This window comes from Harpegnathos saltator, unplaced genomic scaffold (genome assembly GCF_003227715.2).
Source record: "Harpegnathos saltator strain DR-91 unplaced genomic scaffold, Hsal_v8.6 scaffold229, whole genome shotgun sequence".
NCBI classification, from domain to species: Eukaryota; Metazoa; Arthropoda; class Insecta; order Hymenoptera; family Formicidae; genus Harpegnathos; species Harpegnathos saltator.
The window spans coordinates 72,348-216,526 of NW_020230016.1; the positions used below are offsets into that span (position 1 = coordinate 72,348).

A 144,179-nucleotide genomic window follows, 5' to 3' on the forward strand; every position below is an offset into this window, starting at 1 on the left:
CACTTTCTAGTGTTGGTGCCATTATTGGTTTTCGCACTGGGAAAGTATTGTTTATTGGAATTAAAAATAAATATTGTACGGTGTGTAACGTGGCAAAACTGAAAAATATGACACCTAAAAGTCATAAATGTTACCATGAAAGAAGAAGGACGTACTAGGTGGCGACGGGACGTCGTGCGTTCGGGACCTGCATCTTATTTTCGTTTCAAAGAGAGAAAAATATCGAGAGCGCGGTAGTCGCTAGACCGGGAATTGAGCCCGGGTCTTTCGTTTGCCGGGCGACTGCTCTAAACCATTGAGTTACCTGACGCTCCACGTTCACGACACTCTCCCCTCCCTAGATTGAGAGATGTCGTTCGGAAGCGACATCTCTAGTGCTATCCCGAGCGCACGGCGACTACAGAGAGAGGCATTGTTACTTGTACCTGGTGGTACAAGCTGACAGTCTCTCAAAGTCAAAGGTTGCTATCCTTTTAAGACCTGCTGTCCATGTATGCCGGCCTCCACCGTTGCCCCTCCTTATCCGGTGCAAATCATAGAAATAAGCCCCGGGGTCGACGCCATATTTTGGCTGCCCCCGGGCGCTTGGATACGTTTTTGCAACGCGCCGAAGGGGAATCCACCATGAAAGAAGGAGGGCGTAAATAAATGTTATAAAAATTTTTATCGTAATGTAAGCTCCACAAAAATGGAGAGCAATGCTGTTGTAGAAGGTTTCAGCAAAAACATTGAAATGCATGGTTTAATTTATAAAACAGTTGTTGCTGATGGTGACCGCAACGTATATCAATCTATTATTGATAACAGACCATATAAAAAACAAATGGTAAGAATAAAGAAAATTGAATGTACTAATCATCTGCTGAAAAAACTTATGCAGAAAGTTAAAAGCCGCTGCAGAAACAACTCAACCAAAATGGCAAAGAAAGCATGATTTTGTTGTGTTATGCAATATCTTAAAAAATAACATTTTAAGAATACGAAAAGAAGTGATAGAAGTAGCTGCTGTAAGGAGAAACGAAAAACAACCTCATCATTTCAAAGCTTTAGAATTACAAAAAGATATATTAAATATACCTAACCACGTATTTGGCGAACATAAAAAATGCACTGAACGCGGCCGTAGATGCAAAGAAAGCAAAAATTATGTTCCGTCTCTCATTATGTACAGCGTATATCAAAGAGTTGAAAGTGCAATAAAATATATCAGTGGATACTCAGATAGTTTACTACTAAATTTGACAAACAACCCAGCAGAATCATTTAATTCTATCATCTGCAAGGAAATTGGTAGAAAACGGATTAATTATGGTGCACGTGGCTCATATAATATTAGAATAGCTGGGTTAGTTGTACAATATAATACACAACAAGTTCTTACACAAGTACATCAAACTACAAGTGAAAATATTCCTTCTATTATTAAACATTTTGAAATAAAACGTCAACAAAAAATTGCGGGAACTAAACAATCGAGAGAAATAAATGGAAGGAAAAGAAAATTTATATGAGAAGTTGGAACCGATTGCTATTATGGTCCGCAATCACAATGACCTGATTTTCCATATGAGATATATGAACAACTTCGACAAAATCATTTGAAAAATTGGTTGCAAATCGAGATAACTGTAAAAATTGAGCGCGAAACTACAGTTCAAAAAGAATCAGATTTATGGCACATATTGCAACAAGAAATGTTGACAGCGTCAAATTTTGGAACGGTATGTCATATGAGACCAACAACGTCTTGTGAGACAGTTGTAAAGAATATTTTATTTTCTCCATCCACAGATAACAAAGCTATGAAATATGGACGCGATATGGAGGAGTTAGCAAAAAAAGAATTGGCAACGAAATTAAATAAAGAAATTAAAGTTTGCGGATTATTTATTGATTATGAAAATCCATTTTTGGGCGCTTCTCGTGATGGGCTCATTGATGAAGATGGTGTAATAGAAATTAAATGTCCTCTGTCGGCTGAACATTTAACTGTGGAAGAGACTACACAAACATTGCTTCAATTGAAAAGTATTTACGATAAAAAGGATAATAATAAAATGAATATAAATCACCAATTTTTTATCAAATACAAGATTAACTAAATATAACGCAACGAGAATATTGCATGTTTGTTTTATGGACACCGAAAAGTATGAAAATAGTGCGTGTTATTTGCGATAAAACTTTCTGGAAAGATCGGATGTTACCTTATCTAACAAAATTCTATTATGAATGTATGCTTCCTGAAATATTAGATAGCCGCTACAATAGACATATGCCCATCAGAAATCCAAAATATATCATAGAAGCTAAAAAAGAGGCATCTAAAAAAAAATAGTCAAAAAATTAGTCAATTTGACAATATAAAAAAACATATATAGAAACATAATATAGAACATAATATAGAAAATAATATAATGAAAGACGAAGGAGTTATCCAAAAAAGTAAAAGAAAAAAGAAAAGGCTAGACATTTTTTCAACAAAAGCAATTGAAAATGCTATTTCAGATACAGAACAAGACGACTGTATCTTTATTAGTTACTACAAAAAACAAGATATAACTAAAGAAGATGTGATAAGGCATAAACAAATTCTAGACGATATAATTGCTCCTTTTTCAACGGTGAAAGAAAATGTCTTACCCCTTAATAGTAAATTAAATGATGGATCATTGGATCGATTTTTGCGTATTATAAGAAACACTATTTGCTTTGAAACGCAAAGTGTATTATATCTACAATACCCTCACTGTATTATAGCCAGTTGTAACAATAAAAGTTTACAAATAATAGGAGGAAATTGTACTGATCACTGGCGATGTATTTTCTTCGATGGTAACAAACTTCACGTATACGATAGTTTACCCGGATGTACATATAGAAATTGGCAAGTAAAGAAAAACAATATATTCACTTACGTTATCCTAAACTAAGTGAAAATGACAATTTTTGAAAAAGTACAAGAACAACCTGATTATACATGTTGTGGAATGTACGCAGCGGCTTTTGCTACCACTATAGCTTTAGAAGGAAACCCCTGTAATGAAAAATATACTAATAACGTTGAAAGTATGAGAGAACATTTTGTAAAAATTCTAGAAAATAATAAATTGATACCATTTCTAAAACAATAAATATTTACAATAAAATTTATATTCATAAAAGATGTGCGAAAGAGTAAAGAATATAAAATAAACTCATTTGAAAAAGGCATCATATACCGAGTGTTTCAGACCACCCGGGTCACCCGATTTTTTCGTTAACGCGACATTTTAGAGAAAAATAGAAAATAAAAAATAAAAGATTGGGTGACCCGGATGGTCTGAAACACCTGGTATATAAAAAATATGTTGAATAAAACCTGTCTCCAAGAGACATCACGCCTACATCAAAGGTGTGTCGAATAAAATCTGTCTCCAAGAGACATCACACCTACGTCAAAGGTGTGTCGAATAAAATCTGTCTCCAAGAGACATCACGCCTATATCAAAGATGTGTCGAATGAAACTAAGGTTTCTGACCCGGGAATTCTCGATGTCGATTTCCCGAGAAATTCGTCAAATTTAATCCCGGGAAAAAATCAGTCGAGAAATCGAGAAATTTTTGGAAAAACGTAATAAATAGATAATTAACGCGCAAACGGTGACTACATTTGCTTTGGCGCTCAGTGTTTTAAGCATCATTTCATTTTTATTGTTTATCAAATATTAAATAAGAAGAAATGATGCTTACGCTTATGTTGGTCGATGCTCGTCTAGTCCAGTCTACGCATCTTTTCTCCGTCTGCCGCGCGGTAATACCTTCAATCGGTCTCAATTTCGCGTTTGTACGCGCCGCGTCGGGCAGTCCGAGCGCAGTTTTGAGCGCTCACGTGCACGGACGCGCACAAACGCGGCAACGCTTGGATTGTAAACGCTACTGACGCTACGCTCACACATACTTCAGTCTTACGTTGTTGTTCGTAGAAGGTAGCGGGAAGGCACAATGCGGCTGTATTGATATGATATTGTCTCGTGCATTAGTGACTCAGGGTAAGATATTTTTATTTTATGAATTTAATTACTAATAATTAGTTTTTTCCAATAAAGTCTTTGTGATTTAACACTAGATTTACGGATGTTGATTATATACCTATTTTTACTGAAGTGAGCCAATTTGACTCATACAAGAAAATTGAAGTTTTTTGCAAAGAAAATAGTTCCAAATCAATTTAAATGAAATGTTTATTATCAAAAAATTCATGGAAAACATTTTTTACATATAAACTCTGTTTTTGAAACACATTTTCCGCAAACATTTCTATTACATTTAGCACAATGGTTTCTACATCTGTTTCTTTTGCATGATTGTTGAACTTGACAATTCTTCCGTGCGTCAGTAGCATGAATTTCTGTCATTGGAATGGAAGTGTTCTCGACTTCTTCTCTATATTTACTTCTTAGCTCTTCAGCCAATTGGAAAATAAAATCTTTTCGTGAAATATTTACTTGAGTCGTCTCTTTATACAGAATCCAAGCATTGATAGCTGCTAAATCTAAAATGTTGTAGAAAACTTGTAGAGGCCATCTGCGTGAACTTGCTTTAACGCTATATTTTCGGGCCATTTGGTCAAGTACATCAACGCCATACTTGGTGCTATTATAATAGGTTACTGTTTCTGGAACAAGTTTTTTATTTTTTTCAATTGTTATATTTTTATGTTTTGTACTTAGTAGTAAAACTTTTTTATTAGGCTTGCTTTTATAAATGGTCAGGGTACAATTCTCAGATCTATACAGTTTTGTAGAAAACTGTGTCATTTTATCTTTCTTGGCTTTCGCAATTTTAGGTAATTCTTTTCGGTTTGCACGTATAGTGCCAACCAAAGTAGTTTTCTTTGCAAGTAACTTTTTTGCAAGTGAAATGCTAGTAAAAAAATTATCTGTGGTAATATTTCGTCCACAGCCTAAATATGGCTCTGCAAGCTTAGTTACTACAAATTCGCTCAAGGGAATGTTTGATCCTCGGGTTTCATCCTTGCCCAAGTACGGAAAACCGTTTACAAGATATTTGCTTCTAACATCGGATGCCAGCCAAAATTTGATGCCGAATTTATCCGGCTTATTCGGCATGTACTGCGTAAATCGGCATCTAGCTTTAATAGGGAATAATTGCTCATCGATCGTTATGTTTGCGTCAGGTTTGTAACAAGCCTGACTATTCTCTATAAATTTTTCCCATATTTTTGAAATCAAGGCAAATTTGTCTGTCTTCAGTCTTTCACTGCGTTCATTTTTTTTATCAAAACGTATGAACCGAAGTATGTCTATAAATTTATCTCTAGACATTGTCTGGGCGAAAAAAGCCGGACCCCACTTCGCAGACCACAAATATGAACACTTCAAATTTTTTGCCTCATATGCTCCTCTAGCAAATAAAATTGCTACAAAGGCCCACAATTGTGATTTTGTAACCGTCCATTCCTTATTATTCAAAACTTGACGAGCTTCGAGTTCGGTACATGATTTTATATACGCCATCATACCTTCGTCAATTATCAAATTGAATGCGCTACTTGCCGAACCAAGCATAATATGCCTTTTAGCATAGGCAGTTGGACCAGAAACGTCTTTGAATATGGTATAAATCGGTGATCTACCTACGTTTCTGCCTTCGTTCAATGTTTCCCATAAAGTCCCATCAGCAGCTTTTTCGGCTGAAATTTCTTTATCAGAAGATGTATCGATAGCGTCTAAATCATTTTCAGTTTCAGAATCAGAAATAACTCTAGCTCTTTTTTTACTAGGAGCTGTGTAACGAAAAATTTCATCTTCGCTTTCGGTTTCAGAATCAGAAACAACCCTGGCTCTTTTTTTGTTAGGAGCTATATAACAAAGATCTTCATCTTCACTGCTTGAAGATTCAATTTTATTGACTTCCTCCTCTAATTCAATTTCGTTATCACATTGGTCTATATCAATTGCATCCGATTCATTATCTGATTGGTCTTTCTTTATTTTGATTAGTTTTTCCAACAAAAGACAATTTTTCTGATATTTTCCCATAATAGAAACCCTAGATAACCAGATAAAATAAATATCAATTGTAATACCTTTTACAAATAAATTACAAAATTACCTTTGTGGATTAAATTTTTCTGGCAAAAAATGAATTTTATAAAATTATAAATTATATATTACTTCACTGCACTGCTCACACGCGATGTATAAATCGAAATGATGACAGAAGTGGGTAATAATGTAGCGGAATAGCGAAAACAAGTGACAATGGCTCCCACATACACACAAATATTGTATGTGAGGAATGCCAAATGAGAAGAGAAACAAATCACGTGCGACTTGACTGTTGCCCAGGCCTGATAGGACCAATAAATTTCATGTTATGCGATTAACTGTTAAACCATTCTATGAGTCAAATTGGCTCACAACCGTGAAAATAGGTATACCACATTCGATAATGCGAAATGAAGGGGTCTGCGGGGAAGAGGAATGAACGTTTACATATATTTCATTACTTAACTAAAAACCAACGTATGTTTTTAAAAAGTAATATTAAAGTTTTATATATATATAGTGATCAAATTTTTAATGAGTCAAATTGGCTCGGTCCGTAAATCTAGTGTTAAAGAGCAGTAGCTTTACTACTAATTTTCTTTTCAGTTGAACAATTATACTATGGAAAGATCCACTTCGAAAGTTTGGAAATACTTTAAAAAAAACAAAGATGTGTCGCACGCACAATGTTTAAAGTGTCCAAAACAAATATCGTGTAAAGGCTCGAACACGAGCGGTCTAGTTAGACACCTTGAACATATTCATAAAATTAACTTGAAATGCAACGAATCTGAAGCTTCTAGTTCTGAGCCGGAATTCAAAAAAACGAAATTATCCGTTAATCAACAAACCCTTCAGTTAACACAAAAGAAGTCTTTAGGTGAAATTGTTTCCCGCTTAGCAGCTAAGGATGGACTATCTATAACAGCAATAACTAGAAGCGAATTCATACGCGAGTCTCTGATACAAAAAGGATATAGGCTGCCTAAAAATGAAACTGATGTCGTTAGTATTATATTAGATTATTATGAAATAAAAAAAAACGAAATGATTGCACATTTTTAAAATTTATATGAATCCGGAGCACGTTTAAGTTTAACTATTGATGAATGGACAAGTCTCCGAAACCCTAGATATTTTAATATTTGCGTTCATTATATAGATTCTATAATTTGGGACTAGTGTACATCCCCGCCAAGTGTGGAGCAACTGAAACGTGAGAAATTGTTGAAACTCGTTTACAAGAATTCGAATTAAAGTTTGAACATCATATTGTTGCTATCACTAGCGATGGACCGAACGTTATGAAGAAATTTGGTCGCGAAAGCCCGTGTGAAATGATACTTTGCTTAAATCACGCCATATATTTATCAGTTTTAGATGCTTTTAGCAAAAAATTGAAAAGGCTAAGACTAGCAACAACATGCGTAGTTCAGAAGATTCGAAATTAGAAACTAGTTCTTCTAGTGAAGATAACGAATGCGATAACGTCGATAATGATGACAACGCGGGCGTCATACGAAGTATCGAGGCGCCGTACTCCTTACAATACGAGGGTGGTCCGATAAGTACTTAGCCTACAAAAGAAAAACGAAAATTTTGGAAAAGTGGCGATTTATTTCTCAACATAGTCTCCTTTTAGCTCGATACACTTGACCCAGCGATGCTCCAACTTCTTTAACCCGTCTGAAAAATATGTTTTCTCGAGGTCTGCAAAGTAGGCCTCCGTGGCGGCGATGACCTCCTCATTCGACTCAAATTTCTGCCCGGCGAATGACTTTTTCAAGTTTGGAAACAAAAAGAAGTCGCACGGGGCCAAATCTGGAGAATACGGTGGATGGGGCAGCAGTTCGTAGCTCCATTCGACCAATTTGATCGTGGCGAGGACGGAGGTGTGAGCCGGTGCGTTGTCATGGTGGAAGAGCACTTTTTTCTTCGCCAAATGGGGCCGTTTTTTCTGCAATTCGGCGTCGAATCGGCCCAATAATTCGGCATAGTACAGCCCTGTGACCGTTTTGCCCTTCTCCAGGTAGTCGATGTAGATCATACCTTGTGAATCCCAGAAAACGGTGGCCATCACCTTTCCGGCCGATAGGACAGTTCCTTCTTCGGAGTACGTTCACCGGGTGAAGTCCACTGTTTCGACTGTTCCTTGGTCTCTGGTGTGTACCAGTGGATCCATGTTTCGTCGACGGTCACGAAACGACGCAGAAACTCCTTCGGATTGCGCTTAAACAGCGTCAAACATTGCTCTGAAGTGGTCTCACGGTTGCGCTTGTTGTCCGGAGTGAGCAAACGCGGCACCCATCGCGTCGACAGCTTTCTCATGCCCAAAATTTCATGCAGGATATGACCCACGCGGTCTTTTGAGATGCCTACTGTCTCAGCTATCTCGCGCACCTTCAATCGGCGGTCTGCCAATACGAGATCGTGGATTTTTGTCATGTTATCCTCCGTGGTAGCCGTTTTCGGGGCACCTGGGCGTGGCTTATCAAAAACCGACGTGCGACCACGTTGAAACTCGTTAAACCAATTTTTGACGGTCACCATCGAAGGAGAAGAGTCACCGTACACAGCATCCAAGCGCTCTTTGATTTCGCTGCGCGATTTCCCTTCCAAAAACAAGAATCGAATCACCGACCGATATTGCTCTTTTTCCATTTTTCTAAAATCCGTGGACACGCCCGCTTCCACACGCGGTCAAAACAAAACTACGAGTCCGATTCGGCTGAAATTTCGACAGTAGCCGTCTACGAGAATGTACTATACGATAGTAAATTTCTCTTGCGATAGTGGCGCCATCGGGCGGTGAGGCTAAGTACTTATCGGACCGCCCTCGTATACTAACGATAATATAAATATTGTACTTAAAGAAACGCGTTTGTTGGTAAAATTGTTTAGGAAAAGTTCACTAAAAAATATTATTTTGCAAAAATATGTAAAAGCTGAATTTGGAGAAGAACTAAATTTGTTACTTGACGTTAAAACAAGATGGAATTCCATGTTATGTATGATTGAACGATTTCTAAAACTAAAAAGTGCCATTAAATAAGCTTTAATTGATCTCAATATGTCTTCTAAATGGAACGAAAATAACGTCAGTATATTAGAAATACTATTCAAAATCTTAGAGCTCATAAAATTATCTGTTGAAGCGCTCAGCAGAAAAGATGCCACTATTTGAACATCAGAGGCAATAATAGATATTTTGTTGAAACAATTAAACTCAATGAACTTCGATTTGGCTAAAACATTTTTAAAATCACTTAAAATTAGGTTAAACGAACGAAGAAATTTGCATCTCGTATCTTTACTAAAGTTTTTACACAATGCTGATTCATTTTATCTAAAGAAAAGTGATTTTTTTATTTCAAATTGCAGCAAACCAATACTAATTAATTATACTGAACAACTTTACCATAGATTATTCCTAACTTCAGAATCTTGAGACCAAAGTGTACAAAATGAAACTGAAATTAACGAATCTGATGATGATGCAACTATTTCATTTGAATTGCAGTTACAAGCCATTAAAGCAGTAGGAGAGAATGATAACTATAGACAATCGCAGCAAAAAAATATAACTAAAAACGTTATCAAGAAAGAGTTTCAGTTGTATGAATTTACAGGAAAACGTACTCCTAACTTAGAAGCTATTTATAATGGATTATTAACCGTAAAACCCACTTCGACTGAAAATGAAAGGGTTTTCTCGATAATAGGGAATATAGTTACTAAAATAAAAAACAAATTGTCTGATAAAACCATTAACGCGCTTGTATTCCTAAATGCCTACTTTAATAATAATTAATATTATTTTTTCATATTGCCTGTGACTTGTACGCTATGATTATTTTAATTTTATTGTCGTTGATGTTTGATAACACTGTATCAGTTATATCGGTTAATATAACATTAATTAAATAACATGTTACTATGTGCAATTAAAATTAATTTTATTTTTGTTAAGATGACAATAAAATACCGACTGATTGATGCAACAGGAGACTGATTTATGTTATATTTATGTGAAAATATAGGCGAAATAATTGCATAATGTCAAATTATCAACAATAAAATTGATTTAAACAATTAATATGTATCTCAATTTATCACTTTCTTTGAATTTATCGTTTTTTGACAGATTTTTTATATTCTCGATTTCCCGGGAATTTCCGGGAACAGACACACGAGAATTCTCGAGCCCCGAGAAATTAAAAAGGTCGAGAAATCAGAAACCATAAATATAATAAAATCTGTCTTCAAGAGACATCATACTTACGTCGAAGGTGTGTCGAATAAAATCTTTCTCCAAAATACATTATATCATATCTCTAAGAGATATATATTAATATTTAATTATTTATTATTTATTAAATTATTATTATTATTGTTTATTTAATTATGTTTTATTATTTATTTATTTATTTCTTATATAAATATATATATATTTATTTATTTTTATATTTACACATACACATATATTTACGCGCACGCGCACACACACACACATACACATACACATGAAGTGTAAATCCGACTAGGCAACCTCCACGTGGTACATTTTGGGTAACGCTAATGCCGGCGGCCTGGGAAAAAATGGTTACATAATGTCTGACGATAGAATATTTCGAATACTTGAGAAGAAGGAAATAGAAAATTCCTCGTGTATATATAGAATAGGTTAATTAATCAATGTTAGCACTGAGAAATAGCATCAACCCAAAATGGCAACATATAAATCATGCTTGATATTTATAAACGTCAGTACTAAAATGTTTTTCGGATGGCTGAGTACGAATTTGAGGTGAAAATATGAAAATTTTTATTTTTATTTTTTATTTTTTATTATTTTTATTATTATTTTTATTATTATTATTTATTATTATTATTATTATTATTTTATTTTTTATTTTTTATTATAATATTTTTATTTTTTGGCACCATTTTGAATCTGCCATTTTAAATTGCCATATTTTGACCTCAAATTCTTATTCAATAATCTCAGAAACCTTAGATCAATCAAGATTATCAATTTTTGCAGAAATTGGATCAGGCAATAAAAAAATTAACGATGTGCGCATTAGATAAAGTGCATCAGATAATCGTCTCCCGAGTTGGTGCGGAGTCCTTCATAGCCTTTCAGATTTTTTAAATTGAAGAACTGAAATATTCATAAAACCATGATGTATGCGTTACCAAAGCCAGATTTTCAAATTCCAAAAATCAGATTAAGATACATAAAATTTATGATTTATGTTCTTGTTTCCCGTGTGGGGTTTCTAGTCCTCCATCGGGCGCTTCCCCAGGTGGCGGATTGGGGAATGTCCGTCAACTTGTTGAAGGGTACCAGGGAAATTAAAAATATCTGGGGTGGACCAAAACTGGCAAACATTCTCATTACGGACAATGGAAAAAACAATAACAGAATCGAGTACCCCAGGTGGCAGCCCAGGAGACATCCTGGAAAATCTACCCTCCATGGAGGCAGGCCCCAAAGGTTCTGGGGGGAGGGGGGGGGCAACCATTGTTTTGTGTGAAGAGCAAAGAGAAGAAGGCAAAAGATGATTCTGTTCCGCACGCAATTGCAACCGAAACGAAATCTCCAAACTGTGGACAAAAAGCGCTAGCCTCATGTCTTAACAGGTAGTGTTCCTCTTCAATTAGCGATTTTATATCATCATGTAAAAGCGTCACAACTGAAGCTCTACCCTCAACTCTTAAGGAGATGACAAGAGATAAAACAACAACAATGTCAGCTGAGACAATGGACAAGTGGATAGAGGTAACAAATAAGAAAAGACAGCAAAATAGTCCAGAAGATCAGGCCAGAATATATAAGCAAACCAAGCTAAATAGTTATTGGTTAGGAGCCCCAGTAAATATATACAACAAATTTTGTGTCCTAGATACCGAAGAGCAGCAGACGAAGAATACAGTTCCTTTGGATGGATCACCAAAGCCTCCGCCAATATATGTTGATCGTGTGAGCAACATCCAGCCTCTCACGGATCTCCTAAATAAGCTAAGGATGAGTACTTGATCAAAGTCCTAAGAAACGAGGAGGTTAAAATCCAACCCAAAACCTCGCAAGCCTATACTATTATCATAAAAAATCTTCAAGAAAAAGGCACGAAGTTCCATACATAAATTGAAACAGAAAAGGAGCTTTCGAGTGGTGCTAAAAAATATACATCCATCGACAGACGCTAATGATATTAAAACAGCAATCGAAGAACTGGGACACCAGGTAACGAATGTGTGGAACATAAAAAATAGAGTAACTAAAAAACCTTTACCCATGTATTATATAGATCTAAAACCAAGTCTCGAAAACAAACACATGTATAAAACGAAATATCTCCTAAACTGTAGTACAACTTTCGAAGCGCCGAGACCTAAGAGGTTGATACCTCAGTGTGCAACGTACCAAAGATATAGCCATACTAGAGGATTTTGTTTCCGTAAACCAAGGTGCGTGAAATGCGCCGGGGATCATACCACGGTCCACTGTCCGTGAAAGGGACGATGTACTATGTAATGGAAATCATCCGGCCAATTATAAAGGATGCTCTGTATACAAAGAATTACAAAAAGCCAGCACTTAGGACAAGGAATATACCGGTTACTCAAACGAATACTAATTCAAGAAAATCTTACGCTGATGCAGCTGGTGTAAAGAGTAACCCGGAAAATCTAAATTTAAAACAAGTACATCGCTCTGAACGAGAAATGAATTCTCAAACTGTTAACAATCTAAAAGACATAGGTGAATTAATTCAAACATTAATAAGTCAAATGAAGGCCACCAATGATTTGTTGGCTAAATTAACGACCAAACTATCTGAAATTCAAGTACCTTAAATTGGCCATCTGGAATGCCAATGGGCTCCCACACCATGGTGAGGAACTTAAAGTGTTCCTCAATATTCATAACATTGACATCATATTGGTGTCTGAAACTCACTTCACCGACAAAAGCTACATTAAAACCCCCAACTACAGTATCTACAATACAAACCACCCCGACGGGAAAGCTCATGGGGGATCAGCAGTAATCATAAATAACAAAATAAAACACCATCAAACTACCTCACATCGGGAAGAACAGATTTAGGCCACCAGCGTTATAATAAGTGATCAAAATGGTCCCATCATTACAACGGCTTTGTACAGCCCGCTGAAACACTTGATTAAAGAGAAATACTACAGCGATTTTTTCAAGTCCTTGGGAAACCGTTTTATTGCGGAAGGTAACTTCAACACCAAGCATGTATTTTGGGGCTCTTAAATCACGCTGCCCAGGGGGCGCGAACTATTCAGGGCTATTGAAACGATGGGATTGAATGTAGCGTCCCCTGGTCAGTCAACATATTGGCCTACGGATAAACTTAAAATACCTAACCTAATAGATTTCTGCGTAACTAGGGGCATCTCGGTAAATTACTTTGAATGCAAGGTTTGTTTTGAGCTGTCCTCTGACCATTCTCCGATGTTAGTTACTCTATAAAGTGAAATACTATCCAGACCTAAGTGCATGCTACATAATAGTAGGACCGACTGGCACCTCTTCCGTGAGAAGATAGAAACTTCACTTAACATCAAGATACGAGGGTTGCCTTTTATATTTCGGGAATAGACGATCCAGGTGCTGCCATCTGACAACCGACGTCCTTAACGTAAAGTTCGACTTTTTGTCAATATACTTACTCAGAACGTTTTGATGTCCATGCGCCATTTGTGTTGTTTATAGTGACATGAAAAATTGATGTCGGCCAAGAAATGGAATTAAGTCGTGAACATTTCCGTGCGATTATTTTTTACAACTTTCGACGTGGATTATCTCAACAACAGTGCATCGATGAACTTAATTCGACTTTTGGCGATGAAGCACCATCAAAAACCACTATATATCGATGGTATACGGAATTCAATCGTGGCCGTAGTTCGCTTAGTGATGAATTTCGTGAAGGTCGTCCAAAATCGGTTGTTGTTCCAGAAAACATTGATGCTGTGCGTGAAGTGATATTGCAAGATCGTCATGTGACTTATCGTGAGATTGAGGCATCCTTGGGCATTAGTGGGACCAGCATACATTCAATATTGCATGAACATTTGGCTGTCAAAAAAAGTTGTTCGCGTTGGATCCCACATAATTTAACAATCGTTCAAAAAAAGGCTCGTGTCGATTGGTCGAAAGAAATGCTCAAGAAATACGATTGCGGTGCTTCAAAAACTCTATGAGTCTATGATATCGTAACAGGTGACGAATCATGGATCTATGCGTATGAGCCCGAAAGTAAACAGCAGTCGACTGTATGGGTTTTTCAAGATGAGCCAAATCTAACAAAAATTGTTCGCGCACGAAGCACTTCGAAGCAAATGGTCGCCTGTTTTTTCGGAAAAGCCGGACATGTGGCAACTGTACCATTAGTGCAATGTCAGACGGCCAATTCTGAATGGTACACAACCATTTGTTTGTCAGAAGTCTTCGGAAAAATAAGGGAAACCAACCGCCGAAGATGCATCATTCTCCACCAGGACAATGCGAGCTCTCACATATCGGCTCAAACAAGAGACTTTTTGAGAACTGAAAAAGTCGAATTGATAGGTCATCCGCCGTACAGCCCTGATTTGGCACCCAATGACTTCTTTCTATTCCCGCAAATCAAAAATAAATTACGAGGTCAACGTTTTTCGACGCCTGAAGAAGCGGTTGATGCGTTCAAAATGCATGTTTTGGAGGTACCTCAATCGGAGTGGAAAAAGTGCTTCGAAAATTGGTTCAAGCGCATGCAAAAGTGTATTGATCTTCATGGAGAATATTTTGAAAAACAATAAACCCATACGATGATTAATTTCCTTTTTTTGTTCTCTATTCCCGAAATATAAAAGGCAACCCTCGTACCGTTAAAAACGACTGAAGACGTAGAATACGCGGTGGAAATATTTAACTCCACGATCCAAAAGGCTGCATGGGATTCCACCCCAATGCATCAGACTAGAGACAGCAAATTGACCTTCTCAAAGACAATATTTACCAAAGTAACGGAAAAAAGAAGTTTTAGAAAACAATGGCAACAAACCCGCTGCCCTTTTATTAAAACTCGATTAAGTCGCTCCATTAAAGAGCTTAAAAGATTATTAAACGAAGAGCGGAATTTCAATGTGCAGAAATATTTGCAGCAACTTGACGTCACCTCAGTAAGCAATTATTCCCTATGGAAAGCTACTAAAAAGTTAAAACAACCTAAAAAGTCATCTCCTCCACTTAGACGCGGCGATGGAAGCTGGGCTCGTAGCAATATCGAAAAATCCAATGTTTTCGCGGATTATTTGCAAAGAATATTCTCCCCCCATCCCTACGTGGGAGATGCAAGACATGAAAGTATGGTTATGGAATCAATAAATACTCAAAACACTGTAGAAGGACGCATAAAGGGAATCACGAAATCAGAAGTGGTGAGAGCTATTAAAAAACTCAAAAGCAAAAAGGCTCCCGGGTACGACCTTATTACTGGGAGAATATTAAAAGAATTGCCAGATGTTGGCTTTATTTATCTCACTCAGATCTACAATGTAGTTTTGCGAAGCAATATTATCCCGATACAATAGAAAGTAACCCAAATAAAGATGATACTTAAACCTGATAAAACCCCTGAAGAAGTCAGGTCCTATAGACCGATTAGTTTGTTGCCTATAGCCGCGAAGGTGCTTGAATCCTTACTGATTGGTAGATTGATGCCTGATATTGACGAAAAGGGGCTGATCCTAAATCACCAATTCGGTTTCAGAAATAAACATGGGGCAATAGATCAAGTCCATAGACTTGTAGATAAAATCCATCAATCAATGAAGAAAAAGGAATATTGTTCTGCTGTTTTCCTGGATGTGGCCCAAGCCTTCGACAAGGTCTGGCACGCTGGGCTGCTATACAAAATAAAGAATAACCTATCAAATTATTATCATATTCTTAAATCATATCTAACCGATAAACACTATTTAGTCAACTATGATGAAGCCATGCCAAAACTCTACCCAATTCAAGCAGGAGTACCTCAGGGCAGTGTCTTAGGCCCGTTACTTTATTTACTGTTCACATCGGATTTAGCTACCAGCCACAATGTGATAACGGGAACTTTTGCTGATGATACCGCGATTCTGGCTTCACACACGGATTCAGTTGTTGCCACTGATACTCTTCAAATAGGACTGAACAAAATATCATCATGGATGGATAATTGGCGAATCAAAGCAAATTAAATAAAATTAATACATATCACATTTACAACCAGACAAAACACTTGCCCGCCAGTCAAAATTAACAATGTTGAGGTACCACAAGCAGAATATGTGAGATACCTAGGTATACCGGTCTATCGAGGTAGATACCTAGGTATCTACCTCGATAGACGCCTAATATGGAAGAAACACATTTTCACTAAGAGGAAGCAGCTAGGATTACAGCTACGTAAAATGTATTGGATGCTGGACCCAAAGTCTAAATTAAATTTTAACAATAAACTACTTTTATATAAAGTCATACTGAAGCCCATTTGGTCTTACGGGATACAATTATGGGGCACTGCGTCTCACTCAAACATAGAGATAATACAGAGATTTCAATCTAAAACGCTACGAATACTAACTAATGCTCCGTGGTATATAAAAAATGAAATCATACACAATGATTTAAGAATGCCTACAGTTAAGGAGGAAATTTCAACAAGAATTAAGTTGTATAATGAGAGAATAACAAATCACCCAAACGAATTGGCTAACCAATTAATGACCGCGAAACTAACTGCGCGAAGACTAAAAAAGAAAATTCCCACAGACTTACTAGCTAACAATTAACAAATTATGTTAAGCATTATTGGAAATGAGTCAGTGGACTCATTTCGAGCACGTCTTTATATGACAAATCATTTTCTAAATGTCTCAACTGAGATAGATTAAAAATTTGACTTAGGAGTTATAAAAAAAAAAAAATGTTCTTGCTTGCTACTATACCAGGACCCATATTCAGAACATGTTAGTGCGCTGTTAACTAATCAGAAGGCATATTGCGTGGCTTTTCATTGGTTAACAGCGCGTTGACATAGTTACAAGCGTGTTCTGAATATGGGCCCAGTGGTGCGATTCTATAACTCATTATTGGAGTTAACGAGTTTCAGAATCGCATTACTGGTCTGTAAATATGAAACCGGAATTTGCCCATAGATGGCCCTTCTTTTTTTTTTTGGTCACGCAGGGGAAATCCATCATGGATACCTCCGCCCCTTTGGGAGGGGGGCGGGGGTTATGTCGGACTCCTACCGACTAAAACCCCTGCAGGATGTCTACCTGTCGGACCGTAAGGAGGGGAGTTAGGGGAACTGCTCCCGCATTCCCTCCCCAACCCCTCCGCCCCAGGACTCCCTTTCGGGAGCCCCTCGCCACCTATGTACCGCGCCCTGTTCCACGGAGGGAATCCAGGGTGCGGTCCTCGGCGGGTTGCCCCGCCGGTTGGCCTCCTGGTGTCTCCATTGCAGGAGAGAGGGGACATCCACCCTCCCTCCTTACCCCCCTCCCTGCTAGTCAGGGAGGGAAGGGTTTTGGGGGAGTGGGCCCAGCTCCAACTGGGGCACCACTCCCCTCCGTCCCTACTTGTCCGATCGCTCGGGGGGGAAAACAGGGAAGGTAGGGTATCACCCCTCTACTCCCCTCTTGCAACCGGTGACAGGCCCGGGGCGGCCGAGGGAGCTCCCGGCCCTCGCGAGTCGGTGAGCTCTCCTCGACCAGCGCTGCCCCGGGCCCGCTGTCGTGTCCCCCTTCCCCCGGGGGGCTCCGACCGTTCCGGCGCCGCGCTCCGCGGCGCCTTCCCGGTCGGTGCCCCCACTCGGCGGTCTTCTTCCGGGACATTACGTCCTCGCAGAAGGAGAATGCCGCTGACCACGCCTCCTCGCTCCCGCACATGACCATGCGCAGGAGCGAGAGCTCCCCCTCTCGGCATCCCACCGTCCCGGCGAGGACACGGCGCTCCTCGGCCCATGCTGGGCACGCAGCCAGGGTATGATGCGCCGTATCCTCCAGTGCGGGGCAGTGGTGGCACCGGGTGGTGGGCTCCTTTCTTATCCGGCGCAGGTACCGACCGAAGCACCCATGCCCGGTCAGCATCTGCGCCAGACGAAAGGACATTCCACGTCCCCTCCTGCCTGTCAGCTCGGACAGGCAGGGGCGGACAGCCTCGGCCGTCGCTGGCCCGGGCCCCAGGAGATCGCACAACAAGTCTTTCCACTTCTCCTGGGTCCGGGCCTCGACCTAGAGCTTCAGACCCCTCAGGCCCCTGACCGACAGGTTCCCCTCCTCGCGGAGCTCCTTCACCCTCTAGTAGAGGGTGTGCCTCTCCTCGGCGAGGAGCTCCACGGGGTGGGGGGGGACGCCGGCCAGGGTGGTCGCCGCCATATACGACACGTTTCGGTACCCCTGAATCGCCGTGATTAGTACGGGCCTCAGGGCCCGCCGCAGCGTGCGCTTTCCGCCGCGGCAGGTCTCCAGCTGTGGCGCCCAAATGGACGCCCCGTACAGGGCGGCCCATAGATGGCCCTAGCTGTCAATGTAGTTACCGTCAAACCGCGTCATTGGCGCCATTTCCTTTTGTTGACATCTGACAAAGATTTTCAACTCACAACAATACAAGTTTCATACAACAGCATAGTTTGTAATAGCGTTGAACATGTCGAATTTTGTGCCTGGAAGCTACGATTTGCGATCAGCATTGATTTTCTGTTACCATTTGAAGAAAACTGCTGTAGAATCGCATCGAATGCTTGTCGAAGCTTACGGTAAGCATGCTCTTGGTAAATTACAGTGCTTTGAGTGCTTTAAAAAAATCAAACATGGCGATTTTTACGTGAGAAACGAAGAACGTGGAAGACCACCGAAAAAGTTTGAAGACAGCGAATTGCAAGCATTGTTGGATGAGGATGACACTCAAACGCAACAACAACTCGCGGATCAATTAAATGTGACACGAGAAGCTGTCTCCATACGTTTGAAAGCCTTGGAAAGATCCAGAAGATGGAAAAATGGATTTCACATGAACTGAATGAAAAACAGCAGGAAAACCGAAAAACCACTTGCGAAATGCTGCTCGCCAGGTACAAAAGAAAGTCATTTCTCCATCGAATTGTGACTAACGATGAAAAGTGGATATATTTTGAGAATCCTAAGCGTAAAAGATCATGGGTAACTCCAGGCGAACCGTCGACATCGACTGCAAGGCCAAATCGCTATGGACGGAAGACAATGCTCTGTGTTTGGTGGGATCAGAAGGGTGTGATCTATTATGAGCTGCTAAAACCTGGCGAAACCGTTCATACTGAACGCTATCGACAACAAATGATCGATTTGAATCAAGCTTTGCGTGAAAAATGACGAGAATATCAAAAAAAGCAACACAAAGTGATATTGCTTCATGATAATGCACCATCACACACAGCAAAACTGGTCAAGGAAACGATTGAGATATTTAGTTGGGAAATACTTTCGCATGCGGCTTACTCACCAGACTTGGCTCCGTCCGATTACTACTTATTTGCATCGATGGGACACGCACTTGCTGAGCAGCGCTTCACTTCTTACGAAAATGTACGAAAATGGCTCGATGACTGGTTTGCCTCAAAAGAGCAAAAGAGAACAGTTTTTTTGGCGTGGCATCCACAAATTGTCAGACAGGTGGGAAAAATGTGTAGCTAGCGATGGGCAATACTTCGAATAAAATATTTTTTATCATTTTCTTACAATAAACGTGTATTTTCTATACAAAAATTCCGGTTTCATATTTATATACCTGGTATATACAGAATGTCCCAGAATATTAGGGATAATTTTCTTGTGCAGGTAAAGCGAACTAAACTCAGTAGAAAAATCTTCTATAATTTTGCAATTTTCGCAGCAATTACTGAAAAATTAATTTTAAAAAATCGACCAATTTGCGTAAGTATTAACATACAGCTAGAAAAGATCCACTATGACGTTAAGATACTAATGCCCTAAGATACTAATCCAGCCCTATGCACTGCTCGTACATAGCTATTTTTTTGTTTTTTTAAAGCTATTCCTAATATGTCGTTGTATGCCTAGCGATCGCATAACAATGGGCTATCTTTTTTCACTACGCGCTAATTCTCGCGCAAATTGGTCGATCTTTTTTAATTAATTTCTCAATTATTGAAAAAATTGCAAAATGGTAGAGGACTTTTCTTCTCAAGTTTAGTCCGCTTTACCTGCACACGAAAATTATTCCCAATATTCTGGGATATCCTGAATATAATATTAGGTATTATTTCTAATAATTATTTTACAGCGAACTGCATGATATTTTTGGAAAAGATCATTCCATAATTCCTCCGGTACTAATGGGAACGAATTTTCTCGTTATAAACAATAGTATTGCAATTACATCAAATTCAAAAGTGACAGATCTGTTGTCAACAGATCAAGACACATCTTTGAAAAACATCAATAAAGCTGCACCAACTGAAGATGTTCTACTACTTCAGCTACAAGATACCTGTGCAATAGATAATATTGGCGAAGAAGGATGTCAAGAGATGATCAACAAAGAAAATATGTAAATATGCGATCATTAAATATAAAATATAAATACTTTATTATTAGTAAAATAACCTATTAAGTAAACTGATTTAATACCATATTTCAGATTTCGTGAAAATGATAAACAGCAGACACCGATCGAAATAAAAAACAAAAAAATACCAAAAAGGGAATCTGCTAAAAATATCCGCGAAAAACAAGAAAACGAGAAAGCTGCTCGACAGTATGAGTATTTGAAACTCAAACGCATCGAACTGAAACTGAAAGCCAAAAAATATAAAGCCAAATACAATATCGACATCGACAATGACGATGATGACATTGATGTGACATAATAGTTTGAAAATATTTTATGAAGTTCCTACATTTCGTTTCGCTTTTATTAGCATAGTATCTTTTTATTGATAGTATAAATATTTTTTTGTTTTAAGATTGTCAAGGGCAAAATGCGCAATCAGTGCAATTTATAATTTAATTATTTATAATTTTGTCTCAATCTTGTTCCTAGTTGAGAAGAACTACGCTGAGTTGTGTTTCCATTATCAGATTTTTTATTTCTATATAATAAAAAATATAATGCAGTACATAGTACAATACTATGATAAAAAAGCCTGCAATAAAGTGTGCAATAAAAGACGTGTGCAATAAAATTAATATATATTATTTATTCGTAAAAGTTAATATTTCCATAAATTAGCACGCAATTCATTTCTTAATACCAATCCACTAGGTAATTTATTATTCTGGTAACCTTCTTTGTTTGCATTCATTTCAATATTACTGAGAGTCTCATCAGTAGGCAGTGGATCGAATAAATCAAAGTCATCTGTACTACACATGTTGTGCAATACACAACATGCATATATAACTTTTATCTTCCTTTCGATCTTTTTTAATTTAATGTGATAGAGGAACTGAAACCTTTATTGTAAATTTATATAATATCATGAAATTAGATTATTTACATAATTATACATTTGGGAAGTGTACAATAGACCAAACTAATGAATTACAAATTTTTCGATTTTTTTATCTGTGGTCAAAATTTTTCGCATGCTGCAGCATAGAAAATTTCTTGGCTCTTAAGTAAAAAGTTGGAATGCATTAAATTGATCTTCTGTAAAGTCATATATTCATTATTTTATGTAAGCATAATATTTGTTACCGTTGCTTCAAAATGCCGATAGTATGTTCAACTCGCACACGACATGACGATAATTTGACATTATACAAAATTTAAGCAGCAGTCATTGTCTTTGTAGGGAGTCATTAACATTGGAAGACATGGGTATGCACTGTCTCCTAGAAGCTATCCATCTGTAACATTTTATCCATAAATGAATATTATAAAAATATTGAATACATTGAAATAATATTAAACATTTTTAAAATAGAATTACTTGAAGTTTTAGTTCATTCTGCCATGAAAAAATAATAATTTGATATTATGCAGTACTCACGTAATTCTGGATTAAGTAATTTTTCAATCAGTGGCGAGTTTCTAAAAATTCTTGCATTGTGTACAGACCCTGTGAACCCGATAAAAACGTCTATAATTTTTCGTTCATGATTATAAACTATTTGCATTTATATTGAGAAGAAATCTTTTCTATTGTAGTAACTTTCAGCACTTTCTTTTGGCCTATCTATGCGGATGTGGGTTCCATTAATGCACCCAATTACACTTGAAAAACCCATTATTTGTTGAAAATATGTTTTAATTATTTCCCTTTCTTCTTCATTAGGCCAGTGTATACTGTGGTGCAATATCGACTAACTAATCAGCCACTCTCGTAATGATTTAAAAAACACTTAATGACAGATCAAAGCGGTCCGCACAGTCTCTATACGATGACACTTAATGGCCAACCAACCACAAGAATGTATACATATACTTCTCTGGAGATATAGCATCTAGGCTGAAAGTTAAGAAAAAGAAATTGTGTACAATTTATTATATAAATATAAATATGACTTTTTGAGTTACATATGTACATTCTCACCTATTTATATCTTTTAGAAATAGAATGTATATTATTATATTGAAATTTATATTATCTTGTAAAAAAAAATAATGAAATAAAAATATTGCACCAATTGGTAATGCAAAAATATGTTGTATAAAACATAAAACGATAAAGCAAAAAAAAGTACTAAATGATTTGTGAATAAAAATGACATAATTATACTTACTATTGACAATAGACGTGTAATGCACTGATTGCGAAAACCGTAAAATAAGTTGATTAACAACATTTCTTCTTAATCTGAAATGTTGTAAAAGTTCCTTTTCGCTATATTCCGAAATAATTGCTTCATAATTCTTTATGCAATATCTATTTTTATTGCTTTCGTCTTCAGACGAATCAAAGAGCATTTTCCGGCCAATAGATATTTCTGAATCGGATGATGATGATGATGAGGACGAAAAATTCATGATTAACCTATAAACAAAACATATTTCGATAAACAAAATAATCTGGAATCAAAAACACATTTAAAAATAATATGCACACACAGATTATATTCGACCAAATTAGGTTATAAAATGTCGTGTTCTGTTTACAGCGCCTGAGTTCACTTCAGTTGTTCAGAACACAAAAGTAGTTCATTCCTGTTCTACGATCCACTTCCGGAGTTCTTCTATCTTAACCTAAAGATACCCAGGTCTGCTTGGGTCTGTTCTGAAACAGACCCAGAACATACAAAACGAACAAAGCTTATGTCTATGCTTTTACTCAAGCAGCAAGCTCTACGTCATCTCACGCATGCACTGTAGCGTCGCAATATATTGCATCTTTGCATCTAGCAGCACTGCTGAGCGAGCGCATGCGTGTCGTGTGTAAGTAAACGTCAATCGTGAGGAAGTGACGTCCGTACAACGCATCGTCCACGTAGCTACTGAGGTTCCATTACTTCAGTCTCATCAGCAGTAAGCTATTAAACGGTATACATCGGACGAGTTCTGTTTACCTAACGTGAGTATCACGTTTTCCGCTTGATCTCCACAGAAAAATCACATCGATTTTACGCGGAACATTTCGTGCTTGCGCAATTTCAGTGAGCTGTATTTCAAAAACCTCTGTGATAAAATCCAGGTCTTATTTACTCCGTCGAGGTACGAAGAAGCGTCTTTTCGTGTTTGTACATAATTGTATTCTATACATTCCGTACGACACATGGCAATATATACACGAGCTCATCGTTAATTTCTCATAACTTTGTAACATATAATCTCTTCATCTAGAAAATATGGATTTAACCCTTGTAGTCTGAAGATAGTAGAGTAGTCTGAAAATAGAACGCAAGCGGTCGCATTGACCGTGCTATCATGTATTCATCGAAACTATCTATGATCTGCCGAAATTTCTTGCTCTCATATCTGCTCTCTTCTCATGTCATTTATCAAATACAATATTACAATGGTTTCAAAGATGTAATCCCTCAGATTATATTTCATGAATTATCAAAAATTATCAGAAATGAATGTTAGTTAACATATTTTGTCCATATGTTTGTGTTTCATCGAAAATAACTATTACATACAATACTTATATAATTATAAATATAATATTTATATAATTATTAAGTTCATTCTTAGCTAAGATTATATTTACCATATACCTCAAATATAAAGAATTTTACATTTAATGAACCTTGCATAAGTCTTTAAGAAGATTGTGTTCTCTTTGCAGACTTTCAAGCAACATGGATCAAGTTAAGAAGCTGACTGAGCCTAGTCGCCAATTTGCTAAAGACAGCATCAGACTCATTAAGAGATGTACTAAACCAGATCGCAAAGGTAACAATTTTCTCTTTAGTATTTTTAATCAAACTTTAATTAAAAGATCATTCCTTTTAATAAAAAATAAGAGATGTGAGACTGGAATCTACAGATAACATTGAAACAACATGTCCAATTTGTATTTTATTATGTTTCAGAGTTCCAAAAGATCGCTATTGCCACAGTGGTTGGTTTCTGTGTGATGGGTTTTATAGGATTCTTCGTCAAACTAATCCATATTCCGATTAATAATATAATTGTGTAAGTATCAGTAAGATTAAGATAAATCTGTTGTATTTACATAGAATGGCCAATTTTAATCTATCATCCCTTATAACTTTGCAGAGAACAGTCGTAGAGAAAAATGTTTCAGACAAAAGTTGCATGGTTTCAAGAGGAACATAAAGAAACTATACTATTTAATTTACAGATGGTACCACTTTCGAGATATTCACTGATCATTACTTTTCTTAAATGAAAACCCAATTTTGTATTATATCATCTTTTTCTATCAATTAATTTGAACAGCTTTTGTCCGAAACATTTATTTGCCTAATATTTTTTTAGATATTTAAAGAAAATTTGGTAACTTTTCCGATATTTAACTTATGATATCTCACTGTTTGTTGGAAAAAAAAGTAGTACCAGATTTTTTTACTCTATTTGGTCTCAAGAGTATATTATAATAGTACCCTGATTTTTGTTAATTTGATGATTTTGAATTTTCCAAAAGTCAATAAGTTAACAAAAAATCAAGGTACTATTGTAACAATATATTCTTGAAACCAAATAGAGTAAAAATGTCTAATACTATTTTTTCTTCCAACAAATAGCAAGATATTGTAAGTTAAAGTGAAGATAAAAGTGAATATCTCGAAAGTGGCACTATCTATAAACAAAATGATATAGTTGTTTTATGTCCTCCATGAAATCATACAACTTTTGTCTGAAACCTTTTTCTCAGTAACTGCTTTCTGCAAAGTTATGAGGGGTGATAGATTAAAATTGGACACCTTGTATATATTTGATATTCTTTCTGGGGTTTTTTATCATTGAGCAACTTTTCCTTCTTTTCTGATTTTCTTTTAAATATATGTATTTTTGTCTTTTTCAGAGGTTCATAAGAATTATATCCTGAGGCTATTTTATTATCATAAAAATACTTCTATTATTGTATGCCGCGTCCTATTTTTATTTATAACATGAAAACGTGTACTGAATTGATTTTGTGAGTGAGAGAGATGTGTGTGTATAATATTAATGAATTTTATAATAAAACCGATCTGAAAAAACACTTTTCTTTCATACAAAGCATATTCCTTTCAAAAAAATCTAAAAAATATTAAGTAGCAAAGGAAGTAGCAATAATTTTCATTAAAAGAAAAAAATTGTAATAATTATTATTAATTGAATATCACAATAACTATTATTGTATCTTTTTAGTCACTTTTATATTAATTTCCCTATGTAAGAGTGATTCCTATTTCAAAACTGCCTTTTAATCAAAGTAGTAATGTATGAAGGCCCTTAAAGCATGGAAAGGATAGTGGTTTATTAGTATTCAAGACACTTATTTAAAGAATAAAATATTTTTCTCAGATTATACAAGACAAAATTTCGCCAGCCATTTTTCCATTCTGTTTCGCTCGCAGTTGCATGGTTAGTGAGATAAATTCGCACGGGAAAAACGGTCGCATCAGAAACCATAGCCAGGTACTATGTAACGATATATAAAGAAGATACAACGCTGAGTCGCGTTAATTTGTAGGTCTAACACACTGTTCGTATGTAATTTTATACGATTTCGCAATTCGATATTCTGCTCAAAAAAAGATGAAAGCCATGACTTATTCTCTACAAGAGAGGAAATGACATTTCTCTCGATATGTGGCTCGCATTTCAATAATGTAAGAAAATGAACGTGTGAGACGAGTTCTTAGATACTAGAAGCTATGGTATGCAGGATCTTAGCATTGGCAGTAGTAGGTTGTTTATTTTGAATAACGAAATCTTGGGCATTTAGAATCGCGGAAGTTGGTTGCTTAGTAATACTTTTACGAAGCCAACATACATCGAACTACATATTTGTTGTTGCAAATTATCTCAAGTCCGCTTTGAGATGATATACAATTCACAACATAATTAGAGCGGGCGGGCGGAGATTATTTGTGGAGAAAATACACTCGAAGAATACGAATCGCATTTACAGGTGTATCGTATGTACATATACATCTATAAATTTGCACGACGAATGCTCTTTATGTATTACATAGCGCTTGAAAAATGAATCTTCGAAAAACTTATAAAAAGACGTATTTAGTCACGGATTTGTATGGAAACTTTTCTTCGATAACATACTTATTATTATTACGGCATTTTCCACTGAAACAACCGAATTAACTTTCATAGATATGCGCGAGAACTTAAGCGTAGCCCAAAGTGCGTTTGCCGACAAATCTACCGATCTCTCATTGGTTATTAATTCATTATCACTCTGCGATACAGCATGGTCTTGAGAAGAAAGACTTGGGAAATTTAGTCCCTTAACTGAATCATTTCTAAGTCGGAGACTTGAATCTGTATCTGAATCTAAATCGAAGATGAAATAGATAATAATGGAAGAAGAAAAAGTTGGAAATGTAAAAAATATAGTACTTTCGCGTAGTAAGAATTAGAAAACGAATGTTATCATTGTTCTTTTCGTGCGTTTGCAATTGCGATATTTCCGTTATTTAGTAAACAAGTTTTAGTAAACAACTCTTTCTTCCCCAGTAAATAAATAAAAACAGCATAAAGTACACTAAAGTCTCCAGAAAAAGTTTGATTTTTCGACCATGTTAATTCAATTCTCAAATATGCAGATTACTGGTGTCTTGATATCAATGACCTTCATGTATGTTATTAAGGACATCGGTTTGAATGATATTTAAAAATTTTTAGGCGGCAGTCATCGCCTATAAAAGATTATTATATATATATATATATATATATATATATACAGGGTGCACGATTTATCTGAAGACATTGAAATATCTCGAGAACTATGCATTGGATAAAAAAAGTGGTTAATGAAAGTTGTTAGTCTCGAAGGGGGACATCCAATGATACCAAACTCGACCTCCCACCCCACCCCCTGGGGGTGGGGGTTGGGGGCAACTTTGAAATCTTAAATGGGAACCCCCATTTTTTATTGCAGATACAGATTCTACGCCACAAAATACGTAAATTTTGTCCGAAACTTTTTTTTTGATTCGTGATAGATGGCGCTGTAATCGCAAAAAATTATATTTTCCGCAATTCTCCAGAAATGATCATTGGATTGAGAAATAAAAAATACCTGTTCAATATTTTTAAAGAACATAATAAAAGTTATTCCCCCTCCATCCTCTTGGGGTAGGGTGGGTGGTAACGTTCAAATCTCAAATGGGGATCCACAATTTTCATTGCAGAATTAGATTGTACGTGAAATTTTTATTGAAACAATTTTTTTCATTGAAACAATTTTTTATAATAAGCCGTAGTTCGCCATACACCCACAGTGGCGCGTCGAGCAGTTCCCTCTTCGATTCGGGTTCCCATTTGAGATTTGAACGTTACCATCCACCCTACCCCGAGAGGAGGGGGGAATAACTTTTATTATGTACTTTAAAAATATTGAGCAGGTATTTTTTATTTCTCGATCCAATGATCATTTCTGGAGAATTGCAGAAAATATAATTTTTTGCGATTACGGCGCTATCTATCACGAATCAAAAAAAAAGTTTCGGACAAAATTTATGTATTTTGTGGCGTAGAATCCGTATCTGCAATAAAAAATGGGGGTTCCCATTTAAGATTTCAAAGTTGTCCCCAACCTCCACCCCCAGGGGGTGGGGTGGGAGGTCGAGTTTGGTATCATTGGATGTCCCCCTTCGAGACTAACAACTTTCATTAACCACTTTTTTTTATCCAATGCATAGTTCTCGAGATATTTCAATGTCTTCAGATAAATCGTGCACCCTGTATATATATATATATAACAAAACTTAAAAGAATGAATGTATTATATTAGAATTTTTTATTTGTGTCAAAACCAAAATGTTATAATAATACAGAATACTTTTGGTTTAGATTCTTTGAGGGTGAAGTGCACGAGAGAGGTGAAACCACTTTCTCCCTGACACATATTATATTGCACATTATTCTATTCATGATTAATACAGTTTCGTATATTCCAAAATATACGGTACTTAAAGCAACTAAATTTATTAAATATTTACTATAAATATTCATATGTGTCAATTTATACTACATGGGCTGAAAAGTTTTTGGCTTAACAATGAAAAAACGATTTTTTTAATGAAAAAGTGTTTTATTCCTCGACATAATCTCCATTTAGAGTAATGCACTTAGTGTAACGGTCCGCTAACATTTCGATGCCGGTCTTATAGTGCTCGGTATCAAGTCCCTCAAAATAGGCATTTGTTTCCAACTTGACCTCCTCATTCGAGTAAAATCTTTTACCAGCGAGCCACTGCTTCAGTCGGGGAAAAAGGAAATAGTCGCTGGGGGCCAGGTCTGGAGAATACGGGGGATGCGGGACCAATTCATTCATAGCGCAATTTCTTTAATTTATCGGTCGTATCGCGAGCCGAGTAAGCTGAAGCATTGTCTTGGTGAAACAAAATTTTTTTCTTTGCCAAATGTGGCCGTTTGACCTTGACCTCGTCGTCCAATCGATCCAGTAATGTACAGTAATATTCTTTATTGATAGTTTTACCATGTTCAAGATAATCAATGAATATTATGTTATGCGCATCCCAAAAAATACTGGCCAAAACCTTGCCGGCTGATTGTTGTGTCTTCGGGCGCTTCGGACGGCTTTCACCAGGCAATAACCACTCCGCTGACTGCCGATTGGACTCCGGTGTGTAGTGATGGATCCATGTTTCATCCATTGTGACAAATCGACGTAAAAACTCTTTCTTATTGCGGTTAAACAGGGCCAGATTTTGCTTTGAAAGTCGAACACGTTCCGCTTTTTGCTCAATTGTCAAAAAACGCTGCACCCAACGCGCGCAAAGCTTTTTCATATGTAAATATTCATGAATGATATGACCAACGCGTTCCTTTGAGATGCCTATGATGTTAGCTAGCTCACTCAATTTCATTTTGCGGTTATTCAACACGATTTCACTGATTTTCTGGATGTTTTCTGGAGTAACTGCCTCATTTGGCCTTCCTGAACGTGGTGCATCATTTGTGCTCGTACGGTTACGACGAAACTCAGCAAACCAATATTTGATGGTTGAATTCGGTGGGACAGATGTGCCGTAACATTTATCAAGCCATGCCTTTGCTTCAACTGTGTTTTTTCCCATCAGGAAGCAATGTTTAATCAAAACACGAAATTAATTTTTCCCATAGTAAAGATAAATTCAGAGGTAATGTCACTTCGAAAGCTATAACTTGTACACGAGTCAACGAAATATCATGAAATTTTTACAGCGTCTAAGTTAAGGTTGGTACTCTATAGGAAATATAAGGATTTTTAGTTTGTGGCGCCATCTATATGTCAGGCCAAAGACTTTTCAGCCCATGTAGTAGAAGTAAGTCATGTGATTGAAAAACTCACCAATGTATTGTCCTGAAAAATAAATTTTTTTTTAATATGAATTCAGCCAAATAATGCACATAATCTTTACGTATGCTGTAATAACAGGAGCGCTATTTCGAGGTAAACGTGTAACTGCATTAATGATAGAATATATGTAAATGAACAGTACACTTGTGCACAGGAGCCTTAGAGTCATGGTCTCAACAATACAGTCTGTAAGAGCGTGTACGGGTTAATGTGTAGAAAAATTTATTTTTAATGATTTTTAAGTACATGGATTTGTTGTACTCCATGAGAAGAAAAATGCTATACCATTAACAATGAGTCCAGTCACCACAGGCATTGATAATTGGCAACTGGCATACTTCCCACTAAGTTGACTGCATATTCATTCGGTAAAGACCTCCAAATAAGACGAATTTGTCGTGTCAGCTGTTTCAAAGTGCATACTCTTTTTCCTCGAAGCTTGTGCTTGAGATATGTCCACACATTTTCAATGGGATTTGCATCTGGCGACTGCGATGGCCAATCAAGTGTGACGATGCCAGACTGCTCTTTCCACTCGGTGCAAAGCTGCTTCGGTGTTTTGGGTCGTTGTCTTCCTGTAAGATCCAGTCCTCGTTTTTTTTTATGAAGCATCGTTCAGCAGTCGGCAACAAACACTTCTCATAAATTTTAAACATTAAGGTCGGGTTCCGCTTAAACAAATTCACAATTTTTTTTTCCATATTCGACGTCACTTTGCCTATCGAGCCACGTTCTGGCAAGTCATCGACATTTTTGATCTTCTTATATTGCTGAATCCACTTAGCGACGAACGATTTTGACTTTCCCATGTATTTAGCAACCACTGCATATGACATTTTTGGTCCTTTGGGGCGGGAACAAAGGAACCTCGTAGGGCGATGCGCATGCGGCACTCATGGCGGTTAACGTGTTTCTCAGGTTAGAGTTCGACGCCAACTGAATCTTTTATGACAAAGCATTCACGACAAAGATTTCATCTATCGGTTCACAAAAAAACTAGGACGATATTTGAAGCCAACTGCCATTTATGCCGTGCACGCTCTTACTTTACAGACTGTGTATGTCGAGATTGATGTCCTCAGGTGGTAGTATCATTTATTATTTATTTATCATTTTATCTAGTATATTCCACAAATTTCTTTTGTTAATAACTTTTTAAGCACCGACTAAAACCTTTTAGAAATTATTCAGTCATGTTCTTGATAATAAGTGAGGGTCAAAGATTTTCAATTTGTACATGTCGAAGATGGTACCAACAATCTGCATGTTTACTATTAGATATTTCTTGTCTATTTTTGTGAACATTGCATATTTCTTTAAATTTATCCTTCTAAAACTCCTTCTGTGATTAAACCATCCTATATAATATAATAATAAAATCATTAACATCTCTCTCTCTCTCTTCCTTTTTATTTTTTTTCGTCAGTATATTGTACGGAGTGTTTCATTAACAAAAATATGCTTAAATATATCAAAAACATCGCGTTTTAGAAAAAAACTCATAACTCAATTCTAAACTTCAACTTATATAACTATAATGATATAAAAGAAGCTCGAAACATTGACTAGAATCTACAATAAAAAATTAATTTTCTATTAAAAATTTTAATGGGTAACCTTTACATATATATACGCGACTTTTTTAATATATTTTTAATATATTTAAACATATATATTTTTTTTAACAGAATAGTTGATATTGTATATCAGCAATATCGAAGATAATTAAAAATGAACTTGATTTTATTACAAAATAATTATATTTCAATCTGTTTAACTCTTCCCTCTCTTTCTCTTTCTCTCTCTTTATATCTTAATTTCTCTCACGTATACGCGTATTATCGCGCGCAACTTTGCTCAGCAAAAGCAGTGTACATGCAATTGCAATTATCGATACGATATATAACAATCATTACAAAATCAAGATGCAAACATTACACTCTATGTTCGTTCGCAATTCTTTGGCATTGCCGTATGTAATTTTTTCTTTCTTTTCTTCGTGTGAATATATTCGAAGCAGAATCGAGACGACAAATCTCACAAATTGCAACGTCTATATTATATTATTATATAATATTATAATTACTTTCTATATATCTCTTTTCTATATATCTCTCGGTACAAACGCACTGTGGGAGGGTAACTACCACGAAAAATTGAGGTATGTATCGTTAGGCACGTAATTATCGGCTCTCCAATGAATCTCTAACGTTTAATCGTTATGTGATTAAATGTTCGTTAACTGTTAACGGCCTATAACTTAATATGCGATCGTTTTCTGCGCGTGAAAAAAAAATATATATATAATAAATATATAGCATACGTATGTATATACAAAGTGCTAAAGACGTATCGTATTATTCTCGTCTATGGAAGAAGAATCACCTTCCATATTATATCGAACAAATGGTTATCTTCGATATAATTAAAGATTCGCAACACGTGTATCATAACAAAATTTTAAGTATCTTTTTGTTTCTTCTGAAGAATTCACTGACAAATACTTCATCTATAATATTATACAACTGAAAAATAGAATCGCATTCATCCAGTTTCGCATTACAGAACACTTTGTATGCTACACGTGTATCTACATTCAATACACACACATATACACACATCATATGTGCACGCGCACGCCCGCACGCACATATATGTGTATATATGTACATATACTTCTATATAATTGTATATATACTTCTATATAATATATCCGTTTGTATATAAAATATATACGTACGTACAATAGTAATATTAAATATCATTCGTTATTTCGTATAATTATAAGTATCCTCTCTTGAACGCGCGCTCAACTCCGACACACGATATAGTATAGTCACGATCAATAACGATAGAATTTATATACGACACTGGGAGAATTACTCACGTGTATTCTTCTTTTCTCTTTCTCTCTCTCTCTCTCTCTCTCTCTCTCTCTCTCTCTCTCTCTCTCTCTCTCTCTCTCTCTCTCTCGCTCTCTCTCTCTCTCTCTCTCTCTCTCTCGCTCTCTCTCGCTCTCGCTCTCTCTTTCGCTCTCGTTCTCGCTCTCGCTCTTTCTCTCTTTCTCTCTTTCTCTCTCTCTCTCTCTCTCTCTCTCTTTCTTTCTCTCTCACGCGAATCTCGGCGAGACGGTGTTTCGATTCTCGCTTTGTTAATGATGGGATAAGCTCGACGATGTTCGACGCTCGCTCGCTCGCCTCGCTGGTTCTCTTCTTTTTCCTTTTCTTGTGCAGTTTGACATCAAGCGCGTTGATGTGCATAGAAAAATAATGGAAGAAAGAAGATAATATATTCACACGAACGCGCATCCGAGGACTCGCGACGGGAATACAAGCAGACCTGACAAGCTATTCGCTATTTCACTGCAACAAGTTCGACTTGTCTTAAAGTTGTATTTCTGAAACAACCAGTGTCTACGAATAACTACGAATAGTAGAACAAATATTACTCAAATATATATTTCTCTAAGTAGATCTACGATTTATAAATTCGTTCGCATTTCGCTATCGATAAAAAAATAAAGATATAATTTTCAATAATAAAAACATTTTCTCGACAAGAGAAAATGCAGAATTCGTTCGATCAAGCCTTCAATTTCTATATAGAAACAGTTTTTGAAAAAGTTACATCTCTCTCTCTCTTTCTCTCTCTCTCTCTCTCTCTCGAAGTCGTGCGCGAGCATCGTCGAAATGGTTCATCCTTACATTACTTCGATTACATTAATAAGGCCTTAAGAATGTCACAGTACGATTATTACGAAGGAATGTGTTCAAAGCGTCCTACATCGAACGTTTATCTCGAATATAATTAGCTCGTTAGAAAAGAAAAGAAAAAGAAAATACGAAAAAGGAGGAAAAGGAGACATGAAAATCGATGAAGGAAGATAAAAGAAAATATATAAGTCATTATTCGCGTTTATGCAATACGGTAGTATCAATTTACGAGCTTACTCATAAACTACGGACTTATACGGGGAAGAAGAGACTAAAGAGAAGCTCAGATGAACACACACACACAAAACAAAAAGAAGAACATAACCGCTGAATATAGTTGCGAGTTTCGACAAACTTAAATTCTCTCATCATCTTGTACGTGGAATGTATGTAATAATTTTATGTTTGCTATCATTAATCGTACTGCATTGAGTATGTTACTCAAATAGAATACTCATCTCATACACAATACAGTATAAAAGTTGCAACAACATTGCTGCAACGTTGCAGCAATATTGTTGCAACTTCTATACTATATGGGCATGTAATTATGTAATCTTTCTTTCTCTTGAAAAAAGAGGGAAGTACAATTGAGCGAAAAATTATAAGACAAAATAGAAGTCAATCAGAGGTAGAAAGACAATAAAACAAAATCCATGTATATGTGCATGTGTATCGATTAATAAATCTAACCTAAGGTGAGTTGGTTTAAAATTGCGTTAATGGCACTTAAAAGTAATCAATTTAATGAATCCAAGAAGGAACAAGATATATACACAGATATCTGCTCTTTCTCTTCTATTGCTCTTTCTTTCGTTTTTTATCATTTATGTAGATATAAATATATTTCTTTCTTATTTAGTCTTCTCGTCTATTTATTATTTTTCCATTTGACATTGCAATATTACATGAGAATCTTTTTCTAAGAAATTTCACCCCTATTTCCTGCAATCCTTTTCAACTTGAATACGACAATGAGCAGCATATTGGCAATATGCGAATAAATGGGCAGCAGATTCGATTAGAATGCCACAGCAGATCCATAGATCTAATCTATACCTGCATTAAGCTCGTATCCGATAGATCCTGCTAACATTATTTGACAACAAATTTAGAGTACAAAGGACCTTGCACCTAACATATGGATTTTGGTTTCCAGCCAATTTTTCTGAAACTCATATATGTTGTACTATATAACCACCCGAGCAAAAGTCTCTATGGAACCTAAGTCCGAAAATAATTATCGAGATACAAAGGTAGAAAGTTTTGTTTTAGCCCTCATTATTGTCAGAAATCTGGCGATAAATGGGATATGTTTATGTGTGTGTGTGTGTGTGTGTGCGTGTGCGCGTGTGCGTGTGTGTGTGTGTACGTGTGTGTGTTCTAATTATTTATTGTTTATTTTCCTTTCCCCATTTTAATAATATTACTGCTTGCCGATAATATTGTCTGAGTAATCTTTTGAAACTATCGTTTTTACGACTAATTCGGCGTTTTTTAAAAAAACCGTTTTTAAGACTACTCCTCAATTGATACTTCATAGCGAACAGCTTTTCACGACTATTGTTCGTGACGAATTGTTGTCGAATATTCTCCAAAACGAGTCGTTTTCACGACTTTTCACTACTTCTTGAAACATGGCTGCAAGAAACGCACACATGCACACACGCACGTACGCACGCACGCACACACGCACGCGCGCATACACACACACACACATACATAAACATATCCCATTTACCGCCAGATTTTTGATAATGATGAGGGCTAAAACGAAACTTTCCACCTCTGTATCTCAATAATTATTAATTTTCAGACCTTCCATAAGTTCCATAAAGACTTTTGCTCGGGCGGTTATATAGTACAACATATATCAGTTCCAGAAAAATTGGCCGGGAACCAAACTCCATATATTGAGTGCGGGATCCTTTAGCGAGATCTGCGGTATGCTTCGTTTTAACGCGTTCAAATGGTTGACAAATTCCGTACGGTTTCCGCCATCGTACTCTATCATAAATCATATTACACTCTGGTAACAAGCTGCTGAAAATTTTAAATAAATACTGCGCAAAATCAGTTTCTACAGGTTTGATTATCCGGGACGTTATTTACATCCAAGTAGGAAATCTGCTCTCTTCCATCAAACAGTTTAAGTGTTAATACTCTAAAGTTAACGTCAATTATGAAAATCGGAAAATCAAGAAGTGATGATGAACGATAACGTTTGTCAAGAGTGAAGCGACTCCGGATCGCTAAAAAAAACATACAAATATTAAAATAAAAATCATGTTTGCGAGTTACGAGACATCGTGTGCACACAAGTCCGAGCTTCTCGACTAGATTCTCTCTCCCTTAATGACGACGCGGAATGACAACGGCAATGCTAGACCGTGCAACCGGCATCCGACGTCGTCGGCACATATGGACTACCCTGCCGATAGAAATCGGCCTCGTACTCTTCAACTTTGACCGGATGGTATTCGGTGACGCAGTTCTGCGGCTGGTTGAGGGCAGGCGGTGGCGGCGGCGGCGGCGGTGCCGCCTGCTGAACGAAATTGTCCTGGTAGCTCGGCAGCTGGATCGGCTCGGCGAACTGCTGATAGGAAGTCGCGCTGTCGGCGCCCTGCTTCAGACACGTCGGAGTATGCAGACTTAGCATGTCAACCAACCTACGCCTCTGCGTCTCCAGCTCCTGAATCTGTGACTTGAGGTCGTGATTTTGCGTCTCCAGGATCTCGGATTCCTGCACGAGAATCACTGTCTTCTCACGCTTCTTCAGCCGGCACTTGGTTGCTGCAATTTTATTGCGCTCGCGCCGTCGACGACGCCGTTCCTCATCCTCCGGCGTCAGCTGCAAAAAGCGCCATCCATGTATCTTCAGAATCAAACAAAGAAACAAAATGTGAGACACGGCCTTGATTTTCGTGCCCGCGCGTCGCGGTGGTTTCGCAGTTCTGCCGACTACCATCTTTTTTCAGTCTTCTTCACTGGAGACTGTTTAGAACATCCGTGGTCTTCCGATTCGTATGTATTAATCGGGTATCCAGGAGAAATTAAAAGCCTCAACTCATCGCCTCCTTTTCTCGCGTCAAGGAGATGCCAAAGTGGAAAATGACGCCAAAGACGAAAATGTCCAAAAAAAGCCCAAAAGTGTCGATAACATAAAAGCGATCATCAAAACGTTATTTCAAATAAGTATTAATACAATCACATGACCCTTTTGAGATTTCTTTTATACTTATAAATCTCATATAAATGTATATATTGCATTGTTTTATCATATTTAGCGGAAAATATCACTAGTATATCGTATAGAAAACTTTCTGCATATTTTTAAGCTTCTAAATTCAGTTAATCAAGGTATAGAAATGTCCCTTAAAATTTTCCTGAATTGAACAAATATACTTTCAGCATATACAACCTGCGGAATTTTTGCATCAGGCAAATTTGCGCTAACAACTCAATATCAATTCAAAATTTATTATTTTTATGATATATTAAGTAATATTCCAATTCATTTTTGTCCTCCCCCCTCTGTCTTTCTCTCAGAAATTTTAAATTCGGTTAAAGATTTATTATTATAAAAATATCACTATATATTGTACTATAAATATTATTATTATATTATTATTATAAATATTACTATTATATATATTTCCTATCATTTTCCCATACTTTTCTTTATCCTTACAGTTTATTCTACAGTTCATTCTTTTGATTCTCTATTACATTTTTATATTTTAATATCAAGTCCGTTAAAATCAATTTCCTCATTTCTGAGAAATTTTAGAAATATTTCGTTATGTACTCGATTTCTTTTCGTTCATTTTTACTACTCTTACGAAAAAATACTCAAATATTGAGTATTTACACTCAATTGTTCGAATTTACTTTCAAATGTATGTATATATACTCAAATTTGAGAGTAAATTCGAACAATTGAGTGTTGATATTCAATATTTGATTGTTTTTTCCGTAAGGGTAATTATACGCTTTTTAGTATTATATCATCAAAAACATTTCGACATTATTTCCTATCAACCTATTTGACACTAAAAAGGCACTTCTAGAAGATACGATACCTGTATAATTCAAGATCATTGAACCAGCATTTTACATTTCTATGCTTCTTAAATTATATTAAGTCATTAAATATGAAATTTCCGATTTCCTTAAGTACTTGAGTTCGACAGTCGATATCTCTGACATTTCACTTTTATAATTTTTGATTTTTTGTTGTTGTGAGGGTACTCTTTCAAATGCATGTTTTGATTTGTGATTACCTTTCGAGTTTTATGACAGAAATTTTTGTTTAACCCTTTCACTGCGGCGCGATCTCGGAGTAATCCATCAATAGGGACGGCGCGTTATTCGCACGTCAGTCGCTGCGCTGCGCAGACCAGTGACTAGTGACCAAAACAGTATCCGGAGATTTGATACTATTCTTAGGATTTAAAAAATAATAATTGCAAATAAATTAAAAATATCCATTTCTTATTTATTTTAAGTAACTTTTTAAGCTATTTTAATTTACTTAACTTGCAGATTTCTTCAATAATAATGAGTAATTAAATATAAAGGAAAAAATCCGAAATTGATAATGAGAAACAAATTCATTTTAACATAACAACGACAAACAATTTTAAGATAATGAACGAATAAAGGTAATAAAAAGATAATAGAAACAATTTAATAATCAATTTCCGTGTGATATATCCTAAAGCATGGATCAACGCATAAACCTACATCACATTCTTTGCATTCGTATCTATTTTCTCGACGAATTTTATGTTTACTACATACTGCACATTTTCGCGTTTGATTTTTTTTTTTCGAAGACGGATTAAAATATGTGCTTGAAAAATGCCTTTCAATGAGACGTAATGGACCGTTAGTATTTCTTTTGCCTTGGTATGTACAATGAAGTTCGTAGATATTTTTGAAATATTTGTTTTGCAGAAGGCATATATTTACACCTTTCGTATGTATTGATGGACTTGTGAGGGCGTACATATACGCCTTTTATATATATTGAAAGACTTGTGAGAGCGTATATATACACCTTTTGTAGTCAAAGGGTTAACCATGGATAAGTCAAAAGTTTGATTATTTTCGAATATGAGTTCCGTCGTGGAAAACAACTCGAAATATTAATGAAGTGTTTGGTGAAGATGTGGCTAATAAACGCACAGTGTGTCGATGGTTTAAGAAGTTTCGTTCTGACAATTTTAATCTTGAAAATGAACCACATGGATCCGAGACCAAGATGGATAATGATGAGCTGAAAGCTGTAGTGGAACCGGATACATCTCCAACTATACGTGAATTAGCAGCAAGGTTTAACATTATTATTTCAACATTGGACCATTTGAAACAAATCGGTAAAGAAACTGGATAGATGGGTTCCATATGAATTAAACGAATTAAACGTCAGAAATAAATCATTTCGGAGTTTGCCTTTCTTTACTATCATGACATAAAGGCGAATTATTTTCGTATTACGTGTTACGTTGTTATGTGTGATGAAAAATGGATTATTTACGACAATCGCAAGCGGCACAATGGTTAGATAAAGATAAAATGCTGAAACACAGCCCGAAGCCGAATATTCATAAAAAAACTAATGATGTCTGTTTGGTGGTCCAACACTGGTATTATCCACTACAGCTTCATGAAACCTGGTCAATCGATTACAGCGGATGTCTACTGTAACCAACTGAACGAAATGATGAAGATGCCTGCGATTAAACAACCGAAGTCGGTCAATAGAGGCAGGCCAATCTTCTTACAAGACAACATTCGGCCACATGTCGCACAAACAACATGCTGCTCAAACTATAGGAGCTGGACTTGAAAATTCTTTATCACGCACCGTATTTACCAGACCTTGCACCAATTGACTACCACTTTTTCCAGGCATTGGACCACTTCTTGCAAGGAAAAGTATTCAATTCTCAACAAACTGTGGAAAACATCTTCCGCGATTTCATCGTCACCAGCTTTTCAGGCTTCTTCGTGCTTCTGCTAGCATAAATAAGCTACCGTTAAGATGGCAGAGCTATGTCGATAGTTTAGGCACATATTTTGACTTGTACTACTTCTAGTTTGAGATATAATAAACTAAACTTTTCATTCGAAATCGGATATTTCATATTTAATGATCTAATATGATATAAATTATAAGTTTAGCTAAATGTTCTAGATAAAGTGTTCATAGAAACTAGTTAATAATATTAAGCTAAGAGTTAACTTAAACCAAAATTTTACTAAATCGTAGATGAAACCAAAGTTGATGGAAACAGGCATTAATGCTTTAGACTAAAACTTCGAGACTTTGTATGTTCGTGCTTAAAATTTCATAACTTTTGAGATTTTGTTTTTGAGATATCAAAAACAAAATTCGGAAAATATATGTATACGTAGTTTTCACAATTTTTCCAACTTTCATTTGGAATTTTAAGGGGGCATGTACATCTAGTAAAGTCCAAAAAATTGATTTTTCGTTTTTTATATTTTCTTAAAACTTCATACGTAGACAATATTTTCTCTAAATTTTAAGTCGATATTGCAACAAATGACAAAGTTATAAGCCTGAGAATATGTTGGAAACTTGTACAGATGGATGTCACTCAGGTAGCGTGATCTGACTGCCCGTCCTGTGTATTATTCTTCACGAATTTATTATGTTTCTCGCTGTTGTATATCTGCACACAGCCTATTTTAGCCACCATTTTGAACGCAATAGCTATCCAGACATAAATATAGCTTAATTCGTCAGTAACTTGTCGTCCATGCAGCTGACAGTTAGAGCCGAGATCGAAGCTTTCATTTCGCAGTATTCTAAGTGAAAATGGAAGAAAGAAAAGAAAGAAATCGAGACAAGATCATATTTCTGGAAGATTCAGGAAAGATGTAAAACGAAAAAGAATGCCACTTAAAAATCGGTACGAAGCCAAATGTTACGTCCTGAAGGAGGAACGCAACTTGACGCATACTCTCACAAGCTCCGACGTACTCGCAAGTCTGCGGTGCAGATCAAGGATCGGAATGACCCCTTTATCTGGCGCGGACATACGTCGGTGGTCTTTTATTTAGGTCAAGGAACTGAATCCTTTTACTTGGGATAGGACCGTGAGCGACAGTTGAGGGATGGGAGAATTTTTTATTGTGAATAATTGGTTGGAAAACGTGATTGGTTTTTATTACAAATTTACAATTACAAATAACTTGTTTTATTGATGGTTAGGCGGAAGTTCACAATGAAAGAGAATTTGAAAGATTTTATAATGTATACGTACACATATACTAGGTGCGCAACTAAGTTTCCGGGTTTTTGATCAATGAAAAATGGAAAATTTCAAGAGAAATACAAAAAATGGTTTATTCAAAGTATCGTCCCTCGCTAGCTACACATTTTTGCTATCTCTCTGGCAATACCGCGACGGTAAAATAATGCGTCTTTAGACCGAAACTATTCATCCAACCATTTTTGCACTTCTTCGAAATTGGCCAAGTGTTGCCCAGCCAAGCCATGCGCCATCGACCGGAACAAGTGATAATCGGAAGGGGCCAGATCTGACGAATACGGTGGGTGCGATAGCAGATCCCATTTCAGCGTTTTTATGGTATCCTGGACGATGAAAGTGCGATGGCGTTATCGTGCTGCAATATCACTCGTTCGTGTCTCGTGTCTCATTCTGGCCGTTTTTCGAGCAATGCATGGTTCAAATTGATCAGTTGTTGTCGGTAGCGATGCCCATTGACAGTTTTGTCCGGTTTCATCAGCTCATAGTACACGATTCCTTTCTGGTCCCACCAAACACAGAGCATTGTCTTCTTTCCGAAGCGATTTGGCCGTGCCGTCGATGTTGATGCTTTGCCAGGTGAAAACCACGATTTTTTGCGTTTGGGATTCTCGAAATATATTCACTTCTCGCCAGTAACAATTCGATGTAGGAAACTCTTTCTTTCATGCCGCAAAAGCAAAATTTCGGAAGTGGCTCTTCGATTTTCCATCTGTATCTCAGTCAATTCATGCAACACCCATTTTCCTTCCTTTTGAATTTTTGCCATGGCATGTAAACGTTTGGAAATACCTTGGCGAGTCATGTTTAATGCCTCCGCAAGTTGATCTTGTGTTTACGTATCATCTTCATCCAATAACGCTTGCAGATCGGCGTCTTCAATTGTTTTTGGTCTTCCGGAGCGCCCCTTGCCCTCAGTGTCGAAATCGCCACTTCTGAAGCGTTTAAACCAATCTTCACAGGTAGTTTTCGATGGTGCATGTTCGCTGCAGGCCTCCTCAAGCAAACGACGTGCTTCAGCTGCACTTTTTGTGAAGTTAAAGCAGAAATGCAAAGCTTCCTGCAAATGCTGTTTATTTGGCACAAAACTCGACATCTTCGTTGTTAGAAAAAATATTTTTGCGTTGTGATATGTGTTGGTATTACAACTGGTTATTGTTAACAGATGTCCAAGCTATAAAAAAAATACAACTTCAGACATGTATGTCGACTATATGTGTCGTAGCGCCATCCATGTGTGAAACCCGGAAACTTAATTGCGCACCTAGTATGTATAAACAATCGCGGTCTGAGCAAAATTCCGTGTTCGTTATGTCCGATTAAGATCGACAAGATTGGGCCACTGACACCGGATTTCACAATTAAGGAGAAATGCCAAGGGGGATAGAAAAAAGGAAGAAAAAGGAAAGGAAAAGAAAAGAGAAGAAAAGAAGAAAAATGAAAATGAAAAAGACAGGGGTCACTCAAGCAAAAGAAAGCAATAGATAATTTACTGCTGGATCTATACTATTTATCGAAAATTAAAAGTGTAATTACTGCGTGTCGGTGAGGACCCAAGTTGGATGACCCAAGTTTTGTGCCAAGAATAAGAAGCTGGTTTCCGCTGGATTGTTCACGATGGTCCAAAAATGCACGAGCTCTTTGCACGGAATAATTAACAATTGGCGAGATACTGATTTGTCTAAGCCACTAGTAGGTTAGATTGTTAAGAGACCCTGAAGGGTACTGAAGAGAAGATTCTGTCCTGGCTGCGGGTCGGTCGAGAAGAGAAGTGGCATAGCCTTTTCGTTTTACTCAAAACGTCACCTCGGTCGAGAGGATGGAGTTTTGGAAATTGCATCTAAGGTTTATGTCCAAATATGAGTATAGGATTTTGTTGCAAAACTTTTCGAAAGTGGGGTTTTAGGGAGGCCTGAGATAAATATTGTAAAGGATGGGGTATCTATGGCAGTAAAAGACTTCAAAGTTTCGCTAGGTCTAGTCAGAGGTTGCGCGTAATAAAAATTTATGAATAAACGTGGGAAAACGCATGAGTTTCCGAAGATCAAAGGCTAGTAGTGTCATATGACAGTATGAAAGATTGTCTGGTCGGTCCGTCTTCAAAGAAAATTGTTGTTCCAAACAGGAAGTTATTCAAGGTTATTTGGAAAGGAAAACATCTGGCTAAAATAACTCAGCGGATCTTTCTAACAGAAATAGTGAAACTTCGGTGATTAAAACAGAGAGAAAAAAAAAAGAGAAATCTGTGTGTGTGACGTCACTGTGCTCGGAGGGTCGCGGAACATGATCATTTGGTCGTATAATATAAAATTTAATTTGCCTTATTTGATTATGAATTTAGAGTACGCGGAGTCCGCAGGACGTAACACAAAAGAAACGAAGCAAGTACTAGTGCCAGTGCGAAAAAGTTATAAAGTGCGGACAACATTCCAGTTCCGGAAACGGGATATCAAATTTTGAACTTCTTAAGTGTTTTCTACTATATCGGAATGTTATTAGCTATATAGGTTGCGTGAAAAGTTCGCGGATCGAAACTGAAATAAAGAATACCAAATTCTAAAAATGATTTTATTCTTCAATATAATCTCCATTAACTTCAATACACTTGCCCCAATGGCTCTCCAATAATTTTATTCCATCGCGGAAGTGTGTTTCTGGAAAGTCTGCGAAATATGCCTCTACGGCTGCTATAGCTTCTTCATTCGACAAAAAATGCTTTCCACGGAGGAATTGTTTCAGGTTACGGAACAGATAGAAGTCGCTGGGTGCCAAATCTGACGAATACAGTGGATGATCAAGCAATTTGTACTTCAATTCATTGAATTTAGACATTGACAAAACACTTTTGTGAGCAGGTGCGTTGTCTTGATGAAAAATGATTTGTTTGTGCTGCAAACCAGGTCTTTTCTCACGAATGTTTGCGTCCAATTGATCCAAAAGATTACAATAATATTCAGAGTTAATTGTTTTACCTTTTTCCAGATAGTCAATTAACAAAATCCCTTTAGCATCCCAAAAAACTAATACTAAATCTTTTTTGCCGATCTTTCATGCTTTGTTTGCTTTGGAACTGAACATTTAGCTTCAGTCCACTGTAAACGTTCCTGTTTCAATTTAGGATCATGGTGATAGATCCAAGTCTCATCCATAATTATAAAACGACGCACAAAATCGGTTTTATTCTTCTTAAAACGATCCAAATGATGCTGAGAAATTTGCTTTCGAGCGAGTTTTTGTTGAATTGTTAACGTATGCAACACCACTTTTCCAAACACCTTTTTCATTTGTAATTCTTTATGCAAAATATGCCGTACCCGTTCATCTGAAATGCCTATGGTATGAGCAATTTCACGCGTAGTCACACTTGGATCTTCAGAAACAATAACATGTATTTGCTCAATGATTTCTGGTGTTGATGCGCTTTTTGGACGTCCACTGCGTGGATCATCTTCAATGCTTTGTACGACCACGTTGAAACTCAAGTGCCCATTTACAAACCATTGTTTTTAAAGGAGTAGATTCTCCTAACACATTTACCATCTCGGAATGAATTTCCATTGCCTTTAAACCTTTTTTAACAAAGAACTCAATCACTGCACGCTGTTTCAAATTTTCCATTGCAAACAAATATACTGACATGTCAACTTCAATTGGCTCGTAAACACAGAAAGAATTGACAGATGGAAATGAAACCTAACCTAGGTTCATGTGAAGAGTGATTTTATATAACCGACTACAATTTATAATTCTACTGTTTATTTATAGATGCCGCTCCGTGAACTTTTCACGCAATCTGTCTATGTATTATTGGCTATGCGCAAAATAGTGACGAAAGCTTGAATAATCTAATTTGGAAAATAGCTTCAAAAACAATATACGTACAGCGAAATCATTATTGTTGAAATTGCTATATATATAGCTACTTGCATGTTTAATAATGATGCAGCTTCATTATTACAAAAAATGCATATAATGAACATAATCGAGTTGAACGCATATCAATACGTTGTACGGGAGGACGGTCGCGCAAGCTGAGACATGCGCGTTTGAAAATACTAAAGAAGCGCGAATATATCGTCACTAATAAAATACCTAGCTATACCATCCGTCGCGGAAAATCTGCGTCATGGCTCTGGCATTGATGATTCAATGTCAGTTTAACAAATTTCATGTTTTATCAACGACTGAACATTCAAACGCGTTTTTCTCGAAATAATTTTTGTCACACTGGTACCAGAAATGACTCGAAAATCACTGAACTAATTTACCTGCAACTTTTTTCTATTTATTCTATACATTATTCTCTACCGCATATCGTAGGATTTTTTTTACGGTATTTAGTTTATGATATTTAGTTTTCTTTTTACAGTAGAAAAACGAATGAATTTTTCCCTGAAAATTCAATATCGGCTACGATACGGGAAAAATTATATGATATTATCTATTTTAATATCCTATTTCTCTTTTTTGTTTCAGTTGAGTTTTAGGAAAGCTATTAGGTGCTTGAATTAATTTTCGCTGTTGACTAATAGAGATCAGTAGTTGTGTTATTTCAACATGGCCGAAAGTAACCGTTGGTGTGTATGAAATTACTGTCAATAGGCTTTAATAATCAGTATGTGACATTAGATCGGAATGCAAAGAACACAATTTTTGATTGCATTGAAGATGTCGGGTTTTATACCGAAAAAGGAGCATTTGCGGGAAATATTACTTTTCTGCTTTTATCTCAAGAAATCTGCTGCTGAAAGTCATCGTTTGCTAGTGGAGGCTTATGGGAAGCATACTCTATCTGAAACAACTTGCAGAGATTGGTTTAGATGATTCAAAGACAATTTTGACGATTTTAACATGAATGACAAAGAGCGCCCTGATCAGCCGAAAAAGTTTGAAAATGAAGGAATGGAGGCATTACTGGAAGAAGTTTAATGTCAGATGCTCAAAGAGTTGTCGAAAACACAACATGTCAATAAGTCAACAATTAGTAAACATTTAAAAACAATGGGAATAATTCAGAAGCTAGGAAACTGGATCCCACATGAATTGAGAGAAAGAGACATTGTGGAACGTTTGACCATTTGTAAGTTGCTGCTTCAAAGACAAAAACGGAAGTCGTTTTTGCATCGAATTATGACTGGCGATGAAAAATGAATTCGTTACGACAATCCTAAGCGCAAGAAATCATGGGTGCGTTCCGGCGAACCATCAACATCAACGCCACAACAGGACAGAAGAAGGTCATGCTGTGCATTTGGTGGAATCAAGTCGGTATAGTGTATTATGAGCTGCTGCAACTAAGTCAAACCATTAATGCTGAACGCTACCGACGACAATTACTCAATTTGAATCGAGCACTCAAAGAAAAACGCCCACAATATGTCAAAAGATATGACAAAATTATTCTTCCCTATGACAATGCTAGACCACATGTTGCAAAACTAGTGAGGGAAATCTTGGAGACACTTAGATGATATATCCTACCCCACCCGTCCTATTCACCAAACATTGCTCCTTCAGATTATCATTTGTTTCGGTCGATGCAGCATGGCCTTTCTAAGCAGCGCTTCAGATCTTTCTGAAATGCTGAAGATATCAAGAAATGGCTCGATGATTGGATCGCCTCAAAAGAACTTGAATTTTTTTACCGCGAAATCCATGCATTACCCAAAAAGTAGGAAAAGGTTGTAGCTTCCGAAGGACAATATTTTGAATAAAATATAATGTACCGTTCTTTTGAAATAAACAGTTTTGTTGCAAAAAATAGCGAGAATTAATTTAAGCACCTAATATATTTGGTACCGATAATATGAATTTTTCGAACACTGCTTCTTTGTTTGCTTGTATCTCCATTATTTTTTATAACTGTTGACCATAAAAAGTCATAAATATTCTTAAAGGTGTATATTTTCATATAAAAGAAACTCCGATCCTATAACTTCAATGGTTTTTCAGGAAAAATTCCCGAAATTTACCTTTTTTTCGGGCTCCTAGGTATATATGCCTCCTTAAGTTATCGAGAGATTGAATATGAAACTTGAAGGATTGAGAAAATCGTGAAATTATAGAGTGAACTTTTTTGCCAAATATTATTAATCATGTCACTTTTCGAAACGGTAGAATTCGTCTGAATTCTCGGATATTTTAAAGATACTTGAAATGCTAATTTCGTTTACAAGATTGGTTCATGTTTCGTGAAAAGGGGAAACGATTAAAAATCCGTCGATCGCAATGTTAATTAATGACAATCGGTAAGTCGTCCGAGGAAGGATATGTTAATCATCGTTACATTCTTGTACAGCAGCTCGTTACATTCTTGTACAAATTAGCAAGTATTCATACGGAGATGCTAATCATTGTCTGATGTGATATGATAAATAAGAAGACACATAATAAATAAGAAAACACATAATAGTGCTATAATATGTCTGCGAAAACTCATAAACGACGGTTTTATTCCCTTTGCGTTCTGATTGGTTTATTGTATACACGCATCAGTAAATAACTTCATTTTATTTTATGTTGTACATACATGTGTGTATTGGCGCACTAACTAAAATGATCATCCATCGCAATATGTGCGATTCGTAGGATTTGTGTGATCTTATGTGAAGTTTCGCATAATTATAATATCATAAATGAATTAATTATGCGGTTATAGGTAATTGTTACATCATTACATATATCGCTGTTATCCTAAAAATATTATCAAATTTTGATAAGCGGCGTGTTATAATAACTGTGCGTTTAATTAACATATAATAATTAAGCGTTAATAAGCGACAATTTATACTTTTTAAATTTCTTCGAGAGAAGCTCCACTCGAAAAACAGAATGACAGTTCGAATGAATTTTTACTCAGATGCAAATAAATTCTCTACTCTTATAATTTCGAGTAATATTAGGTGTACAACTTTGCTTCCGCCGTTTTTTTTCCGAAATTCGAGGCTTTATTGTAAAAAACTGGTTATACATTTATGATTCAAAGTATTGTCCATCGCTGGCCACTATTTTCTCCCATCTTTCGCGCAGCGTACGAATCCCGCGTTAAAAAAACTGGTCATCTTTTAAAACGATCCACGAATCGATCAAATTTCTTACTTCTTCATAAGACCGGAAGTGCTGATCAACCAGACCGTGTGCCATTGATCGAAACAAGTGATAGTTAGAGGGAGCAACGTCTGAAGAATACGGTGGGTGGGGTAGGACTTCCCATTTCAACGTTTCCAAGTATGTCTTGACCACTTTCGCAACATGGGGTCGAGCATTGTCATGCTGCAAAATCACTTTATCATGTCTCTCGTTATATTGCGACCGTTTGTCTTTCAATACTCGGTTCAAACGCATTAATTGCGTTCGATAACGATCGCCTGTGATTGTTTCAGTCGGTTTTAACAGCTTATAATACACTACGCTGAGCTGGTCCCACCAAATACAGAGCATGACCTTGGTGCCGTGAATATTCGTCGACGTGGAAGCATGGCCGTGATATGCCCATGCTTTTCTATGCTTGGGGTTATCGTAATGAACCCATTTTTCGTCCCTAGTCACAATGCGATGCAGAAATCCCTTCCGTCTTTACATTTCAAGCAACTGTTCACAAGCAAACAAACCGTTCAACATCTCTCGGTTTCAACTCGTACGGCACCCAATTTCCTTGCTTCTGAATCATTCCCATGTCTTTGAGACGTTTTGAAATTGCTTGTTGAGTCACTCCCAATGATCGTGCCAATTCTTCTTGACTTTGACACGAGTCTTCATTAAGTAATGCCTCCAATTCTGCATCTTTGAAAACCTCTTTTCCACCGCTATGCCGGTCTTCGACGTGAAAATCACCGTTCTTCAAGCGTTGAAACCACTCACGACACGTTCTTTCACTAATAGCGGCCTCACCATAAATATTTGAGAGCATTCGATGAGCCTCAGCTGCAGATTTCTTCATATTGAAGCAGAAAATTAAAACCTCTCGCAAATGACGAGAATTTGGCTTGTAAACTGACATTTTCAATTGAGAATAACTTTATGATGCAGACACAAATCGACTAATGTTTCTATGGGGTTATGTTGACAGATGCCCAAGTTTATTGCATGACGTCTATGATCTATTTATTTCGATCACTACTTATCGCTAAAGCCATCTATAGGAAAACAGCGGAAGCATAGTTGTATACCTAATAATTCTCATTATCGTGTGAAACGAATTTTTACTCGTTCGAGATGTCAAGAAAATCTCAAGAAAATGTTAAAATTTAAGATTTAAAATGATTTTAATGTAAAATTTTTAATTTCCAAGAAATATAGAATATTTTGTTCTATTTCGTTTATTATATACTAATCTTTTACATAAATGTACTCTGTATTTTATTTTATTTTCACCTTAAATAAAATTTACTTTATATAAAATTACTCATTTTAAATGCCCACCTAAACTATTTCGGAAGAAATGCATTATTCGAAAAAATATTTTCGACAAAAGTTGTTTGATTTCAAAGAAGCAATAAAATTTGGTCTGATCTTGTCCAGACTTTGGTCTCAAATATTGAATTGATTAAAAAATAACGTCGGAGTATTTGGTAAGAAACAGAAATAATTTCTTTTCAACACACATTACATGACTCTCTTGATGTGTAAAACAACTTTGTGAGGGGTTAATGAGATTGATTCTGGTTTACTCCAATGTCTTTTTCGTATCACATTATTATAAAATATAGAAAACTTTATTAAATGATATATTGACTATTTTGATCTTTAACTCTTTATCATTTTATGAGTAGCTTCATAATACTATCTATCCTCCCAGAATTTGCCATCTATTTCGGCAAGAAATCTTGAAAGATGCACTTCGCAGGCCTCTAAAGAATCAAAATTTTTTCATTAAGCGAATTGTGCAAAGAACGAAATAAATAGAAATCTAATTGTGCTAAGTCAAGTAAATATGGTGGATAAACAAGGACATCTCAATTCAGCTCTCTTAATTTTTGCTTAGTCTGTAATGATACGTGTATCCTCGTGTTGTCTTGATGGAAAAATACTCCTTTCCTATTGACAGGTTCTGTCAGGTCGTTTTTTCTTAATATTTTCCTTCTATCTATCCAATTGTGCACAATACTTATCAGAATTAATTGCTTTGATTAGGTAGTAGAGATTCATAAAACAATGCTCCTTTCCAGTCCCACCATATATATAACATGATTTTTTTGAAGTGTAAACCTCAAAAGCTTTGGAGGAAGTTAACGAAATGGATTTTGATTTACTCCAATGTTTTTTTCGTATCGCCTTATTATAAATAATCCATTTTTATCCCCAGTAACAATTTGCTTCAAAAATGGTTTGATTGTGTTTGTTTTAACAATGAATTACAAATCGAAATTCGATCAATTAAGGGCCGATTTTTCAATCGTGATTTAAATTAAAGATTATTTGATCCTTCCTTGATCCATAAACCTAGTTTTACATCTTATGTGTTTTTGAAGCATACGCCGAAGACAATTTAGATAAACCTTTGTTATTCTTAAGTTGACAACGAAAAGTCATCACTGTGAGGGTCACTTTTAGACACGTGAAGATTTAATTTTAATATGAGTGCAGTCTAGGGACACAACGTGAAAATTTATATTATAAAATATTATAAAAATTTTCATGAAATCTTTGAATATTTTCTTCTATATTCGGAAATTTTACATATATTTTACATATGTAGGTCTAAGTTGAATAATTGCCTTTGAACTTCATTAATTACTTTACTTGCCGTACTTTTATGAAAACCAACAAAATCACCTACGCTTATAAAAAAAATCCACTAGCATAAAATTTTAATGTTAATAATATCATTCCATATATACTGAGAGCATGATTTCTGGAAAAAATAAAAAAATATATTATAAATAAATTTGATACTATTCTATAATTCTATTACTCTATAATTCTATAATTCTATTACTATTATATAATATTCATTATTAATAAATACCATTTTGCAACCAGTTAATTAATTAAAATCAATATAATTGAAAAATATTTCATATGTGTCATTTAATGAAAATTTTATATGACATATATTAACCTTCTAAGTCCGTGAGATGACTATAGTCATCGCTACATGTACTTCTCAGAAAGCCGTGCGATGCTTTAAGGCAGTGCTAGGAATTAAGTGAGCAGCACGAGCCGATTTCAAAGGCAACGCCCGCGCTTCCCCCAGTACCTCTAGAAGCGCGGCGGCCGAGCCGCCGATCGCGCGTGAGACGCTCTGCCTCAGGAACGGTCTCATATACGATATGAGATGAGATCGCACCCTCCGTCAAACCAAAATTAAAATATTTATTTATCCTTAAAAAATAATTCTTACTCTCATTAATGATGAAATATTACGCTTTTATTTCTAATCTCATTAATAATAATATAGTGATGACAATAATTAAGAATATAATTATTAGTTTTGTTAATAGATTTCCACATCACATGAGGTACTATTGTTGATGCGTTTATTTTTTAAAGTGGTTTCTCCATCGAAAAAGTAGGCCTACTCCACTAAAAATTAATGAAGATGAAATATACGGCTCAGCAGGAAAGCGAAATGCTACATTGTAAGATATATAAAAATGAAAGAGGAGGAATAAGTACAGAGCGCAAAATGGCCAATTTTTATAGAAATATTAATTAGATTTTCTTGCTTGTTTATATGTCGATTTTACTAAGGATGATACTACGTGCGCAACTAAGTTTCCGAGTTTCACACATGGATGGTGCTAACGACACATGTAGTCGACATACATGTCTGAAGTTGTGTTTGTTTTATAGCTTGGACATCTGTTAACAATAACCAATCGTAATACCAACACATACCGCAACGCAAGAATATTTATTCTAACAACGAAGATGTCGAGTTTTGTGTCAAATAAACAGCATTTGCGGGAAGCTTTGCATTCTGCTTTAATTTGACAAAAAGTGCAACTGAAGCACGTCGTTTGCTTGAGGAGGCCTGCGGCGAACATGCACCATCGAAAACTACCTGTGAAGATTGGTTTAAACGCTTCAGAAGTGGCGATTTTGACACTGAGGGCAAGGAGCGCTCCGGAAGACCAAAAACAATTGAAGACGCCGATCTGCAAGCGTTGGATGAAGATGATACGTAAACACAAGATCAACTTGCGGAGGCATTAAACATGACTCGCCAAGGTATTTCCAAACGTTTACATGCCATGGCAAAAATTCAAAAGGAAGGAAAATGGGTGCTGCATGAATTGACTGAGATACAGATGGAAAATCGAAGAGCCACTTCCGAAATTTTGCTTTTGCGACATTCTTTGAAAGAAAGAGTTTCCTACATCGAATTGTTACTGGCGAGAAGTGGATATATTTCGAGAATCCCAAACGCAAAAAATCGTGGTTTTCACCTGGCAAAGCATCAACATCGACGGCACGGCCAAATCGCTTCGGAAAGAAGACAATGCTCTGTGTTTGGTGGGATCAGAAAGGAATCGTGTACTATGAGCTGATGAAACCGGGCAAAACTGTCAATGGGCATCGCTACCGACAATAACTGATCAATTTGAACCATGCATTGCTCGAAAAACGGCCAGAATGAGACACGAGACACGAACGAGTGATATTGCAGCACGATAACGCCATCGCACTTCCATCGTCCAGGATACCATAAAAACGCTGAAATGGGATCTGCTATCGCACCCACCGTATTCGCCAGATCTGGCGCCTTCCGATTATCACTTGTTCCGGTCGATGGCGCATGGCTTGGCTGGGCAACACTTGGCCAATTTCGAAGAAGTGCAAAAATGGTTGGATGAATAGTTTCGGTCTAAAGACGCATTATTTTACCGTCGCGGTATTGCCAGAGAGATAGCAAAAATGTGTAGCTAGCTAGGGACGATACTTTGAATAAACCATTTTTTGTATTTCTCTTGAAATTTTCCATTTTTCATTGATCAAAAACCCGGAAACTTAGTTGCGCACCAAGTATATCCACAGAGATTTTGGAAGAAGTAGTACGCATCAATGAAGATAGTGATGCATCGCCCAAAGGTGAACGTTTGTCTGTTTTCATGATTTTCATTTTGGAAAAAGAACATTCTCATAAATATGTGGACCCAAACATAGAGAAAATTCGAACACCGAAATTTCTAAGATGTGGATAATACGATGCGTCTAAAATTTTAAGGAATTCGACACTCTTTTCCTGGCATGTTTTTAGCGAAAGATCATTGCAAATCACACAATTCTGCCTGAAAATGTAGGCTTTGTTCCTCGATTTGCACAGTGAGAGGATTCTCAAAGAGTATTAAATCTTTTCCTAGCATTTCGAAATCACTGAAACGCGTATCAAGCTGATTTATTAAAGAATCAATAACATTACATTGTTTAACGAAATTACAACTTGTACCATATTTTTCAAAGAGAATCTGGCAAGAAGGAAAAAAGAGAAGAACATTATTTGGTAACCGATTTTTAAAAAGTACTAGTTTCCTGCGAAAGGAATCGACATGACTAACTACTTGTGAAATAGTTTGGTTGGTCTTTTGCAGCTTTAAATTTAAAATATTTATATGGTTTGTCATGTCAGTGACTAGAGCAAGCTTGTAAAGCGAGTCTAAATCTTCGATGAAAGAAATAAAAATTAAATTAAATTAAATTAAGAAATAAAAATTAAATTAAATTTTATTTCCCTTTGAAGAATACGGTACAAATTGTAATTTCATTAAACAATGTAATGTTATTGATTCTTTAATAAATCAGTTTGATACGCGATTTTAGTGATTTCGAAATGCTAAGAAAAGATTTAATACTCTTTGAGAATCTTCTCACTGTGCAAATCGAGGAACGAAGCTTATATCTTCAGGCAGAATTCTGCGATTTGCAATATGATATTTCTAAAAATATGGCAGGAAAAGAGTGTCGAATTCTTTAAAATTTTAGACGCATCGTGTTATCCACATTTTAGAAATTTCGGTGTTCGAATTTTTTCTATGTTTCGGTCCATATATTTATGCGAATGTTCTTTTTCCAAAATGAAAATTATAAAAACAGACAAACGTCATCTTTGAGCGATGCATCACTATTTTCGTTGATGTGTACTACCTCTTCCAAAATCTCTGTGGATATATTATCCCTAGTAGAATCGACATGTAAACGAGCAAGAAAATCCAATTAATATTTCTATAAAAATTGGCCATTTTGCGCTCTGTATTTATTCTTCTTCTTCCGTTTTCATATATCTTACAATAGCATTTCGCTTTCCTGTTGAGCCATATATTTCATTTTCATTAATTTTTAGTAGAGTAGGCCTACTGGGGAAACCGCTTAAAAAAACGCATTAACAATAGTACCCCATGGGTGATGTGGAAACCTATTGGCAAAACTTTAATAATTATATTCTTAATTATTGTCATCACTATATTATTATTAAAGAGAATTTATTATATTAGTAATAAAAGCATAATATTTCATTACCAATGAGAGTAAGAATTATTTTTGGATAAATAAATATTTTAATTTTGATTTGACGGAGGGTGCGATCCCATCTTATATCGTATATCGTATCAGACCGTTCCTGAGGTAGAGCGTCTTACGCGCGATCGGCGGCTCGGCCGCCGCGCTTCTAGAGATAGTGGGGGAAGCATGGGCGTTGCCTATGAAATCGGCTTGTGCTGCTCACTTAATTCCCAGCACTGCTTTAAGGCATCGCGAAGTTATTGTGATTGAGCAGTTGTGTAAAAACGATCCAGGAAATTTTAATGCCCTCGTTATAATTCCGTCCGGGTGTGTCTTATAGTCGGGCATTTAAATCAGTATTTAAAAGGTTAAGGAAAAATTCATCCGCAAAAGGTTAATATCTTTCAGTTGATGATTGAAGAGCGTCTTGAATTTTATCTATTAACGTATGAACTGTAGTTTTGGGTAAGCGAAATCTTTGAAGAAATTCATTTTCATCCTAAATTTCAAAACGATTTGGTCTTCGCCTTACAACACGACTTCTTTTTATGATGATATGTTTTATATGTCCTAAAATATCCTCTTCTTCACTACTCTCTTCATAATATTCTTCATCAAACATCGTAACAAATATTTTATACTTTTACAAATATATATATTTAACAATATAATTTTAAATATAATAATAGAAACACTGTATTGTGTGTGTGTGTGTGTGTGTGTGTGTGTGTGTGTGTGTGTGTGTGTGTGTAACGACGCTTAATCCATTAAATGACGTTTAAACGGTCATCATTTACAGTTTAGTTAAATTATATTTTAAACTACGTTTTATTCTGATCTATCCATTGAAAAACAGTCTAATGCTTTTGAACAGAGTTTAAACTTCGATTTAAATTTAAACCATTATTGAAAAACCGATTCTAAATATTTTTCACTTAAATTGTATGAAATTCAAACATCATATCTAGAAACCGTACCAAGTTGATGCAAATGAACGCTGAACTTCGTTATTTATAACACTTCAGCAATCCCTCGTGTGGTATAACTTATTATTTTACAATAATTATTTTCAATTAGAGTGAAGATATGATCATTATCAATCTCGATGAATCTACCAAAACATTTATCATCGATAGGACTAAAATCTTCATCATGAAACTTTTTGAATCATCTGTTACATTCTGCAGACTCCGCGTACTCTGAATTCGTTGTCAAGTAGGGCGGATCGGATTTTATATTATGCGACCAAATGTTCATGTTCCGCGGCCCTCCGAGAACAGTCACGCCACACACAGAGATTTCTCTTTCTTCTCTCTGTTTTAATCACCGGAGTTCTTCTATTTCCGTCAGAAAAGATCCGTTGAGTTATTTTAGCCATATATCTCCTCTCCAAATAACCTTGAATAACTTCCTGTTCGGAGCAACAATTTTCTTTGAAGACGGACCGACCAGACAATCTTTCATGCTGTTATATGATATTACTAACCTTTGGTCTTTAAAAACACATGCGTTTCCCACGTTATTCATAAATTTTTATTGCGCGCAATCTCTGACTAATTCTAGCGGAACCTTAAAGACTTTTACTGCCATAGATACCCGATCTTTTACCATATTTATCTCAGGCCTCCCTAAAACCCCACTTCCGAAAAGTTTTGCAACAAAATCCTATACCCATATTTGGACGTAAACTTTAGAGCCTGACACAACTTCCAAAACCCCACCCTCTCAACTGAGGTGACGTTTTTAGTAAAATGAAAAGGCTATGCCACTTCTACTTCTCCTCTCGACCGACCTGCAGCCAGGACAGAGTCTTCTCTTCAACACCCCTTCGGGGTCTCTTAATAACCAAGCCTACTAGTGGCTTAGACGGATCAGAGTTTTGCTAATTGTTAATTATTCCGTGCAACGACCTCGTGCATTTTTGGACCATCGTGAGCAGTCCAGCGGAGACCAGCTACCTATTCTTGGCGCAACCTTGGGTCATCCATCCTCACCGACACGCAGTAATTACATTCTTCATTTTCGACAAATAGCATAGATCCAGCAGTAAATTATTTATACTTTCTTTTGCTTGAGTAACCCCTGTCTTTTCATTTTCTTCTTTTCTTCTCTCTCTTTTCTCTTCCTTTCCTTTGCTTCCCTTTTTCTAGTCCCTCGGCATTCTTAATTGTTAAATCAGGTGCTAGTGGCCCAATCTTTTCGATCACAGTTAGACATAACGAACACAGAATTTTGCTCAGACCGCGATTGTTTATACATATATGTATACGTATACATTTATAAATCTTACAAATTTTCTTTCATTGTGAACTTCCGCTTAATCATCAATAAAACAAGTTATTTATAATTATAAGCCAATCACGTTTTCCAACTAATTATTCGTAACAAAACATTCTCCCTTCCCTCAATTGTCGCTCACGGTCCTATCCCAGGTAAAAGGATTCAGTTCCTTGACCTAAATAAAGGACCACCGACGTACGTCCGCGCCAGATAAAGGGGTCATTCCGATCCTTGATCTGCACCGCAGACTTGTGAGTACGTGCTTGTGAAAGCAAACGTCAAGTTGCGTTCCTCCTCCAGGACGTAACATATAAATTTGGGGGCTTGTCCGGGATGAATTGAGCGATAGTTGAAAAAGGGCATGAATATGCGATCGAATTCAGATAAATCCGGGGTTGAAAAGGCATATCAACAGGCCATACAGGCAACGCCTAAACCTTCTAAAACAATTGAGCCGCAATACGCATCCACACCTTACTCTCCTTCTGCACCCTCTGAGTCTTCAAGTGCTCCCTCTGCATCTACTCTCTTACCTATAATTGGACCCACAACTCCTGAAATTCGGAGAATTTTGAGTGACAGTCCGCTTTCAGAGAGAGCTGCATTTGGATTAAACCGCGAGCTTTTGATAACCCTCTTAGTCCTATTCCAGATGAAAATTTAGAACAGACTACATCACTGATAGAGCACTGTAACAAAGCACAACCTACCTTATATCGCCTTCTTGATGAATCTCTGTACTCTTTCCACTTAGCTATTACCGAATTCGCAGGAGAGCCAAGCGATAAACCACCGACGGAAAGATTAGAAATTTCAAAGAGCAAAGAAATAGAATCGATAAGCAAAACAGAGACGTTAAACGATAAAGAACCGACGGCGGGAAGCGAGACTCCTCTTATAAAAAACTTTGAAGTTTCAGAAAAAAATAAATCAAAATTAATAAAAATGAGTAATAATACGTTGCATTACGCCGTTGGTGCCGTTCTTTTCTTTGACGGACAAAATATTCCAGTAGAACATTTTATAAAAGGATGCAATTTAGCAAAAGCCATGACGCCGATCGAGGAAGAAAGATATTTAACGAGAGTGCTCTACACGCGTCTAACGGGAGAAGTTCGTTATGCAGTGCAGGATCAAGATTTCTCGCTTGTCAGCCAATTAACGAAGTTTTTGAAGAACGTTTTCGGATCATTTAAAAGTTATCCCGAATTACAAGGCGAATTAGGATGCATACATCAAAGAACCGATGAATCCGTTATCGTGTACGCAAATCGAGTAAAATCCGGAAAACGAATTTTAGAATCTTATTGCACTAACATCGGGTCCGCCGATGCGGCGTATACAACTTCACTAGAAAAACAATTATGCCATAGTTTTATTAGAGGACTAATACTTGAAATTGAGCATCGTCTCTAGAAATTTAGATGTCGAACATACCATACGAGACGCCTTAGAAGTCGAAAAGGAATTACGAGCAATTATTCGTAGCCCATCAGTCTTTTCATCTGCTACGAATTTTTGCTCTACATGCCAAAAGACCGGACATACCGAGGACAATTGCCGATTATCTCTGTACAACGTAACGACACCAAATTTAAGCAACGAAGTTTTAATTTGCCAAATTTGTAAAAAACACGGACATAGTGCTGATAAATGTCGATTTAGAGACCCAAATACTCGTAATCCCGTGAAAATAGTTCAAAGTAATATTATTTCGGGTCAAATCTGTCTCAAAACCGGTCATACCGCACAAAATTGTCTGTTATATCGTAATCAACCAAATATTATTTGTCAAAATTGTCAACGTCCTGGTCATAGCTCTAGAGAATACAGAAGTAACTCATCAAATATAAATACTTCGATTTGTCGAAATTGTAATAAAATGGGACACATTGCTCGAAATTGCTTTGCTAATTCCAACTATAATACTACGCTCAGTGAAGAAATATGTCAATGGTGCAATAGACGCGGACACTTAGCATCTCAATGTCGCGAAAGACAAATTGCTAAGAATCAATCGCGACCAGTAACATGTCAAGTATGTGGGAAATCCGGCCATAACGCCCGTGATTGACACGAAGATCAGCCATCGAATAATAATCAGAATCATTGGACTGCACAGAATACGTCGGATCACTGTAGATATTGCAAGGCAACGGGACATTTAATAGAGAATTGCATATTATAATACAACTTGAAAGGAACCGTAGGAATCAGAGAAACTTTCAAGGGTCCCCGATGGCGAGCGCGAATCGGGGAGCCGACGGATCGGGACGCTCAGTGATAACTGCACTAACAGAAAATACAATAATCGAACTCCAATAATTCGACCGGTAGAGATTAATTTGAATAAAGAAAGCTGTGTTCCTACTGTTCAATTAAGTTTAAACGGAAATCATTATTTTGAAACTTTTATGTTGGATACGGGATCGGGACCTAATTTTATTAAAGAAGCTCGCATTTCGGGAACTTCAGACTTAGATCCAACACATATATTAAAATTAAACGGAATCAATAATTCACCCGTATACACTATCGGAAAAATTACCAAGATAATTTTGGGAATTCCTGTCGATTTTCATGTAATTTCCGATGATTTTCCTATTCAATCACGTAGGATATTAGGCAACGACTTCTTTCAACAAACTGAAACTAAAATTGATTATTCAAAAGGTCACTTAGAAGTTTTAATCACTAAAATCCCTTTTTATTCACAAGAATCTGTAATAATTCCTGCGCATTCAAAAGCATTGTCCTTCGTGCGCATTGGAAATCCATATTTTAAGAGGGATATTTACCCAAAATAACTATAGGAAAAGGTGTAGACGTAGAATCAACCGGCTTAATAAAAAAATATCGACGGTAAGACTTACATTAACGTAATTAATTCTTTGGATACTGAGATAGAAATTCTAATACCAAATATTAATATACGACCCGCGATTTTAAAGGATAACGAGAAGGAGAACGATATTAAAGATGGAAAAATTAAAGATAATAATGATAACAATTGCGAAAAGTCTAAAAATAATGGGAAACGTATTCTTGACTGCGAAGAAAGAGAACCACGAAATACGGAATCATGCGACGGTTAAAGTACATTCAATCATATACATATTAATTCACCGGAGGAAAATTTCGTAACTTCCGTCGAATTAAGAAATTTTGAAAACAGAAATTTTGGAAAAAGGGATGACTCTCAACTTCTCCGTCTAATAACGGAAACTCAAAATGAAAAATAAGGAGCGATCTTCCATGCTCCTATCAAACAAAAAGAAAAAATTAATCAACATAAAAGTTCTAATCGACTCTTCTTGTAGGATTAGATAAAGGCTTAGACAAGATTTCAAGGGAAAATTCTCAATTCTCCTATCTAAACCACGATCCTCCCAGTCAAGGGGACAATTTCCAGATTCCTCGTCCAGGGGAGAAAGTGGGTAACTAGGAGGAATAATTTCTTGAAAAATATAATAAATTTAAAGAAAATATTCTAAAAACTAATGAAAGTATTAGGAGTACAAATAAGTTTCCGCCGTTTAACAAAAGACGGCCCCACCAGAAGGTTATGTTGAAATTATCAGATGTAAAACGTAATATCGTAAGTTTGGACATCTGGTAACAACATAACCTTGAAGTATTAGTGACTCCGTATCAGCATCATATAATTTTTTTCGTGCGAAAATGTCAAGTTTTATGCAGAATAAGCGTCATTTGCGGGAACTTTTGATTTACTTCTTTAATTTGAAGAAATCTGCGGCTGAGGCGCATCGATTGCTTGTAGAAGCATATGATGAGACTGCTTTAAGTGAGAGAAGTTGTCGTGAGTGGTTTCAAAAGTTCAAAAACGGTGAGTTTGACGTGGACGACAAAGAACGTAGTGGAAGGCCGAAAGTGTAGGCCGAAGACACGGAATTGGAAGCATTATTGGAGGAAGATTCGTGCCAAACGCAAGAAGAACTTGCACTTACATTAAAAGTGACCCAATAAGCAATTTCACATCGTTTAAAATCGTTGGGAATGATTCAAAAATAAGGAAATTGGGTTCCATATGAACTGAAGCCGAGAGACGTTGAACGCCGATTTTGCATGTGTGAAATGCTGCTTGCCAGGCATAAAAGAAAGGGTTTTTTGCATCGTATAATAGTCACTGACGATGAAAAATGGATCCACTACGATAACCCAAAGAAGAGGAAATCATGGGGACCACCTGGCCATGCTTCAACATCGACAGCCAAACCGAATATTCATGGAAAAAAACATGCTGTGTATTTGATGGGATTAGCTTGGTGTCGTGTATTATGAGTTGCTCAAACCGAGCGAAACCATTACTGGAGTTCTCTACCGAACACAATTAATGAGATTGAGCCGAGCACTCAAGGAAAAACGCGCCCATTACTACTCCAGACACGACAAAATTATTCTCCTACATGACAATACTCAACCACATGTTGCAAAACCGGTCAAAACCTATTTGGAACTTAATTGGGAAGTCCTACCCCACCCGCCGTATTCACCAGACATAGCCCCTTCCGATTATCACTTGTTTCGGTCGATAACACATAGCCTGTCTAAGCAGCGCTTTACATCATATGAAGATACTAAAAATTGGGTCGATTCGTGGATAGCCTCAAAAGATGAAGAGTTCTTCCGACGTGGTATCCGAATGCTGCCAGAAAAATGGGAAAAAATAGTGGCTAGTGATGGACAATACTTTGAATAAAACGTAATGTACCGTTCTTTCACAATAAATTCCTAATTTTTGATAGAAAACGCCGGAAACTTATTTGTACTCCTAATATATATAACATTGAAGAAGTGTCACACGATAAAATATAATCGCATTACCCAGAATATAATTTTTTAAATGTAACTGAAAAGATAAGTACAAAATTTAATGAAACTCAAGAGGGAGTATTCAAGGCTTCCTATGAAAATATTAAGACGCAAAAAATTAGATATGACGAAAATTCTATATTAGAGATTGAAAATTTTACAGAAAGTACCGAGTGCATGTCAGAGATTGATTTCCTAAATTTCAATGGTCCCTTGTAATCAAACAATATAAACAACATACACAGTCAGAGCTATAATCATTCTTCTAATGAAAACGATATTTCAATTCCAGGTCCTCTTAATTCAGTAACTAATAACAATTCAATTACAGCTATTGTACCTCTTACCGACAGACACGACACGAACGTGGCCCGACGGCTGGACGAAAAGAACCTACTTGACACTGTCACAGACGCGATTACTATCTGCTTAAACGACTCAACTCCTCAATTGAGCGTCTTGCAAGTAAATTCAACAACTGTCTATGACGAAAATAGATCAAACAAACTATTGGATCTAATTGCTTTAAATCATTTAGACGCACTTGAAGCTAATAGTATAATCGCATTAATAAAACAATATCAAGAATGCTTTCATTTACCGGGTGAACAATTGACCGCAACACACGTACTGCGACATCGTATACCGACAACTGACGATTATCCAATAAACACAAAACAATATAGATTTCCTCAGATTCATAAGCAGGAAATAAATTTACAAGTACAAGATTTACTGGATGGTGGTATTGTACGACACTCACATTCGCCATATAATACTTCCGTCTGGATAGTGCCTAAAAAAGAGGATTCAGAAGGCAATAAGTGATGGCGTATGGTGTTGGATTTTCGCATGCTTAACGATAAAACTATCGGAGACGCGTACCCATTACCGAACATAATGGACATCCTTGATCAACTTGGCGGCGCACGATATTTTTCGGTATTTGACTTAGCTTCGGGATTTCACCAAATAGAAATGGATCCACGCGATAGCCACAAGACGGCTTTCACTACGCCGTTCGGACATTACGAATTTACGCGCATGCCCTTCGGATTAAAAAACTCTCCCGCTACATTTCAACGATTAATGGACATAGTTTTAGCTGGAATTCAAGGACGAGAAGTATTTGTTTATCTGGACGATATCGTGCTATATGCATCTTCTTTAATAGAACATAAATTCAAATTTAAAAAATTTATGCAAAAGCTTAAAGGAGCCAACTTAAAATTACAGATAGGTAAACAGATAGGTCACCTTTTATGCAAGGAAGTCAATTATTTGGGACATACAATTAGTAGCGAAGGTGTTAAACCGGATCAAAGAAAATTGGAAGCCGTACGCGAATTTCCAACGTCTAAAACACTTAAGGATGTAAAACAGTTTTTGGGATTAGCTGGATATTACAGGAGATTTATACCAGAATTTTCTAAATTAGTTCGTCCTCTAACGCAATTATTAAAACTAGAAGTGCCCTTCAAATGAAATGATGCGCAACAATCATTTGAAATATTAAAAAATGAACTATGTAAAGAACCGGTGCTGCAATATCCAAATTTCTCACAACCATTTATTTTAACCACCGACGCTTCGGGCTTCGCAATAGGAGGAATATTGTCACAAGGAAAAATTAACGCACCAATAGCAAGATCGACCAATAGCTTACGCATCTCGTACCCTGAACGATTACGAAATAAAATATGACACTTATGAAAAAGAAGCCTTAGCGATTATATACTGTGTCAAACATTTTAGACCATATTTATACGGGAGGAAATTCACACTTGTAACAGACCATAAACCATTGATGTAGTTTAAAAATGCTCAGGATACGAAAATGCGAATAATTCGATGGAGACTAGAATTAGCCGAATACGATTACGAAATAGTTTATAAAACCGGAAAAACAAATGTAAACGCAGACGCCTTATCGAGAAACCCAGTAGATTCACTTCTAACGGACTGCAAAGTGATTAACACTAGAAGTAGATTTAACCCGAATAATCCACAAGATGCCGAAGCCATCAGACGCCTTTTAGAAGAGGATAATAATCTTGAAGAATCAGACGAGGACGATGTTAATATAACGTAATTATCAGAGGATCACGTTCGAATCGAAGACTTTGACGAAGAGGGAATACACGAAACCGATTTAATTGATAACCAATCACAACCAAAGAAGACAAGTACAAATACACGGCACGAACAAACTGATAGCCCACATACGAGAAAATCGTATGAAACCTATCCGCTCGAAGATCCGAACAAACTGAGAACTTTCCCATCGACTCTATACCTTTCTCGCCTGAAGAGTTAGCCGAATCTCTGAGTATACATGTAACTGACGCACTAGTTCACGCATCCGATTCGCCTACGGAACAAATTAAAGAACAAGAGTTAGAAAAGAAATCCGCTGAAACCTTTCGGCCTATGCTAACCCGAAGTTGAGTTAAGCAAAAAACCGGGGTTATAGATGAAGAACTTGTAGACGCAAAAAAGCGATGATGACCGCCGAAGCCTTTACCTGAGGATACCGATGACAGTGACGCCGAACCGTCAATGATTATTACAAAAAATTTGCAGGATACCAACCTCCAAGCCAAAAGGAAAAATTTAATTGAGTCTAAAGATGCCCATTTTTTACGCAGGGATAATTTGCTATATTTTACAGATACCTCAGGAAATCCTATCGATGTCGGTGCTAAAAAGTTATTCGAGAGACAAGAAATACCGAAATTGGCAGATTTATCGGTTAGAGTACCTAAATTAATAAAGAAGACTAAACGATATCACATCATTCTCCCCATCAGCGAAGATCTGACCGAAGGACCAACAATGATATTAACCAACATAAGCAAAGCAGCTATCAACTTACGGAAAATAACTGAAGAATTGAATCTTGCGAGCATCAGTATCGCTATAAATGAACATATTAAATGTACTTTGGAATGACATTAAAACAAAATTTCAAATTGCATTTTCAGGCTCCAACACAAGAATAATTATTTGTAAAGGGCTAATCAAATATCCGCCAAAAGGTATACGAGAAGCCATACTCCAAGAGATGCATTGCACTCCAATGGGAGGACATAGAGGAGTAACCAAGACTTACAACCGAATCCGCCAAAATTACTACTGGGAGAACATGAAACAAGAAATCCGACGATACATTCAACAATGCTTGCACTGTCAATTAAAGAAATTGGTTCGAGTAAAGACAAAACAACCCATGATAATAACAGACACCCCAGGATGGACATTCGACAAAATAACAATGGATATCGTAGGACCGCTGCCTCATATTAAACAGGTAACGAATATATATTCACAATGCAAGATCAATTAAGCAAATTCTGCCTAGCTGTGCTGCTACTTGACTAAACCGCTGCTACAATAGCCGACAAATTTGTGAAGAGATTTATCACCATTTTTGGACCACCCAAGACTGTACTTACGGATCAAGGCAGAAACTTTATTAGTGATTTAATGAGAAAATTGGCCAGATACTACAGAATACGAAAATTTCGCACCACCGCCTTTCATCTTCAATCAAACGGCTCACTCGAAAGATCTCATCACGCATTGGAAGAATACCTGAAACAATACGCCAGCGACGAAAAAGAATGGAACGAATGGGTAGACTTAGCTATCCAAAATTATAACACTAGCATACACGAAGGAACAAAACATACGCCATACGAATTAGTTTTCGGGAGACCTGCACGAATATCTTCAAACGAACCACTACTTGAAGACGACAAAATTAGGACATACGATAATTATCTGATACAATTATTTACTAGATTACATCAAATTCAAACAAGAGCAAATAATAATTTAGTAGAAGCCAAAGAAAAATCAAAAATTCGTTACGATAAAAAAATTAATCCCCAGATATTTAAACCTATGGAGATGGAGATCAGGTATTTTTGTTAAAAGGACCCAAACTTGGGAAATTTGGAGATCAATATACGGGACCGCACGAAGTATTAGAAATAGTAAATAGAAACAATATCAAAACCAAACTGAAGAAAAACAATCGTACCGTACATTTGAACAGACTTCGAATCTCTTATATTACTCCAACTCCAAAAGCAAATTAAAACACCTGGAAAATTTTCAGCACTCATTACTCAAATAATTACAACTTTCAGATGTATCGCAGATTCAGCGCAATTATCTTCTTTCTATACTTACTACATCTTCCGGTTGGCAAGGGAATAATCGGATATGACTGTGGCTCTGCTTCTTCAAACATCACCACTGTATCACTTTTAACCATTGAAGAATGTGACATACCACCACAAAAAGTCAATTCCACCAAGTTAAAACTCCAACTATTACAAGCTAATGATTTTCATTTTGTAATGGTAAGACAATGCAAGATGGAAATAAACCGTATCGTGAAAAGATGTAGAATGTACTCTCATACTATGGAGGTAACAAATGGCAAATACGCATATATACAGGAAACACCTTGTCAAGCATGTTTACATATGCATCATTGGTATGATACAGCTAGAATAGGAACCACATATATAACAGGACTGAAAATTAACCATATCATAAGTAGGCCAGCAATTTTGGCAGGAAAAGTCGAGAACGACGGTACGTGTTACGGAAGTGCTTTCACTGACGATTATGGGAGCTGGACAAGCGTCGCGGTATTAGCAAATATAAGAATCACACTGCAAGAATTCCTAGCCTCTGTGAAGATCAACAATAATCAAGTCATACTCCGATCAGGAACTCACTGTGAACCAAAATCAAGTTACTGTACTGACATTGTGGGAGGTAACACCTATTGGGATGCCATCCCCGATGATTCATGCAAAGGAAGCAGCTACAGAGTTTTATTCAATGGATATGCAATCAAAATGCAGGACAGCAATGACGCCGAATCCCAAACAATATATTCCATCTCTACACAAGATACTACCTTTGACCTAGCAAGTAGAGGCGAGGTAAAGGCCTGCGGTTATCTCTTGGTAAAAACTGAGCATCCAAAACTATTCATCTTTGAAACTTTTACTGACCTGAGCATCTTTAAAAAGGTACACAACCCGGCAAACACAGACATCTTTACATACATGAATTCTAAATTTGTGTATGTAGAAAAACATTTCCGCACATAACTAAACCAGCTTTATTACAGGAATATATTATATCAGCAATGTTAATTCGAGTAAAAAATGTTACAGAACGCATTAACAATAGTAACTCAGTCTCCATATATATTTTTGCATATCATTTCATGAAAGCACCGGGTTACACTTCGATATTAGCCGGAGAAGTAATACACATCATTAAATGTGTATCAGTGGAAGTTCAAGTAGCTCGAATGCTCAACTGCTACACTCTACTTCCGGTGACAAGAGGAAACAAAACTTATTATTTAGCACCACAAACTCACTTACTGCTTCGTCAAGGAACACAGGTCAACTGCAATCCCTTAGCACCTGTGATGTACCAATTAGGAGAAGCTTGGTACAAAATGATGCCAAATCCGATAGAATTCATCTCACCAACTATCTTGAAACCCATGACTAAGCCCGAATGGAAATATACCAGTCCGGGGGAGCACTAGCCACCAGTGGCATTTACAGTCAATCGGATCTGGACGAATTCAAGGATCATATCTTATTTCCAGCAGAACGATCTTCTGTTCTTAACATCCTTGCAAGAGGAATGATGGGACAATCTGCAACTATCCGGCGGTTCAATTACGAATCTCCTAGACGAAGCATCGATAGAAAAAATAGCTAGTTCAACGTGGAACCGAATCTGGGATCAATTCTTGACCTTTGGTAATATCAGCGCTGGCATATTCAGTATATTTGTAATTTTCAGAATAATCAAGCTGATGCTGGATACAATATTACATGGAGTTGCCCTACACAACGTATATGGTTGCTCCGCATATTTAGTAGGAGCACTCTGGCATTCTTTGACACAATTATTACTTCTAATTGACGGAAAGAAGACCGCCAACTAAAGTAAAGACTCCACTGAGTTACAAGCACTCAATGTCGAGTCTAATCAACCTCCTGCAACTACTTTACAGTCCTACTACAGTACTACTTTACCTCCTTCTACCAATCAGACTAAAAATCTACGTCTTCATCCTTCTCTCCCACAAGAGGAGACTACTACATACTCCTTCAATCTCAATTCCCAAAACTAAAATTCGATTAATCTTACAAAATTATCTTTACATATTATTCTAGGAAATGGCCATAAAGAATATCGACACCAATCAGCTACCCCGCGGACAATTAACAATCTGCATTACGAAAGTGGAATCGTCCACCTTAATGTAGATGCAACTAAAACATAACCGGGCAGATATCATGGATTTATAAGCTGAAATCGCCTGGAAAATGGACAGACACCCAAATAGGTACACCATATGGCCAAGGGCTGTATTAGTCGGGGCATTGGTCGCTGTGCAAGACGACGATGAGTGGTACAGGGGAGAGATCACCGCGTTGTCAGGTCATTCAGCAGTAATCACGCTAGGTGATTGGGGACGGACAGTGAAAAAATCAGTGACGCACCTGCGTCACCTGCCGGACCAATTTCATCTGATGCCGTGACAAGCCATTGCAGTGGGGTTTCGCGGCTTAAGACCAATAGAATCGGCAGTTTATTGGTCTAAAACCACGAGAGAAATCACCAGACTACTCGCGGAAGGGCAAAGCGGAATAATGAAAATAAGGAAATCAGTAGGAGGAAAAGCAGCCGACGTGGACTTATACCTGGCGCGAGCCAGTTTCATCGGCTACAAGGAGTACAAACAAGAATTGGTGGCGATCGGCCAGGCGATCGAGACTGAAGAACTACGCCGCCCCCTCCATTTAGGACACCACTTAATTAAATCTAGAGATAAGTTTATAATGATAAACCTAAAGATAATCATACATATAATCATAGGATACGTACACACACATATACAGGGTTTTTCAATTGGTGCGGGCCGATGTTGGCAGCCTGTGGCGGCCATGTTGTTTTGGCGGCGTCTGTCTAACCTGTTGTTTATTATTCAGTCACTGATGCCAAATCACTATGACAAGTTACACGATTGAGCAGCACGTCCAAATGATAAAACTTTATTATCAAAATGAGTGTTCGTTAGTGCAAACGTTGCGCGCGTTGCGCTCATTTTACGGCAGACGTGGTGGCCCTTCAAAGTCGACTCTCCAACGTTTGGTGGCCAAATTCGAGACGACCGGTTCGGTAAACGATCAGCCAACACCCGTACGTCAAAGGAACGCCAGATCGGCCGAGAACATCGCCGCTATAAGTGAAAGTGTGCAGGAGAACCCGAGGCAGTCAATTCCTCGCCGTGCACAAGAACTCGGCCTTTCGCAGACTTCAACTTGGCGAATTTTGCGTCGGAACTTGGGCCTGCACCCGTATAAGATCCAACTGGCCCAGGAGCTCAAAGTTAATGACCATAGACAACGCCGTTTGTTCGCTGACTGGGCTTCGGAGCATTTGGAAGAGGACCCCAATTTTGGCCGAAAAATCATCTTTAGCGACGAGACGCATTTTTGGATGAATGGCTATGTTAACAAGCATAATTGCTGTATATGGCACGACGCTAACCCATACGAGGTTCAACAGGTAGCAATGCATCCACAAAAAGTTACTGTTTGGTGCGGATTTTGGGCCGGCGGCGTCATTGGTCCATACTTTTTTGAAAACGACGTTGGTGAGGCCATCACCGTCAATGGCGAGCGCTACAGAACGATGATAACCAATTTCTTTTGGCTCAAATTGAACGATATGGACGTGGACGACATGTGGTTCCAGCAAGACGGCGCTACGTGCCATACAGCGGACGCCACGATGGACATTCTGCATGAACGATTTGAGGGTATGGTTATCTCTCGTAGAGGTGACGTGAATTGGTCACCAAGATCGTGCGATTTGACCCCGCTAGACTTTTTCTTGTGGGGTTTTCTGAAGTCGCAGGTCTATGCCAATAAGCCGCAATCGACCGATGACCTTAAAGTCAACATAACCCAGGCCATCGCTCAAAATCAGTCGGATCTATGCGGCAGAATCATTGAAAATTGGACCACTCGGATCCGTGCCACCTTGAAAAGCCACGGCGGACATTTGAACGATGTTATATTCCACACATAATGGCATACATGGGCCTTTCAAATAAAAAAAGAATTTCGTTAATACCTCACACACAGCTTGTTTTATTCCATTGCAACATCGACCTGCCCTTATTGAAAAAAATATATATATACGAGGGTTGCCTTTTATATTTCGGGAATAGAGAACAAAAAAAGGAAATTAATTATCGTACATGGGTTTATTGTTTTTCAAAATATTCTCCATGAAGATCAATACATTTTTGCACGCGCTTGAACCAATTTTCGAAGCACTTTTTCCACTCCGATTGAGGTACCTCCAAAACATGCATTTTGAACGCATCAACCGCTTCTTCAGGCGTCGAAAAACGTTGACCTCGTAATTTATTTTTGATTTGCGAGAATAAAAAGAAGTCATTGGGTGCCAAATCAGGGCTGTACGGCGGATGACCCATCAATTCGACTTTTTCAGTTCTCAAAAGTCTCTTGTTTGAGCTGATGTGTGAGAACTCGCATTGTCCTGGTGGAGAATGATGCGTCTTCGGCGGTTGGTTTCCCTTATTTTTCCGAAGACTTCTGACAAACAAATGGTTGTGTACCATTCAGAATTGACCATCCGACATTGCACTAGTGGTACAGTTGCCACATGTCCGGTTTTTCCGAAAAAACAGGCGACCATTTGCTTCGAAGTGCTTCGTGCGCGAACAACTTTTGTTGGATTTGGCTCATCTTGAAAAACCCATACAGTCGACTGCTGTTTACTTTCGGGCTCATACGCATAGATCCATGATTCGTCACCTGTTACGATATCATAGACGTGTTTTGAAGCACCGCAGTCGTATTTCTTGAGCATTTTTTTCGACCAATCGACATGAGCCTTTTTTTGAGTGATTGTTAAATTATGTGGGATCCAACGCGAACAAATTTTTTTGACAGCCAAATGTTCATGCAATATTGAATGTATGCTGGTCCCCCTAATGCCCAAGGATGCCTCAATCTCATGATAAGTCATATGACGATCTTGTAATATCAGTTTACGCACAGCATCAATGTTTTCTGGAACAACAACCGATTTTGGACGACCTTCACGAAATTCATCACTAAGCGAACTACGGCTACGATTGAATTCCGTATACCATCGATATATAGTGGTTTTTGATGGTGCTCATCGCCAAAAGTCGAATTAAGTTCATCGATGCACTGTTGTTGAGATAATCCACGTCGAAAGTTGTAAAAAATAATCGCACGGAAATGTTCACGACTTAATTCCATTTCTTGGCCGACATCAATTTTTCATGTCACTATAAACAACACAAATGGCGCATGGACATCAAAATGTTCTGAGTAAGTATACTGACAAAAAGTCGAACCTTACGTTAGGGACGCCGGTTATCAGATGGCAGCACCTGGATCGTCCATTCCCGAAATATAAAAGGCAACCCTCGTACATGTATTTTAAAGGGAAAATAATTATAACAACGAATTTTATTTTCCGATATAATATTTTATAAAATCTTAAACTATAGGTAGCAAAATTTTAGGACGAATGGAAAGAAAGAAGAAAATTTAAAGGTTCTTTACTATCTACCTTTTCTCCTAAACAAAAAAAGAAAAAAATACTCTTATCTAACACGTTAGAAGGACGAAAGAAAAGAAGGAAGAGGATTCGGAGGTTGCTTTCTACCTTTCCTCCTTCTAACCCCAAGAATTACAATACACACACAAACACATTTATATATTAACTAATAATTTTTAAAAGGACGAAGGAAAAGAAGGAAGAGATGGAAGTCACCTTCTATCTTCCCTCATTTTAATTATATTCTAATTAATCTATAGGTATAGCAACTAAAACTGTATAGTATGTAAGCTTTGACCTAATACACTCCGCTAGCAAATATTGGCTACCCTCAACATTTGTCTAAGGTGGGGGGTGTTACGTCTTGCGGACTCCGCGTACCCTAAATTCGTTATCAAGTAGGGCGGATTGGATTTTATATTATGCGACCAAATGTTCATGTTCCGCGGCCCTCCGAGAACAGTGACGCTACACACAGAGATTTCTCTTTTTTCTCTCTGTTTTAATCACCGGAGTTCCTCTATTTCCGTCAGAAAAGATCCGTTGAGTTATTTTAGCCATATATCTTCTCTCCAAATAACCTTGAATAACTTCCTGTTCGGAGCAACAATTTTCTTTGAAGACGGACTGACTAGACAATCTTTCATGCTGTTATATGATATTACTAACCTTTGATCTTCGGAAACTCATGCGTTTTCCACGTTATTCATAAATTTTTATTGCGCGCAATCTCTGACTAATTCTAGCGGAACCTTAAAGACTTTTACTGCCATAGATACCCGATCTTTTACCATATTTATCTCAGGCCTCCCTAAAACCCCACTTCCGAAAAGTTTTGCAACAAAATCCTATACCCATATTTGGACGTAAACTTTAGAGCCTGACACAACTTCCAAAACCCCACCCTCTCAACTGAGGTGACGTTTTTAGTAAAATGAAAAGGCTATGCCACTTCTACTTCTCCTCTCGACCGACTCGCAGCCAGGACAGAGTCTTCTCTTCAACACCCCTTCGGGGTCTCTTAATAACCAAGCCTACTAGTGGCTTAGACGGATCAGAGTTTTGCTAATTGTTAATTATTCCGTGCAACGACCTCGTGCATTTTTGGACCATCGTGAGCAGTCCAGCGGAGACCAGCTTCCTATTCTTGGCGCAACCTTGGGTCGTCCATCCTCACCGACACGCAGTAATTACACTCTTTATTTTCAATAAATAGCATAGATCCAGAAATCAGTTATTTATACTTTCTTTTGCCTGAGTGACCCCTGTCATTTCATTTTCTTCTTTTCTTCTCTCTCTTTTCTCTTCCTTTCCTTTGCTTCCCTTTTTCTAGTCCTTCGGCATTCCGCCTTAATTATTAAATCAGGTGCTAGTGGCCCAATCTTTTCGATCACAGTCAGACATAACGAACACAGAATTTTGCTCAGACCGCAATTGTTTATACATATATGTATACGTATACATTTATAAATCTTACAAATTTTCTTTCATTGTGAACTTCCGCTTAATCATCAATAAAACAAGTTATTTATAACTGTAAGCCAATCACGTTTTCCAACTAATTATTCGTAACAAAACATTCTCCCTTCCCTCAACTGTCGCTCACGGTCCTATCCCAGGTAAAAGGATTCAGTTCTTTGACTTAAATAAAGGAACACCGACGTATATCCGCGCCAGATAAAGGGGTCATTCCGATCCTTGATCTGCACCGCAGACTTGCGAATATGTCGGAGCTTGTGAAAGCAAGTGTCAAGTTGCGTTCTTCCTCCAGGACGTAACGCATCTTTGTATAATTCTAATTTCTGGGTATGTGAAGTTAGCAACCCAACTTTAGTTCTCGATAGTTCTGATTAGAGTCTAGCTTCCTATTGAAGAGTATAAGAGTTCTTTTACATTAATAAAAAGAGTTCCGGCGATTAACAGTACTAAAATAGCAATTAAAAAATGGGGTGCTGACTTCACACCCAACTTCAAGATCAAATAGTTCCGAGTAGCTCATTTGATGTCTTTTGACGAGTACTAGAGCTCCTGATAGATAAAAAGATATTCTGATTTTTTTACATAAAATTAAAAATTTCGGAAAATTGAATATCAAGCTCGAATAGTTCTGAATGGTCTATCTGATTTCTTTCGATGAGTTGTAGAGTTTCTGATATAAGAAAAAAATTAAATTCACAGAATTGTTTAAAAAATAATTACTAATAGTATTAGCGTAACAGACGTTTGACGTCAAATAACTTTTTAATTACTGGTCGGATCGCTTTCGACCATTCTAATTTCTTTTAGAACTCTTAGAATGCTATTCAAAACTGCCCTCAGAACTCCTGAGAACTCCCAAAAAAAATTTCGCTCAGACAGCCAAATTTCGCTCACGGGATCTTTAAGGTGGAATAAGTTTCAAACGGTTTGTCGGATCGCTTTCGACCGTTATAATTCCTTTTAGAACTGTTAGAATGCTATCCAAAACTGCCCTTAGAACTCCTGAGAACTCTGAACAAAATTTCGCTCAGTACTTAACCAAATTTCGCTCGCCGATCTTTAACTAACAAGTAACACTAGAGAAGTGCCATATGGCGATTTTCCTGAAACTTGGCATACAAGTAGTACATGGAAAACTATTGGACATGTATATTGTTATATCGACCCGAAAGCCGTTTGAAGGGTAGAAATCACCCTTATCGATTTTGGATGTAAGTTCGACTATTTTACGAATTATTTTTACGATTATTGTGAAATCAGGTAACTAAGGGTTTTTGTGGTCGCTGATAACAAATCTGAAGTCCGATTTTAAGAATTCAAAATTGCGGATCCAATATAGCGGTCGCATTTTTTCAAAATAGTTTAATTTTTATGACAATTGGTATCTAGGGGTTTTCGGGGACCCTGAATACGAATCTAAAGACCGTTTTCAAAAATTCAAAATGATGGATCCACTATGGCAGATGAATTTCTAAACAATTGTTGAATTTTCATGAAACTTGGTATCTACAGGTTTTTGGAATGGACAAACCCGATAAATCCGAAGCCCTTGCAGATTTCTGTATAAAAAACTGCAATGGCACATGTGAACTCTGCAATGATATTGCAATAATTAAATGTGCTTGGTGTATGACATCAATGTGCATGCAGCACTTCTTTGCCCTAACAAACGCTAACTCTCCACATTACTGTACTAAATTTAAAGTGTAAGTCGAAAAGCATCCCGATTCGTGAGAGGCAAGGGGACTCACGTTCAGAAAGCACCCCGATTCGTGAGAGGCAAGGGGACTCACGTTAAAAAAGCACCCCGATTCGTGAGAGGCAAGGGGACTCACGTTCAAAAAGCACCCCGATTCGTGAGAGGCAATGGGACTCACGTTCAAAAAGCACCCCAATGGGATGAGAACCCTATCACGTCCACGTCGTTCATCCTGGGTAGCGCTAAGAAGGGATTGCTTTTTAAATGCGTCAACAATCGTATTTCGCAACATTCATAAAAATAATTCGTAAAATAGTCGAACTTACATCCAAAATCGATAAGGGTGATTTCTACCCTTCAAACGGCTTTCGGGCCGATATAACAATATACATGTCCAATAGTTTTCCATGTACTACGTGTATGCCAAGTTTCAGGAAAATCGCCATATAGCATTTCTCTGGTGTTACTTGTTAGTTAAAGATCGGCGAGCGAAATTTGGTTAAGTATTGAGCGAAATTTTGTTCAGAGTTCTCAGGAGTTCTGAAGGCAGTTTTGTATAACATTCTAACAGTTCTAAAAGAAATTATAACGGTCGAAAGCGATCCGACAAACCGTTTGAAACTTATTCCACTTTAAAGATCCCGTGAGCGAAATTTGGCTGTCTGAGCGAAATTTTTTTTGGGAGTTCTCAGGAGTTCTGAGGGCAGTTTTGGATAGCATTCTAAGGGTTCTAAAAGAAATTAGAATGGTCGAAAGCGATCCGACCAGTAATTAAAAAGTTATTTGACGTCAAACGTCTGTTACGCTAATACTATTAGTAATTATTTTTTAAACAATTCTGTGAATTTAATTTTTTTCTCATATCAGAAACTCTACAACTCATCGAAAGAAATCAGATAGACCATTCAGAACTATTCGAGCTTGATATTCAATTTTTCGAAATTTTTAATTTTTTGTAAAAAAATCAGAATATCTTTTTATCTATCAGGAACTCTAGTACTCGTCAAAAGACATCAAATGAGCTACTCGAAACTATTTGATCTTGAAGTTGGGTGTGAAGTTAGCACCCCATTTTTTAATTGCTATTTTAGTATTGTTAATCGCCGGAACTCTTTTTATTAATATAAAAGAACTCTTATACTCTTCAAGAGGAAGCTAGAACTCTAATCAGAACTATCGAGAACTAAAGTTGGATTGCTAACTTCACATACCCTTAATTCCTTCATCCATAACACTATCACCGTGCATATTAAAAATTTTTTTTACTACTTGTACCGCATTTTGCCTTTGCAAAGATTAAAAAGCATAATTGCATAAAAATATTTTCGTCGTTTATCTTCAAATTAAAATAAGTATTAAAAAATTTAACCAAACATAATAAACTTTTTTTTTTTAAATTGCACGTTAAAATCTCAGCTTTTATATTATACATGCATTTTATAAGTTATAAATAGTCTTTTGTTTTAAAAACTGCAAAAACGACCTCTTACGGAAAAATTCGACATTATTTGCTGGCCAACCCAATAATTTTTCGGATAATGTATTTCTTCTGTGATATTTTATATTTTATATTATATATATTATATATATATTATATATATGTGATATTTCTTCTGTGATATTTTAAGTAAGTATTTAAAGTGAGTGACCCTGTATATTACATTTTATTCGTATACTGATGTTTCCATCAACTGAAAAATTTTCAGCGTAACGTAAGCGTTTCCGCTTCATTAAATTCATGTCGCCTATATAAAGTTTCACATAATTAACATAAACAAATTAATTCGATTTTTATTATCCCAGAAATGTTTTCATTCAAAAGTGGAACCTGTCAAAGTGAACAATGACAATGAAAAATAATTTGAGTTAATATAAAATTTTGATAAATTTGTGCAAATTTGTAAACTCCTCTTAAAACTTATTTTTTTCTTAATTTAATCAAATCTTTGAAAATTCTTTTAAACTTTAGAATTTCTTTTCTTAAATTTTGCAAGATATATTTAGTCGTGGAATTTCATCGTATGTAATATACGTTAGCGCGATACTTTTGTTAGCTTCGAGGCCAGAGTAGGTAGGACGACGGCTAGACGACGGCAAGTCTACTCACGAGCGAAATGAAAATGGAAATATCGGAGCGAAGCCGAAGACAAACGTAATCAGGCGATTGTAAACGCGATTTGGAGTATATGCCGTGTGCGACCAATTAAAATTGCGAAACACGCCTCTTCTAACTTGTACGCCTCTTCGCGTATGCAATTTTGGCTAATTTTAGCCAATCTGCACTTGGAGCCGAAAACAAACGATCCTGATCTGCATACGTGATGTGCAAATTCACGAGTGTCGAAAAAGCTCGCGCGATGGCGTCCGTCGGAATTAATTTATTCGCGGCGTGAGATTACTCGCGACGGCAGTCAAGGACATGCATGCGAGACACGAGGATGGAAAGGAATCGTCGGCGAAAGGAATTCGTTTCGAGAATCTCACGCGCACTCTCCCTGGGATTGGGAGAATAATTTCATTCGTATAACACACACACACATACGCATATAACTTTTCACTTCATATAATGTTTACATTAAGATAATTGGTCTGTGTAATATCGTTAAAAAAATAATGACTGATAAAACACGAAGAAGTTCGCGACGAACACGTTTTTAATGGTATAATATAATAATTATAATTTATGATATATATAGGCTGTATAAAAAGTACCGGGACGGCGAAATATCTCGAAAACTAAACATTTTAGAGAAAAATGTTTCAGATAAAAGTTGTACGATTTTAAGGAGGACGTGAAACGACTATATTGTTTTGTTCACAGTGGCCCTGATTTCGAGATATTCACTGATCATTACTTTTGTTAAATAGAAACTTCAGTTTTTTATTACACCGTCTTTTTCTACCAATTAATTTAAACAACTATTGTCTGAAACATTTTTTATTTGCCTAATATTTTTTGAAATATTTAAGGAAAACTTGATAATTTTTTCAATATTTAACTCACGATATCTCGCTAATTATTTGTCGGAAGAAGAAATGGTACTAGACTTTTCTGTTTTATTTAATCTCAAGAATATATTGTTATAATAGCGCCCTGACTTTTGTTAATTTACTGACTTTGGAAAATTTCAAAATTATCAAATTAACAAAAGTCAGGGGGCTATTGTAACAATATATTCTTGAAACTAAGTAGAGCAAAAAAGTTTAAATTGTTAAAATTGTTAAAATTAATTGTTAAAATTAATTGGTATAAAAAGACGGTATAATAAAAAATTGAGGTTTCCATTTAATAAAAGTAATGATCAGTGAATATCTCGAAAGTGGCGCCATCTGTAAACAAAACGATATAGTCGTTTCATGTCCTCTTTAAAACCGTACACCTTTCGTCTGAAACATTTTTCTCTAAAATGCTTAGTTTTCAAGATATTTCGCCGTCCTAATACTTTTTATACACTTTGTAGATCTGGCACCGTAGCTGAAAAATATCAATAGAATTAGCGTGATGTATAAAAATGTATAAAATAATAATTGTTTTTCGCTTGTTTCTGCAAATACATCATATACTAAAAGACAAACACTAATATACGAAAGAAATTATCGCTCCAGATATCTTCATTTTCTCATATTTTTGTCAGATTTTTGCATGATAACTGTCACATACTTCAATCGTTATTAGAATTTAATATTTCATACATATATCAATTTATTTTACATGTATAAATTTTTCGAAACCTAGACGATTAACACTTTTGTAATATCTTTATCATACTTTTACAAGTTTTTTATCATTTTCTTGTTTTTATTAGAAACATGAAAATAGTTTGATCGCTGAAATTAAAAACATGATATCAAAAACCTATATAAAGAGTGGGGGGTTATAAGTTTATAACCCGAAGTGTGAAGATAGATTGGGTTAAGACAAACATAAAAGTCCCATACCGTTTTGCGAGATTTGCATTAATTATCAAGTTATTAATGACAGAAATCTGAGGAACCGCGCCGACATAGATGATAGGAGAAGCGTTGCAGCTGCTCAGGCCACAGCGCGGTCCACTTGACCCAGCAACTGTTGGCGGCATGTGGCGAGGCGTAGGTCCGGCGAGATAAAACAACGAATAGCGGACCTCTGTGAAGTTGGCCCCACCTTTTCAAAATTTGAAAAAAATGAGCAGAGTTCTGATTGCCCCCCAAAGAGTTCTAGAGTTCTCTATTAATAAAAAAAAGAGTTCCGTTGATTAGAGTGGTCTAAACACGAAATAAAGTTATGGGGGGCCAACTTCACAATTGCGTAAATTTCAAAAGGTCATAACTTTTTTACCTTAAACTTTAGCGTTTTGATGCTTGAAGAAAATCGATAGAACTCTTCGGGGGGTTACCAAAACTCACAAGAAATTGACCAATTATCGAAAAAAAATTTTCTATTAGAAAATTCGGCATCTGCGATATTTTGATGAGCTAAAACTTTTTCATTTCTGCTCGAATCGATTCGAGTCATAAGGAAAACCGATAGAACTCTTCGGGGGGCTACCAGAACTCTCAAGAAATTGACCGATTTCCGAAAAAAATTTTTCTCTTAGAAAATTCTGGATCTACGAGACTTTGATGAGCTAGAACTTTTTCATTTCTGCCCGAATCGATTCGAGTCATAAGGAAAACCGATAGAACTCTTCGGGGGGCTACCAGAACTCTCAAGAAATTGACCGATTCCCGAAAAAAATTTTTCTCCTAGTTGGACTTAGAAAATTCTGTATCTGTGATACTTTGATGAGCTAGAACTTTTTCATTTCCGCTCGAATCGATTCGAGTCATAAGGAAAACCGATAGAACTCTTCGGGGGGCTACCAGAACTCTCAAGAAATTAACCGATTTCCGAAAAAAAATTTTCTCCTAGGTGGACTTAGAAAATTCTACATCTGTGATACTTTGATGAGCTAGAACTTTTTCATTTCCGTTTGAATCGATTCGAGCAGAAATGAAAAAGTTCTAGCTCATCAAAGTATCACAGATGCAGAATTTTCTAAGAGAAAAATTTTTTTCGGAAATCGTTCAATTTCTTGAGAGTTCTGGTAGCCCCCCGAAGAGTTCTATCGGTTTTCCTTATGACTCGAATCGATTCGAGCAGAAATGAAAAAGTTCTAGCTCATCAAAATATCGTAGATGCCGAATTTTCTAATAGAAAATTTTTTTTCGATAATCGGTCAATTTCTTGTGAGTTCTGGTAGCCCCCCGAAGAGTTCTATCGATTTTCTTCAAGCATCAAAGCGCTAAAGTTTAAGGTAAAAAAGTTATGATCTTTTGAAATTTATGCAATTGTGAAGTTGGCCCCCCATAACTTTATTTCGTGTTTTGACCACTTTAATCAACCGAACTCTTTTTTTTATTGATAGAGAACTCTAGAACTTTTTTGGGGGGGGCAATCAGAACTCTGCTCATTTTTTTCAAATTTTGAAAAGGTGGGGCCAACTTCACAGAGGTGAATAGCGGCGTGTTGTCTTTCCCCTCGCCGCACAGTGGGACAAATGGGTCTTTTTGTGGACAAAAATCGCTAGACGGCGTAATTCTTAACCAATTTCCATGATTTTTTTTTAATTTACTCGCGATGAATTGCTCTACAAGCATATCGAGCCCGTTTTTTAAATTAGGCTCTCAATTCAAAAAGCCGGACGCGCAAATTTGTCAAATGTATAAAACCTGTAAAATATCGAATATTTTTGGATCGGACAAAGTTTATACGGGATTTTAAAGCCTCCGAGATACATATGTAAGATCGAAATTCTCAGTTTTTGCCAGTGGAGAGGATCTGCAGAGCCCGATATATTTTATACCTGCCTGATATCCCCACATTATCAATGTATTCTACTAATGAGTTTGCATATATATATATATAATACGTATATATATACGTAACATATATTGCTGGATTATTTATGAATTCCATAGTTTAACGTAAAATCCTGATATAGGTGACAGCATATCAAGTCAGTACTCAGATGAAAATAACGGATTAAAGTCAATCGTGTGAACTGGCTGTATTAATGATGGTAATACTTATCTCCTTTTATTCTGACGATTTCGTCATGTGCTAAAATGTTTAGTATATTTTTCTTTTTTGTAATTAAATAATATTTTGCATTATTTTTTGCAATATATATACGCAAACTCATTAGTAGAATACATTGATAATGTGGGGATATCAGGCAGGTATAAAATATATCAGGCCACTGCAGATCCTCTCCACTGGCAAAAACTGAGAATTTCGATCTTACATATGTATCTCGGAGGCCTTAAAATCCTGTATAAACTTTGTCCGATCCAAAAATATTTGATATTTTACAGGTTTTATACATTTGACAAATTTACGTGTCCGTCATTTTGAATTGAGGGCCTAATTTAAAAAACGGGCTCGATACGATTGTAGAGCAATTCATCGCGAGTAAATTAAAAAAAAGCATGGAAATCCGTTAAGAATTACGCCGTCTAGCAATTTTTGTCCACAAAAAGACCCATTTGTCCCATTGTGCGCCGCACCGGCAATAGTTTCTGGATCGACTGGGCCGCGCTGCGGCCTGAGCAGCTGCAACGCTTCTCCAATCATCTATGTCGGCGCGCTCCCACTCCTCAGATTTCTGTCATTAATAACTCGATAATTATTGCAAATCTCGCAAAACGGTATGGGACTTTTATGTTTGTAACCCAATCTACCTTCACACTTCAGATTGTAAACTTATAACCACTCATCCTGTATGTAAAAAATAATAATAATTTCTTTTTTTAGTTATATCATCTTCGGCACAGTCAACCGTTTCCTAATTATATATGTATATAAATCATATTGTAATTAATATACTATTTAAATTGAAAAAAATTCATAAGAAAATAAAGGTTTATATGAATCAATTATTTTAATCTCAATATTAAAATAAAAAAAAAGAAAAAAGAATTTAGTATCATTGTTTTTAACAAAAACAATAAAATATATGTAATAAATACAAAGAATCCTTACCCCACCCTTGTTGTTATTGCTTGTCTCCTCCTCCTCTTCGTCGTCAGCGCTGCCGTCCTCTTTTTTCAGCTTCTTCCTGCCTTCATCACCACTGCCGTTGGCCCGCCTTTTCGTCTGCAATGTCAGCTTCAGCCCTTCAATTCGATTATAATTGATTCAAATATTAATATCATAACTTTTGAATTGACATACACAAAAAAATAAAGAACTTTGTTAATCTTGCTACCTCAATGATTAAATACGACTAGAATGACTACGAGACGTCTCAGTAAGAAACGTATACACGAAAGAAGGATTAAATGTAGCCGTGGCAACGTCTTTGAAATAAGTATAGTTACAGTCGTAGCTAATTAAAAACTGTGTTTCGAACATTTTATATATTTTATATAGAAAGTGTTTCTCAGATTTTAACGACTAAATTATGCCAAATTAATATTGAATGATTTGATACCGCATCACGTCCATAATGGGTAAAAAAAAGAAGAAAACATCAGAAGACCTATTAATAAGTTAAAGCAAAAAATGAAGAACATTAAAAATATTTTCTCTCGTAAACATCGTTTTATGAGTCCATAAATTATTTGTAAAAAATAATAATTCATTCGCATCACATGTATATACTCCATAGAATTGATATTATCCAGGTAAAGTTAAAGTTAAATAAACCCGTTGATCACAATTTTATGGAGTATACAGGGTCTACCAAACGTTCCGGAACGGTTAATTATTCCAAAAACTAATGATTGTTTAAAACAATGTTTGACACAAAAGTTATAGGGCATAAGAAAAGTTATCAGATATTGATAATTGTTTGACTTTAGAATGACCTTGAGAAACGTTATCAAGGTCGACATAAAAATCTTAAATGGAAACTCTAATTTTTTATTACACCATCTTTTTCCACTAATTAATTTGAACAACTTTTTGTCTGAAATATTTTTTTATTTGCCTAATATTTTTTGAGATATTTAAAGATAACTTGGTAATTTTTTCAATATTTAACTTACGATATCTCGCTAACTGTTTGTCGTGATAAAAAAATGGTACCTCTCTATTCTACTTGGTCTCAAGAATATATTGTTACAATAGCGCCCTGACTTTTGTTAATTTGATGATTTTGAAATTTCGAAAGATCGATAAATTAACAAAAAATAGATCATTATTGTACCAATATATTCTTGAGATCAAATAGAATAGAAAGGTTTAGTACCATTCTTTTACCCCGACAAACAGTTAGCGAGATATCGTAAGTTAAATATTGAAAAAGTTATCAAGTTATCCTTAAATATCTGAAAAAATATTAGGCAAATAAAAAATATTTCAGACAAAATTTGTTCAAATTAATTGGTGGGAAAAGACAGTGTAATAAAAAATTGGAGTTTCCATTTAAGATTTTTATGTCGACCTTGATAACGTTTCTCTATGTCATTCCCAGGTCAAACAATTGTCAATATCTGATAGCTTCTTTTAAGCCCTACAACTTTTATTTCAAATATTGTTTTAAATAATCATTATTTTTTGAAATAATTAACCGTTCCGGAACTTTTGGCAGACCCTGTATGAGTCATTCCACATGAAATCGAACACCCTCTGCCCAGAGTTTTTAAATAAAATACTTTAATCGGTATTTAAAATGTAGATAATAACAAACTTTCGAATATCATCTGACCCGATTCAAGATTCAAAATGGCTGATCCAATATGGCGGCAAAAGCTGAAAAAATGCAGAGAAATAATAAAAATTAACAAAAAATACTTTATTTTGCTTGATATATATTCTTTTTTATGTTTTTTTAGTATAAAATGAACAAATAGTTAAGTTAGTGTTTAGAAAACAAAATGGCGGATTCAATATGGCGGACAAAAGCCGAAAAATTGCAAAAAATGACGAAATCTAATAAGAAACCTTTTATTTTATCTGATGTTTTTATTCTTTTGTTTTTTTGACAGAAAGTAAACAAACAGTCACGGCAGAATAAAAAGATGGCGGATTTAATATGATGGACAGAGGTAGAAAACTAATTAAATATTTCTAATAGCTTGATATTTAGAATTCAAAAAATGTATTTTGTAGTTCTGCAGTACTTTTTTAAAGAATTGAATACTTGCATACTTTTCTTATTTAAAGTAAACATGGTAGGTCCAATATGGCGTCCAAAAGGCGAAAAATTGCAAATTTATAAATTCTATTCAATACACAATATATGACACAAATAAATATATTTAGAAGAATATTTAGAAGAAATATAGATGTAAAACAAAACTTTAATGTCCCTTATCAATAAGTTTTTGCAATTTCAATTTGACCACTATACAAAACTGTAATCCTAGTTTTCGAATAAGTGATGTATGTATAATACAATTCACTCTTTCGAATGTTACATAAGTATTTCATAGTTCTTTTGTCAAATATGACATTAGATTTACTATATTGAATTTTTCTGAGTACGTAAAACGTATAGTTATTGAATTCTTAAGAAAAATATTGTAGAACTAAATCCATTTTCACAATCGAAAACACTAAACACTAATAAATGGTATTTTTATTAAGTTAACTAACGGTGTTCGCCATATTTGATCTGCCGTCTTATTTTTTGAACAATAAGATAACTATTTACTTGTGTTATTCCAAAAGAAACATAGAGGAATACACAAACGCCAAATAAAATAAAATCAAAATATTTTGTTAGCTTACAACATTTCTTTACAATTTTTCGCCTTTCGGATGCCATATTGGATCAGCCATGTTTACTTTAAATAAGAAAAGTATGCAAGTATTCTATTCTTTAAAATGGTGCTGCAGAACTACAGAAAATACATTTTCTGAATTCTAAATATCAAACTATTAGAAACATTTAATTAGTTTTTGTCTCTGTCCACCATATTGAAAATGCCATTTTTTTATTCTGCCGTGACTATTTGTTTACGTTCTGCCAAAAAAGCACAAAAGAATAAAAACATCAGATAAAATAAAAGGCTTTTTATTAGATTTCGTCATTTTTTGCAATTTTTCGGCTTTTGTTCGCCATATTGAATCCGCCATTTTATTTTCTAAACACTAACATAACTACTTGTTCATATTATATTCATTCACCCTGTATACATATACAAGGTGTCAGATAATTAGCTGCCAACCCGAAGGTAGATTGGGTTAAGACAAATATAAAAGTCGTATATCGTTTTGCGAAATTCGCAATAATTATCGAGATATTAATGACAGAAATCTGAAAAGTGGGAGCGTGTCGACACAGATGATTGGAGAAACATTGCAGCTATTCAGGCTACAGCGCGGCCCAGTCGATTCAGAAACTATTGCCGGTGCGCGTCGAGGGGAAGGACAACGTGCCGCTATTCGTAGCTTTATCTCGCCGCACCTACGTCTTGTCGCACGCCGCCAATAGTTGATGGGTTGACTGGGCCACGCTATAACCCGAGAGGCTGCGACACTTCTCCAATCATCCATCTCAGCGTGCGCTCATTCGTCAGATTTCTATAATTAATAACTCGATAATTATTGCGAATCTCGCAAAACGGCATAGGAGTGTTATATTTGTCTTAACCCAATCCACCTTCACATTTCGGGTTGGCAGCTAATTACCGGACACTCTGTATATCCCATAATTGTAACACATCAACTCCATAGAACCGTAGAGCTAAACGAGAGGAACGAAAAAGTCTTTTTCCATTTAGCGATATCTCGTGTAGTTTTTTAGTAATAACCGTGTAAAGTTTGGCGTTTGTCATGCCCATCGCGGTCTATAGACGCTCCGCGCCGAGCTGTGTGCTTCGAGGCTAAGCGGTAACGCGGTTCGCGCTGACCGTTAAGCGGCATCAAAGCGCCGAGACGCCATCGCGATGTCGTATACAGGGTGTCCCATTTTAATGTCCTACCCCAAATAACTCTACCTACAGTATTGAAGTTTCAAGGAAAATGATTTGAATAAAAGTTGTAGGGATTTAAGTGAGCTACTTTATGATGACCTTGACTTTGACCTTGACCTCTATTTTCAAGGTCATTTGAAGATCAACTTTTTTTAACGGGAATCCTTATTTTTTATTACACTGTTTTTTTCTACCAATTAATTTGAGCAACTTTTGTTTACAACATTTTTTTATTTGTCCAATATTTTTTGAGATATTTGAGGAAAATTTGATAACTTTTTTAATATTTAACTTACGATATCTCGCTAACTATTTATCGGAAGAAAAAGTAGTACTAGACTTTCTTGCTTTATTTAGTCTCAAGAATATATTGTTACAATAGCGCCCTGACTTTTGTAAACTTACTGACTTTTGGAAATTTCAAAATTATCAAATTACGGCGCTATTATAACAATATATTTTTGAGACTAAATAAAGCACTAAACTTCAATACTGAAGAGTTATTTGGGGTGGGACATTAAAATGGGACACTGTATACAGGGTGTCTCAGAACTTTGGCACACGGGCTCCGTAGAGATATAGAGCTAAGTAAGAGGAACAAAAAAGTCCTCTGCTATAATGTGAAAATCGTAATAGTTTTTTTCATTATAACAGCGCAAAGTTAGGCGTTTTCCGCGCGGCCTATAGACGCTCCGCGGCAAGCTGTGTGCGTGGGGGCTGAGCGATAACGCGGCTCGCGCTGACCGTCGTACGGCGTCAAAGTGCCAAGTCGCCATCGCGACAGTCAGCGCGAGACGCGTTATCGCTCAGCTTCTACGAACACAGCTTGCAGAGCGTCCATAGGCCGTGCTGGGACTAACTTTGCGCTGTTATAATTAAAAACTATTAAACTACGATTTTCACATTATGGCACAGGACTTTTTTGTTCCTCTCACTTAGCTCTATGTTCCTACGGAGCCCGTGTGCCAAAGTTCTGAGACACCCTGTATAATGGCATATATATGATTGTACGAGGTCTGTCCCAAAAGTATCCGACCTCTGCGTATATCTTCATCCTTGGGCATCCTATTATGGAAAACAGATATTCAGTATTTAAGGTCGACCTTTAGGAATACCGCCACCAAGTGGCACGACCCAACAGCTGTTCAGTCGGCAACGGTACGTTGTTTGAGCGTCGAAAATTCCGAGCATCGCATTTTATGACTGTATAAAACACACCTGCTCATTCATCTCACCTGATTCAGGAATTTTTTGATTAAACACGGCATTGTCCAACTTCGTCAACCTCCGTATAGTCCAGATATAGTCTCGTGTGACTTTTGGTTATTTTTTAAGTTGGAACATCCGTTGAAGGGCAATAAAACGAAATTCGACGAGGGAGCTGTTGGCTATCAGAAAAAACGACTTCCAGGACTGCTTTCGCAAGTACGTGCACCGTTGGCAGAAGATCATTGCTTTGGAAGGAAATTACTTTGAAGGCGACGTTTATATCACTGCGGAATAGCTCTTTCTCATGATACAGATAAAGATCGGATACTTTTGGGACAGACCTCGTATATACAGAATGTCCGCTAATTAACTGCTAAGTGTGAAGATAGATTGAGTTAAGATAAACATAAAAGTCCCATACCGTTTTGCGAGATTCGCAAAAATTATCGAATTATTAATTATAGAAATCTGACGAATAAAGCGCGCGCTGAGATGGATGATTGGAGAAGCATCGCAGCCTCTCAGATTACAACGCGGTCCAGTCGACCCAGCAGCAAGTGTTGGAGGCGTGCGGCAAGACGTAAGTGCGATGAGATAAAACAACGAATAGCGGCGCGTTATCCTTCCTCTCGCTGCGTACAATCGGCAACAATTTTTGGATCGACTGGGCCGACTGTAGCCTGAGCAGCTGCAACGCTTCTCCAATCATCTGTGTCGGCGCGCTCCCACTTTTCTTCAGATTTCTGTCATTAATAATTTGATAATTATTGCGAATCTCGCAAAACAGTATGAGACTTTTATGTTTGTCTTAACCCAATCTACCTTCACATTTCCGGTTGGCAGCTAATTATTGGACATCCTGTATAATTATACAAAGTTTTCCAAAAGTAATGGACCTTCCCCCCTATCTCAGAATCTATGCATTATAAGGAAAAATGAGCCGAACAAAAGTTTTAGGATTTATAAAGTTCTGTTTTTTGTGACTTCAAATTTGACTTTGACCTCGACTTTGAAGGTCAACTTGAGTTTTTTGAATGGGAATTTTTACTTTCTATTACACTGTTTTTTCAACCAATTAATTTGAGCAACTTTTGTCTAAAACATTTTTTATTTGTCTAATATTTTTTGAGATATTTGAGGAAAACTTGATAACCTTTTCAATATTTAACTTACGATATCTCGCTAATTACTTGTCGGAAGAAAAAGTGGTACTAGACTTTCTTGCTTTATTTAGTCTCAAAAATATATTACAATAGTGCCTTGATTTTTGTTAATTTGATGATTTTGAAATTTCCAAAAGTCAGTACCACTTTTTCTTCCGACAAATAGTTAGCGAGATATCGTAAGGTAAATATTGAAAAAAATTATCAAGTTTTCCTCAAATATCTCGAAAATATTAGGCAAATAAAAAAATGTTTTAGACAACAGTTGTTCAAATTAATTGGTAGAAAAAAACAGTGTAATAAAAAATAGGGGTGCCCGTTTAAAAAACGCATGTTGACCTTCAAATGACCTTCAAGGTCAAGGTCAAGGTCAAATTTAAGGTCACAAAGAAACAGAACTTTATGAACCCTAAAATTTTTGTTCGGCTCATTTTTCCCTATAATGCAGAGCTGGAGACTAAGTGTCCTTTTCGGCCGGATTTCAAGCGGTGACACCCACTGTTCCCCTTACACCACTGCGCGCTCAGCGGCCGAGGCGACGATCGCGGATCGCTCAGGCCCGTCGCTACGTAAGATGTCAGCTGGAGCGTACCCTCGTGTTTTATTATAATTATAATTTTTTCCCCCCTTAATAATCGCTTTAAAATATATATATTTATGTGTTTTATACACACATACATATATATACATATATATATATATATGGTATATATATAATTACAACATAATGAAAAGAATGACATAAAAAAAGTATAATTAAAGGATTATTGCAATAGATTTCCACATCACCTGTGAGGTACTATTGCTGATGCGTTTTTTTTTAAGTGGTTTCCCCAGTAGGCCTATTCCACTAAAAAATGAAGAATTACGATAGAAAGTATGGCTCGGCAAGAAAACTAGATGAAAAGAAATAAATGATCATTTGGGAACAAGTAAACTAGGATTTCCTGGGTCGTTTAGACTGTACTATAAATGATATATCCAAAGACATTTTAGAAGAACTAGCTCGCATCAAGGAAGAAAGGGAAGTATCATCTAAAGAAGAACGTTTATCCGTTTTCGTCAATTTCATTCTGGAGAAGGAGCATTCACATAAATATGTGGACCCAAACATAGAAAAAATTCGAAGACCAAAATCTCGAAGACGTGGATAAGAAGAAGAATCTAAAATTTTAAAAAACTTGGCTTCCTTTTCTAATCGGGATTTCAAAGAAATATCGCATTGCAAATCGCACAATTCTTCCTGAAGAAATAGGCTTTGTTCCTCGATTTGGGCGATAAGAGGATTGCTGAAGAGCATCAAATCTTGTCTTAAACTATCAAAATCACAGAAACGCCTATCAAATTGATCAATTAAAGATTGAATAATATTCAGTTGCTTAAGAAAATTACAATTTGTGCCGTGTTCTTCAAAAAGAATTTGGCAGCAGGGAAAAGAATGAAGAAGATTATCTTGCAACTGATTTTTAAGAAGCAACAATCTTCTACAGAAAGAATCTACACAACTAACTAACTGAGTAATAGTTTGGTCGAACTTTTGCAGCTTTAAATTTAAAATATTTAAATGATTAGTTATGTCGGTTATGAGAGCAAGCTCGCAAAGCGAATCTAAATCTTCGAAGAAGAATCTAAATTCGTCCAGTGTTGTAAGATATTCTTCTTGCAAAAAGAAAGAATATCTCTTTTCTTATTGCGAAGTATGTTTCAAGACATTTTCTTGCACTGAGCCATCGCACTTCACAATATAAAACATCTGTGTAGGTTGCGTTATGCTCTTCGAGAAAGTGTTTAAATTTACGCTGAGAAAGGAATTTTGGCCACCTTTAATTAAATTAATAATTTTTGTGACCGTTTTCATGGCGCTGCAGAGTTTAATATCTTTCCCACATAACGTTTCTTGATGAATAATACAATGAATAATAGGGAATGTAAAACCTCGCTGCTTTAAATGTCCGACGAACCCGTTTTTAAAACCTACCATTGATTTTGCGCCATCAGTGACTATACCCGAACATTTTGAAAAATTGATATCGAATTTTTGCAGACATTGGCTAACAGCCTTGAAAATATCTGCACCTGTTGTCCTACCATGCAATGGTACAAAATCTAAAAGCTCCTTGACATGTGAAAAATCGTTTTGTACGATTCGAGCAAAAATACTCAGTTGACTCACATACCGATTATCGGTGCTTTCATCAAGACATAAAAAATAATGTGAGCAAGACGCTAATAAAAATTTTAACTTTTGTTCTAAAGAACAGGCAATATCGTCAATCCGTGATTTCACGGTTTTACGATTTAAAGGAATGCTTGCAGCTTCTTCTAAAGTTATAGAATCTCCAAACGATTCCATTGCTGCGATGAGGCACTCCTTTACAAATTCCCCTTCACTATACAACTTTGAATTTTTTGCGATGAGATGTGCAATTGCAAACGACGCGGTAAATGCTTTCGTAGAAGATTGAATATTCTCGACACTTAAATCGCGGCCTTCTTGATGAACTAATTTTAATCCCTCAATTAGATTTTGTTTTTCTTCGTCCACATATTTGGAATACTCCTGACAATGAAGAGTATTATAGTGTCTATAAACGATATATTTTTTAACAAGTGATGGTTGAAAACCACATAAAAGACAAATGACCCTATCGGAAATGTAAGCGAAGAAAATTTGCTCTCATACCTCATCAAAAGTTTGCCTAAACTTTTGATTCCTATCCATTGTTCCAAGAAATCCAGCCAAAAGACTACACCAAAGACACGAAATCACAAAAAAACTTGAGATGAGAGTGCGAAACTGTCTGTATTCTCGCCACAGACCTTTAACGAGCAGACTCTCATACAGACTGTGGAAACAGCCAGACCGTAAAACAATTGCATATCGGTCAGCAACAGAGTCCACACATTCAAACACCGCAAGACTCGTGCGTGTTTGTAAACAGAGAGAGTAAACAGAGAGTGTATAAGTTGATAGAATATTCAAACTATGTAGATGAGGAAAAACGTAATATATTTTAAGAATTAAAATTAATTCATGAAGAAAGTAATATCAGTGTCGAGAATTTTTAATGTTCTATGAAAACCCTTATCGAGTCATATGCAATATCAAATTTCATCGCAAAAAATTCTAAGTTCTTTAACGAAGGAAAATTTGTAAAAAATGCATCATTGCAGCGGTCGAATCATTTGGAGATTCGATGACTTTCGAAAAAGATTTCATTAAATGCAAGATTCCATTAAATCTGTAAAATCACAGATAGATGATACAGCTTCATCTTTAGAAGAGAAATTAAAATGTTCATTTGCGTCTTATTCGTATTATTCATTATGTATTTATGAGAGCACCGATAATCGGCATATGGATCAACTGTGTATTTTTGCTCGAATCGTACGTAAAACGATTTTTCACATATCAAAGACCTCTCAGACTTTGTACCGTTGCAAGGGAGAACAACAGGTATTGAAATCTTTAAGGCTGTTAGCCAAACTCTGCAAAAGTTCGACATTGATTTCTACAAATGTTCGGCTGTAGCCACCGATAGCGCAAAAGCAATGATAGGTTTGAAAAAAACGGCTTCTTTGAACAAATAAGACAGCAAGGTTTTAAAATCTCTGTTACTCATTGCATCATTCATCAAGAAGCGTTGTCTTATAAGCTTAACCCCTTGACTATGAATGACGTAAATATGCGCATGAAAATTTTGCCTCTCCGGCGTACTCTTTGCTCTAAAATTTTGTTTCCCTACCGAGCCGAGCCGATTTTATCGTATTTGTTCTTTATTATTTAGTGGAGTAGGCCTACTGGGGAAACCACTTAAAAAAAAACGCATCAGCAATAGTACCTCACAGGTGATGTGGAAATCTATTGCAATAATCCTTTAATTATACTTTTTTTATGTCATTCTTTTCATTATGTTGTAATTATATATATATATGTGTGTATAAAACACATAAACATATATATTTTAAAGCGATTATTAAGGGAGGAAAAAATTATAATTATAATAAAACACGAGGGTACGCTCTAGCTGACATCTGACGTAGCGACGGGCCTGAGCGATCCGCGATCGTCGCCTCGACCGCTGAGCGCGGAGCGGTGCAAGGGGAACGGTGGATGTCACCGCTTGAAATCCGGCCGAAAAGGGCACTTAGTCTCCAGCTCTGCTATAATGCATAGATTCTGAGATAGAAAGGGTTCCGTTACTTTTGGTAAACTTGGTATATTAAAATAAATGGAATAATAATGAAATGATAAATTTTATTTATTTCATTTATTAAATACTTTATTAAATAATTTGTTATTAATCTTCAAATAAATATCGGAGGTTAATTTATTATAAGTTTGAACTTAGTCGCTAGAGCAAGAAAAATATTAATATAAAATACCGCCAGAAACAAATAACATTTAGTTGAATTAAGCTATTTCCTGTTATTCTTTTGTCTTTATTTTAAATATGCAAATTCCAAAATTGGAAACAATTATAAACAATTAAAGATATAGAAATTTAATGGTGAAAAATAATGTTTGTTGTGCAGGATTAAACAGATCAAAAAAAGGTTACACGAATGCGAATGTATGGCAATTTTTACTTCACGTGAGTTCCTCGTCTTGGCATCACACTGCGATAAATTACAAACTTCCGCCTGGGAGAACTTAAAAATATTACAACGTGTTATATAATAATGTCACAGAGAATGCTAAAGTGATTACTAATAATCACTCATACACAATTCTCACTCATACACAATTACTAGTTACTAATTTCCCGCATGGCGCAAGGACATTCCCATGGCTTTCGAATGATTATTGTAATAGTGGTCGAAAAAATCATATATGCCTATAAGTTTAGGCGATTTGTCATTCGCGACGAAACTCGAGACTGAATTTTACTCAAGAGATAATATTCAAGGAGCAAAAGCTAGTTATATTGCATGCATATATCTATAAAAGTCGAAACTAAATAAAATAAAATTTGGAACGTTTTCTTGTATATAACAAAATAAAATTCTGTTTCAAATTTCATAAAAAATCGTATATCATCTGAAATAAACTTCTCATCTCAGATTACTAATTTTTAATTTCTTGGAATAAACTCACTCAAAACACTTAAAATTAAAAATGCATTCAAAACGATAGTAAAAATATTTCCTAATGTAATAAATATTGAAATAAATTTATAATCACAAGAATGAATGTTTAATTCCAATTAACTTGAAATGAACTTTTATCCATTCGAATGCATATTTCAGTTGATTAGAGTAAATTATTTTTAATAACGATTAAGTAAATATAAGATCGCTCTTCAAGTTCGAGTAAAAATATCATTCACGTGGAAAAATTTTTAAATGAAAAATCACTCACTTTGAATGATTTATCTGTCACTTTAATTTTCTAATGAAATTTCGCCAAAAAAATTTTGGAAGTATTCTCTGCATTTATGAAGTGAAATATTACGCAAAATGAGTGAAAAATTACGAGGCGATAGTAAAAATCCACTCAGAATCGTAAAACTGATATTTCACTGAAATCTAAAATTATTTCTTAATCTACGCAGATAAATATTTTAATCAAAGTGAGCTTGTTTTTATGATGATAGAATGCATCAAATCCACTTCTCAATTTCAAACAAAAATAACACCCAAGTTAAAAAATTCTCTCTACACATATAAGTAAATAGTTATTCAACTTCGAGTAATTCAGTTCAAAGCTATTATATTTAAAACATGCTTTTTAAAAAAACATTTAATATGAATTTTAAAAGTAAAATTATTAATATCGGTTTAATTAATCGATTTAATTAAGGAACATTATTATTTATTTCTATATATTTCTTTCAAAGTATTTATGTCTAAATTTATTGTACAATACATTAAAATAACACACATAGCTAGAAGTATTTATAAAAATGTAACGGCTTATACTGAGAAAAGCATTATATTTTACCATTATATTTTAATACATTTTTTTTATTGAATAGAATAACTCACCAAATATTTATGAAAATTAATAAAGTTTAATGTGGGCACCTTTTGTAGCTCGACAGATGTCTGAACGATAGTCGAGCTCTACCAAATATTTTGTAGCATTTGAGTATTATTAGATCAATTACTTCAACGATATGCTGTTTTAAATCGTCCAAATTTCGAACTTTTCTTTGATAAATATAAACCTTAATAAAGCTTCAAGCAAAAAAGTTTAAAGGAGTTGTATTCGGAAATCTAAATGGATAGGTGAACCTTTTATTCCGATGTAACATCCAGGAAAGATCTCATGGAAATGGAGTGCCATCCTGCTGAAACGTGAAACCTAGAAAAATCTAGAATAGTAAAGCATATCAAAATAAGTATTTCCTGTCACTGTGAGCTTCATGAAAAAAAAATGAAGCGATAACCCTGAAATTATGACAAAACAAATCTTACGGAGATTTCCTATCGATTAAGCTACAATATGAAAAATTATAAGTTCTTTCAGTGTAAGCTATATTTTAGTTATATATAAGTTATATGTGAATATTTCTAGCCCAGATACTACATATATAACAATTTATACATTGAAATAAACGAAAATAAACAATACGTGAATAAAATTAGTTTTCAGATATTTCTATTATTAATCCAACTTTTCTTTAAAATTTATATTAATTTTACATATTATTATGCATATGTGTGTGTGTGCGCGCGCGCACGTGTGTATGCGTGTGCGTGTGTTCAATTAAATTTTGTATATTTATGTATATGTGTTACAATTAGTTTATATTATTATATTTTATATTATAGTATTATATTATATTATAGTATTTTATATTACAGTTTTTTGGTTTAAAATTGAATTTATAAAGATAAAATTTTGAGTAATAAATACTAATTTTGAGGCTGTTCTTAGCCAATTTCGTATCTTACTATGAATTAAGCTAAAAATTCAGAATAATCGCTCGATATCTGCAGAAAAAACAACAGCTGCATATAAATGCATAAATAACTCGAACATAAAATATAGTACAGATGGAAACCAAAAATTTTCTAAATAGTAAATATTTTGCCTAATATTTTAATATAAAAAACATAATTTCACCAAATGATATGCAGCAGCATATGTTCTAAAGACTTTTCTAATTAGTTTTAACTTAATTTTTTATTTATAAAACAATGATCTATAAATAGATTTGTCAGATAATATGGAAGTTATAACCACATCAAAATAATTCCTAAAGTATTATATTTCATTTATAATTTAGTAAACGTTTCTTCGTTAATATTTTTCAATAAATTTAACCATATTCCAATACTTTCGCCAATAGCTCATGTTTAATTTTGAACTTTATCCAGTGCAACAGAAATTTTTTATTTTAATTATAATTTTATTTATAATTAAGTACATAATTTTGTACATTAGTTTTAAAATCAATTTCGGAGTATTTCAACTATCTAAAAATAAATGAAAAGAAACTATTTGCTTGTTTATATTTACTAGATGGTAACTATTAGGTGCGCAACTAAGTTCCCGCTGTTTTTCAAGAGATGGCTCCAGTAGTAAGTGCTGGTCGATTGTGACATAACCAAAACGTCATGAACCAAGCTTAGACATATGGTAAACAAACCGCTTTGACACATTAGTGATTTTGTTTTTGCGTCATATACTTTTGGTTGTGTGAAAATGTCTTATTTTGTGCCAAATAATCGTCATTTGCGGGAAGTGTTGCTTTTCTTCTTTCATTCGAAGAAAACGGCGGCTGAAGCGCATCGAGAACTCCAAAAAGTTTACGGAGATGCTGCTCTAAGTGAAACAATGTGCCGTGATTGGTTCCGTCGCTTCAAAGACGGTGATTTCGATGTTGACGACCGTTCGCGTGAAGGAAGGCCAAAAACCTTCGAAGACGCTGAATTGGAGGCATTGCTCGATGAGGATCCGTGCCAAACGCAAAAAGAGCTTGCTTCAGCATTAGGAGTTACCCGCCAAGCCATTTCCAAGCGATTGCATGCGTTGGGAATGATTCAAAAACAAGGAACTTGGGTTCCTTATGATTTGAAGCCAAGAGACGTTGAGCGTCGTTTTTTCGCCTGTGAACAACTGCTCCAGCGGCAAAAAAGGAAGGGTTTTCTTCATCGCATCGTTACGGGTGATGAAAAATGGATTCATTACAGCAACCCAAAGAGAACAAAATCATGGGGACTGCCCGGTCATGCTTCTACGTCGTCGGCTCGGCCGAATATTCACGCTGCGAAGGTTTTGCTATGTATTTGGTGGGACCAGGGCGGTGTTATTTATTATGAGCTGTTGAAACCGAACGAAACCATCACTGGGGGACGGTATCGAACTCAATTGATGCGATTGAGCCGAGCACTGCGCGAAAAGCGGCTACAATACGAGCAGAGGCACGAAAAAGTGATTCTACAGCATGACAACGCTCGGCCTCACGTTGCCAAACCCGTTAAAACCTACTTAGAAACGCTCAAATGGGAAGTCCTACCTCACCCGCCATATTCCCCAGATATTGCGCCGTCCGATTATTACTTGTTCCGTTCGATGGCACGTTCGATGGTCTGGCTAATCAGCAGTTCCGCTCATATGAAGACATCTCAAAATGGCTTGATTCGTGGATAGCCTCAAAAGACGAACACTTCTACCGTGACGGTATTCGAGCTCTGCCAGAAAGATGGGAAAAAGTTGTCGCTAGCGATGGGCAATATTTTGAATGATTCATTTGTAACCATTTTTTCACAATAAAGTTGCATTTTCATCAAAAAAACAGCGAGAACTTAGTTGCGCACCTAATATATTTCAAATATTTTATTTTCTTTGCGTTTCTTTTTTCAAATCTGGCATATCGATGTTTTTTGCTTATAAAGGTAAAATATGCGTTAAACAACTATATGTTATTAAATCTCTACTCACCCGCAAAAAAAACAGACCACTAAATTTTAGAACAGTTTCCTGCATATCTTTCAATAGCGATAACTCAGCCAAAAATCATCGTATTGAGATAAAGCAAAGCTCAAATTAAAACTTGGACATTTCTTGTTAATAACCAACAATCTAAAAGTGAATTATAATAAATGTTTTACAGAATGGCGAATGTTAAAGATAGACTTCAATTAGGGTAAGTCCGGAATAGATAGGCATAGATAGGGAATAGATGGTCAATTGCTATAATTTTGTTAATATATGTTAGGTGTCAATGGTGATCGGTCAGTTGTGAGTTGGATGTACTACAAGTAAGTGTGTTTCATTCTAATGCCCAGAAACACTGTTATTGTGTGTTATGTAACTGTAATAAATGTTTTATGTTACTATTAACCTCCAAAATGTTTCACACGTCGGAAAAATACCTTGCGAATACGGTTTATTTTGAGTTACAACATGAGACCTGGACTTAGACACCTAAAAAACCATCGTATTTTCATATTTAATCTCGGGATTCGTCACCGAGACTACGTTTCACGCAATACGCATTTTTACGCGAACTCTCTAAACGGGAATAGACGATCCATTTTTTTCAGGGTTAGATGACCTACTTAGCGAGAAATTGCAAGCAATGGACATCGGATCGACATTTTCTAGATATACAGTGTCCCATTTTAATCCGGCTGGCTGAATAAAATTCGAGGATGATATTTTCCAGAAAAACATGTCAGATAAATGTTGCTCAGTTCTAAGGGGGACATTCGATGCCATCAACAATTTTGACCTCGGGTGAAGGGTTCAAGGTCATTCAAGGTCAACTTTTTTTTCTTAAATGGGAACCCCTATTTTTCACATCAGCAGTCGATTCTACGTAAAAGAAAATGAAACTTTTGTCTGAAGCATTTTTTTTATAACGCAAACTAATTTCGCTTATTCAGCCTCCAAAATTGAAATTTTCAAACTTTCTGAATTTTTTACTCGAGAATGGTGGGGTTTGGGGGGAAATTGCAGAAGACAAAAAGTTCTTGGAATGCTGCAAGGAATTCACTCGAATTTTCGCATAGTTGATCGTGCACTTTTTTCCGCCAATGTTCTACCTGTCAGGAGATACCTCGAAATTTGCTTTCGAGCGAGTTTTTGTTGAATTGTTAACGTATGCAGCACTACTTTTCCAAACACCTTTTTCATTTGTAATTCTTTATGCAAAATATGCCGTACCTGTTCATCTGAAATGCCTATGGTATGAGCAATTTCACGCGTAGTTACACTTGGATCTTCAGAAACAATAACATGTATTTGCTCAATGATTTCTGGTGTTGATGCGCTTTTTAGACGTCCACTGCGTGGATTATCTTCAATGCTTGTACGACCACGTTGAAACTCAAGTGCCCATTTACAAACCATTGTTTTTGAAGGAGCAGATTCCCCTAACACATTTACCATCTCGGAATGAATTTCCATTGCCTTTAAACCTTTTTAACAAAGAACTCAATCACTGCACGCTGTTTCAAATTTTCCATTGCAAACAAATATACTGACATGTCAACTTCAATTGGCTTGTAAACACAGAAAGAATTGACAGATGGAAATGAAACCTAACCTAGGTTTATGTGAAGAGTGATTCTATAACCGACTACAATTTATAATTCTACCGTTTACTTATAGATGCCGCTCCGTGAACTTTTCACGCAACCTGTAATCTTAATAAGTAATCTGCAATATATCTACGAGGGTAGTCCCACAAGTACCTGACTTAATAAAGAAAACACAAAAAATTTGGGAAAAAATATCTTTATTTCTCTACATAGTCTCTTTTTAGCTCAATACACTTTTCCCAGCGATATTCAATAGCTTCGATACCCTGTTTATAGTAGGAATCGTCGAGCTCCTTAAAATAGCCATCAACCGCAGACTCCACCTCTTCATTGTTGGCAAATCTTTTACCACCGAGCCATTTTTTCAAGTTTGGAAACAGGAAATAATCCGAGGTGGCTAAATCTGACGAATAGGGTGCGTGAAGAAGTAATTCGAACTTTAACTCATTGATTTTGGCCATCGCGATAACGGATGTGTGAACTGGTGCATTGTCTTGATGAAACAAAACTTTCTTTTTCGTCAAATGCGGCCGTTTTTTCTTGATTTCATCACTCAAACGCTGCAATTCGCATAATACTCCGTTATACCGCATAATACCGTTGATTGTTTTTCCTTTCTGAAGACAATTAATGAAAATTATCCAACGCGCATCCCAAAAAAACTGATGCCATGACTGCAGATGGAACTGTCTTCGCTTTCTTTGGAGCCGATTCTCCCCTTTCAGTCCATTGTTTTGACTGTTCCTTCGTCTCAGGTGTGAAGTAATGGACCCATGTTTCATCTATGGTTATGAATTGACGCAAAAACTCGGCTTTATTGCTACGAAACTTCGCCAAACACTCGATTGAAATATCCTCACGACGCTGTTTTTGTTCCAATCGCGTCACCCATCTTGCGCACAGCTTTCTCATGTCCAAAGAGCATCGGCAAAAAATGCCCGTTTTCGGTACCTCGATTTTTGAAACTTTTTTTATACCAAATGGTTACTTATGATGACCCAAAAATCCCTGCAAAATTTCAAGATTAGCATATGCCCCGTTTAAGAAATATAGGGGGTCAAAGTTGACCATGTCCAATTAAAAAATATAGCAGCTTCACATTTATACTCCAATTTTTTTGTACTCTTTGTTTTTTTCATGCTAATGACTTAAATCTATGCTTTTTTATTGGTTGGATTTGGCATTACATCTTGCCTTCGTTGGTTGGATTATTACATCTTGCCTTTGTTGGATATGTAGGATCCGTCATTTTGAATTTTTAAAATCTGATATCTCTTTCATATTTGGTGAACCCCAAAAACCTCCGAATAACGAGTTTCAAGTGAATCTGATGAATTTAAGAAAAATTCGTCCGCCATATTGGATCCGCCATTTTGAATTTTTAAAATCTGACTTCAGATTCGTAATCAGCAGCCAAAAATCTTAAAAGAACCATTTCGGCTGAACTTTTTTGGACATTATTATTGGAGTATAAATGTGAAGCTGCTATATTTTTTAATTGGACATGGTCAACTTTGACCCTCTATATTTCTTAAACGGGGCATATGTTCATCTTGAAATTTTGCAGGGATTTTTGGGTCATCATAAGTAACCATTTGGCATAAAAAAAGTTTCAAAAATCGAGGTACCGAAAACGGGCATTTTTTGCATGGGGCTTGCTGAGGCTCTTTTCAGTCAATATGCGATGTACAGCACTTTTTGAAATGCCTACCATGTCTGCTAACTCGCACACTTTCAGTTGACGGTCATCCAATACCATTTTGTGGATTTTGTGGTTAACCATTTCTGGCGTGGTCATTTGGTCGACCACTGCGATGTTCGTCTTGGCAGCTCGTACGGCCTCGTTTAAACTCTGCTACTCAATATTTTATTGTTGTAAACGAAGGAGCAGACTCCCCCAGAGTAGAATCTAGCTCCGCTTTGATATTGGTTGGACTGAAGCCTTTCAAATGAAAGTATTGTATCACATAACGACGACCAATTTTTTCCATGTTTGCAAATTCACTGAGAGCGTTCACTATTGATGGCTGCTAAACAAATATTAAATAACGTAGCGTCGTCAAACTTCAAACTTAAGCTTTATAAGGTTTGTACCATAGTCATTCTTTTCAAACAACAACTGCTATTTATATGTCAGGTCAGGTACTTCTGGGACTACCCTCGTATATCCTGTGGTATCTATTATGTTCATTAAATGAATATTTTCTTCTAATATATATGTTATTAAGATAAAAATAATTAACTTGACGTGAAGAATATTGCCATCAAACTACTTTATTTTTCAAATCGTTTCCTATATTTTGCTTGACAGAAATAAAAACATTATCATTAGCTATAAAACGTTAAATGAGAGTCGCTAAAAAGAGTAAGATAAAAATATAGAGATATGAAATTAAATTTTATAACACTTTACAGTAACAAAACTGATAATTGAACATGTTTAAAATAATGAATATGATTTTAATTTTTAAACATATTTCTTTTGTATTTCTATTTAAAATAAATTCAAAATTTTAGAAATATCTTTTAAAAAAATAAATTTGTTTTTTTCTTTTTAAATATATTTTTTTCTAATCCTGATTTAGTCATCACTTTATTTCTTAAATAAAATTGATCTCAAAGGAATGTTAAAAATGCTCTCTTAATTACTTGTAAAAAAAATTTCGTAAATGTAGAAGGATGAAAATTTACTCAAGCTTATAATAACATTGCCACTCAGAATTCAAGAATGTGATATTTTGCGGGAGTTTTCCTCAAATTTAAAATGGATGCTTAATCCATGCGAATGAATTAAATTAATTAGAATGAATTTAGTCCAAAAATGTTAAAATACATTAGAATTACTGTTCGACTTTGGATAAAAATATCACTCGACAATCACAATGAAAAGATTTACTTCATATGAGCAAAAAATCGCTCGAAATCGAGTTACTCCATCGTCATTCTACTTTTCAAGTAGAATTTAATTCGAAGAAATTCAGAGATTATTAAAAGCATCCTCGAAATATATTACCGACAATTTCATGTCGGACGCTTCATTTTCGTTACCGTCGAAAATCAATATAATTCCAATTAATTAATTTGGCAGCAATGTATAACGGATCAATCCCTACCGAGAACATAACCGGTACAAATACAAACACAGTGAGTACAATTACAATAATAATCTTCCGCCCGTGTCCGTTGCGTAATGCTGTAATGTTTGAAAGGAATAGCATTTACGATTTTTTTAATGCGCCGGATATATAAGGTAGGGGGTTATAAGTTTACAACCCGAAGTGTGAAGATAGATTGGGTTAAGACAAACATAAAAGTCCCATACCGTTTTGCGAGATTTTGCAATAATTATCGAGTTATTAATGACAGAAATCTGAGGAGTGGAAGCGCGCCGGCATAGATGATTGGAGAAGCGTTGCAACTGCTTAGGCCGCAACACGGCCCAATTGATCCAGCAACTGTTGCCGGTGCGCGGCGAGGGGAAAGACAATGCGCCGCTATTCATTGTTTTATCTCGCCGGACCTACGTCTCGCCGTACGCCGCCAACAGTTGCTGGGTCGAGTGGGCCGCGCTGTGGCCTGAGTAGCTGCAACGCTTCTCCGATCATCTATATCGGCGCGCTCCCATTCGTCATATTTATGTCATTAATAACTCGATAATTATTACGAATCTCGCAAAACGGTATGGGACTTTTATGTTTGTCTTAACCTAATCTACCTTCACACTTCGAGTTGTAAACTTATAACTCCCCACCCTATATGCACCGTCGCGAAGAAGCGAGAATAGAAAGAAAAAAGAAGGAAAGAAAGAAAAAAGAAAAAGAGAGAGAGAGAGAGAGAAAATGAGAAAAAGATAGGAAAAATACATATACTACTCGAGAAACAATCAGGAAATTCAGGGAATTCATATTTGAAGGTTAAATTAATACGTTGACTGCCACGGAATTTTTCACGATTCTGGTCTAAAGAGCCAATTTGATTTAATCATGTTATATTATTAAAAACTTTAACAATAGTACATAGTAATCAAAAAGCTTAAAAAATGTTTCTTTTTAAAAAAACATTTTGTATTCTCTTTCCTGAGGCCATCTATTCATATTTACACTGTTATGCTACGAGTTTCCTCGTAGCTGTACAAATATGGCAAGTAATGAAGGGACGAGATAACTCTTAGTTAGGCGTCCTGGGCAAGTAAACAACCTACAAGATATCTCGTAGTTGGCAGTCAACGTGTTAAATATCAAATCATTTTTATGAAAATAATGGCTGATTTTATTATGCTATATTTTAACATATAGAGAAATAAATATTTATTATTCCATTAATCTATCTCTATCTCTCGAAAATTTAACTATCACTCTATATATTGATGGAATGCATGAAGTTAATACCACAACATTAGTTTCCAATAATTCTGATTACAGATCAGCTTTTTTTTGAAGAGTGTAGAAATGCTTTTATGTTTATAAAAAGAGTTTTGGCGGTTAACATCACTAAAATAGTAATTAAGAAATAGGGAGCTAACTTAACTATACTTAACATTACAACCGATTAGTTCAATTGATATCTTTTGATGAGTATTGGAATTCCTCACGGAAAAAATTTGTCTTTTTAAAAAACTAAAAAAAAATAAAAGAAAATTAATATTAAGCTCGAATAGTTCTAAATAGACCATTTAATTCCTTTCAATGAATTCTAAAATTCCTGATAAATAAGAAATATTAGATCCCAAGAGTTATTTAAAAAATCGCCATTAAAAGTTGCACAACTGACAGTCTTCGACGTCAAATAGCTTTCTACTTCAACTGGTTGGATGAATAAATATATTTTTTTAGGTTCCAAGAGTTTCCTAATGACATTTTTAGAGTATTCTGAAAATTCTAAGATATATTGGCCGTGATCGATTTGTAAATGCTAATGGAAAAGTTATTCTACATCCTTTTATTATTTTGAAATTTCATAACAGAAAAATGAGTCTCAAAGGTGAAGAGAATAAAGAATGTCTTTTTGCTGTTGTAAGTGATCTATTAATGGAAGTATGTCAATGAGAAGTGCATAGATTTAAATGATTCTTATTTTCATATATTATGATTCTTATTTTGACTAATATTGTTTATGAATAAATATATCAATAGTTCATATATAATACTTCCAACGGCCATTATTTTCTGAGTAATTTAATATCTCTCACAATTTTTTATCAAATCTAAATTTTTAATTCGCAGTGTACCATTATACTGTTAATTAAATTAACAGATCGTTTAATTAAATTAATCAAATTTAAAGAATTAAGTATATATTCTATTTAAGAAAATCAGTAAAAAAGGATACTGAGATCAAAATCTGCCTATAAAGCCTATAAATGTATGAAATCGGTCTATCTTAATATTTTTGGGTCTCTTGAACTCGAATATGAAGCTTAAAATTATTTAAAACCTGGGGAACTTTACGAAAATATAGGCTTTTCTATAGGAAAGTCTCATTTGGCAGCAAATATTTTATATCTTTGAATTTAATAGATGGTTCTTAATCACCTGTCGTATTTTTGCAGTTCTTACTAACTGAAAGGCTACTGTTTTTGCTGTCACATAACCTCAAAAAATTAAAACATTATTTTTTTGCGATAAAAGAGTGATATTACATCACAAGTACATCATGATTACATTACGAATAACAACATGTGTAAGAATGTGTATGTGTTGTGTATGGGGCCCACACGCAAGTTTCTGCTGTCAGTATTAGCTTTAGGCATAATACGCTGCTGGGAAATTGCTGAATCGGGATTTGTATTTCTTCTGTTTTATAGCATTCAATTTGTTTTGTTAAGTTATATATTAGTGTCTGTCATGTCAAACGTTGAATATACATATTTTTGAATCTGTCTCTTTCATTTATTCATTGGAAATCAGCTCCTCTCTAGAGCAATAGTTTTTCTTTTTTATTTCCTTTCCTCTAATCTTATCTCATATATTAGTATATATATCATATTTATAAATCTTCTACTGATTCATCTGACTGTAGATTGAAATAAAAGACATCATCCTCATGAATTCCTGGTTTATTGACGCTATCTCGGAATCTCGCATAGCTAAAACAATTATCAATTATAACTAAATCTCGCGCACTATATCACCACAGTGAGAGAAAAAATATATGTGCGAGATATTACAGCGAACAATGAAAAAAAAAAATTAAAGAAAACAACGTGAATCGTGAAAACAAAGCATAAAAATATAAAAATGTTGGAATGGAATTTTGGTAAATGGCTATCATAATATGTATCTCTTTCTTTTTCCCATTATCTCAAAAACATCAATAAAAAAGACTTATTGTTCATAGTTACTATTCAAAAATATTTATTGCAAACCGAAGTTTTCCTATAGAAAAACTGCATTTGTATAAAATTTCCTAGATTTTAACCAATTTTATTTTCAAAATTAGCAAACCCAAAAATATAAAAATAGACCGACTTCATATATTATCCTTACAAGAAAATGTTGACTCTTCTTCCTTTTTATTCTTTAGAAGATCTCAAAGAAAGGATAAAAATTCTAAAATATCAAATTACGAATAATCAAAACTACTCAAAGAAGAAATACAGAACCTAAAATTAGATATAATGGTATCCGATAATGTATCGGGAATTAACTCTGCTTACAGCAAGCTGTATAAAAAATTCAAAATTTCATCTTGTTCCCCAATTTCGTAATCTTCCGATTAGTGCAGTCTCGTCGATAGTGTGCGTGAGGCAGATTTAATGGAAGAAAAATAAATAAATAAATACAAAAAACCGTAAACATCAATCCACGATGCGCGTGACAAAGAATGTATATCGAATACATACATATACAGGATCCTCAAAAAGTCGGGGAACGCTAAAATATTACGAAAAATATGAAAGATACGAAAAAATGTTTGATACAAAAGTTGTAGGACTTAAAAAGATCTATTTAGTAGTCATATCAGTTTGACCATAGGTGGCGTTGCTAAGGTCATATGAAGGTCAACTTTGTTTTTTTAAATGGAATTCCCTATCTTTTATTAGAAATTTTTGTAGCTTATCTCGAGAGCTTTCCAAAACACTATAATGAAGTCATTTTTATTAAGTTCTTTCCGAGTTATGACGCTTGAAAGTTACAGTACCGCCGGCATTAGCATTATCCAAAGTGTACCGCGGAGGTAGCACGGTCGAATTTACACCTCGCGTGATTGTGTGTGTACGTGTGTGTGTGTGTGTGTGTGTGTGTGTGTCACTACAGAAATCAGGACCCTACGGTTCGTCACTTCCGCAGTATTTTAAGACTCTAAACCCTCTCCGTTGTGTGTGTGCGTGTGTGCGCGCGCGCGTATGTGTGTATGTGTGTGTGTGTGTGTGTGCGTGTGTGTGTAGGTAGATAGGTAACATTTTTCAAGCTATTGTTTTTTACTTTTTCAATTAATCAAATGTTCAAAATGTCTTCCTTCTACTGTTTGGCAATGAGCTAACGTTCATAGAAACTATTGATCACATGGCTTATTTGTTCTAAAGTGATCAGAGATGTTTCCTGCATTATTCGATTCTTCAGGTCTTCCAAATTACATGGTTTCGTCACATAAACCTTACTTTTGATGTGTCCCCAGAAAAAGAAATCAAGAGGAGATAGATCAGGTGATCTAGCAGGCCACTCAATGACATCTCTCCTACCTATCCATCGATTAGGAAAAGAACGGTTTAAAAATTTTCGAACTCGCAAAATGAGGTCCTGCTCCATCTTGCTGGAACCAAACGTTTTGCATGTTTGCGTCAAATAAATTTTCAATTTCAGAAATGATATGATCTCGCAATAAATTTTCATATTTTTCAGCATTTAAATCACCATCCATGAAAAATGGGCTTATAATACCGCGACTACAGATTCCTGTCCAAATATTCAATTTTTGTGGATATTGTGTGCGAAGATCACTTATCCAATGTGAATTTTCGTCACTCTAATATCTACAATTGTGGCGATTAACAGTATCATTTATTTGAAATGTAGCTTCATCAGGAAAAATAACAAAATTCAAAAAGTTAGCGTGATCATCACACCGATGCATCAGTTCTTCACAAAACTGAATTCTTCTATCAAAACCATCTTCCTTAAGTTCTTGAGCGATAACAATTTTATACGAATAATATTTATGCTTTTTTAAAATGTTAGAAACGCTGCCTTTACTGATATCATGAGCTTGTGCTGTTTTTGATACGGACAAATGAGGATTTTCCTGAAATGATTGGAGAACATCCAAAGTTTTATCATCATTAATTGCGGATTTTGGTCTTACAGTTAAGGACCGCTGCGAGATCGGTCCTTAACTGTTCCCGTTTCAAAAAAACGAGTCACTGTCCTGCAAACGGTGGATTTAGAAATAGGATTGAGATCAGGATATGTAACATTGAATAGATCAGCTACTTCTTGATATGATCTAATACGGTCACTAAATCCTCGATAAATAAGTAGCAATATTTTTTCTTTTTTAGTCAACATTTTTCAAAGAAAAATGTGATATTATAATCGGAAAAAGAAACAAAAGAGACAAAGAGCGAGATACGAGCGAGCGCAACTCGTTTTTAGAATATGTGGACCGAGAAGCATCTCTGATCGTACCTCCGCGCGGTACACTTTGGGTAATGCTAATGCCGGCGGTAACTTTCAAGCGTTATAACTCGGAAAGAACATAATAAAAAATGATTTCATTATAGTGTTTTGGAAAGCTCTCGAGATAAGTTACAAAAATTTCCAATAAAAAATAGAGGATTCTATTTAAAAAAACAAAGACCTTCATATGATCTTAGCAATGCCACCTATGGTCAAACTGATATGACTACTAAATAGATCTTTTTAAGCACTGTAACTTTTGTATCAAACATTTTTTCATATCTTTCATATTTTTCGAAATATTTTAGCGTTCCCGAACTTTTTGAGGACCCTGTATATATATATATATATATATATATATATGTGTGTACGTGTATGTATACGTTACCTTCTTTTATAAGCTGGCTACAGGTGTGCTGAACACTCGGTGGACTAGGTTCGCCGCTGCTGGTTGAGTCCGTGCGATCCCTGCTCTTCTCATTGCTGTTATAGCCCTCGAAGGGATTGGTCATGGCGATTAGGGAGTTTACGATTTCCGGTGTCCTTGGCGTAACCTCGGCCGCCGCGACACCGAGAAGACCTGCGGCAGCCCCAGCCGTCGGGCTGGGATTCACGTTCACATTCAGATTGTACATGACGATGGTGGTGGTCGTGGCGATGGTGTTATCCGTGGTGGGGCTCTCACCATTTAAATCTGGTAACACACACGAGAACGCATCGCTCGCATGAATCAATGGGCTAATTAAGCCTAAAAGCACGCTAAATATAATTGAGCGTTTCGAAGACGCGCAGCGGGCTTCTAATTCGTTTCTCCCTCGCTCCTTCTACACCCTCTCCGACTTTATCTTGAAAATCACGTGAAATATCGTACGAAGTGTTCTTTCCAATTTTTTTTACTTTTCTTCTTCTTATTTCTTTAATTATACTAACAATATCAATCGGAACAACTCAAGTCCAGTTAATCATTTATGCGGCATATTTTTTTTTATTTGACAGATTTCTGTAAAATCATACATTTCCGTATATGTTTTTTAGATCGCTGATTATAAATCTGAAGTCAGATTTCACAAATTCAAAATGACCAATCCAATATAACTGCTATATAGAGGTATATTAGTATAAGTCTGAGCAAATGTAAATCAGATATATGATATAAAGATTTTTCATATTATTAATTATGATTTTCTTATCAGATTTATAAAATTTATTTAAATATCTGCTTATAAAAAAATCTAGCATGCGAAAAATTTTGGAAAAAACATATTTTGATATGTAAAGAATATTCCGTAAAATTTTCAGCCTCTTAAATTACTTAAATTAATCTTAAATACTTTACAAGAAATTAATTTTTTAATCGCTTTTTCTAACTTTGTTTATAAATAACTAAATATAAAGAATCGATTATAAAAGCCGTAAGAAATACATAAAGTAAATATTAATATATCAAAAAAATATAAGATCATATTTATTTTCACTAAACTGCAAATAGTATCGTAAAAATGAAAAAGAAAAGATACGTAGGCAGTCTGAAAATTTTTTGACCTAACAATGAAAGAAAATATTTTTTACCGTGAAATATGTTTTATTTTTCAATATAACTTTCTGAAACTTGAATACATTTATTCCAACGTTTTTCTAATAATACAATACCATTATTAAAATGTGATTCCGGAAGGTGTGCAAAATATCCATCTACGGCTGCAATAGCTTCGTCATTTGATGTAAAACGCTTTCCAGCCAGGAATTTTTTCAGGTTTGGAAATAGATAATAGTCAGAGGGAGCCAAATCTGGTGAATATGCTGGATGTTCAAGCAATTCGTACTTTAATTCGTTGAATTTTGCCATTATCAAAACTCTTGTGTGAACACGTGCATTGTCTTGATGGAAAACGATTCTTTTCTTCTTTAAAGCAAGTCTTTTCTCACAAATTTTTGCATCCAATAGATCCAAAAAGTTACAATAATATTCAGAGTTAATTGTTTTACCTTTCTGAAGATAATCGATCAACAAAACACCTTTGTAATCCTAAAAAATTGTTGTCATAACCTTTCCTGCTGATGGAACCATCTTTGCCTTCTTTGGTGCACTTCCATCGGCTTCAATCCATTGTTTCGACTGTTCTTTTCGCTCTGGTGTATAGTGGTGGATCCAAGTTTCATCAACAGTTATGAAACGACGCTTGAAATCCATTTTATTTTGCTTAAAACAATCCAAACACGCTTGAGAAATACGCATTCGAATGCGTTTTTGGTTAATTGTTAGCAAATGCAGTACCCATCTTGCACAAAGCTTTTTCATATGTAATTCTTCATGCAAAATATTTCCAATTCGTTCTTTTGAGATGCCTATGGCCTCAGCTATTTCACGCATTTTCACTCGTCGATCATCTAACACCATATCATGGACTTGTTGAATGTTTTGTGGTGTTGTAGCAGTTTTTGGATGACCTTCGCGTGGATCATCTTCGAGGCTTGTATGATCATTGTATTTAAAAAGAGCAGCCCATTTCTCCACAGTGGAAAGTGAAGGTGATGCATCCTGATACACTTTTAACAATCTCGGATGAATTTCTATTGGTGTTAAACCATCCAAAACAAAGAATTTAATCACTGTACGATATTCAATTTTTTCCATTTTAAAAAAGACAATGACACGTCAATATTAAACTGGTGCTACTACTCGAATGACTTGACATATCGAAATAAAATTTTACATGGGTTTATATCAGAGATGCCACTTTCCAATACAATTATAGTTTGACAGTTTCTAATGCCATCTATGTGTCAGGCCGAGAAGTTTCCAGACTGCCCTCTAGTAAATAAATATACTTCACTACCACACACACATAAAGGATTAAATAAATTCATTCTCGTATTTAAGGGTGAACTTTCTGGCAAACAAAATTCGCAACAAGATCATAATAAGATCTTATTAAAAGGATAAAATTATCTGTTTTAATGTTTTGAGCAGATTTTTCGATAACATTCTCGAGGATATACCTGTAAATTAAGAAAAAACAGTAACTATAAAAAAGATTCAATCGGAATATTAGGTTGTTCGGAAAGTTCGTTTCAAATTTTTTATATAAATTCAGAGCGCAATATTTTTACAGAAAGAGAAATTTTATTGAAACAAATATATACCGTTTTGTTTAACGACTTTGTCTCACCTTTCAGAAAGCTGTATGATGCCTTTATTCCAAAAAGATTTCCTGCTGACGAAGAATCGAGGTGATCGACGAAATCGATCAAGGTGATTTTTAAGAACTTCAAAGATTCGAATGTCTTGTCCCGAAAAAATATTTTCAAGGAAAGAAATAAGTAGTAGCCAGATGGGGCAAGGAAGAATACAGAGGATGAGGAAAAACATCTCATTCAAAATCTAACAGCTTCCTACAGATAGACATTGCGACCTGAGGTTTGGCATTATCATGATGGAAGACAAGTTCATGTCTGTTGGCCAGTTCAGAGCATTTCCGTGCAATGGCAGCCTTCAGCTTGTTGAGCAGAAGGCTATACCTCGCTTTGATAGTTTCGTTCGGCTAAAGAAACTTGTAATACACTACGCCTTTAAAATTGGACCAGGTGTTCAGAAGAACTTTTTTTGGGTAAAGCTCTGGCTTGGTCACTGCGTAGACGTACTGCTGATTCTCCATGATCTCTTGCGGCTAATAGAATCCAATTTTCACCGCCTGTTATGATCCTCTTCAAAAAATCTTCAAAATCCTCTTCCTTTTGATGCTGTTCAAGCAATATATTGTAGATGCTCACACGTTCCACCAGCTGCTATTCACTCATTTCACCCAGACATGCAATGAGAACCCACGCTTCTTCAGATAGTCATGCACGTAAAGACGGACTTGTGCAGAATGTCGACGAGTTTTCTAACGGTCACTTGCGGATTTTCGCGCATCAAGTCTTTACGAAGCGTTTCATCAATCTCCTGAGACTCTAAAATTGAGTTTATTTGATTTGATTTATTAGATAATTTATTAGGTTTATTAGGTTGTTCGGAAAGTTCGGTTTAAATATCATGCACTCTGCATTTCTATGTAATCAATGAGAGCGAGAACGTTCCAGACGATTTTGTACTTGTCAACAAACTTTCCTCTATGAACTCGCCAAAGAAACTTCGTAGACTTTTTTAAGTGCAACTATTTCGTCAAAAATCAATTTGAAAAATGGAGAATCAGAAAGTCCACTTTCATCATGTGATGCTATATTGCTTCAAGCGTGGCTTCACAACTGCACAGACCGTGAATGAAATGTTCTCTATATGGAGATGTCTGTGTCACTCACCAGACAATTCGGAAGTAGTATCGAAAATTTGAAGCTGGCGATTTTAATGTGGAAAATCAAGTTCGCTCTGGCCGGTCTCAGGAGATTGATGAAACGCTTCGTAAAGACTTTTTAGACAATTTTAGAGTTGCATGTAATGAAGAATCAGAGATGAACTTATCGCCCTAACTTTCTCAATAAATAGATAACTAGATTAATTTAATCACAATGTCTTCCTTCGAATTGCAATAATTACTGAAAAAAGTCGAAACATGACCAAAATGTTTGAAGTTTTTAAATAAGTTTATGTAATTAATTATGAAAGTGAAGAGTTATAAAAATAACATTCACACGATTGATTATCTACGTTAACCTTTATTGGCATATAATATTTCACTTTTAATTAAACTTCTGAGAGCTTTGTAGCATTATTTATCTCTTGATAAAATTGTTTTTGATATCTCTTGTTTGTTTAAAAAAAAAGTTCACAATTTAATGAATTATAAAGGTGATTCATTAAATCACATTCAACACATCATCAGCCATATTTGTATCGTCTGATTTACTTAACTCTCCAATCAGAGGTAGGATTTGTGCTCGTATTATGCAAATGGATCAACCTTTTGGTAATTGCAATACCATTATATCATATTCACAATCATGATTCATTAACCGTTTACCCTTGACTAAATTTTGTAGTTCAAATTCTTACATCAGATTTTTGGTCTGACTCAACTTTTATTTAATTTAATTTGACTGTTTGCACAACAAATTTCCGTAATCCCAAGACTTGATTTATCTTTGCTTGATATATTTTCTCAACGTAATTCTCATGATTATTTAATTCTCATAATTCTCATAACTTCATCCTACTCTAAAAACTGCTTAACCAGGAACATCGATAAATTAATTAAATTGAAGAATATATTACATCTAATCGAAAGCCACCCTGATATTTATATTTAGTTTCAACTTTGACGACTACAAGTACTGAATTTTGTTGCATTTAGAAAATTTCATCATACAAATTTCTGCTCACTATGTATGTTTTCTCCGTCGAAGTGATGAGCGCTCTGGTTAAAAATAATTAAAATAATTTATTTGCAACACAAACGCATTATTATCCTTCGCAAATTCCCTATCGGTTGTGCTTTATCCATTGTATTATAAATTACTGGACATACCCGATGAGCATACGCGCGCGTATATTCAGTGACGTAAATATCTCGATAATTTGCAAAACAGAATCGCAACTTTTTAGATAACGACGGCTGTCGTATCAAGTATTATTCATTTCGATAACAAGCACACGAAACGGAAGGATTCCTAGCTCTCCTCGAATATCAGTAACAATGAGACGATGCGCAACAACGACCTCTCCCTTTCCCTCTCCTTCTCATTCTCTCTCTCTCTCTCTCTCTCTCTCTCTCTTTTTCTCCCTCCCTCTCTCTCACACGTGTGCCTTTTCTCACCTCTCTTTTTTCCTGGGAATTCCAGAGACCGTAATCGAGAATAGAACATCCTTGATTGTGGTTTCGCAGGATTATTTATCTCGAAAAATCTACAGGCCCCACCTTGCCCTCCTCTCTCTTCCTGACTCGTTTAATTACAGGCCACGAACTTCGTCTGAAATTTCGTCCGAAACTTTAAGGATCGCCTTCTCTCTCGGGGAACGAGGAGGATTTTCGCAAGGAGCGTGACGGTACTTGCAACAGTTTTTTGTGAATGCATATGTGTTTCCCGCTGCGCGAGAAACGTAAAAGAAATGCAACTGGGACAATCTAATGTAACACAAACCGCGACTGCGACCTAACATGAGTTACATAATCAATAAGATCAGGACAATCGCAGGTATTCCATATGCATTTTAAACTCGCCAAAGAAATTTGCGATGGAATAAAACAAATCAAATTGTACTGATAAACGACCAGAATTTTCACCAAATAATACGTACTGCATCACTCGATTGTTGTATATATTCTTATTGACGTCGAAATTTATGTTACAGCAATCAATCAGTCATTTCTTCGAATATTTTCTCACTCACTAAATTTCTTAGAGTGGAATTTCAAAACAGTGAAAACTAGAAATATTTCCCTACTCGAAATGATAGTGAAGATCACTTGAAGTCGTAAAAATAAATGTTTTGCTTTTCTGGATGAATTTCTGGATGAATTGGCTCCATAAAAGCAAATGTTTTAATTAATTAGAATTAATATATTGCTGTGACAGTGAAATATTATCAGATTTACTTTATAATTTCGAGTGAAAATAATTACTTAGTGATTCAGAGCGAGAGAATCATTGTGTAAGATTTAAAGAATAATAATAATAAGAAGAATAAGAATAAAAAATAGTAGGATAATAAAGAAGGATAATAAGATTTTGAAAGTTATGAAAATATATTATAAAAATATGTATTATAATTATAAAAGTAATAAAAATAAATTCAAGTTGTAAAAATTTATCACACATATACAACCAAAAAAATAGCCTTAGCACACACAATATACCAAATAATAAAGTTATCAGAATTTTTAATTTTCGGGTAGAATATTAATCTATCATTTAATAATTCAAAAAAGCAGGAATAATGTACTAATTTATCAATCCATCACTGTGATAGATTTATGTCAATGTCCAGAAACAAGTATATAGTTATATCAAGTGTAGTAAAAAGAAATCCATTATTTTTCCAATAGATGGCTTTGGTTATCTGTAGCTCGCGTTGTATAAGTCTGATCGGGTTCCACTAGATGGCGTTAGAAAGATGAGATTTCGTACTAAAAAAACTTTTCTGACAGTTTTGTGATTAGTTGACTCAGTTTTGTTTGAGCGCGCGTCAAAGATGGACACTAGCAAAGAGAAAATACGCTATATTTTATAGTTTTTCTTCGATAAAGGCGAAAACGCAAGCCAGGTGGCTGAAAATGTGAATAGTGTTTATGGTCCTGATACTGTAACAGCCAATCACGCGCAATTTTGGTTTCGTCGATTCCGTTCCGGTAATTTCGATGTCAAAGATGTACCACGCACTGGAAGGCCAATTGTCCAAAATATCGATAAAATCATGGACATTGTCGAGTTCGACCGTCATGTAAGCACTGTTTCGATTGCCCAAGAGCTAAAGATTGCACAAAAAACCGTTTGGAACCATTTGAATAAGGCTGGATACAAAAAGAAGCTCGATGTAAGGGTGCCACACGAGTTAACGAAAAAAAACTTCATGGACCGAATTTCCATCTGCGAATCGCTGCTGAATCGCAACAAAATCGACCCATTTCTGAAGCGGTTGGTCACTGGTGATGAAAAGTGGATCACTTACGACAACGTCAAGCGAAAACGGTCATGGTCGAATCGCGGTGAGCCGTCGGAAACGGTGGCCAAGCCAGGATTGACGGCCAGGAAGGTTTTGCTGTGTGTTTAGTGGGATTAGCAGGGAATTATCTACTATGAGCTGCTCCCCTACGGCAAAACTCTTAACTCGGAACTGTACTGTCAACAATTGGACCGTCTGAAGGAAGCAATCGCCCAGAAGCGTCCAGCTTTGGCCAATAGGAGAGGAATTGTGTTCCATCAGGACATCGCCAGGCCATACACATCGATAGTGACTCGCCAGAAGCTCCGGGAGCTTGGTTGGGAGGTTCTTATGCATCCACCTTTAGTCCGGACCTGGCACCAAGTGATTACCATCTGTTCCTGTCCATGGCGAACAATTTTGCTGGTGAAAAATTCGCTTCAAGAGAGGCTTGTGAAAATCGACTGTCTCAATTTTTTGCCAATAGGGACGAGAGCTTCTATGAGAGAGGCATAATGAAATTACCTTCAAAATGGCAACAAGTTATCGAACAAAACGGCGCATATTTGACCTAAATCGGATCATTCTAACTATGGTAATTAAAGCCTTCAATTTGATGCAAAAATAATGGATTTCTTTTTACTACACCTGATATTAGGTGTGTAAATTAATTCGGTCAGTTTTTTCTTCCAAAAAAATACTTCAGTATAGAAAAACATGAAAAAGTACACTAATCAAAGTATTTGCCATCGCTTGCTATTATTTTTTCCTATCTGTCTGGCAGTTGTTGCATTCCGTGACGGAAAAACGACTCGTCCTTCGAAGCGATCCATTCATTGAGCCATTTCTCTATTTCTTCATAATTGTTGAAGTGCTGGTCCGAAAGCCCGTACGCCATCGATCTGAACAAGTGATAATCGGATGGAGCAATGTCTGGTGAATACGGCGAGTGAGGTAAAACGTCCCAGCCATATGCTTCCAAGGTGGCCTTCACAATCTTTCTAACATGTGGCCGAGCGTTATCGTGCTGGAAGATCACTTTGTCGTGTCTCTTTGCATATCCCGGCCGCTTATTCTTCAATGCATTGTTTAAACGGATCAATTGTTGTTGGTAAAGTTCGGCAGTGATGGTTTGGCTCTGTTTTAATAGTTCATGATACACTACACCCTTCTGGTTCCACCATATACAGAGCATTATTTTCTTGCCGTGAATATTCAGCTTTGGTATCGATGTAGATGGTTTTCCTGGGTCGCTAATGGATTTCTTTCGTTTGGGATTATCGAAATATATCCACTTTTCGTCTCCAGTCACAATACGATGCAAAAAAACGTTTTCTTTTTTGCCTGACAAGCAAGATTTCAGACATGGCTCTTTGCCTCTCGATGTCTCTTTCTTTCAGTTCGTATGGCACCCATCTCCCTTCTTTGTAAATCTTTCCCATGGCTGCCAAACGTACAGAAATTGTTGATCGATCAACATTCAACAATTGCGCGAGCTCATGTTGCGATTGACACGGATCTTCATCGATTAGCGCCTGCAATTTCTCGTTCTCGAACTTCTTCGGCTGACCTGGACGAGGTTTGTCATCTGACTGAAATCATCACTTTTGAAACGTCGAAACCATTCTCTGCATGATTTATCGGTGGGAGCACTTTCACCATAAGCTTCTACGAGCATTCGATGAGCTTCAACGGCTGTTTTCTTCAAATGAAAACAGAAAATGAGAACTTTCCGGAAATGATGCTTTTTTGGCTCGAATTTCGATATTTTCGAATCAGATAAACATGATATTATTGTTACAAACCTAAACATTTATCAACTGAATATTATTGCCAGATATAAAAACTAAAAAATAAAGCCTTTTGCAGACATTAGAGGTTAGAAAATTACATAGTACAGCAATTGACCGCCAGATGGACCGAATTAATTCACATACCTAATAATTAACCTAATTTACAATGTATGTTAAAACTTTTCCATTAGTTAATGTGCAATAAACATTTCCTATACTATCCCTTTCAATTATTTCAAATAATGTAAATATAGCCCAGTTAAGAGGGGACACAAACTGAATATAATGTTTCTTCCTAGTTTATGAATGCTAACATTCCTTCCAGAAGAATTCTCTCCGTGTAAAACATTGAAACTTATGTGATGTTTTCGAGAGAAAGAAAGAGATCGTGTATCATGCTTTTCCAGCTGCGGCTCTCCAAAATGCACAAATGCCCATCACTTGCACCAGCGATAGTGTATGTACAAAGTCGTGGAGAACAAAGACTCGTATCGTGCTACAGTCGTGCTGGTAATCACGAAGATCCTTATCGATGCGAAGTACGGCCGACCTTCGCGATCTATCAATGATCGATACACACGCCTACACTATCCGCAAGCCGCAAGGCGCGAGACGACACAGCACCGCGACGCAGCACCTGTATAATCGAATTGTCGAATCCCTCAAAATAACGAGATAGCAATGGATTTTTGAGACTTTTTTATTATTTTTCTTCTTCTCTAGACGATTCCATACTACTTCCACTGAAGAATCCCGAATTCCGCTCGTCATCTGTTAAAACCCAAATGAATTAATTTTATATTAATCCCGTGAGTTTCGCAATTATTGTTCCTCCGTGTGGGAGATGCTATGTACTGTGTGTACGAAAAAATTCATTCCCGAAAAAAAATTAATTCCTAAAATCCTAACAAACATATAGGAATGTGGCTCGAATAAGTTTGTCTAGAGATATCTTTCCCCAATTCATTATTATACAATTTTTTACATACAAATTTTCAATAGCAAGTGAAATGAAAGAAGCCGACACACAAAACATCAATTGCGAAACCTATTAAATCTATAAATAAAACATGTATTAGATGTACAAATGAATAACCCAAACCTTTTTAAGCGGCTAAGAAATTAAGTTTCAAATCAAATCAAGTTATAATCAAATTTTCCCACTCTTTTACAGTTATACAGTATTGATATATAGCTATTAAAAATTACATTTAGTATGGCGAAAGGCTCAACATAACCTCAAAAATTATTCAGTTCAGTACAGTAAAAAATGGCAACAGATGGCAAAATGCATATCCAATACTGCATTCTTTACGAATTCCAACAAGGAAAATATGCTGCAAAAGCATGCGAATCAATTTGTCCCTTTCTCGGCGAAGGTGTTGTATCGTACGATGTGTGTGTATTTTGATTTAGACGGTTTAAAAGCGGCGATTTCAGTCTGAGTGGTAAAGAACGTCCTGGAGGCCGTCGAAAGTGCGACAACAATGATTTGGAGCAACTGCTCGTTGAGAATTCAGCACAAACGCAAAAAGAGCTTGTAGAGCAGTTAGGAATAATGCAACAAACTATTTCCAAACGCCAACACGAGATGGGGAAGATCCAGAAAGAAAAATGGGCCGCAAGAACTCATTGAAGTCAACGAAAATCAACGAGTGGCAGTGTGTCTTTCTCTTGTTAATAAGCAACGTAGAAAGTCTTTCTTGTGGAAAATTTTTACGGGCGATGAGAAAAGTGGATACTCTATGACAATCCAAAATACAGAAAGTCATGAGTAAATCCCGGCGAATCATCAACATCGATCGCAAAGGTAAAACACTTCGAAAAAAAGATTCTGCTCTGCATTTGGTGGGATATGAAGGGCGTGATTTACTATGAGCTATTAAAACCAAATGAAACAATTACTGCGGACCGCTATCAACACCAATTAATCTGTTTGAGTCAAGAATTAGAACGAAAATGCCCATATAGTGGCAAAGCAGAACATCCTGTAAAATTGTTGCATGATAACGCTAGGTCACACATTCCTTCTATGCCAAAAGACATCATAATGAGTTTTGGCTAGGATGTCTTGCAGCGTCCGACATATTCACCTCAGATATCGCTCCAGCGATTACTACTTGTTCCGATCGATACAATATGCCTTATATATGCACTTTAAATCAGCGAATGAGATTCGAAAATGGCTTAATTTTATCGTGTCCAAAGACACAATATTTTTCCGACATGGAATTCATCAGCTGCCTGAAAGATGGCTTAAGATTATAGAAAACAATGGCGAATACTTCGATTGACAAATTTGTTTTACTTTCTTTTAAAATAAACCTTGAATTTAGCTGAATTTGAATTATTCATTTGTACCTAATAATACCTATGTACCTAATGTACCTAATAATAATGTATCGTACCGATTCCAAAAAATCAATTGAAAGTTTCGATCGTTATTCCTCGATAAAAAAAGATTAATGCAGATGAAATATTTGATCATGGACCTTATTCATGTATTATAGAAAACGTTTTCAGTGAATCTCTAAAAAAGACTAAATTCTAAATTAATATCTAAGTTATTAAAACAATGTATGATATATTAGTTTCGATAATATTGCTATTGCATCAAGAGGATTTATTCCAGACACGACTGTTGCCAATTCTATTGATTCAACGGCAATATCTATCATCAATCGTCATTGTGAAACAGAGAGCTTAGCGTATCTCTGCTTTGGTGAATAAATTAAACCGTTAAATGTCAGTGTTAAAAATGTAGACGCTCATAACAAATATACGTGGTATTTTTACTTGTCATCGAGAAATCCCAACTTGTATACTTTCATAAAAACTTTTTTTTTCTATTTATCGATAAAGCTCTAAACTAAAGAGTTTGATTGTTAACTTGTTTAATCGGTACTAATATCGTCGATGTCAAATATAACAATATTGTCGCGATAATAAGCGCGCACCAGTTCTCATTGATCGTTTACTATCTGAGTTACGTTATAGATTTCGATAGCTCCGTTGCAAATTCTTAATTTCCAATAAAGAAGTTTTTCGCGGCATCCGCGCGCACGTCGCGTCGTCTCGCGTTCTTTCGACGCGTCATTTCCGGAATTGCCACGATGCGTCTACGCCGAAAAAGACAAGAGTCGAGACGGCTACGTGAGAGATAACTTTTGACAGCGATTGACAACCTTTTAGCATGCCCACCCGCGATGAGCTCTGTACGAGAACACATTTTTCGGGCCGACGCGCGTCAAGCGACGAGGATATTCGTTATGTACTCTGATATATATCAGAGTACATAACATGTACTCTGATATAACATATCAGAGTAACATGTAAAAATATATTTTTACAAACGCAGGCACCGTACGTATCGGGACGCCGATTACATAACGTTTCGGCTGCCGGAAGAACGGAGAAAAATCAGAAAAACTGTTTTATTGATGGACACAGACCGTTATTGTTGTGTTATCATCGTCGTTGTCGTCATCGTCGTCGAAACAGAGAGCTTAGCATAGTGAATAAATTAAACTGTTAAATGTCAGCGTTAAAAAAATGTAGACGCTCATAACGAATATACGTGGTATTTTTATAGAACTTGTATTTTTATTTGTCATCGAGTCAACCCCAACTTGCACTTTAGCCGAATGCATAAAAATCACGAAAAATAACGTGAATAATAATCGTTGAGAGGCAAACATCTGAATAATATATTCTCAAAGATATATCTGTAAAAAGCGACCGCGCACACGTTATGACGATCCGTTATTCGGAAATAACGATTATGAAATACGTATCAGATGTGGAAATTTCTGATTTATAATTTTGACCTGTCCACATCTATCCCGTCGAATAAATAAATAAATAAATAATGTCGACACAAAATTTCTAAATTCCATATTAAGCGACAATATATTTTTGTTCTGGCAATAACTCGTTAACGAGAAGCATCTCTTGAATCTGCGTTTACGTAATATTCTTTTCTTCTTTTTATGCAGAACACATTTACATCAATCTTTATCGTTTATGTGGAAAACATCCCGTACATAACACGATAATACATTGATTGGGACACATTGGAGAACAATTTCAATTAGCAACAATCTGCTTACTTAATAATAACTCGCCACAGTATATCATTTTTATAGCCTCTTGTTGATATAAATCATCAACAAATCCGCCGTTATCAGATAACGATAATGAATTGTGATCGGTGACATCAAGAGGAGATATATCGATCATGAATAAATTTAAATCCAATTTATTTTCTCGCGGACATTGATACACACGTACTGATAAAATTGTGAAGGAAACTCGACGGATAAATGTGAGATAAATCCCTGATTATAATTTCTTTAGAGTTCGGGGTAGCTCCCCGAAGAGTTCTATCGGTTTTCCTTATGACTTGAATCGATTCGAGCAAAAATGAAAGAGTTCTCTGGAAATGAAAGAGAACTCTAGAATTCTTTGGGGGGCAATCAGAACTATGCTCATTTTTTTCAAATTTTCAAAATGGGGGCTAACTTCACAGACGTTCGATTGAAGGGACAAAAATTTTCGGTCGCGAAAATATAGTGACCATAGCAGAGTATTCGGCTACTCTTACAGAAGGCGTAGAACTACATCGTATATGTAAAGAGAAACAAAATCTCTCAGTTACCGCGACCGAAAAAATTTCTTTGAAAAAGTTGAAAAATGCTGCTGGTGATCTTGAAGACTCGTGTATGCGTTTTTCCTCCTCCACTTACATACACACTTACATATACACGCTTTGTTTTATCTATATGAAGATAATCGATAACATAAACTGAATTATAGATCGTGACGAATGAAACTTATATTCTTGACAACTTAATGTTCGACTAAGGTGACCGAATATATTTTTAGGACAACAGAAACCTTCCAATAGAATTTTTCTACTATTACAATTGAAATTTCAGTTGATTCTTGAGGAACCGAAAGTTTCAGTTGTTGTAACTGAAATTCAGTTATATCAACTAAATAGTTTTCTGCGTACTCGTATATAAATTATCACCTGTTCCGATCGCTTCAGTATTACTTGATAGATTTCCACTTTCAACCTCCCAAGGAAGTAAAAAAAGGCATCGATGATTTCATTGAGTCAAGACACTTTTTTACCAAAATGGGATTTGCCAGTTGTCTGAAAGATGAAAAAAATGTGTAGAAAATGACAAGAACTACTTTGAGACAAGAACTACTTTGAAGATCAAAAATATTTTGAGCTGCTCTCCGTTGACCATATAATTAATTCTGACAAGTATTGCCAACAATTAAATAAATTAAAGACAGCAATCCAGGAAAAACGTCCAATTCTGGTCAATCGTAAGGAAGTCGTCTTTTATCACGACAACGCAAAATCACACATTACAAAACGGATTTTACGCAAACCAAAGGAAATGAAATGACTATCACCTATTTCGATCATTGCAAAACGAATCAATCGGGAAAAAGTTTGCTTTGGAAGTCGTCTTGAAAGTCGAAAACCAAATTTTTTTCTGTTTCAACGCAAAACCGAGGTCGTTTTGTAATCGGGACATCCACATGCTACTACAACGTTGGGAAAAGATTGTAAAAAACGACAGCGATTACATCATTTGATTGATGAACAAATTTTATATGTCAAATTACTGCTTGAGTTCTAATGAGAAATTGGGCATACGAGAACTTTTGTACTTATCCGATATAAATTCTTACAAAAGAAGTGATATCAGAAGATTAGATCGAGAAAGTATTTTCTGTCAAAATAGTAATATTATAAGATTATACATAATGAAAGTAAAAAAAAATTACACATTGAAAACAATATTTTATACACAGACATCAGAAGCTAATACTGTTAAACATCATCCAAATGTTTAAGTCTACTTTAAAGCTTCCTCAGTGGCAAAAAATTTCGAAAAAATCTAATAGAACGCGATAATAACCAAGATCAGAAATTGTAGCACTTATAATATAAAACATACACTGCTCAAAAGAATTATGGCATACATAATTTATTGCCAAAATTGGCCAATTTTGACTGACGATTACTTCGCGAAAAATTATTGTAGACTAATTATTTTTTTTCAAAATGGAGCTTGAAGTCTCTACTTTAAGAATGTATCTCCATTTTTTGCATATGATGCACCCCTATTCCTGTAACTCCTGACATCTGAGGGCATATTTGGTATATTGAAAATTGCAAAGTTTAATGGAATGCACGGACGTGGACAATTTTTTTTCGGGGACGTCGTTTGCACCGTCATAAAGTTCAAATCTTCCCTTTCAATTTGAAAAAAAAAAATGAAATCGCTACAATTTTTTTTCACAAAGTTACAGCTCTTCAAAGATATCGTTGTTTTTGGCCTTCGTGGCCAAGTGTGCACGCATGTGTGTGTGTCCGTGACAGAAGAGATAAGAACCCCGTGGTTCGTCACTTCCACAGTAATTATTGACTTTAAATCCTCCCTTCTGTGCACGTGGGTACGCACACGCGCGCGTGTGTGTGTGTGCGTGTAGGTGCGTCTTCAATATCTCGTGTTTCCTCCACGCTGTCGAATCACTTCTTGCAGCCGGTCCCTCATGTTAATGCAGGACCTAATTTCTTCCTGCGAAATATCATTCCAGATTTGAACCAGGATCTGCGATAGGTCATTCAAATTGACAAGTTGTCTTACCAAATCCACTATGATTTCCATTTGATCCGTCGGCCGGTATTTGGCCCGAAGGTAAAAAACAACGATATTTTTGAAGGACTGTAACTTTGCGAAAAAAATTGTAGCGACTCCATTTTTTTTCAAATTGAAGGGGAAGATTTGAACTTTATGACGATGCAAACGGCGTCCCCGAAAAAAAATTACCCACGTCCGTGCATTCCGTCAAACTTTGCAATTTTCAGTATACCAAACATGCCCTTAGATGTCAGGGGTTACAGGGATAGGGGTGCATCATATATAAAAAATGGAGATACATTCTTAAAGTAGAGACTTCAAGTTTAATTTAAAAAAAAAAATCATTAACCTACAATAATTTTTCACGAAGTAATCGCCAATCAAAATTGGCCAATTTTTGGCAATAAATTATCTATGCCATAATTCTTTTGAGCAGTGTAAAATCATTATAGAGAAAGAAAAGTCACATTTGAATATGTACTTGTAGTTTCGTTGAATAATCAATAATTACAATGCACAAACATGTAAACATTGTATAATCAAAAAGTCTTAATACTACTACACCACTAAAAAATAACTAACTGAAAAATGATGTTACTTCAATAGCATCAAAGTAATTGGAATAAATTTTCATGGTACAATAGCAGTATTATTGAAGTTAGTACTACAGTTATTAAAACAATATTATGATATTGATAACAATATTAAGTATTAATTTCAACAACATTGCTATTAAATAAAGAATGATAATTCTAATCACACTAGTATTGTACAATATAACAATATATTTTTTTTTCATATGTTTTGTATGCTGCTCAATAAATATTAAATATGTTCAGTAAAAGTTAAAGTTATTAATGTTGGTTTATATACACACGATAAGATAGAAATGACTATCATTTTCTTAATTATTTGTATTGATAGGCATTTTAATTTCAGCTAATAAGTATTTGCCTTGGAATATATGCATTTTTCTCAGTCATTAAAACTGATATCGAAATGATTAGTCTTTCTTTAGCTAAGTTGAAATCAGTTATTGAAAGAACAATAGGTAAAAAGATGAGCCTGATTTTGGCTCATCGCGGAACGGACAAAACATCATTTCGAAAGGATTTTGACCCGCTGAACTCGATGCCGCCGTTAATTTTCGTCTAAAACCCGGGAAACATGTTCTAATCTGAGGATCTATCATCTAATCATCGAATGAATGGCCCGGGAAGCCTTTACGTAAATTTTGAAGCTATTGCAAATTTGTATATTAGCTAAATTAGCTGAAGCCAGTTTAGATTTTCGATTTAATAGAATTATTTTTGATTTAATAGTTGCAGGTATTCTCTTTTTATATAAAATTTGCTGTAACAAATAATATAATATATAATAAACATGATGTCACAGACCACTCGTACCATCCGATTTTTTTGTAAACGCAACATTTTAGGGAAAAATATTTCAGACAAAAGTTGTATGGTTTTAAAAGGGACATATAATAACTATATCATTTTGTTTATAGATGGCGCCACTTCCGAGATATTCACTAATCATTATTTTTCTTAAATCGAAACCTGAATTTTTTATTATATTACTTTTTTCTACCAATTATTAATTTTAACAATTTTTGTCTGAAATATTTTTTCATTTGCCTAATACTTTTTGAGATAAGGAAAACTCGGTAACTTTTTCAATATTTAACTTACGATATCTCGCTAACTATTTATCGAAATAAAAAAATAGCACTAGACTTTTTTATTCTATTTGGTCTCAAGAATATATTACTATAATAGCGCCCTGACTTTTGTTAATTTGATGATTTTGAAATTTTCAAAAGTCGATAAGTTAACGAATGGTAGGGCATTATTATAACAATATATTCTTGAGACCAAATAGAGTAAAAAAGTCTAATACCATTTTTTCTTCCGACAAGTAGTGAGTTACCCATAAATACCTCAACAATATTAAGCAAATAAAAAAAATATTTCAGAAGTTGGTAAAATTAATTGATAGAAAAAAATGATATAATAAAAAATTCGGGTTTCCATTTAAGAAAAATAATGATTAGTGAATATCTCGAAAGAGCCATCTATAAACAAAATGATATAGTTATTATATATCCCCTTCGGAACCATACAAATTTTATCTGAAATATTTTTCCCTAAAATGTTGCGTTTACAAAAGAATCGGGTGGTACGAGTGGTCTGTGACATCGTGTTTATTATTTGTTACAGCAAATTTTGCATAAAATGAGAACATCTTCAACTATTTAATCAAAAATAATTCTATTAAATCAAAAACCTAAACTGTCTTCAGCTAATTTAGCTAATATACGAGTTTGCAATAGCTTCAAAGTTCATATAAAGCCTTCCTGGGCCATTCGATTATTGGATGATAGATCTTCGGATTAGAACATGTTTCCCGGGTTTTGGACGAAAACTAATAACGGCATCTCTCCGTGGTTCAGCGGGTCAAAATTCTTTGGAAATGATGTGTTTTGTCCGTTCCCCACGATGGGCCAAAATTAGCCCATTTTACCCATTGTTCTTTAGCTATCAGTATGAAATTATTTTGTTGCATATAAGAAAGGAAATCTCTTTACATTGTCTGATCCAAAAAAGGGTAAAAATAAATAAAAAGTAACTTGAGAAATTTTCATAAAACTTACAATAATCAATAACTAACTCTTAGCAATGACAGCGAACCGGTTAGCCTTTAGTTAAGCTTGAATCAGTTACTGAGATTTATATTAATATAATAGTATTAACTTATAATTACTTCTTGTTACATGTAAGAAGGTGAATTTCTTTACATCGCTTGAGCTAGGAAAAAGAAAAAATAATTCTGAGAAAACTTTCGCAAAATTACGTCGACATCTAATTTCACGCGAGACACATACAGGGTGTTAGAAAAATCTGGAAATGGTCAAATATCTCGGAAACGAAATGTTTCTGAGAAAAATGTTTCCAACCAAAGTTGTAGGGTTTTAAAAGTTCTATTAAACGATCATATCCATTTGACATTGAATGGCGGGGTCAAGGTGAGATCAAGACCAATATGATTTTTTGTAAATGGAATACCTCATTTTTTATCACACAGTGTTAAAGATGATAACGAGTTTCCAAAACACTACTTGATGATTTATTTTTGTTGAGAATTAGCTGAGTTATGAGTTTTAGAATTTACGGTGCCGCCAGTGTTAGTATCCAGGATGTACCACGTGGAGGTTGCATGGTCGGACTTTACACCCCTATGTGTGCGTGTGGGCGTGCATGTGTGTGTGTGCATGCGTGTGTGTGCGTGCGTGCGTGCGTGCATGCGTGTGCGTGCGTGCGTGCGTGCGTGCGTGTGTGCGCGCGCGCGTGTGTGTGTGTGTGTGTGCGCGTGTGTGTGCACGCGCGTGCGTGTATATGTAGACGAGTTTTTACTGAATTAAGTGTTCAAATTGTCTTCCGTCTGCTGCTTGACAATGACCTAATCGTAGATGAAATTCATTTAAAAGTTTCGTCTCATTTCTGGTGAGATAAGATTTACTTGATGCAGTATGCGTTCCCTAAGGTCTGTCAAGTTAAGATTTCGTTGCGTACACATTGTAATAAATTATTTGTAAATTGTCATTAGACTTACAAATCATTTGTAGAAGCTCATCCTTTTTCTTCAGTAAGGAAGGTAGCACAGACGTGATCTTCTCATGTAGTATCCCCAAAAAAACATATTGACGGGTTTTTGGTTATCGGACTCTTCTTTACCGAAGAAAATTTATTAGATGCTAGATACTAGATGCAGATCATATTCGCAGAGAGGGTTTGGAGTCATTAAATATTGCGGGAGTGACGAACCGTGGGATCCTTATCTCTGCTGACACACATACGCACACACATACGCACACACACGCACACACAAGCACACACACGCACACGCACGCACGCACGCACGCACGCACGCACGCACGCACGCACACACACGCACACACACGCATACACACACACACACACACACATACACGCACGCACACACACATACACACGCACGCACACGCATACACACACACACACACAGGGGTGTAAAGTCCGACTATGCAACCTCCGCGGTACATCCTGGATAATACTAATGTTGGCACCGTAAATTCTAAAGCTCATAATTCAGACAATTCGCAACAAAAATAAATCATCAAGTAGTATTTTGGAAACGTCTCGCTATCATCGTTAATACTGTGTGATAAAAAATGGGATGTTCTATTTAAAAAATCATGTTGGCCTTGGCCTCGCCTTGACCTCTCCACTCAAGATCAAACGGATATGATCATTCAATAGAACTTTTAAAACCCTACAACTTTGGTTGGAAACATTTTTCCTAGAAACGTTTCGTTTTCGAGATATTTGACCGTTTTCATACTTTTCTAACACCCTGTATATTTCCTCCTGATTAAATTTTTCGGAAAGCAAGATTCTCTAGCCGGCTAGTTAATCGCGGAGTTGCTCAATCGAGAAAAGAATGAAGAAAAGGGAGAGGAGGAAAAGGAGAAGAACTTCTTCCCTTTCGCTCTGCATGCGAACATATACGGGCGTCGCGAGTTTCATAAGTATTTTATCACACCGTATTTAGGGCCTAATGTCCTTGCAACTCGTTCTCCTCCTTCTTCTCTTCGACCTTCTACGATTCCTCCTCTTTCCTACGCTTTTTTCTGCTCGCACTCGAATCGCTTGGACCGAGCAGAAAAAAGGAGAAGGCACAAAAGAAACGACTTCCTCAGGCCACATCTTTCGGGGACCGTGACAAAGGGCCTACTCTGCTATACGTCAGCATACCCAGTGACCTATATGCCAACGATAAAAGATGCTCCCCATAGGCGCTACGAATGTATTCGAGACGGAAAAGAACTCGAACAAACTTCCGCGTTTTTGACTTCTCACTTTTAACTCTTTGTGCGTGTGACAGTGGTAAGTATATCAATCACCTGTTTTTCTTTTATTTTTACGATTCTTTACGATTTTTTACGATTACTATTCATAGTTTAATGAAAGTAGGATCTCATATATTTTTTTGATATATTAATTACATGTCCATAGCTTTTATATCCGATTGTTCATTTTTAATTATTGATAAACAAACGAAGTTAAAAAAAGCGATTAGAAAATTAATTTCTTGGAAAGTATTTAAGATCAGAGACAAAAAATTTACGGAATATTCTTCATATGTCAAAATAGTTAAAAATTTTTCCTAGAATTTTTCGCACGTTAGATTTTCTTTATAAACAAATTACTTGAATTTTGTAAATCTGTTATAAAATTCGTAATTAACGATCTGAAAAACTTTTATATTTGATTTATATTTGTTTTCAGACTTACATTAATTTTACTCCTATACGGTAATCATATTGGATTTACCATTTTTAATTTTTAGAATTTGATTTCAAATTTGCAATTAGCGATTCAAAAATATAAAAGTACAAGATTTCATAGAAATTCGTCAAGTAGAAAAAGTATGCCACACAAAAAGTTAGGTGTTTTTGAATAATCGCGAATTTCCTTCACTAAACGCGTTTCAATGTCGACTGAGAGAGGTTCGTGAAACGCTGCGATTTATTTAAAAAAGACTCCCGGCGTTTTATTTGATTACAGTATGTCGACGAAGAAGCGATTGAATTATTTCTCCATCGACATTATTTCTATAACATGCAAGATCATAATATACGAAGGTGGTCCGATAAGTACTTAGCCTACAAAAGAAAAACGAAAATTTTGGAAAAGTGGCGATTTATTTCTCAACATAGTCTCCTTTTAGCTCGATACACTTGACCCAGCGATGCTCCAACTTCTTTAACCCGTCTGAAAAATACGTTTTCTCGAGGTCTGCAAAGTAGGCCTCCGTGGCGGCGATGACCTCCTCATTCGACTCAAATTTCTGCCCGGCGAGTGACTTTTTCAAGTTTGGAAACAAAAAGAAGTCGCACGGGGCCAAATCTAGAGAATACGGTGGATCGGGCAGCAGTTCGTAGCCCAATTCGACCAATTTGATCGTGGCGAGGGCGGAGGTGTGAGCCGGTGCGTTGTCATGGTGGAAGAGCACTTTTTTCTTCGCCAAATGGGGCCGTTTTTTCTGCAATTCGGCGTCGAATCGGCCCAATAATTCGGCATAGTACAGCCCTGTGACCGTTTTGCCCTTCTCCAGGTAGTCGATGTAGATCATACCTTGTGAATCCCAGAAAACGGTGGCCATCACCTTTCCGGCCGATAGGACAGTTCCTTCTTCGGAGCACGTTCACCGGGTGAAGTCCACTGTTTCGACTGTTCCTTGGTCTCTGGTGTGTACCAGTGGATCCATGTTTCGTCGACGGTCACGAAACGACGCAGAAACTCCTTCGAATTGCGCTTAAACAGCGTCAAACATTGCTCTGAAGTGGTCTCACCTCAAGCGCGGTTGCGCTTGTTGTCCGGAGTGAGCAAACGCGGCACCCATCGCGCCGACAGCTTTCTCATGCCTAAAATTTCATGCAGGATATGACCCACGCGGTCTTTTGAGATGCCTACTGTCTCAGCTATCTCGCGCACCTTCAATCGGCGGTCTGCCAATACGAGATCGTGGATTTTTGTCATGTTATCCTCCGTGGTAGCCGTTTTCGGGGCACCTGGGCGTGGCTCATCAAAAACCAACGTGCGACCACGTTGAAACTCGTTAAACCAATTTTTGACGGTCGCCATCGAAGGAGAAGAGTCACCGTACACAGCATCCAAGCGCTCTTTGATTTCGCTGCGCGATTTCCCTTCCAAAAACAAGAATCGAATCACCGACCGATATTGCTCTTTTTCCATTTTTCTAAAATCCGCGGACACGCCCGCTTCCACACGCGGTCAAAACAAAACTACGAGTCCGATTCGGCTGAAATTTCGACAGTAGCCGTCTACGAGAATATACTACACGATAGTAAATTTCTCTTGCGATAGTGGCGCCATCGGGCGGTGAGGCTAAGTACTTATCGGACCGCCCTCGTATGTATCCATAATTTCTATATCTGAGACTCTCTCTCGAGTGGGCCGATTGAAAATTTCACGAGGAACTTCGCCGATGAATCAATTGAACAAAATAACCACTGAAAATAAAAAAGCCGTCAAATACACGCGTGAAAGCGCTCTGCAGGTTGGCAGGGGTGAACTGACAATAACGAGACTAGAAATAAAGCGAAAGATCTCGCACGGAAATCGAGGATTGTCTCAACGTCGGCGAGAGGAACGTCGCTGACGAACGTCGGATGAAGCACACTCGTAAGAGATTCACGCATTCGCTTCGGAGAAAATATGTATCTTAAAGTGCTATCTTTGATGATTTATTCACGGAGATAAAACAGCGCGTTACGCGAGTGCCGAGCGCGATTGAGAGGAATGTAGCGGAATTGAGGTCGCGAAGACGGGAGAAGCAAAGAAGCGCGAGAAGCGCGCGCGGTGGGAGATATAAGAGCGAGAGCATGTGCGCGTCCGTCCGCAACGATGTCGAGGAGCACACACGTCGTACGCGTGTATGTGTGTACATATGTATATATATATACATATGTGTGGGCATGTGCTTATATAAAGGGTGTCCCAAAATTCACGCAGGAAGTAATTTTGATAGAAAACACAGTTTTATTGTACAAATTAGTTCGGTCCGTTTTCAAAAGATGGCTCCGGCTGTTATGAATGGTTCATAGTGACTGCCGATTTTGGCGGTTTCAGAGAGGTTAGACATCTGCCAATAATATTCAGTTTATATCGCTTTGAGTTTCATACAAAAACCTTGCTTTTTATAATGTTGAAAATATCGAATTTTGTGTTAACCAAGCAGCATTTGCGGGAGATTTTAATTTTCTGCTTTAATTGGAAGTAAAGTGCAGCTGAAGCCCATCGAATGCTTGTTGAAGTTTATGGTGATGCTGCTCCAACTGATAAATCATGTAGGGAATGGTTTCAACGTTTCAAGGATGGAGATTTCAGCGTCGAAGACAAGCCTCGCTCTGGACAGCCAAAAAAATTCGAGGACAAAGAATTAGAGGCATTACTCGAAGAAGATCAGAATCAAACGCAAGAGGAGCTTGCAGAATCATTGGGAGTGACTCAACAAACCGTTTCCGTACGATTGAGAGACATGGGAATTATTCAAAAACAAGGAAATTGGGTGCCTTATGAACTGAAACTGAGAGACGTTGAAAGGCGTTCTTCATGACAACGCTCGGCTTCATGTCGTAAAAGTCGTAAAAAAATATTTGGAAACGCTCAAATGGGATGTTTTATCGCACCCGCCGTATTCTCCGGACATTGCTCCTTCTGATTACTGGTTGTTCCGAAGGATGCAGCACGATTTGGCAGGTCACCGGTTCACTTCTTACGCAGATATCGAAAATTGGCTCCAAACTTGAATCGCCTCAAAAGACGAGTCATTTTTTCGAGATGGAATTCGAAAATTGCCTAAGAAATAGGAGAAAGTAGTAGCCAGCGATGGAAAATACTTTAATTGATCTGTTCATTCATTTTGTTTTGAAATAAATACATCTTTTAGCACAAAAAACGGACCGAACTAATTTGTACTCCCAATATAATTAAAAATTGTAAATATTTTATTGATTCATAAAGTATACAGTATAGGGTTATGTATGGAATAGCATATCGGGTAAATGGCCTCCACGGTTTTACTGGCACATATGCACTCTTTTGTTGAAATTTTCCATGACCGTTTTGCATAAATGTGGCTGAATTTCGTTGATACAGCGCTCAATTTCCTCCTTCAAGGCGTGGGTGGTCGTGGGCTTGTTGGCATAAACCTTAGACTTCAAAACCCCCAAAGAAAAAAGTCCAACGGCATTAAATCGCATGATCTGGGCGGCCAAATCTAATCACCAAAACGGGAAATTACACGACCAGGAAATGACTCATGCAGTAATTGAATTGTTTCTCGGGCTGTATGGCATGTGGCACCGTCTTGTTGAAACCACATGTCGTCCACATCCATATCTTGCAATTTAGGCACAAAAATCTGGTTTATCATATCGCGATAGTGAGCACCATTAACTGTTATTGCCTGACCAGCCGCATTTTCGAAGAAGAATGGTCCGATGATGCCAAAATCCGCACCAAACAGTGACACGTTGTGGATACATTTGTTTCTCAACAATCACTCGTGGATTTTCTGAACCCCAAATGCGACAATTTTGTCGATTAACCAAGCCATCAAGATGAAAATGAGCCTCATTGTTGAAAATGATTTTGTTCGAAAAATCAGCATCCACTTGTTCCATAATCCATTCAACGAATTCTCTTCGCTGTGGCCGTTTACCCGATATGCTATTCCATACATAACCTTATACTGTATACTTTATGAATCAATAAAAAATGTACAGTTTTTAATTATAAACCTGTGTTTTCTATCAAAATTACTTCTTGCGTGAATTTTGGGACACCCTTTATATATATATATATATATATATACAGGGTGCACGATTTATCTGAAGACATTGAAATATCTCGAGAACTATGCATTGGATAAAAAAAAGTGGTTAATGAAAGTTGTTAGTCTCGAAGGGGGACATCCAATGATACCAAACTCGACCTCCCACCCCACCCCCTGGGGGTGGGGGTTGGGGGCAACTTTGAAATCTTAAATGGAAACCCCCATTTTTTATTGCAGATACGGATTCTACGCCACAAAATACGTAAATTTTGTCCGAAACTTTTTTTTTGATTCGTGATAGATGGCGCTGTAATCGCAAAAAATTATATTTTCCGCAATTCTCCAGAAATGATCATTGGATTGAGAAATAAAAAATACCTGTTCAATATTTTTAAATCAACAAGTGCCAACAACTCGTGAAAACATGGTAGAACGCATAAGAAATGCTTGCGCTGAAACTCCCGCAGATATGCTTCTATCCTGTGTACAGTCATTTGAAAAAAGGATCAATAAGTGTATTGAAGTTGAAGGTAAAAATTTCGAACACTTACTCTAATTAATTGAACAGTGAGAGGCAAGGGGACTCACATTAAAAAAGCATCCCGATCTGTGAGAGGCAAGGGGACTCACATTAAAAAAGCACCCGAAGGGAACATAAAATTATTACGTCCTCGTCGTTGTTGCTATGAAACGCTAAAAGTAGTTTCTCGGAAAAATTCAACGCTATCTATCACAAATGAAAAAAATTGTTTCAATAAAAATTTCACGTACAATCTAATTCTGCAATGAAAAATGTGGGTCCCCATTTGAGATTTGAACGTTATCACCCACCCTACCCCGAGAGGATGGGGGGAATAACTTTTATTATGTTCTTTAAAAATATTGAACAGGTATTTTTTATTTCTCAATCCAATGATCATTTCTGGAGAATTGCGGAAAATATAATTTTTTGCGATTACAGCGCCATCTATCACGAATCAAAAAAAAAGTTTCGGACAAAATTTACGTATTTTGTGGCGTAGAATCCGTATCTGCAATAAAAAATGGGGGTTTTCATTTAAGATTTCAAAGTTGCCCCCAACCCCCACCCCCAGGGGGTGGGGTGGGAGGTTGAGTTTGGTATCATTGGATGTCCTCCTTCGAGACTAACAACTTTCATTGACCACTTTTTTTTATCCAATGCATAGTTCTCGAGATATTTCAATGTCTTCAGATAAATCGTGCACTCTGTATATATATATATACACTATGCTCGAAAGTTTAGAGCATCCAATAAGTTCACGATAAAGCGTTATGTTTATCGTTTTCCTCTTTATTGTTTTCACAAATTTAACATTTTACGTTTTTTACTTTTATAATTAATTTCAAACATTTTAATTTGTCTATTTTATAGATTTTCTTTTTTACAGATTTTTTATTTACAGGTATTTTCAAATTTATTATAGAGCAAATAATGTCGTAAAATTATAGGATGTTTCTTATATAACACATCACTCAATAAGTTCATAGGAGGACATATAAATGGCGCTACTATTGACAAATCCATATGATTTTTAGGAAATACTAACCTTCAAATGATACGTGTTAAAATTTCATGACAATTGGACGTTTAGTTCAAAAGTTACAGTGGTTTTAGTGACGCACGACGTCGACTCGTTTTAGCAACGCGTCGACGATTCAGCGGATTGTTTGGAGCTGTTTCAGCGCAATAAAAAGGATTTTTTGATGCGGTATGTGACAATAGATGAAACATGGATCCATCACTACACTCCAGAGTCAAATCGGCAGGGAAAGCTCCAGGGAAAGAGATTTGGTTCCAATGAAGAAGTGATTGCCGAAACTGAAGCCTTGCTAAAACGAGTCGACGTCGTGCGTCATTAAAACCACTGTAACTTGTGAACTAAACGTCCGATTGTCATGTCAAAAGTTTGACACGTATTTGAAGGTTAGTACTTTCTAAAAATCATACGGATTTGTCAATAGTAGCGCCATTTATATGTCATCCTACGAACTTATTGAGTGATATGTTATGTGTACAATGTTACTTATGTGAGAGTGATAGTGTATACATATGTAGCGAGTGTCAATTAAATTGCTTGTTACCTGATATTATCTGATAGGGAGAAATTTTTTAACATGTTAACAAAATTTGCCTCCGGGTTTTAAAATATTTCACGTATATATAGCGATATAATGACAGTGATACTAGACTATGTTAAAGATATCTCGTCGTGTTTTCAATGGCATTTTAGATAGTTTAACTTTAAGACTGATAAGTAATGTTGTTTTCAGTCGGTTATCAGCGTGGCGAGTAAAACCTGCCAGCTTACCATGTAATTGCTCTCAATGTGTCGCATATTCTCGAATCTCAAAGAGGAAGCAAACTATGACAACTCGGAGGATTCTTCATGATTAAACAACAGTTTCAGGATTGTTGGCGAAAGAATTATTATAAGATGGAGAATGAGTAAACTGCACTCGCCGTTATCAATCTATAATTACAAATTTCATGATACATCACAGGATAAAGGAGATCGGAGCGGCATTTCCGAAGCTTCAATTGCAATTTTTTAAACAACTAATATGCCCGATTCCAATTATTTTATTAATTGATTTTTTATTGTACAAAATAGTACCTTGTATAGAGAGAAACTCCATTGTAACAACACTTCATCTTAATTTTTCGTTCGTAATTTTATCGACACATTCATAAAAGATTATCGACACAAAATTCTGAGGGGCTCGAAAATTTACTCAGCTGCTCTTAAATCAAATTTACTTCTTTTATAACTGCGACATTTTTTTAATTATAATAAAAAAAGCTTAGAAAAAAGTTGGGATGTTTTAAAAAGAACATTTCACTATGTTGTTTCTCTCAAAATAAATATATACACATGAGACAACTAACATATCCTTCATGTTAACTTGACCCTTCTACCCTGCATATACAGGGTGACTTAGACTTAATTTTATCTCTGAAGAAATTCTCTGACTAATTTGCAAACAATTTTTTCTAAGTGGAAATATCGAAGACGGTCATTGTTTAGTAACCTGTTTAGTCACTTTTTGTTATATCTTTCTAATTAAGCGGGAAATTACATCCAAAAGGCCGTTTTCAAGGCTATTTTTACAAATTTTTTTAACAGAAACGATAAAATCAATGGACATCAAATTTTCACAGTGTATTCATTGTTCAATGTTCAAAGTATAAAATAAATTTTATTGAATCACAAGAACATATCCCATTTGTAATTATAGATAAAAATGCAGTCATCCGTTTGCGAGCTCTATGTTTGCTGTCGATATAATTCCGGGCCTCACATTACTCTGAAACCAAAAAATGAGAAAGATTTGTAAAATATACGGTTCCCATTATAGTCCGTACCAAAATGAAGGTAGTGAAGTCAAATTTGGAAAAATAATGACTATACAAAAAAAAGTATCGAAAATAAAACTTTTCTCAACTTGTAATCATCATTAAAAAAATGAATAAAATAAAATATAACTGTGTTCGAAGTAGGGGCGGAAACTACATGTCTACTGTACATTGTGTAAAAATTTCAAGTTATTCGGTTCAGTAGTTTTTGTGTAATCGTGTCGACAATTTCAGAAAATGGGGCTTCCGGATAAACGCGTTTAAAATTTTATGTGTACTTTCCATATAGACATAATAACAACTATATAATAACAAATTTATTTTATACTTTGAACATTAATGAATACACTGTGAAAATTTCAAGTCCATTGATCCTACCGTTTCTGTTAAAAAAATTCGTAAAAATAGCCTTAAAAACGGCATGCTCTGCATATAATACTCCCCTTAAGCGTCACAAATAAAAATTATAATATTAAAATAAAATTCACTCTCTCTCTCTCTCTCCCTCCCTCTCTCTCTCTCTCCTCTCTCCTCTCTCTCTCCTCTCTCTCCTCTCTCTCTCACTCTCTCTCTCTCCTCTCTCTTCCCTCTCTCCCTCCTCTCTCCTTTCTACTCTCTCTCTCATCTCCCTCCTCTCTCTCTCTCCTCTCTCTCTCTCCTCTCTCTCTCTCTTCCCACTCCTCTCTCTCTCTCTCTCTCTCTCTCTCTTAAAATGCAATATTCCAAAATTTGGTACATAAAAAATTTCGCTTTTTCAATCGCCCATATCTCCGAACTTTCTACTGCTACGAAAATATTGCCTTGGAATTGTCCAGAGTATCTCCGAGTAAAATTAAGTTTGCGGATTTTCTGGAACACCCTGTATAATTTTCAAAATCGTATATCGAATTTCTGCTCGCTGTTTCTGCAATAATAATGTCCGTCATTTCGGACATGTATCACGCATCTTGCATCACGCTCATTCGCAAAGGAGAAAGCAAGGAACTCACAATTAACGAACGTCTGCTTAAGGCGCATGCGTGCGTGCGCTTTGCATGATACTGCAGATTGAAATAATAATCCGGGGCAGCGTTTGTTTGAATGAGAACAGGTGTCTGTCCGATCAAAACCGCCGGCTGCCACCGCCGCCGTCGCCGTCGCTGGCTCGCCGCGCGCCGTTAAACTTATAAATAGGAACCGTTTGATTTTGACGTATGGTATTCGGACATCTCGGTAATCTCGCAGTTGGCTCTCTGGCGAGAATCCTTCTACCGGGCATGCGCTGTGAAAATCAAAATCCAATTCGGGAGGACGAAAATACATTCTCATTTGTTATTGTGCATTGATCTCGCGCGCTTATTGCATAATCATGAAAAGCTTCTGAAGCAAGTGCAGGTGAAACAAGATGAGCAAATGAATGTGAAAGAAGGGAATAACTACAAAGAAAAAAGAAAACGATATATCATAAGAATCGTGTCCGAGAACTTTAATTTTGATGACAGCTTCCCTACAATTAATATAGATATTTTCTCAATGAAAACAGTCATTATTTTATATACCATGAGTTTTCAACTCATTTCTTGCTACAATTGCCGCTGATATTCACTGTTACGCATCGACGACTGCACGCAAAACAAATGATCATCATTAACTAAATTTCAATAACTGATTTCAACTTAGCTAAAAAACTAATTATTTTGTTATCATCATTAAGTTAACTATTATAAATAAAAAAAATTCACCTCAAAGGAGAAATATATAAACTCAAATTAACACTTTATGTAGCACATTTTTTCTCTACCCAAGATTTTTTTTCTACATTTCTAAATTTCTATGAAATTTTATATTTCTATGTTATCTGAGTCGCTGATTATAAATCCGAAGTCAGATTTCAAAAATTAAAGATGGCAGATTCAATATAGGTGTCATATAGAAATAAAATAGTGTAAATACGAATAAATGTAAATCAAATACACGATATAAAATTTTTTCAAATCGTTAATTATGAATGTTTCAAATCGTTAATTAATCGTTAATTACAATTATTTCATGTCAGATTTATAAAATTTATTTCAATAATTTGTTTATAGAAAAATCTAACGTGCAGAAAATTCTAAAAAAAAACATTTTTACATGTAAAAAATATTCTATAAAATTTTCAGCTTCTATAATCTTAAATACTTTCCAAGAAATTATATATTTTAAATCATTTTTTTGTTCATAAATAAATTTTGCTTATTTATAAATAATTAAAATGATCAATTGGATATAAAAACTATAAGAAATATATAATGTAAGTATTAATATATCATATGTATTATGAAAATATGACTTTACTTATTTTCATTAAATTATAAACAGTACGTCCTAAGAATGAAAGAGAAAAAGGTGGTAAATATATTTATTACTGCTATACAAAGAGTTGAACGTGCACAAGAACTTAGCACGAGTAGCTAAGAAAATAGCATTCTTAAGCTACTGATTTTCAAATATCTTATCTTGAGCTAAGCCGTATAATCATAGGCATCTCTGTTATCATTGGCAGGATTTTTAAAAATCTTAAGAAATAACATTTCTCTAATGTATTATCGAGGAATAAAATATCTAAATATAACATTATTATCACTATCTTCATATATAGCTGCTCTTCATTAATACATTGGGAGAATTTTTTTTCTTGAGTCCCTGATATATTTTGTGCCAAGGACAATAAAACTGCCGATAATTTTATTTCGCTTATCTCACATACAGTTAAAACATCATTTAGCTTTGATAGCGAATATTTCCTAATGTAACACTCAAATTCATATCTGATTGCAACGACATTAGCTGTCCTTATCTCAAGGAAACATCCCAACCAACATAACTGCATCTTAACCCGTCCTATTAATCCTTCCTCCGCATGTATATGTAAGAATTGAGCACTTCGAGTAGTACAGGAAATTACAATGTAACGACATATGTAAAATAAGGAAGCAAGAGAGGAGAGAGAAGAGACAGATAGAGAGAAGGAAAGAAGAGCTTGTACAACCAGTTAGTGCCCGTCAAGCCAGAAAGCTTTTATCGCGCTTTTTCAATACGATGTCAGCGACAAGGAACGAATGGCGTGGACGGCCCAATTCCAACGATCATAGCGCGTGTAACGCGCACGAACATTCGTGCGAGCTTTTCAAGCTGCTGAATAATTACATGTTGCGTGAGAAAGCGCGATATATAGGGTGTCCAATTTTAATCTATCACCCCTCATAACTTTGCAAGGAGCGGCGTAGAGAAAAATGTTTCACACAAAAGTTATATGGTTTCAAGGGGAACATGAAACAATTATATCAGTTTGTTTACAGATAGCACCACTTTCGAGATATTCACTCATCACTACTTTTCTTAAGTAAAACCCCAATTTTTTATTATATCATCTTTTTCTACCAATTAATTTTAACAACTTCTGTCTGAAATATTTTTCTCTACGACCGCTCCCTGTAAAGTTATGAGGGGTGATAGATTAAAATTGGACACCCTATATAATGCGCTCGGAACACCATCGCGGCATATTTCGGACGAGCAAAGATTTAGTCAACTGCTTTGCACACGATCGCTAAGATCTAAGCTACGTTTTTTGCCTATCGCGAATAACTGAATGATGATTTTTATAAATATGGGAGACGAGGACGAAAAGGGGAACGAGCTTGAAAAATTTAGGAGCGTACTGTGTAGAAATACACAAAAATAGTGCGATCCGCATATGTCTAAACCATAATAGTTATAACCGATTTTAATGGGCGATTGCCTGTGAAATCGTGACATCACCAATGTGACATGACCTATAACATCACATCGATATTATAATTTTCCATTGGACAATACTTAATACCACATAGTTATATCGTTCAAACTATAACAAACAAATAGACTATAACATTGGAATTTATATTAACCATATAACTATATAGAGCTCTCTAATATCAAAAAAGGTCGTAAAAAATGATTAAAATATGGATTTGTTAGGAAATAAATCAGCTTTAAACATCATACATTTGTACCATACAACCGATTCTTCTGAGCAATGCAACAATTAAAAAACAAGTTTTCCCCATTAATCGAAGTCTATTTTCACATTCGCCATTTTGTAAAACTTTTTCATAATTCACTTTTAGGTTTTTGGTTGTTGACAAGAAATGTCCAAGCTTTAATTTGGGCTTTGTTTCATTTCAATACGATGATTTTTGGCTAAATTATCACTATTGAAATATGTTACAAAACTGCGTTAAAATTTAGTGGCCCTTTTTTCGCGGGTGAGTATATAATTATTTCATCGAAAAGTAATACTACGCGAAACGACAATATATAGCATGTAACAATATTGTGCGTTATAGTCGAAAGAAGTGTAAATATAAATAAAAATCGAAGAGAAATGTTATTGCATTTCTTCGGTTATGTTAATATGTACAACACCTTATAACATCGTCATTTCATTTGACTACTTTCTTTCAATGACAGTACTATTATATATTATTTTTAAATTTATTTGTTGAATTTTTTTATTTGAACGTAAATATTCTTTATATATTTTTGCACGCATTGTTATTTATAAAACAGATTGATCTATATTTAATAATAAAATAAATTAAAAAATAGATAAATGTGCAATACCTTATAATATAACGATTTTGGTAAATATTTACAATAACGGACCACCCTCCTACGATCTTTATATTGACATATATTATAGAACTAACACTCCTAAGTAACAGTCAAAAAATTCTAACCGTCGCTCATTTATTAAAAAGTTATTAAAAAAGAAAATTTAATGAATATGATGTAATTTTCGGACACTGTATATAGGGTGTCCCATTTTAATGTCCCACCCCAAATAACTCTTCAGTATTGAAGTTTCAAGAAAAATGATCTGAATAAAAGTAGTAGGGATTTAAGTGAGCTACCTTATGATGACCTTGACTTTGACCTTGACCTCTATTTTCAAGGTCATTTGAAGGTTAACTTGCGTTTTTTAAATAGGAACCTTTATTTTTATTACACTGTTTTTTCTATTAGTTAATTTGAACAACTTTTGTCTAAAACATTTTTTTATTTGTCTAACATTTTTTGAGATATTTGAGGAAAACTTGATAACTTTTTCAATATTTAACTTACGATATCTCGCTAGCTATTTGTCGGGAGAAAAAGTGGTACTAGACTTTCTTATTTTATTTAGTCTTAAGAATACATTGTTACAATAGCGCCTTGACTTTTGTTAATTTACTGATTTTTGGAAATTTCAAAATCATCAAATTAACAAAAATCAGAGCGCTATTATAACAATATATTCTTGAGACTAAATAAAACAAGAAAGTCTAGTACCACTTTTTCTTCTGACAAATAATTAGCGAGATATAGTAAGTTAAATATTGAAAAAGTTATCAAGTTTTCCTCAAATATCTCAAAAAATATTAGACAAATAAAAAAATGTTTTAGACAAAAGTTATTCAAATTAACTAGTAGAAAAAACAGTGTAATAAAAAATAAAGGTTCCTATTTAAAAACGCAAGTTAACTTTCAAATGACCTTGAAAATAGAGGTCAAGGTCAAAGTCAAGGTCATCATAAGGTAGTTCACTTAAATCCCTACTACTTTTATTCAGATCATTTTTCTTGAAACTTCAATACTGAAGAGTTATTTGGGGTGGGACATTAAAATGGGACACCATATATACATATTATAGTTTCCTATCGTCGTATCGTACAATAAGTTGTCTTGTTTATATTTTTTATCGGAATGAAATAAACTGTTATTGACATTAGACCTATGGAACTTACTTGCAAGAAATAATGAACTAAACTATGACACTCTTCCATACAGGTAATCTAAATATAATGTATATGTTACCGGCCAAATCCGATTTCAGGATAAACTAATTTCGCCTAGGCCAAACTAGTTTATCCAAAGTGCAGTAGAATGAATCAGTTTTACCTAGTCCAAACTACATTCTTTTAAGCATACTAGGATGAATCAGTTCGGCCTAGTCTCACCAGTTGAGAGATAGTATTTTATATTTTCATCGTCCACATTTCGTGCAACAAGCTTTTTTATACCCCCGATTTCCAAGACATTAAATCGTTTTAACCTTCTTCGCTGGAGGGGTGTCTTTTCTTTAATTTTGTCTGCCTCCTCTACTGCATAAATAAGTTGTAGGTACTTGTCCTTAGTAAACATATTAAAATGAGTGGATTTTTCACTTTCATATTTTAAAATATCTGCTAAGAACCTCTCTCTCCACTCCCTTTGACGACTTTGTCCAGTAGCTGAAGCCTCTTCCATAGCAGCAAGAAACTTAAAAGTAGAAACATGCACCGCACTATCAAATTAGTTTGGACTAGGCCCAACTGATTCATCCTAGTGGGCTTAGAAGAATCTGGCTTGGACTAGGCAAAACTGATTCATCTTACTGCCCTTTGAATGAACTAGTTTGGCCTAAGCGAAACTAGTTTATCCTGAAATCGGGTTGGGCCGGTAATATATACATAGAAATATAGGAAACAGTACATATAAGTGGGAGAAGAGCTCCGTCCCTCCGTCCCCAAAAAATCCTAACCTAACCTAACTTATTGCATCTTTATACAGGGTGGCCCATATAACTCTTAACAGCTGAATATTTCGGAAACTATTTGTCAAATCAAAAAGTTGTTCATGAGAAAGTTTTATGTATTTGAGGGACCTTTTTAACTACATAAATATTAAGTTACTCCCTGCCCCCCTTAAAGGGGGGCAGGGGATAACTTCGCAATTTCAAACGGAACCCCCTATAAAATATTAGATGGTTGGATTCTACGGTAAAAAAAACAAGTACATTTTGTTCAAAACATTTTTTTGTCAAATGTTTCTGTTAAAAAATATAACGGTGTAAAGTTTCGCAGCTACAGGAAATGTAAAAGCGTCGCGTATCCTTGTCAGTGATTCAAACGTAAACAAACATTCATATATTCATTGAGGTCAATTTAACTATTCATGAAAATCTTGTCAGTTGTATATTACTATTCAATAAGTTAGCACCATGAAAATCATAGCTATTACTATGTTTGATACAAAACTAAATATGTTATTAGCATTAGGTGATTGCCAAAAGAATTATCGGCGTGCAGCAGTAATGTTTTTTGAACGTTATGGAATTAAAAAATCGCACGTGTCATTTTTTAATGTAGAAAAGCGGCTTCGTGAACATGGTAAATTGCGTATAACAACTCACAATAAAAAAATGACATTAAAAAATGACACGTGCGATTTTTTAATCCCATAACGTTCAAAACACATTACTGCTACAGACCGATAATTCTTTTGGCATTCACCTAATACTAATAACATATTTACTTCTATATCAAACATAGTGATAGCTATGATTTTCACGGTGCTAACTTTTTGAACAGTAACATGCAACTGACAAGATTTTCATGAATAGTTAAATTGACCTCAATGAATGTATGAATGTTTGCTTACGTTTGAATCACCGACAAGGATACGCGACGCTTTTACGTTTCCTGTAGCTTCGAAACTTTACACCGTCATATCTTTTAACAGAAACATCTGACAAAAGAATGTTTTGAACAAAATGTACTTGTTTTTTACCGTAGAACCCAACCATCTAACATTTTATAGGGGGTTCCGTTTGAAATTGCAAAGTTACCCCCTGCCCCTCTTAAAGGAGGGCAGGGAGTAATTTAATATTCATGTTAGAAGGCCCCTCGAATACATAAAACTTTCTCATAAACAACTTTTTGATTTGACAAATAGTTTCCGAAATATTCAGCTGTTAAGAGTTATGTGAGCCACCCTGTATATTGTTGGGCATTGCTGAAAAGATCTCTTTAAAATCCACAACACCTAATTATACAGTGTCTTAAAAATACCGGAACCTCCGGATAACTTTACAGGATCAAGTTTTCATGAAAAACTTTAAATACAAAAGTTGTAGAAAATCGAGTAACGGATTTGATGGTGATCTTGAATTTGACCTTGGCCATGACCTTCAAGGTCATTTTGAGGTCAACTTGCGTTTTTAAATATTAACCCTTATTTTTTATTACACTGTTTTTTCTACCAATTAATTTGCCCTAAAAAATTGTGATTTTTGTTAATTTGATGATTTTGAAATTTCCAAAAGTCAGTAAGTTAACAAAAGTCAAGGCGCTATTGTAACAATATATTCTTAAGACTAAATAAAGCAAGAAATTCTAGTACCACTTTTTCTTCCGATAATAAATAGTTGCGACAAATAGCGAGATATCGTAAGTTAAATATTGAAAAAGTTATCAATTTTTCTCAAATGTCTCAAAAAATATTAGGCAAATAAGAAATGTTTTAGACAAAAGTTATTCAAATTAATTGGTAGAAAAAAACAGTGTAACAAAAAATGAGGGTACCTATTTGAAAAACATAAGTTGACCTCCAAATAGCCTTGAAGGTCATTGCTAAAGTCAAATTCAAGATCACCATCAAGTCTGTTACTCGATTTTCTACAACTTTTGTATTTAAA

At 35.9% G+C, this 144,179-nt stretch overlaps 5 protein-coding genes and 1 long non-coding RNA gene across 9 annotated transcripts; 3 read left to right on the forward strand and 3 right to left on the reverse strand.

Annotated features, from left to right (window-relative positions):
- Positions 1–4,238: 4,238 nt before the first annotated feature.
- On the reverse strand, positions 4,239–6,044 carry LOC112588488 (piggyBac transposable element-derived protein 4-like). The gene has a single exon (XM_025298654.1). It carries the CDS (start codon positions 6,042–6,044, stop codon positions 4,239–4,241), a length of 1,806 nt encoding a protein of 601 aa, XP_025154439.1.
- Positions 6,045–13,835: 7,791 nt separating this feature from the next.
- Positions 13,836–14,894, forward strand: LOC112588489 (histone-lysine N-methyltransferase SETMAR-like). Its single transcript, XM_025298655.1, has 2 exons — positions 13,836–14,184; positions 14,317–14,894. Exons 1-2 carry the CDS (start codon positions 13,836–13,838, stop codon positions 14,892–14,894), a joined length of 927 nt encoding a protein of 308 aa, XP_025154440.1.
- Positions 14,895–20,392: 5,498 nt separating this feature from the next.
- Positions 20,393–20,989, forward strand: LOC109504531 (uncharacterized; the record flags this gene model as incomplete). The annotated part of the gene is made up of 2 exons (XM_019844775.2): positions 20,393–20,670; positions 20,761–20,989. Coding segments are annotated over 2 exons (507 nt in total), but the record flags the coding sequence as incomplete, so codon positions are not given.
- Positions 20,990–21,299: 310 nt separating this feature from the next.
- LOC105190513 (uncharacterized) lies at positions 21,300–23,363 on the reverse strand. Its single transcript, XR_850361.3, has 5 exons — positions 23,173–23,363; positions 22,848–23,098; positions 22,115–22,573; positions 21,820–21,971; positions 21,300–21,575 (listed from the first exon to the last, which is right to left on the reverse strand). It is a non-coding gene; the product is annotated as an uncharacterized LOC105190513 (long non-coding RNA).
- Positions 23,364–23,449: 86 nt separating this feature from the next.
- Positions 23,450–25,727, forward strand: LOC105190519 (protein transport protein Sec61 subunit gamma). 3 transcript variants are annotated; one of them, XM_011153310.3, is made up of 5 exons: positions 23,543–23,632; positions 23,716–23,772; positions 24,350–24,456; positions 24,597–24,699; positions 25,553–25,727. In XM_011153310.3, the coding sequence occupies exons 3-5, from the start codon at positions 24,363–24,365 to the stop codon at positions 25,560–25,562; spliced, it is 207 nt and encodes a 68-aa protein (XP_011151612.1). In that variant the 5' UTR covers positions 23,543–23,632; positions 23,716–23,772; positions 24,350–24,362; the 3' UTR covers positions 25,563–25,727. The 3 variants fall into 3 exon arrangements, with proteins under 3 accessions (XP_011151604.1, XP_011151612.1, XP_025154428.1); XM_011153302.3 differs by lacking the exon at positions 23,716–23,772 and having other exon boundaries at positions 23,450–23,632; XM_025298643.1 differs by having other exon boundaries at positions 23,543–23,772.
- Positions 25,728–33,761: 8,034 nt separating this feature from the next.
- Atf3 (Activating transcription factor 3) lies at positions 33,762–108,974 on the reverse strand. 2 transcript variants are annotated; one of them, XM_025298637.1, is made up of 4 exons: positions 108,512–108,974; positions 107,250–107,555; positions 81,497–81,630; positions 33,762–36,625 (listed from the first exon to the last, which is right to left on the reverse strand). In XM_025298637.1, exons 1-4 carry the CDS (start codon positions 108,705–108,707, stop codon positions 36,158–36,160), a joined length of 1,104 nt encoding a protein of 367 aa, XP_025154422.1. In that variant the 5' UTR covers positions 108,708–108,974; the 3' UTR covers positions 33,762–36,157. The 2 variants fall into 2 exon arrangements, with proteins under 2 accessions (XP_025154422.1, XP_025154421.1); XM_025298636.1 differs by having other exon boundaries at positions 33,762–36,649.
- Positions 108,975–144,179: the final 35,205 nt, after the last annotated feature.

Excerpts from the sequence above, each read along its gene's own strand:
- LOC112588488 (XM_025298654.1), bottom strand. The coding sequence starts at position 6,044 with ATGGGAAAATATCAGAAAAATTGTCTTTTGTTGGAAAAACTAATCAAA.
- LOC112588489 (XM_025298655.1), top strand. The coding sequence starts at position 13,836 with ATGGAATTAAGTCGTGAACATTTCCGTGCGATTATTTTTTACAACTTT. Across the intron at positions 14,185-14,316 it reads ACATTTGGCTGTCAAAAAAA|GTGACGAATCATGGATCTAT; the intron begins GTTGTTCGCGTT and ends ATATCGTAACAG.
- LOC105190519 (XM_011153302.3), top strand. The coding sequence starts at position 24,363 with ATGGATCAAGTTAAGAAGCTGACTGAGCCTAGTCGCCAATTTGCTAAA. Across the intron at positions 24,457-24,596 it reads TACTAAACCAGATCGCAAAG|AGTTCCAAAAGATCGCTATT; the intron begins GTAACAATTTTC and ends ATTATGTTTCAG.
- Atf3 (XM_025298636.1), bottom strand. The coding sequence starts at position 108,707 with ATGGCAAAATTCAACGAATTAAAGTACGAATTGCTTGAACATCCAGCA. Across the intron at positions 107,556-108,511 it reads GGAATCACATTTTAATAATG|ATTTAAATGGTGAGAGCCCC; the intron begins GTATTGTATTAT and ends GTGTGTTACCAG. Across the intron at positions 36,650-81,496 it reads GCAATAACAACAAGGGTGGG|ATACATGGATGGCGCTTTTT; the intron begins GTAAGGATTCTT and ends TTGATTCTGAAG.